Raw genomic sequence first — 143,035 nt, 5'->3', positions numbered from 1 at the left:
AAAGATACACCAATCACTAAGAGTTTTTACCCAGATGGTGGTGTGAGCTCCCCTGGGGACCAGCTCTGGGTTTCTAAATATTTTAATATTTGTAGCTGCTCATTAAGTCTCAAGAAGGTGGCTGAAATCCTCCAAGACAGGAAGGAAATCCATGATGGCTTTAAAGGCATGATGCAATATAAAAGGGGCCAATAAATCTAAACCCAGCAGAAGGGAAAACCAGGTTTGCTTCAGTTGAGAAAAGCTGATTTGGAAGCAATTGGATGTCAAGTTGGGCATAAGTCAAGAAAAATCCAGACAAATTCAGGGTGCAATAGTGTGACTATACCCAGCCAGGGGTTCATCCTCTCTGCCTCCTTCAGTATTCTTCAGTATTGTCCAAATCTCTGCTGCATAATTTTATTCAGATTTTTTTACATCTGCGGAAAAAGCTTTGAAAAGCCCTGTGATGAAGGAACTGGAGTATTATGAATCTGGATGGATAAAGACAAAGGGGCAAGCAATTTAGTGGTGGTTCTCAATATTACTTTGTAAGCATGAACCTTCATCACAAACTCAGTCACTCCAGAAATAGTTTTCTTGCCTTTGACCCTGAACCACCAACTTTCTCATCTTCTGTGTACACTGTTTGCCTTATTCTCCAAATTATTCATGAGACTTCGAGTCTTCCACAGATGACTCCTTTCCCTCCATCCTCTGTACACACTATGAAACAACTGATCTATTCTCTGGACCCCAGAGACCCCCACATTCATCATCCCTGGTGCCCAGTCTGCAGTATGGGAAGCTTGCTGAGGTCTTAAGTGTCCAGCTCATCCAAGATCCCACACAGCTTCATCCACAGACACCCGGTTGGGCCGCTATCTGGGAGCTAAGGTGACCTTCTGCATTAACCTTGGGATCCACTACCACTTTCCTTTTCAGGTTGAAGAATTAGGTATTCCATAATGAACATCTTGTTGTATTTGTAATGTATTTTTCAAAGCATTTAAAAGCAAACTTCAGATTCTAGCACACTTCTTATATTAAATTTTACAGTTAGCTTCTCTGTTTGCAAGTGAACTGAGAATGACCAGAAATCTGCCTTGAATGTGAAGACATGTACTTGCTGATAAATTTTGAAGGGAAGCTCTGACATCAGGGTGGTTTTAGAAATTACTCAGATATGAAATCATTTAATATTTAAAATGAGGTGAGAAAAGCGTTTTTTTTTTTTTTACTGCTTCTGGTAACTTTTAACCTTGCTCAATTTTATGCTGGTGTCAAGGAAAAAAGGAGGAGGAAAGAGAAATGCATGGAGAGTGTAGGACATCCTCCTTACTGCACATATTAACATTTCTTGCACAATTACCCATGGAATATTCTCATTTTGGACTTTTTCCACACCCTAAATTTAGCAAGCTAGAATTATCTTTTAAATACCACTTTAAGCAACCTTTTTGAAAAGAAGAATGCCAAACGGGGAAATCTGCATTTCTTTGTGGTTAGAATGAAATGGCCTCAGTTTAATTATTCTGCAAAGCAGTAGATTACTCCTTTATTATATACTGAAGATACAGTAAAGACAGTAATGTAGCAAATTCATTACAGGTTTGAAGATTAGAAATTTATCCATTCAGATTGAGAAGCAGGCAATACATTTACAGACATCTCTGCTTTGCATTTTCTGGTAACACAGCACATTGAATTGAATACTTTAAATATGTCAGGCAGGTTTCATGATTTAAGGGAATTCTATGTTTGAGTCCTTTTAGTTCTAAAAAGTCTTTAAAATGAGGTCTAGGGATCCCTGGGTGGCGCAGCGGTTTGGCGCCTGCCTTTGGCCCAGGGCGCGATCCTGGAGACCCGGGATCGAATCCCACGTCGGGCTCCCGGTGCATGGAGCCTGCTTCTCCCTCTGCCTGTGTCTCTGCTTCTCTCTCTCTCTCTGTGACTATCATAAATAAATAAAAAAAAATAAAAATGTTTAAAATAAGGTCTAAGGATTTTTTCATTTTTTAATTTCTGCACTTTGAAAAACTAAAATCTTCATATAAAATCGGTTTTTCGGGCAGCCCCGGTGGCGCAGCGGTTTAGCGCCGCCTGCGGCCTGGGGTGTGATCCTGTAGACCCGGAATCGAGTCCCGCATCGGGCTCCCTGCATGGAGCCTGCTTCTCCCTCTGCCTCTCTCTCTGTCTCTATGAATAAATAAATAAATCTCTTAAAAAAATAAATAAAATCGGTTTTTCTTAAAGTGAGACATACCTTTAGAACACAACAGAATTTCCCTAAGTCTGGTTTACAAAGAAATGCATGAAGCTAGCACAAATGTAGAGAGAGAAGTTTTGAATGAAAAAAGTTTCAAATGAATGGTTTTTGTTCATAATTATTAGTTCTACACTGTAGAGAGGGCTCAGTATTTGAGAAAAGGTTTACCGTGAGGAACTGTGGCTTTTTAGGAGATCAGGGGGCCCTTCCTTGCTGCTCCTTCTTTTGAGGCTAATTTGTACAATGGAATAAACTAAAAATGTGTTTTAAAACCAGCTGTCTCCACTTAGCTGGGAGACCTGGCCATATTCCTTAAGCTAGGTCTCCCCTTTCTCCTCTATAAAATGGAGCTAATGGTATAACTGCCTCCAGAGTGTACTTAAGAAAAGGACATAAGGGGCACCTGGATGGCTATGGCTCAGGGTGTGATCCCCGTGTCCTGGGATCCGGTCCCCCCCCCATCGGGCTCCCCAAAGGGAGCCTGCTTCTCCCTCTGCCTATGTGTCTGCCTCTCTCTGTGTCTCTCATGAATAAATAAATTTAAAAAGCTTAAAAGAGAGGGACAAAGATCAAGAGTCAAATGTTCCTTAACAATCAAATAAGAGATGTATCAAAGTGGCTGCTGATTCTGGCAATGAGGGAGCTAAGTGTGGCCCAAAAGGAGTTTTGCTGGAGTGGGGGGAGGGGTTGCCTGTGTTGAAAAGTGAATGAGGGGCAGCCCAGGTGGCTTAGCGGTTTAGCGCCGTCTTCAGCCTAGGGGGTGATTCTAGGGACCCCGGATCGAGTCCCATGTCAGGTTCCCTGCATGGAGCCTGCTTCTCCCTTTGCCTGTGTCTCTGCCTCTCTGTGTGTGTGTTTCTCATGAATAAATAAATAAAATCTTTAAAAGAAAAAAAAAGTGAATGAGAAGAAAGAAGCCATTTCTAAAAAAAATTGAAAAGAGACAAAAAATGAATCTAGCAGATCAAATTGGTCATAGAGCCATAAACAAAAGAAGTAAACCTTTCAGGTGGCTTGACACATAGCATTTGATTATAACTATTCACCAGTATAGCCTAAAGATGAAAAAGAACGGCAAAGAAAGCTACAATCATGTTCAATAATCTTTAGTGATAACACTTCTACTTTGATACCTTTATGTGTACAATTGGGACAAAGTAAAAAAAGTAATTGTTAATGTTGTGAGAAAAGATTTTTCAGTGAAAGAAGTGTCTCATACTTTAAAAGTATAAGCCTGATAACTTCACTTGGAAATATCAATATAAATTCATGATTTATTTTCTTTTTCTAAAGAACACATATTTCCTAGATGTGTCTGCTGAGCCTGGAAACCTAAAAACAAAACAAAACAAAACAAAACACCTCAGGAGGAATGGCATCCCACTGTTCGGATTATAGCCTTTAAATAGCATTTCCCCTTAGAAGGAGCCAGGCTCCTGAATGGTTGATTCAATCTTGCCATTCTAGAAAGCAAGGAAGAAATCCAAGACTACTGGTCATGTCAGAAAGACACAGGAGCCAAAATGAAAAGACTCTCATTGGACTTGAAAATGTGTGTGGGGAGGTCGGAGGGGGCAGGGAGGGACAAGGAGTATATAGGAAATCTGTGTCTTTCAATATTTAGTGTGAACCTAAAACTGCTCTAAAAATTAGACTGCATTTAAAAAAATTTTTTGAAGACTCCTTTTGGCAAGAAGCACCTAGGCTGCTCAGTTGGTTGTGTCCAACTCTTGATTTCAGCTCAGGTCATGATTTCAGGGTAATGAGATGGAGACTTCAGAGGAGCCCCAAGTCCTGCTTCCCGCTCAGCGGGGAGACTGCTTGTCTCTCTCCCCCTCTCCCTCTGCCCCTCCACTCACTCATGCAAGTGTGCAAGCGTATGCTCTCTCTAAGGAAATCTTGTTTTTTAAGCCTCCCTTTAGTAAGAGGACAAACTGAGTATGAAAAGAATGACAATGGACTAAAATTCAGCAGATCTATAAAATTCCTTGATCAGAGGAAACTAACAAAACAGCAAAATAGCTTTTCACTGAAGGCTACTAAACTTCTAAAACTTGGTAAATAAAGGGAAGAATTAAGCATTTACCCTGCTTTTCCTGTACAGACTGTATTGAAGTGTCAGGGGAAGAACTGATGAGGAACTCTGTATCAGACAGATCTCTCATCAATAAAAGAGAAATCACATGTCTCAAGTGATACAATCCCAAGCGCAGGGCCCTGCCCCCCTCGGCTGATCCTGCATTTAAACCTGCCTCTAGATCTGACGCTCTTTATAGGAAATAGGGGAGATAAAGGGGAAAATTCAGTGACAACAAGAAGCAGCAATCTGCCAAATCCAGAGCTTCAGTCCTTTTATAAGACAAATGGCCTTGTTTCTTCAATGGCATTTCCAAAAAACGGGAGTTATGATAGTTTTCAAAAGAGAGAGAACCAGGAGCAATCTTCCCATAATAAAATTCTAAGCAAATGATATAGGTGGGGAGTGAGAGACAACATGGGGGAGGGGGTTATTTTGTTTTCGGTTTTAAGACCTTTTGCTGGATCACCTCAGTGGTTGAGCATCTGCCTTTGGCTCAAGTCGTGATCCTGGGGTCCTGGGATTGAGTCCCGCATAGGGCTCCTGGAGGGGAGCCTGCTTCTCTCTATGCCTATGTCTCTGTTTCTCTGTGTCTCATGAATAAGTAAAATCTGTAAAAAAAAAAAAAAAGACATTTTGCTGAGCAGAGAAACAGGGTCCTCACCGCAGCAAGGAGAACATGTGGAACAGAGTGAGCCGTTTGGGAATGATTAGGAAGGGAATGCTGCTGGAATGAGGTCCTCAAAGAAACACAGTGAGCAGGATCCCAGTCCCTGTGGAAAGAACAGCCCCTGGGTAAGCTGTTCTTAGATCATACACCGTCTTAATAAAAAACACATGCAGTAATATTAAGCTGATGGCTCGGATCTGAAAAAGCAGCTAAGCGAACCTAGACGTCTTAGGAGGGAGAAAGGTATATTGGAGATGCAGTGGATTTATGTAGCCCAGTGAAAGCTGACTCGTTGAATCCAGTTTCCAACATGGCTCAGACTTTCATTATTCTGGTGGATAGTCTGTGTTTACAAGAGCCTTTTGTTTACAGCTCTCTATGCTGTTTCAAAGAATTCTGGTTCATTAAAAGCCATTTGGTGCTGACCCTACAGATCTTCTGAACATGTGAGCCTTCCAAATAATTAGCATACTCTTCCCCCACACCAGCCTCCATTATGGTCAGATTTTTTTTAGCCTCCCAGGCAAAAGGATATAGTGGTCACCTCCTTCTCCACAGGCATTCAGGGGTTGTAAATATTGTACTCTCATTTTTCCATTTGGCCCGTAATCAGAACAGTGGCTCTGCTGCAAGCAGTAATTACCTTCCAGTGTGTTCCCAATCCTATTATTAACCACGCCAAGACCACGTGAACCCTGAAAGACCAAGCTACAAAGCTGTCATGCCCTGAACACATCAGATTTTACTCCTCGGAGAATGAAAGGGAGCAAACATTTGTTTTTTGTTTTTTACTTTCTCTCCTTTTCATTTCTCCTGAGGAAGAAGTCTTCACCTCACAACATCTATCATATGGTCCTGGAAAAACTGAGAGGTACGGCTAAATGGTTAGCCACCAAATCTCTGGAATTTATTGCATTCTTCCATTTCTCCTTAAAGGAAAGTTATAAATTGCATGTCTTTGTACATGAGCACATCTATACATCATTTTACGCAGGTACGCAGGGTCACACATGTGCTTTGTAAAAAGGTGCTTAGCAAAGCAAAAGCTCCAACAGCTTCCTCTCTTGTTCCTTTTCCCCACAGGATGGCCCAAGGCCATCTACAGGGAGAGGCTGGGATGCATCCTCCGGTGTTTTCTCCTTTCTCAAGTGTTCTTCGAAGCACACATAGGCATGTATCTACTTCTAAAGGCATGCATGTTTTCAAGCACTGCCTTATAAATGGGCAGTCATGGCATCTCTTTGCATTCTGTGTGTGTTCACCATCGCACAACACCTTGTGGACACTCCCTCCCAGTCCCCTGCCTTAGCTCCACTTCATTCTTTCAGTAAATGTCGGGAGAATTCCTCAGCCTGGAGATGCCATGGATGAGCCTTAACTCTGCGCTCGGGTTTTCACACAAAGGACCTACCTGTGTATCCTGTGGTCTTGAAGAACCCGGAGCCCTCCCCTCCACAGGGCCATGTGTATTCGATAGACTCTCAAGGGCACAGCTGCCAGGGAATTCATTTATTCTCTTAAGAGGTGTTGCCAGATTGCTTTTCAAAAACTGGAGGGAAAGAGTCAAGGCGAGGACAGCAAATGTGGATAAAGTGCTTACCCTGAATTTAAATTGTGTGGGTTGGCTGGGGGGCCAGGTGCTGTGTAATGACCAGTCCAGTGACATTATTATTAGTTGTTGTTCTAAAGACTATAGCCTCCCCAGGTGATGGTCTGGGCCTCCGTGGAGGGGGCCATTCACGAGGTGTGTGGTAAAAGGGACCCTGCACAATTGTGCACCTGGGGTTTCAGAAAGGAAGATGAAGCAGTGAAGAGCACAGGCTTTGGGGGTCAAGTGGACCTTACTTCAAATCCCCACGTTACCCCTTTCCACTGTGGCACCTTGGGCAGGTTACCCAACTTCTCAGCTTCAATACCCTCATCTGCAGAATGAGAGAATGGTGCCAGCCTCAGAGGCTGGCCGTGAGAAGGAAAGTCTGGAAGGCCCTACCTGAGCAGAGTACCTGACTGCAGGAGATAGTGTTTCTCAAACGCCTTCATTAGGGCTTCTTCCCACAACGCCCTCCCAGTGCCCCAGTGCCCCAGCTGATGGAAGCCCACCGAAGCAGAGATTGTGTCTGATTCATCTTTGCATTTTTACATATCCAGGGAGTATTTTAAAGTGAATCCCAGATGTCCTGTCATGTCAACTGTTAATACTTGTGTGTACTTTTTCTTTCTTTCTTTTTTTTAAAGAGTTTATTTATTCATGAGAGACATAGAGAGGCAGAGACACAGGCAGAGGGAGAAGCAGGCTCCCTGTGGGGAACCTGATGTGGGACTCGATCCCAGGACCCCGGGATCACAGCCTGAGCTGAAGGCACACACTCAACCACTGAGCCACCAGGTGTCCCTTGTGTGTACTTCTGATAGTTCTCAAAGTGTAATCTGGAGACCCCTGAAGGTTTTCCTCTCAGGGGGTCTCCCGGGTCAAGATTATCATAATATGAATACACTGCGTGTCTTTTTCATTCTCATTCTCTCATGGATGTACAGTGGAGTTTTCAGGCACAGACTGAAAGCAGCAGCAGATTTGAGAATCCAGCTTTTTTGTTGTTTTTAATTTATTTATTTATTCATGAGAGACACAGAGAGAGAGAGGCAGAGACACAGGCAGAGGGAGAAGCAGGCTCCATGCAGGGAGCCCGACGTGGGACTCGATCCTGGGTCTCCAGGATTATGCCCAGGGCCAAAGGCAGGTGCTAAACCGCTGAGCCACCCAGGAATCCCAGAATCCAGCTATCTTAAACTAAACCAATATGACACATAGTTGCAAATTTTTACAAATCTTTTCACAAAAATTTAACACAATGCCACACTTTTATTTTTCTGTCTTGGAATATATACTTATTTTTCACAAAAAATAACTTTGAAAATGTTTATTTAAACATGTATATTTATCTTGTTTTATTTTATTTTAATTTTTAAATATTTTATTGATTTATTTGACAGAGAGAGAAAGCACAAGCCGTGGGGGGGGGGGCGGGGGGGGGCAGGAGAGGGGGGAGGCAGGCTCCCTGCTCAGCAGGGAGCCCAGGACTTGGGATCACAACCTGAGCTGAAGGCAGATGCTTAACCGACTGAACTACTCAGGAGCCCCTGTTGTTGCAGTCTTAAAAGAATCAAATGGATATTTAAAAAATTTATCAGTTTTAATTTCTACTATAAAAAAATCTTTTTCACATAAAGAAAATCTCTTGGGAGGGGTCCTCAATACTTTGGTAGTGTTTTGCTTGAGATTTAATTAATCACAGACCACAGGATTCACCTCTTTAAAGTATATAATCCAGTAGGTTGTAGTAGATTTACAAGATTGGCCAACGGTCTCCACTAGCTAATTCCAGAACATTCTTATCACCCTAAAAAAGAAACTCCATATCCATCACCCATCATTTTCATTTTTCCCCCTCCCCCATCCCGTTTCTGACTCTGACTTATTTCTTCTGGACATTTGAAATACTTGGAACCTTTTGTGTCTGGCTTACTTAGCATAATGTCTTTAAGACTCATCCGCACTGTAGCATGTGCCAGAACTTCATTACTTTTTATACCTGGTATTCCTCTGTATATAAATGCCACATTTCATTTATTCGTTCATCAGTTTATGGACTTTTGGATTTTCTCCTTTTTGGCTGTTGTGAATAATGCTACTATGAACATTTGTGTCCAAGTTTTTGTATAAATACACATTTTTAGTGCTCTTGGCTCGATACCTAGGAACAGAATTCCTGAGTCTAACTCTGTGTTATTCTATGCTTAACTTTTTTGAGAAACTGTCAAACTGTTTTCCACAGCAGCTGCAGCATTTTACATTTCAGCCACCAATGTATAGGCGTTCCAGTTCTCCACAGCTTTTCCAAAATTTGTTATTTTCACCATTCTTGATGCTAGACATCTCCCAAGGATTGGGAGTATGGCTCGGTAATTTTTAGAAGTGTAAAGAGTTTTGAGACTAAAAGTTTTAAGAATTGCCTTTCTGACATACAGCTTAAAAAAATAAACATAACAGCATTGTCAATCTAAAAATTAACAATAATTCCACACAGTTGTGCAACACCAGTTTGAGTTTACTGGGACAGACCCAATCTATACCACTGTACCCTTTAACTTTCAACATGCCCTGTTTAGATGACAAATTATATGGACACCCTAATAACGAGTCTAATGTTCAGATTTCTGTCAGTTGCCTTCAATATGTCTTTTTCCAGTGTATTGAGAACAAGATCCCACACTGCATTTGGTTGAGGTGGCTTTAAAAACTTTTTATCTCAGGGATCTCTGGGTGGCTCAGTGGTTTAGTGCCTGCCTTCAGCCCAGGGCATGATTCTGGAGTCCCAGGATCGAGTCCCAGGATCGAGTCCCACATCGGGCTCCCTGCATGGAGCCTGCTTCTCCCTCTGCCTGTGTCTCTGCCTCTCTCTGTGTGTCTCTCATGAATAAATAAAATCTCTGAAAAAAAATTGTCTTGTAAAAAAAAAATTTTCATCTCTATCAGAACTCCTCATACTCCATTTCTTTCATGCTCATTATTTATTGAAGAAACTGGGTGATTTGTGGAACTTCCTATATCCTTACTCAGCTGATTAAACCATCGTAGTCTCTTTTCATCTGTTTCTTTGTCCTCCATGCTTCTTGCCATTTGGTAGTTAGATCTAGAAGTCTGATTAGGTGAGGTTTGTGCAAGAATATTTCATAGATGCTGTGTACTTCCTATTGCATTGTAACAGGAGACATGTGGTATGGCTCACTCAGTGATGTGAAGATAAATCCGTGGGTTCAGGGGCAGCTGGGTGGTTCAGTGGTTGAGCGTCTGCCTTTGGCTCAGGTCGTGATCCTGGGGTCCTGAGACTGAGTCCCACATCGGGCTTCCCGTGGGGAGCCTGCTTTTCCCTCTGCCTATGTCTCTGCCTCTCTTTCTGTCTCTCATAAATTAATTTTATTTATTTTTTTAAGTTTTTTTTTAATTTTTATTTCTTTATGATAGTCACAGAGAGAGAGAGAGAGAGAGGCAGAGACACAGGCAGAGGGAGAAGCAGGCTCCATGCACCGGGAGCCCGACGTGGGATTCGATCCCGGGTCTCCAGGATCGCGCCCTGGGCCAAAGGCAGGCGCCAAACCGCTGCGCCACCCAGGGATCCCTCATAAATTAATTTTAAAAAAATCTGTGGGTTCAGGATTTTTAGCTTCATCCAACCATTATAAGTTTCCCATCAATGTACTTTTTAAGAATTTTTAAGTAGTCTCTGTGCTCAACATGGAGTCTGAAGTCCCCACCCTGAGATCAGGAGTCTTATGTTGTACCCACTCACTGAGCCAGTCAGGTGCCCCCCACCTCACACTTTTGATAACATGGTTATTGCTGCCATGTCCTAGGGCTTCTTTAGGAGTTGTGAAGACTGACTCTTTAATTCCAACTATTCTGTTGCATTTATTATCCTTACAAACTATTTGGGTAACCTGAAATTATAGCAGAATAAATGCTTGATTTTTTCCTCTTCTTTACCAATTTTCTAAACAAATAGTTCCTTAGATGATACACGAATAAACGATGAAGGATTTAAAAAAAATATCACTATGCATTCATGGATTTGTATATATTTGATGTTTCAATCATTCTTGTTTTTTTTTTTTTTAAGACTTTATTTATTCGGGATCCCTGGGTGGCGCAGCGGTTTAGCGCCGGTCTTTGGCCCAGGGCGCGATCCTGGAGACCCGGGATCGAATCCCACGTCGGGCTCCCGGTGCATGGAGCCTGCTCCTCCCTCTGCCTGTGTCTCTGCCTCTCACTCTCTCTCTGTGTGACTATCATAAATAAATAAAAATTTAAAAAAAAGCTTTTTAAAAAAAAGACTTTATTTATTCATGAGAGACACAGGCAGAGGGAGAAGCAAGCTCCTTGTAGGGGACCCGATGTGGGACTCCATCCCAGGACCCCAGCATCACACTCCAAGCCAAAGGCAGATGCTCAACTGCTGAGCCACCCAGGCGCCTCCAGAATCAGTCATTATTCTTTCTTAGGCCCACACTGTTCCATCTTTAGCCAAAGGATGCCCCTTTATCTTTGCTCTTGGCTCTTTTGACATAACTTCAGTAGCATTTGATAGCTACCTTACTTTTTGGCATAACAGAATGTCACAGGCTCATCTTACACAATCCCTGCCCCGGTTCTGAAATCGGTCATTTCCTAAAAGGGTCCTGTTCCTTTTAGTGGGCAATGGCATTTCGATGATCCATTTGGACACTAGGGTTGTTCATAGCCAATGGATTGCCTTTGCTTCTTGGCTTTTTCAGTGGACACAGCTAACATACGCAAAGAAAGAAAATTTAATCATGATTCATATTACCATTGCCAATTCAAATTTTCCATTATTTACACGACTTATCCCTGGCACCATTGATTTGATAGTTGTATCTCTTCGTCTCTCACTGAAGACCTTGGTATCTAACGACACTAATTCAATTACTTATTTACTCTTTTATTTACACATATGTGTAAAATACAGATGCCTGATGGGATGCCTGGGTGGCTCAGTGGTTGGGCATCTGCCTTTGGCTCAGGCGTGATCCCGCAGTCCTGGGATCGTGTCCTACATCAGGCTCCCTGCGTGGAGCCTGCTTATCCCTCTGCCTTTGTCTCTGCCTCTCTTTCCCTGTGTCTTTCATGAATAAAGTCGTAAAAAAAATGCATGCAATAGCATAAAAAAACCAACAATATCAGTATTATTACTAACAAATACTATTATTACATGCAGTTTGATTTCTTTGCCAATCTTTTTTTTTATCCTTAGTGTCACTAAGAATGTACAGTCAAAATAATGAGTTTTAAAGTCAGTTACTTATTTTTCCAGGTAGTTATGTCAGTGACTCCTGACACTTTAATTTTTTTTCTTTTGGAAAATGCTTTATTTTTTTTTCTTTTAAAAAAATAATCATGGAAACCAAAAGTTTACTTTGATTCCAAAGTCAAACTAAAAAAAAACGCAGTATATGAAGATAAGTCTAGCTTCCACTCCCATTTTTTCTCTCTGGTTTTTTCCTTATATGTAACATTTTTATTGGTTTGTGACTTATAATTCCACTGCCTCTTCTTGCAAATGTAAACAAACACGCACATCTTTCTTAGGAGAAGGGCAACATATATGTGCCCCCAGCCTTGCTTTTTCCACTTAATGCATCCTGCAGGGACGCCTGAGTGGCTCAGTGGTTGAGCATCTGCCTTCGGGGTGGTGTCCTGGGATGAGTCCGGCATGGGGGCCCCCACAGGGAGCCTGCTTCTTCCTCTGCCTAAGTCTCTGCCCCTCTCTGTCTCTCACAAATAAACATTCTTAAAAATGCATCCTGGAGTTCTGTGACCTTCCACAGAGATGGTCTTCATTCCTTTGTAAAGCTGCACAGAACTGCATTGTGCGGGTGTACCGTGGTTCATTCAGCCAGTCTTCTGTGGACAGGCTTGTGGGTTCCACGAACATCTACTGCGCGGCTAAATCGTGCCAGGCACTGGGGGTAAAGACATGGTCTGGCCTCAGGGAACTCAGAGCGCGGGGGGAGACCTCCGCAGCACAAGCGCCTTGCTCACAAGGGAGTGAGGTCGCGGATCCACTTGGCACGAAGGGTGCGAGGAGCAGGGAAGACAGGCTCACACACAGGAGGGACACCACCGCAGTCCGTGGGCTGGCATCGTGCTCCGCACACCCGCTGTAGTGTGGCAGAAGTCCCTCCGGAGGAACTCCTGTGTTTTTAGTCGATGTTTGAAATTGCTTAGAAAATCACGAGTGCCACCAATCGGCCAGAGAAGGCAAGGCCAGATGGAGGGGGCAGAGAGGCAGGGTCCTAACCACAAAGTTCCCTCAAAAGAGGAAATGTAAATGAATGCCGCTCTCAGCTGCTGACGCACACTTAGCTCCTTTATTTTTCACGACAATCCTAAGAAGTAGGGACTATCATTCCTCACGCGTCACCGTTAAAGAAGTTCAGGCGCAGAGGGGCACCCGGGTGGCGCCGGGGCTGAGCGTCCGCCGTCGGCTCAGGGCGTGGGCGTGGGCGTGGGCGTGGGCGTGATCCCGGGGTCCGGGGATCGAGTCCCGCATCGGGCTCCCTGCGGGGAGCCCGCCCCTCTCTGTGTCTCTCATGAGTAGATGAGTAAAGTCTTTTAAAAAAAGGAAATAGAAGGCACAGAGAGATTAGGGCCTGCTCCCCAAGGGCACACGGGGCACACGGCACACAGCGAGCAAGTGACGCGGAGGGAGGCTGCCCGCAAGCAGCGGCCTCTGCCACGTGGGACAAGGGTACACGGTCTTCTCCGGCCATACAGTCACCCCCTGGGGAGGAGACCGCACGTGGGTGGACCCCCCCACCCCCCAGCGCCCAGATGGGGAAATCCCTGCAGAGCGCTCTGACCTGTTGGGGGGCGCAGCGTCCCCACGGACTGAGCACCAGCCGCAGCTGCCGGGCTGCCCCCCGAGCTGGCACCGGTGAGGTCCGCCTCCCCCCCCCCCCGCTCCTAGGACACGCGCGCGGAAAGCACAGGAGGTCACGGGCGAGAGCACCACCACCCTCCGCCGGGGGACCCTGGGCCACCCGGACAGAACTCCACTGCCGGGGACCCGCGGCGAGGAGACCCCCCGTGCGGACGCGGCCAGACACGCGCTCGGACAGGCTCCTCCCCCCGCCCACCCCGTCGGGACCGAACCCAAGACCGACAAAGGGCGGCGGGGCGGCCGCTTGAACCCGCCGCGGCTCCCGGCTCGCTCGGGGCGCCGCCTGCCGCCCAGACCCCGCACCGCGCGCGGCCGCACCCGAGGGCGCCGCCACTCCTCCGCCCCGGGCCAGCCCCCACGTGCCCAGCCCCCGCGCGACGCCGACCTCCCCAGCGAAGGCTTCACCCGGCGCCCAGGCCCAGACCCAGGCCGGGAAGACGGCGCAGCCGCCCGCCCACACCGGAGACGGACGACGCGCTAACGTTCTGAGGTACGGTAAGGACGGAAAGATCCTCCGAGTTCACGTCAGACGGGTAATGTGCCGCGTCGTAACAAGGTTTGAGGGAGGCACACGTCACGCAGCGGCGTGAACACCCAATCATCACGCTTATGAACTACAAAAGGATCGCGCGGCGGCGCCTGTTAAGGAAGCCCGAGGATGTACCACACACTTCTTGAAGAGGGTGACAGACTTAGCCCTTACATATTCAGTCTCAACAGTGAAATTCTGCGTGCTTTTAAAGTATCTTCGATACGCGTCGTGTGTTTCTACCTTAATAAGTGAAGAAGGTATAAAACTAGCGAGAGGATGCGTCTATGCAAATTTTTCTCCCAAACTCCACCTTTTTTGGAGGGGAACCTGGATCTCTGTTGCTTTACGACAGCGGGTCGTGAAATGACGAAGTGTTGCCTGGGCACTGGCGGAAGCTAGCCTGGTGCCTTGCGGCAGCGAGGCGAGCTGGGTCTGGATCCTGAGGCGTACGCGGTGCAGGCGGGTCGTGCGGCGCCCGTGGAGGTGTTTGCGTCTCGCCTTAGGGCTTTATTTCTTAGACCTTTAGGGTTGTTTGGTTTCGCTTTGTTTTTAATCTTCAGAAAGGCAAGGGTAAGTTATCCGCCGTTGGGAGTCTGAGGTCCTCTTGCTCCCAGAGAGGCTCCGTTCCCTTTCCTGCATCCTTTGCTTCGCGCAGACTGGCCTCTTCTGCAGGTGAGACTCGCGACCCCGCGCCCCGCCCTCCGACGTCTGGCCGTCTTCCTGGGTTTTCTAGGTGCTCCTTGGGAGAACTCCAGCCTCCGGGTGATCTTTGTTGTCGGGCGGGCCGCACCAGCCTCCCATCTCGGCTCCCGGAGGAGGCCAGCTCGTCGCTGCCGCGGGCTGAGCGATGGAGCCCGAGAGCCCGCGGGAAGCCCCCTCGCAGGAAGGCTCCTGCTCGCCGGGAGAGCGGCCTCCCTCCGCCCTCGGGCAGTCCTTGTCTCAGATCGTGCACCGTCTCACCAGCCAGGAGTCCCGACGGGGCAAGGCCAGGAGTGCGGCGCTTGAGGACCTGAGCGCTCTGATAGAAGCCACAGAGTGTGACCAGCTGTTGGAGGGGGGCGGCGCGTGGCGCCGCGGAATGCCCGAGGCGCTGGGGCAGGTGGCAAAAGCCCTGGAGAAGTATGCAGCCCCGCCCGGGGAGCAGGAGGGCCGACGTCGTGCGGACTGCGAAGTGGCCGCCGAGAAAGCGGCCGCGGTTGGGTTACTATTTCTCGAACTACTGGGGAAAATGGAGGCGGCCCAGTCTTCGTTGGTTGGCCCTACGTGGAAGGCAGGCCTGCGTCACTTGGCAGCACCCATCTATGTTTTCGCGCTCACACACAGTCTGGAGCACCCGTGGACCAGCCCGAGGTCCCGTGAGGTTGCTGGAGAGGTGCTCTCCGTACTCCTTCGGGTTACTCCGTGTGCGTCGGTGGCAGGATTTCTGCACGGAGAACATGAGGACGAGAAAGGGAGATTTACGCTAGTAATGGAGCTTCTCAAACGCGATTTGAATAAGTGAGTATTCTCGCCAAAGGACCACGACCTCTGGGCTTCAGCCTAGCATCGTAGAATGTTTAGGGCTCGAAGGACCTGAGTTCCTCCAACGATAAGGTAAAGGTGGTGTAATATTAGCAGATCTCTTAACGCCCGGGAGGGTTGTGATTTGCTATAAATGGCATTATTAGATTTTGGCGAACCCAGGCCTTCAGGCCCCCACTTGCTAGCGCTCCTTCTAGCCCTCCGGAGTTCTGTCCCATGTCTTTAGACTCAAGTTTCTTAAGTTAGGTGACGATGGGGATTTGGAGAGGATTTAAACGTAGGGTTTGATTTTATTTAATTTTTTATTTATTTTTATTATTTTTTTTATTTATGATAGTCACAGAGAGAGAGAGAGAGAGAGAGAGAGAGAGAGAGAGAGAGAGGCAGAGACACAGGCAGAGGGAGAAGCAGGCTCCATGCACCGGGAGCCCGACGTGGGACTCGATCCCAGGACTCCAGGATCGCGCCCTGGGCCAAAGGCAGGCGCCAAACCGCTGCGCCACCCAGGGATCCCAGGGTTTGATTTTAAACTTAGGGATCTTGAAACTCATCACTAGGTATTAGATACGGTTGATTAGATCTGGAAGCCAGTTTGGGATGAAAGAAAGCCCTTTAGATTGCTCTCAGCTGAAGTGTTCTTTGTGAGTTCCACTTGCTACTTTATATATTTGTAACAGGAGATGAGAGAAAAATGTGTACACAACTGTCACTTTACCAGGAGCCTGGAGTTTTGAGGTGACTTGGCACTTCATTTTATTGCTTCTGAGTCAGACCATGTCAGAGAGCCTCTTTGAACCTATTTTTTTTTTTTGTAATGAAAAGATATTATCTCCTCTTATACAGTTATTCTGAAGGTTGAGTAAAGTGTAATGAAAACCCCACTTAATAAGCTGTAAATTGCTTTTCTTCAGATATTGATTTACTTGCTTCCCCCCCCCCTTTTTTTTAAAAAAGATTTATCTATTCTTGAGAGAGACGCAGGCAAAGGGAGAAGCAGGCTCCATGCAGGGACCCCAACGTGGGACTCCATCCCAGGTCTCCAGGATCAGGCCCTGGGCTGAAGGCAACGCTAAACCGCTAGGCCACTGGGGCTGCCCCACTTGCTCCCTTGTTATAGTGACTAGTACTGAAGGGATTTCCTTTACTCCCCTCCCCCTTCTTAACAAATCTTCACTGTAACCACCCACCCCATCACCGCGGATTCTTTACAAGCTCAGATTGTAAACAGTTCCTTCTCACTGGATAAGCTTTAGGCCCAGAGCCCTGGGTGATTGATTGTTCAATGTACTTAGTGTCAGGTTACTTTTTATTTGTTTGTTTTTGTTCTTTTGGTGCAAGTTCTGTAAGTTATTTTGATCTAAATCTTAAACTGTATAATATCAAGAATTTTGTGTGCTATATTCTTTACAAGGACAAGAAAATATTCTTTCACTTGAAGAGGTTGATTTGCTTTGCTAGTTAACATGTCACTACTTAATGTGGTTTCACATTTCCATTTAGGGAATCCTGGAAGAATAACCCTGCCACCAAACATGTTTTTTCATGGAGTCTACAACAGGTCACCCGACCCTGGCTTAGCCAACATCTGGAAATGGTACTTCCCCCGTCACTGCTCATCTCAGATGACTATCAAACCGAGAACAAAATCCTGGGTGTACGCTGCCTCCATCACATTGTGCTTAATGTGGTAAGCAACCTGTCATCTGTGTTGATGGGACAGATTGAGTCACCAGTATAACACTATTTTAGTGTTTATGTGTTTCCTTTTTATACCTCTTATTAGCTTCCTGTTATGCTGTTATGTGACAAAAATCACTTACGTATAGTTTTTTCCTTTGTATTTTCCCTCTGCTAACCTAGTAGATTGTACCTCTTAAGTAACGTATGTAGGACACCTGGGCCATTATCCTGCATGTCAAACTGAATAACCAGACCTTGATTAACAGTTGATTTTCAAGGAGCAAAAAAATCAGAAACTGAAAAGGATTATGCTCAATGTGCAAGCTATTATATTACTCAAGGAAACTTTTTTTCTTTAAGCTGTGTATAATGGAGCTTTAAAAATACACATAGAAGTAGAGAGGGGCATAATGAATCTTATGGTATAATTGTGTATCCATAGTTTCAAAAATTATCAACAATTTGGCAACCTTGGGAAACTGAATTGGGTAATTTTTCTGCTTGCAGCCAGCTGCTGATTTGCTCCAGTATAACAGAGCCCAGGTCGTATATCATGCCCTTTTCAACCACCTGTACACACCAGAGTACAACCTCATTCAGGTAATTTTAAGTTTTGTTTATAACTGCGAATCTAAGTTCTCAAACTTGAGTAGAAGGTGGTATTATGTGAATAAGGATAGTTGAGACACATTTTCCTCTCTTGGAAAGTGAGGGTGATGACCAAGTCATTGCCAACTTGAAAATAAAGTAGCAAATGACTAGTGAAAATGTCTTAATACTAAGTGGGCATTCACATTTCTGAGTCTCCACAGTAAAGCTAGTGTTTGGTCTTCATCTAGGCCAGTTCTCTATCACTTGAGAAAAGCTTTGTCTGAAAAGTTCTATTTTTATTGAATGTCCTTCTCTGTTGCTTTGTATCAACACACTCTTGAAACTCCTTTTATGTTGGATATTACAGTGCTTTCACCCGAGAGATACTGGATACCTACTGTCTGAGGAACCATGTGGGTTCCAAGAGTGAATGGATCAGACAGGGTTTCTGGCTTTAAGAAACCCTTTAGAAAGACATGTAAATAAATGAGTATTTGGGGCACCTGGGTGGCTCAGTTGGCTGACTGCCTTTGGCTCAAGTCATGATCCCGGGGTCCTGGAATCCAGGCCCGTGTCAGGCTCAGGCTCCGGCTCCCTGCTCGGTGGGTAGTCTGCTTCTCCCTCTCCCTCAGTCCCTCCCTCTCCCCTTGTGCTCTCTGGTGCGTGCTCTCTCAAATAAATAAAAATAAATGGACTCAACTTAAAAAAATAAATGAGTATTTCTACATGTCTACAGCACAATGTGAAATATCTATTAAGTTTGTGTAGAGTGCAGTGGGTGTCCAGCAAAAGGTGGCTAACCAGTTTGGTGGTGGTGGGATGGTTTTAGAATTTGGGAAGGAGGTGATCTTGGAAGGATGAACAGTTATTTAGTAACAGAAAGAACATTCTGAAGACAGAAGAAACAAGTTATATAAAATCAGAGGTAGAAATAACCTTTTTTATGCCTGTCTTCCCTTCTCTCCCCCCTGCCACATTTCTTTAAATATCAATTTAGGTATTAAGCCGAGAATCCAGGTACTGACAGCCAAAAAGTATAGGACTCTTTAGATGATGGCTTTAAAACAAAACTAAGAAAAAGCAAAGATCCCAAGAGAGCTAGAAGGGAGTGCCTAGACATTGAAACCTCACAGAAGGTGGTCAAACTGGACACAAAGACCATCTCAGACTCTATGGAGTTTTATTGTGAGAACATGTATATAAAGTTGCTAGCCCAATCAGTGAGTGTGAATGCAAATAAATAGGTCTTTTTTATTACTACCTCCCAGGCTGTGCTCCTGTGTCTGCTGGATTTATTCCCCATCCTGGAGAAAGCCCTGCAATGGAAGGGAGGTGCAGGTCGGCCCACCACACACTGTGATGAGGTGCTGCAGTTGATTCTGACCCACATGGAGCCAGAGCACCGCCTTCTCCTACGCAGGACCTATGCCCGAAACCTCCCGGCGTTTGTGAAGAGGTGAGTGCCTGGGCCACTGGTCTGGCCTGGCCTACTCTTCAAGTTCATCTCCTCGATGCACATTTCTCTTTGCTTTTTAGGTTGGGGATTGTAACTGTCCGGCACTTAAAGAGACTGGAGCGAATCATCATTGGTTATCTGGAGGTTTATGATGGACCGGAGGAAGAGGCTAGATTGAAGATACTGGAAACCCTAAAACTTCTCATTCAATATGCATGGCCCAGGTAAAACTGCCAAGCAGGCAGGTATGCCCAGAACAATTTTTATCAAGATAAAAACTTTCAGAAAGGGTAGTAAGTTGAAGTTAATAGGCTGGGCTTAACTGATGGTAAGCTAGGATCTGGAACTAAATGACAGAAAATTCTAATTAACAGTGAGGTCCCAGAACCCAAGCTTATTTCTCTCTTTAACTTTTAGGCCTAAGACTGTAACAGTTAAGGGACTATGGACCATTTCCTCTTCTCTGGCCCAAAGTATAAGCCCCTGGTAAGGGGAGATTCTACTTCTCCCTTTCCAGGAGGGATTATTCCCTTACAATAGAACCACACTTCTGGAGAGGAGTAGGGTGTTCCCAGGCAGGCCAGAGTGTTCATGGGCACACACTGTGCTGCAGAAAACAGGGGGTCTTGAAGTGACTAAACCTGGTGTCTGGTGTCTAGTTCTGCTTCTGGCTCCCTGGTTGTTGAATCATTTCCCTCAGTTCCTTCATTTAGGAAGGAAGGGCTTTACAACTTTGATGGCCTTTTGAAATCTTTGTTAATATCCTGATTTAGATAGAGTATGAACATAACTTTTTCTTGATTCCAGAGTTCCCTGTAGACTTGTGGTCTTATTGAAGGCGCTCCTGAAACTGATATGTGATGTAGCAAGGGACCCAAGCCTTACACCTGAGCCTGTAAAGAGCGCCTTACTAGAGGAGGCCACCGAGTGCCTGATTCTCCTGGACCACTGTTCTCAAGGACAGGTGAAGGTGAGTCTGCAACCTGGGTCTTGAGCAGTTCCTCTGACTACAGTTCACATGCCTCACCTACTCTGTGGAAAAAAACACAGGGTTCAGGGCTCCACTTTGGAGACCACTAGCCCCCAATAAAGGGTGATTAACATCTCATTCTTCTTTTAAAGCTACTCAGCACTATTTAGACCAAAAAGCAAGAGGATCAGGAGAGGTCTCTGGGGTGATGGTAGAAAATGGGCAAAAGATGGAGTTTATTAAAAAAGTCTGTTTCAGTCTCTGAATTTTTTTTAAATGATGAAATAATGAACTACAAGCCACCAAAAAATAACAACACAAGTAGAGTGATTCAGATCCCAGAAGTGTTTCCAGTTTTTCTGGGCAACTATATTTTTACATACTCTTACTTATTCACATGGAGATTTTTCCTTTAGTTTCATATTCCACAAAGTTAACTTCTCAAAACCAGAGCATATAATAGCTATATGTGTGTATTTGTAGACATTTAATAAACCACTGCCTCATTTCTCTTTAGAAATTTTCAATTTAAAGTTAAAAAACAGCATAAAAATATTTAGAAATAGTTTGGTTTTTTTTATCAGTTTATTCAGATTACTTCGTGTTGGCTCTTTCATCTCAGGCAGTTTTCACGAGCTGGATCCAATCTGATTTGCATTGGCTGGTATTAACGGGCTTCTTACCAGCCATCTTCAGCCAGCCAGCAGGATATTCCCATGCACACTGACACAGTACACCTGTTCCACAGACTGCTCTCTAATCTCATTTTTTTTTTCTTTTGAGTGTGGTACCAAGAAAAGTACCACCAAGGTAAAAGAAAAAGTATCAATTAAAAATAAAACCCAAAGTCTATTTGGTTTCATGTTTCAGGATCTCCTGGTCAAAATTCTCCAAAGCTGTGAAGACAGCAAGGTGGTGAACTGTATCCGAAAAGTGCAGCAGGTTTCGGAAGGCACATCCTACAACGGAACCTAAAACTGGAAGGCTTTTTCTTCTTGTTCCTACTGTGTAAATGAAATTATTTAAGAAAAAAGGTATTTTCACACTAAACATTGTAGCTTAGACCTTTTTGTTTTAGTCCCTTCTATAGAAGTAGGGAAAGGGGAACAAGGCAAAAAAAAAAAAAAAAAATGAAGAGATTTCTAAATAAAGTTGGGGGGATGGGGGAGGATGCCAAGGAAACGGGTGGATAGCATTTAAAACTTAGAAATATTTACACCCACAAATTCATCTGTTAAGCTTCTTGGGCTCAAGCTGTTACTTCAAAGCATATGCCAACGCTATAAAAATACTGTGTTCACAACTCAAGGCCTCCTCCGCTCCCTCCCAGATTTCTTGCCCCACAGAAGTAGCATAAATATTAAAAACACAAATATTGTGTTGAATACCATATGAAAGAGCAAAAACTGGAGGTGTTTACATGTTCATGGTAAAAGAAAGAGGATGATGAAAATGTTCAGTCCTGCTTATAAATGTCTCAAGTCACATAGTTTTGGCCTTGGCCACAGGCTCTGTCTCCTGCTCATACTCTATCTCTACATAGGCTCGTTTTCTCTGCAAGTGTCCTTTCAAGGGTGTTTTGCCTTTATGTTTTGCATTAAGGACCTTTTCTTCTTCCTCACTGGAGGATTTATCATCCTGATCTTCGTCACTGCTGGCATCCAATTTATCCATATCCTGATATGGGGATGGAAAAAAAAAAAGAAAATTCTAGATTCATCCTCAAACTCCTCTCATTGTCTTCTCAATTTAGAACCAGAGAATTTATCTGGCTCTGTATTCAGAAACCTCCTTTTTCCTGAAGGCCAAAGACAATTTTTCTGCCCATTAATCTCACCTCAAAATCACTTATGTCACTTTCATCCACCTCATCGTCTTCCACAAACTCTCTTTTTCCCACATCCTAAAATAAAAATTGGTATGTTCAAAATACAGAATGAAAATTCAGCTTATGCTTCTTGATGAGTAAGTGAATAAGTAACAGATTCACAGTCTACTTACTAGGCTCAACCAAAATCTACTGATTTCCAAGTTTTAATACTTCTAAATTAAAAACATTTTAGGGTTATCAATTTCTTTTAATGAGGTAAAACATCCTTATTTAAAAAAAATCAGTATACAGATAGGGCTTTACAAACAATTCTGTATATTTAATTAAACCTATTAATTTCAAATATTGAAAAGGGTTACTACTAGGAAAAAGTACCACGTGATTAAGCAACTACCTGCTAAATCTGACCTTTTCCTAAAAATACTATCACTCAAGTACCTCCCCTGTATTAATAGTGAAATGAAATCCTGTATAAATTTCAGTAAGTTCCTAAAAAAAAAAAAAAAATTCAGTAAGTTCCTTTAGCTGATGAAGATTCTTCATTGGTCTCCTTGCAAGAAAAATTTCAGAATCCCAGTAAATACAATTAAATTGTCAGTGTGTAAACAGCTTATTGGCTGAACAGAGGTAACCTCATGATAAAGAAAAATGACCAAAGAGTTTTTGGTTAGGGGAATGAGATATTGTCTCCCAAGTTCATGTAAAGAGATCTAGTTTTACAAGACTACCGTTTGATGAAGCAAAACGAACAAACAAGGCTTACTTCTTCATCTTCATCTTTTTCCTCAGAATCTGAAGAGTCACTCTCTGCCTCCTGCTGTTCCAGGGCTTTATCAAAGGCATGAATGGGGAAGTTGTAGATGTCGCCATACTGAAGAACACAGATACACACCAGCTTTAATGACCTCTCAATCGTACATGTGAAATCCACTGTCCAATAAGCATATTATTTTTTTCCCCAGTGATTAAATGAGAATACTTGATTTGAGAAGTAGTAGTATTTCTGTATTAATATTCAAGCCTAGAGCTGACAATATCTTAAAAGCCCATTTTAAATAATCACTGGTTAAAATCAAACAAGTAGCTTCCATGAAGAGTCACTTGAAACTTAGTTTATTAAAACCCATGGCTTGGAACAAATGTAAATTTGCTGACAGAAAGAAGTAATAAAGTTCTATTCATTTTTGTCTTGTAAATGACATTAATTTCTATCTATTTTTTTTTTAAAGATTTTATTTATTCATGAGACACAGAGAGAGGCAGAGAGACACAGGCAGAGGGAGAAGCAGGCTCCATGTAGGGAAGCCAACATGGGACTCGATCCTGGGTCTCCAGGATCACAACCTGGGCTGAAGGTGGCGCTAAACCGCTGAGCCACCCAGGCTGCCCAACATTAGTTTTTAAAGTGAATTAAAATCCCATTTTAAAAAGTCTTAGAAGATTAGGGTGCAAGAGGATCAAAACTGCATGCCTTTTGTACAGAGATCTGGAACTGTTGTACTGGGGACACAAGTTGGCAATATGGTGCAAAGGGAAAAGGTCTCTTACACTAAATGGAGCATCAAGGGTGACCAGAGCATTTTATAGGTTTGTGTCAATGAACTAAAGTGGGGAAGCCAGAGCCTGTATATGTTTTATTTCAGGAACAAAAATCAAAGATCTTTCCAGCACCTTTGAAAATAAAACACATTTCCCACTAGTTCCTAGCATATTACTGATCTAAAAAATAAAGTTTACATCCCAAAGTTCTTAGCTTTCTCACCGTATCTTGTTTCAATCTCTCCAGCAATTCCTTTTCAATAGCATTATCCAGCTGCGCAGCTATTAATGCCTTTTCCTGTAACGAAAGATTTGAGTAAACCCATTTATTTCATATTGATACTCATTTTTCAGCCTAGAAGAAGAAACCGTCAGGTTTTTATTTTAAAAAACTACTTTCCCCCTACTCTTGCTATCACTAGAACTTGTGCCTCTCCAGCCAGATATATTTCTGCTTTCTCTCCCAAACCTTGAGAACCTTTTAATTTTTAAAAACTCCAGTTGTTTTATAAATAGCATTCTAGATGAAGTTCTAACAAAGCCTTTCATAGATGCACAAAGCATGTAGCTCTACATACATTTAAGTGTCTTAGAAAATGAGCAATTCTGAACTAGATTTTAAAAGCTGAGAAAGGAAAAGAGACCTTTACTCATACTTCTAAAACCGTGTTAGATTCCATGTGACAGAAAAATAGATTAAAAATTTCTTCCTCAAAAAAAAAAAAAAATTCCTTCCTCCAGTGATCACATCCAAAATGATATATGGAATCAACCTGGACCACCCAAAACCAAAACATAATCTAAATCTACTTTCTAGCCCAAGACTGCATTCATTTAATAGTGAAGATCATAAAAGATTCTAAAGTCTTACATACTGAAAGTTTGTTTGAATAACAGTATACAAGATAAATCACACGGAGACTGGGGATACATGATCAGTTAAAAGGCTATCATGCTGTTTTGCACTGTTCTCTAAATTAGGTGCTCGCACCTCAAGGGCAATCCACTGAGATGCAGGCAGAAAATAGTGAAAATTGTTACATATTTCTTCTTTAAAAATTAAATGTTATATTTAAAAAATACTACACAGAGTCTCTAAGTGGGGATCTCACTATTTTATTCAGATGATTACAGCATTTGGCAGTTAATGTTTGCTTAAGTGGATTTATAGAGGCTACTGAATAGTTTGCAATACCATAGGAATGGTTATAAAAGTATGCTATTTAGTGGTTTAGTACTTAAAGAGTTGTACGACTTAAAGAATCATGCATTTTTCACAAAAAGAAAAATGTTCCAAATTTTCCAAGATGACAAAGGACTGTCAGTAGTATGTAACAACACAAGTTTTAAAAAATACTCCATTCTTTCAAGAGAAAAGCAGTATTTTAAGAGTTTAAAATGTTTTTTGAAAAAAAATTTATTCTGTGAATAGAATGTCTTAAAAAGAAAAGTGTGATTACACCTAAAAAGTAACATTGTGAAAACATGCGTCTCCCGTAAAAGCAGCAATCAGACACTCAAAATATTCCGGAACCACAATTTTCCAACCCATTTAAAAATCTTCCAAATCTGCATTTTTCAGAAGGCTTCAAACTTATTTGCTAAAAGCAGAAAAACTTAATTTCCTCTGAAAGGCTTGTAAGACCACCTGTTTAGCTATCAGGGAAAAAGCATACTCACTACCTATATCTGAATAAAAACCTCTGCATATCTGCTGATGAAGGATGAAAAATGAAGAGCCACTACTTAATGCAAACAATCAGCAACGTACTTCTTCATGTATCTCTGAGGAATCTATCAGTTATGAGAGCAATCAAAAAGAATTCCTTCTCAGCAAAGACCTAGACCTTCATTTCATCAATAATAGATATGTCAGTTATAATACACCTATTAGTGCAAGTACACATGAATAGTAAGTAACATAAAAAATATGCTGGGCAGTATATGTTCAAAAATTCCTTTGGTGGGTAAGGGATCACAACAGTTTGTGGAGACCAATGCTGTAATAGATTTGAAGTCTGGAACTCTATGTGATTAATAGGAACAAAAGCACTAAATTATTAAAGCTATTTCTTGATAGGACATGACAAATGATCAGGGAAATGTATGTTGGCAGAGGAGAAGTATGCACAGCAGACACCTAGAATAAATGAAAATCCGAACTTGTAGGAAAGCTAATTCCAGGGTCTTGAAAAGCAAAAGAAAAGTCAACTTGAATGAGGTACCAGTGAGGTGGACAGGCAGACAGCTGTATTGACAAAGGCTGGAGTTTTCCAACTAGATTTTCCATGGTATTCCCAACACTACTGATTAATCTGGTAACAAAGCTGCCCAGTTTACTTCAAAGAAACAACCCCAATCAATTCCTTATAAGCAATTTTAAAATCCAAAAAACTCAATTTACTGGCCTAATGTGACCTGAAATGACATAAGGCTACTTAAAAAGTTTTTGAAATTCCATCTAGTCTGAACCTTATATTTCACTAGAGAGCTACTAGTGTATCTGATTAGAATGCTCAAACCCTGAGGACCCAAATAAAATTACTAATGAAAGAAGAGAAGTAACAACCAACACCACAGAAATACAAATAATGTAACAATATTATGAAAGTCTATATGCCAACATTTGGACAACTTAGTTCAAATGGATAAATTTCTAGAAACATATAACCTACCAAAACTAAAGCAGGAGAAAACAAAATTTGAATAGACCAATAGCCAGCAATGAAATTGAATGAGTAATCAAAATGCTCCCCAAAAACAAAAGTCCAAGAACAGATGGCTTCATAGGCTTGTTCTACCAAACATTTAAAGGTTAATACCCATTCTTCTCAAACTATTCCAAAAACACAAGAGGAAGGAAAATTTCCAAATTCATTCTACGAGGTCAGTATTACCTTAATACCAAAACCAGATATAGACACTACAAAAAAAGAGAACTAGAGGCCAATCTCATGAATATAGATGTAAAAATCCTCAACAAAGTATCAGCAAACTGAATCTAACTATATTAAAAAAATTACATACCATGATCAAGTGGGATTTATTCTGAGCATGCAAGGGTAGAGTAGTTCAATACTCACAAAAACAACATGACACATCACATCATTCAGAGAAAGGATAGACCATATAATTATTTCAATACATACAGAACAAGAATTTGACAAAGTACAACATCCATTCTTGATAAGAAACCTGCAAAGTAGGTCTAGAGGGAACATACCTCAACATATATGAAAAACCTACAGCAAATATCTTCCTCAATGGGGAAAAACCTGAGGGTTTCCCCCCTAAGATCAGGAACAAGGCAAGGATGTCCACACCACTTTCATTCAACATAGTACTGGAAGTCCTAGTCACAGCAATTAAACAACACAAAGAAATAAAAGACATCCAATGGGTAAGGAAGAAGCAAAATTCTTACTCTATGCAGATGACATGATAATATATGTAGAAAACCCTAAAGACTCCATCAGAAAACTGCTAGAATTGATAAATGAATTCAGAAAAGTTGCAAAATCAATGTGCAGAAACCTGCTTCATTCGTAAATAATTAAGCAGCAGAAAGTGAAATAAAACAATCCCATTTTCAACTGCATCAAAAACAAAATATCAAGGATAAACTTAACCAAAGAGGTGAAAGACCTGAATTCTGTAAACTACAAAACAGTGATGAAAGAAATTCAAGACGATGCAAAAAAGTGGAAAGACATTCCATGCTCATGGAAGAGCAAATACTGTTAAAATGCCCATAGTTCCCAAAGCAAGCTACACATTAAATGCAATCTCTATCAAAATACCAAGAGCATTTTTCACAGAACTAGAACAATCATAAAATCTGTAGGGAACCACAAATGACCTCGAGTAGGTAAAAGAATCTTGAAAAAGAAAAACAAAACTGGAGGCATCCTGATTTCAAGTTCTACCACTAAGCGGTAGTAATTAAAACAGTATAGTACTAGCATAAAAATAGATATAAATCAATGGAATAGAACAGAAAACCTAGAAATAAATTCACAATTACATGGTCAATTAATCTTTGACAAGGGAGGAATGAATATACAATGGGAAAAAGCCCAATAAATAATGTTGAGAAAACTGGACAGCCACTGGCAAAAGAATGAAATTGGACTTTCTTTCAGCAAACACAAAAATAAATGCAAAATGGATTAAAGACCTAAATGAGACCCCAAACCATAAAAATCCTTGAAGAGAACACAGGCAGTAATCTGACACTGCCCATAGCAACATTATTCTAGATATGTCTCCTGAGGCAATGGAAATAAAAACAAACTACTGAGACTATAACAAAAAAGAAAGTTTCTGTACAACAAAGGAAACAACTGACAAAACAAAAAGGCAACATACAAAATGGGAGAAAGTATTTGCAAATGATATATCTGATAAAGGATTATTATCTAAGAACTGATATAACTCAACTCCCAAAACACAAATAATCCAATGTAAAAATGGGGAGAAGGCATGAACAGACATTTCTTCAAAGAAGACATCTAGATGGCCACAAGACACATGAAAAGATGCTCAAAATCACTCATCATCAGGGAAATATAAATCAAAACTACAATGAGGTATCACTTCATACCTGTCAGAATGGCTAAAATCAGTAACAGACGAAAACAAAATGTGGGTGAGAATATGAAACAAATGAAACCCTCTTGCATTGTTGGTGACAATGCAAACTGGTGCAGCCACTTCAGAAAACAGTATGAAGATGCCTCAGAAAGTTAAGAATAGAACTACCCTAACTACCCTAAAAGCCAGGCATTGCACTATTGGCTATTTACCCAAAAAAATACCAAAACACTAATCAAAAGTATACACGCACCCCTCTGTTTATTGCAGCATTATTTACAATAGCCAAAATGTCCACTGATTGATAAATGGATACAGAAGTGGTGTGTGTGTATATATATATATATATATAATTACTCAGCCATTTAAAAAAAAACCCACGAAATCCATGCAAGGACATGGATAGAGCTAGAATGTAACCTGCTAAGTGAAGTTAAGTCAGAGAAAGACAAATACCATAGGATTTCACTCATATGTGGAATTTAAGAAACAAAAGAACGGAAAAAAAAATACAAATCAGGAAACAAACTCTTAACTATAGAAAACTGTTACCAGAGTGGTGCTCAGTGGGGAGATGGGAATTAGAGTTTTTACCATGGGCGTAAAAAAAAAAAAAAACGATGCTCAAACCCTCCTGAATGTAGTATGCAACGTATAAGATCGGCAACAAACCGAAGTTCTGACTTCTGAAACATTTAACATCAAGAATTTCAGACAAGGGATTTCTCTGTTCTCCATTATATACATGCCCAAGAACCCTTATTTTAATCTGCTCTGAAAGTCATAATCTTAAAATATGAATATCTGATATCTTATACAACTAATACTACTATCCATTAGGGAACCATTACTCAAGGCCCCAACAGTTCATAGACAATGGTGACTGTCTCATGATCCTTACCTACACAACCCCAACCTCAATGGAAATACAGAAGCTATGAGTCCCAGAATGGTAAGTTACCTCTCTTCTTTTCTCCCTCCGCTCCACCTTCTTACTCAAGGGAACAAGTTTCCTCCTACAGAAAATAAAAATTATCAGAAAACCCAAGTGCACATTCTGTGTGTTCCTTTTTAAAAAAAAAAATGAGAAGAAAGAAGGATTGGAGTTGATTTTGTAGGGCTTAGCTCAATATAGCCAAGACTATATACTTAACAATTTCCTAGGTATTTAATGCTACAAAAAGTCAGACATTTTTACACATATTTTAATGTGTATTTTATTTTTTGTTTTCTTAAGGCATTCTGCAACTTCTGAGGGCATTCACTATGCTAAGGTTAATGCTTCAGATAACAAAGAAAAGGAATTTTCTGTAGAAGACTGCCATCTTTAGTTTTCTCTGCAGGTCCCAATGAAAAAGTATTAGGACCCATCACTCCTTAGGAAGATATTCAATTAATTTTGTGGATTTCATAACACTTTTAAAAATTAGTTTTCAGTGAATCCAGAGTAAAGTTCTTAAATTTTATTTATTCACATTTTTTAGGTCACTGTCAATACCCTAATTTTAGGATTCTGTCAGGGAGAAAATTTCCTGAAGCTGCTTTTTAGACAGGGAGGAGATCATCAAGTTCTACTCTACTGCTTTTTAAGTCCTGGAACATCAAAGGGCACAATTTTAACCAGAGGTAAACTTTCTTCTTGTCAGCATCTCATAAAAGGTTACCCAAAATTGGATTTAATAAGAAGCATTACTAAAGGTTTCATAATCTCTCATCTTCCTAATGTGACCCAAGGAAAAAGACTTAAGAAAATAAATATAATAAATGAATGATCGCTTACTTACTGTCGCTTTAGTGTAAGTTTTCTAATTCGAATTAGGTACTGGGTGATCTTGGTGAATCTTTGCTTACACTTGTGTCGAATGAAACGGGGCCAGTAAATTAGATTTTCATCTATTTGTTCCAGTGCTCTCTCATAGTTTTTATGAAGCCGGACCTATCAAACAGAAAAGAAAGCTTAAAGAGTAAGGGTAAATGGGGGCACCTGGGTGGTTCAGTTGGTTAAGCACCTGCCTCCGGCTCAGCTATGATCCTGGGGCCCGGGGATGGAGCCCTGAGTAGGACTCCCTGTTCAGTGGGAAGCCTGACCTCCCTCTCCCTCTGTAGCTCCTTCTGCTTGTGTGTGTGTGTTCTTTCAAAATAAATAAATAAAACCTTAACAAAAAAAGAGTAAGGGTAAATGACCGGGTCTCCACTGCAATGATACCCATATGCCCTAACGAGGTTGGCTTCAAAACTTTAATACAGGGGCACCTGTGTTGCTCAGTAGGTGAAGCATTTGACTCTTGATTTTGGCCCAAGTCATGATCTCAGGGTCCTGGGATCGAGCCCTGTGTCAGGCTCTGTGCTCAGTGAGGAGTCTGCTTCTCCCTCTGCCTCCCACCTTGTTCTCTCTCTCACAAACAAGTAAACCTTAATTAAAAGTTTACTCCAGCTATGGTCAAAGAAAAGAGAAAAACATGGGCATTTTGCTACCGATTAAGGTCACTGTGATTTTATGTCCTAAGTCTTACCCGTTCCCAGAGACGCCTAGGAAAAGCTGCTCGCTCTATAACCTTCATATACAAGTAGCACTGTCCTGCAAGATAAAGTAAATACCATTAATATTATTTACAGAGAGACTAAAGAACATCCTTTTAAAAGCTGTTGACTAGTTCTCATGGAAGTTAAAACTAAGGAGTCACCTTTCTCCTCTTTGATAGTGGCATACTGACTGTTTGCCAGGGGACAAGACGACCGGTTACACAGTCCAGTCAGGCTGTATTCATTTCTGCAAAAACTTTGAGTCTTAGTTCTAGAACAGAAGGAAAAGAGCAAAAGTTGTAAGATGGGTTACCAGGAGGGCAACTGAAGGAATCTTTGCCCACCTTGCAAATCTAGACTCACCTTATTTTGAAAGAACAAAACTGCTTATTTCCTAATGTATCCCAGATAACCTGCAAGACAAAGTAAAATCCATTTCAATTGCTCTGACTCAACAGATGAGAATATTAACTCAAGAAAACAATGCCTGGCAATGCCCTGGTTACTGAAGAAGTCTCCTTGGGTCTTTGAAGAATGCGAAGAGGAAGAAATGCTTTGCAAAAGTCTCACTTTTCTTTTTATGCAGATTCTTGCAGAAAAAAATACAAATTGGCAATAATCATACCCAATACCCACAGATTTAGAATTTTGTAAATGTTTTCAATTTTCTTCTATGCACGTACATTCCACCAATCACTATGCCTATATTTTTAACAAAAATGAAATGTTATATATTTTGTAACTTTCCTTTATTACTTAATATGTTCATTATCCACTGTAAAAGGCTGCAGAGTACTAGATTGGGGATACAGATAGTATAATTTGGTCTCATCTGGGAAAAAAAATAATCTACTGCTATCTTCTACTAACTAATGTGTTCCTTACTCTTTCAGCATTGATTGTAGATTTATATCAATACACTAACATCCCTAAGTCACCAGCAGAGGAGGCACTCAAGTGTTAGTTGAATAAAGGAAGGGATAGTCCTTAAACAGTTTTATCTACTTAGGGAGAAGGAAATGTAAACAAAGCAGCAGTCTAAGTGCCACAAAAGAAGTTTTAAGAGCTTTTGAGTGGGCTGCCCTGAGGAACTGGGAAAGGCTTTAAAGAAGTCAAAGCCTAAAACGTAAAAAATAAAGGTAAACACATAAAATAACATTTTGGGAATTTTATAGTATGTGTGTTTGGTGGGGGATGACAAGAAGGTAAGAAGAAATGAAACTCGGACAATAGCTCATTCTGGCTTGTGGCTGTAAGTAGGTGACTCCCAAATTGACAACTGGTCAAACTTCTCTCCTGGGCAGACTTGTATTTACAACCAACTGCCAACCTGAAATCTCTACCAGGATGTCAGAAAGGCGTCTCCCACGTTAACATATCCAAAGGAAGGTCTGGGTTCCACACCTCTCAACACACCGGTTTCCCACCCCATCTCCACAAAGGAAACCACCACTGAACTATTCAAATCCAAAAACCCTTTGATTTTTCCCTTTCCCTCTTCATCGAGGGGATCATGTAGTCTTTTTGGTTACACAGAAAATACAGACCTCAGATCCACCCACTTCTTTTCTTCTCCGCCATCACTACGTTGGTGGAAACTACTTTCATCATACTCTAGTCTCCCTGCTTTCATTCTTTCTCCCCTTCAAATAACTAGACAACTTTCCCCAAAATGTCAGGGGTCGTTTCCCATCAGCAGCCCTAACAACACTCCTTAGAAGCCTCTATAGGACCTTGTCCTGCAAGCAAACCCAACTTCATTACCTCTCTGTTCCCTCAATCCCTAAGGCTAACATCGGTATTCTTTAACATATTCCATCTCTCTTACGTCCAGATCTTTGCACTTCACTGTTCTTACTGCATGGATTTCCCCCCCCCCCTTTTCTGCCCCAAAGCCCCTCAATGAGGGTTCATTCTCCCGTTTCAGATCTCAGCTCAAATATCTTCTATTCAGGGAAACCTTCCCCTCGAACCTTCGGCTGTGTCTGCAGCGGTCTCTAATCACTCTCCGCTTCACCAGCTTAGTTAGGTCCCCCTCTCACACAATTAGCACACAGTACAACGGCTTTCAGTTTGGTCCCTGTTTACCCACCGTCTGCCTTCTCCACTAGAGCGCTGCAGGAAAGCAGAGGTCTTCTGTCAGGCTTATTAAAAACTAATAAAAATCCACAGGAATTACCACAGTACCTGGCACACCGCAAGCACTTCTGTATTTCTCATACACATAACTAAATAAATGAGGATCGAGGATGCTTCCAAAAATTATGACTTGGGCAGGCGGACAATGGAACAAACGTAAAGAAAGACCAAAGACGGGAAAAGCAGATTTAAAGGCAACACACACGTGGAAGAAAGGGATCCTTAAACCTGAGGTCTCAACGCGGCCGTACCCCCCCCCCGGCCCCAGCCGCCCCTCCCACGTCCAGGGACACGAGAGGCCAAGCGCCTCCCGGCTGGGCAGCACGGCCGGGCCCAGACGACCCCGAGGGCCGAAGCGCCCGTGCCGCGGCCCCCCACCCCGCTCGGGCCGCCGGCTGGAGAGCCCGGGCAGACACGTGAGAGCCCCACGTTCGGAAAGCGGCGTCCCGGGGGCCTCGGATCTGGAGCCACACGAGGCTAACGCGCCAGCTCAGTATGTGGCTCCCGAGTCCTAAGGCAGGAGAACGCAGGTGGCAGGCACGCGGGAGACTCACATCATCGGACTGCATGGCGCCGGCGGCTCAGCGTGCGAAGCCTGGCCAGGTCTCGGCGGCGGCCATGCTCCTTCCGGAAAACCCCCTCCGGAAGCCTAGTCTCGCCTATCGCGAGAGTGCGCACGGGTCGGGCGTGCACAGCGCCCCGTGGTGGCGTGACTCACGCCTGCACCGCCGCCTGCCCCGCCGCCCGGTCCCGGTGTCACCCGGGGACGCCCCACCCGGCCAGCGGCGCCCTGCCCCCCCGCGCAGGAGTCGGCCGAGTCGTGGCGCGCGGAGGCCGAGGGCTCTGGGCGCGCCCTGCTCCAGAGCGCGGTCTGTGAGCGCCCCTGCGGGGTGTCCTGGCCGCCGACCCCCGCCCCGTCCCGGAGCGCGCCGTGGTGCCTATGTCTCTGCCGGCCGTAGCGCCGCCTAGCGGCAGGAGCTGCGCTGGGTTTACTCCGTGGCCCGCGCTCCGCAGCTGCTTCACCGGAGAGACCCCCGCTCCCGCCCTCACTTCCCCTCGCTTAAACCCCGCCAACCGTTTGCTGTGGCTTTGGGTCTTGACCTTTGAAATTCATGGACTTAGATAATAATAAAATAAGAAAAAGATGGGAGGGCTAACAGGTTTTCCCCAATTTTATTTTGAGGGGAAAAAGAAAACCTTTATTAGCTCACACTGTTTTTCTAAAGAGCAGTTTAATGCCGAAAGAATAAAAAAAAGGCACGCTCTCAGAATAACGGTGGGCCCTTAACTTGCATATCACATTATAATAATTATATCATAAGTGATGCAATTTTGCTGCATGCAGGTGGAAACCACTCTGCTGGAGGTATGCCTGGGTGGCTCACTCAGGCCTTGGCCTTGATTTGACTCAGGTTATTAGGGTCCCGGGATCCAGCCCCTACTTGGGCTCCTTGATCAGCGGGGAGTCTGCTTGAGGATTGCTCTTTTTCTCTCCCTCTGCCCCTCCCCTCTGCTGTCTCTCTCGAAAAAGAAGGAAGGAAAGAAAAGACAATACCCTGTTGGAAACCATTTATTCGGCAGTGGTTTTTGAAGCCAAATTCAGGTTATAAAAACCAATTGCAGGGCACCTGGGTGGCTCAGTGGTTGAGCATCTACCTTTGGCTCAGGTTGTGATCTCTGGGTCCTGGGATCGAGTCTCTGCAGGGAGCCTGCTTTTCCCTCTGCCTATGTCTCTGCCTCAATCTGTGTGTCTCTCATGAATAAATAAATAAAAATCTTTTTAAGACAACACTAAAAACCAATTGCTATTTACTAAGTATCCTTGAGCAAATAAATCACCCTTTAGCAAACTATCCCATTTGAAAAATGGAGGTAAATGAGGACCAGAGGTGTGTTAAATGCATAGTTTACATTGCTTCATAAAAATTTTTGATTGTTCTCACTCACCTACTTGGTTTCCCTGGTTCAAAGACCTAGAGGGCAGTCATATCACACACACACATGCTCTTTTATGTTAATAAAATCAAGTTTAGGATCCCTGGGTGGCGCAGCGGTTTGGCGCCTGCCTTTGGCCCAGGGCGCGATCCTGGAGACCCGGGATCGAATCCCACATCGGGCTCCCGGTGCATGGAGCCTGCTTCTCCCTCTGCCTGTGTCCCTGCCTCTCTCTCTCTCTCTCTCTCTCTCTCTGTGACTATCATAAATAAATAAAAAAATAAAAAAAATTAAAAAAAAAATCAAGTTTAAAATAATGTGGGAGAGGAGTGCCTGGTTGGTTCAATAGCGTGGTCAGCCCTACCCTGGGTGCAGAGATTACTTAAAAAAATAAATGGAGGAAGCTTCTAAAGAAGTAATAATAATGTGGTAGAACCCAAAAGCTAGACAGTACTCACCAGGTATACCACACTGCACTCCCCAAACTGTTTTAAGAAGGGAAAGTGATACATTTTTCAGTTTGATTTAGAAGAACACCACTTCCCTGCTCACCACCAACAGGTAAATCCAATGAATAACTTTTTATTTTTATTTTTTTAAAAAATATTTTACTTATTTATTTGGGAGAAAGAGAGAGAGAGACAGATATATTGACAGAAAGCACAAGTGGGGAGGAGAGGGAGAAGCAGGCTTCCCGTTGAGCAGGGAGCCTGATGCGGGGCTCAATCCCTGGACCTCGGGATCATGACCTGAGCTGAAGGCAGATGCCTAACCAGACCCAGGTGTCCCTGAATAATTTTTAAAACTGATTTATAATTGACATATATTAGTTTCAGTAGTACAAAATAATGATTTATATCTGTATATTGCAAGAGGATTACCACAGTAAGTCTAGTTATCCTCTGTCACTATAGAATTAACAATTTTTTTCTAACAAGAATGTTAAAGATCTACTTTCTTAGCAACTTTCAAATATTAAATACATACTTTTTATTTTTAACTATAATCACCATGTGCACATTATATCCCTATGACTTTTTTAAAAGAGATTTTATTTATTTATTCATGAGAGATATAGAGAGGCAGAGACATAGGCAGAGGGGGAAGCAAGCTCCTTGCAGGGAGCCTAATGTGGGACTCTATCCCAGGACCCTGGGATCACTGCCTTGAGCCAAAGGCAGATAGATGCTCAACCACTGAGCCACCCAGGCGTCCCTTTGACTTGTTTTTGTTTTTTTTTTTAAAGATTTTATTTATTTATTCATGAGAGACAGAGACAGAGAGAGAGAGAGAGAGAGAGAGAGAGAGGCAGAGACACAAGGCAGAGGGAGAAGCAGGCTCCATGCAGGGAGCCTGACATGGGACTCCATCCTGGAACTCCAGGATCATGCCCTGGGCTGAAGGTGGCACTAAACCACTGAGTCACCTGGGGTGCCTGCTATGACTTGTTTTTTAAAAGTTTATTTATTTATTTATTTGAGAGAGAGAGAGAGAGAGAGAGAGAGTGCAAGTGGAGGCAGGGGAAGAGAGAGAGAGAATCTCAAGCAGATGCAGTGCTGAGCAAGGAGCCAAGGGCTTAATCTCAGGACCCTGAGATCATGACCTGAGCTGAAATCAAGAGTTGGATGCTTAACAGACTGAGCCTCCTAGGCGCCCCGCCCCCCTGATATTTTTGTAACTACAGGTTTGTACCTTTTGACTGCTTTCACTCATTTCTCCCCCTCCCCCAAACATTTTGTTCTCTGCTTCTATGAGCTCTGTTGCCTTTCTGTTTTAGTTTTTTATTATTTTTAAGATTTATTTATTTGAGGGGGGGGGAGAGAATCTTCAAGCAGATTCCCCACTGAGCATGGAGCCCAATGCAGTGCTTAGTGTGGGCTTTCTATCTTATGACCTATGAGATCATGATGAGCAGAAACCAAGATTCAGACACGTAATTGATTAAACCACCCTGGGCCCTTATTTTTGTTTTTAAAATTTCACATGTAAGTGAGATCATATGATATTTGTCCTTCTTGGCCTTATTTCACTTTGCATAATCCCCTGTAGGTCCATTCCCATTGTCACAAATGGCAAGATTTCATTTTTAAATAATGACTGAATAATATTCCATTTTTATTTCTTCATATATACTTCCTTTTACTAATATATATATATATTCTTATTCATTCATCAATTGATAGATATTTAGGTTCTTACCATATCCTTGGGTATTGTAAATAATGCTGCAATGAATGTGGGGATGCATACCATTAACCCTTCAACAACATGGGTTTGAATTTTGGGAATCCACTTACATGTGCTTTTTCAATAAATATAGTACTATAAGTGTATTTTACTCAGGATTTTTAACATTTTTTCTAGTTTAGTTTATAGTAAGAATACAATATATAATACATATACCACATATGTATTGAGGAGGGTTGGCATGCCCCTTGTTCAAGGGTCAACTATATATCTTTTTTGAGTTAGCATTTCATTTTCTTCAGATAAATACTAAGAAGTGCAATTACTGGATCACATGGCAGTTTTATTTTTTAAGTTTTTGAGGAAACTTCATACTGTTTTCAATAGTGGCTGCACCAGTTTGCATTCCCACCAGCAGTGCACAGTGGGTCTTTTTTCTCTATATACTGACCAACACCTGTCATTTTGTGTCTTTTTGATACTGGCCTTTCTTACTGGTGTGAGGTGATATCTCATTGTGGTTTCAGTTTTTATTTCCCTAGTGGTTAGTGATGTTGAACATTTTTTCATGTGTCCAATTTTTTTCATGTTGGCCACTTGGATATCTTAAAATACGTTCTTTTTAAAAAAATTTGTATTTTTCTGTTCATGAGAGTCAGACAGGGGGAGAGAGAGACAGAGAGAGAGGCAGAGGCACAGGCAGAGGGAGAAGCAGACTTCATGCACGGAGCCTGACATGGGACTCAATCCCAAATCTCCAGGATCAGGCCCTGGGCTAAACGCGGCGCTAAACCTCTGAGCCACCTGGGCTGCCGGGCCATTTGGATATCTTTTTTGCAAAACTGTCTATTCAGGTCCTCTACCCACTTTTTATTTTTTAAAAATATTTTTAAAATTTATATATGAGAGAGAGAGGCAGAGACACAGGCAGAGGGAGAAGCAGGCTCCATGCAAGGAGCCCAACACAGGACTCGATCCCAAGACCCCGGGATCACGACCCAGGCCGAAGGCAGACACTCAACCACTGAGCCACTCAGGTGTCCCTCTCTGCCCACTTTTTAATTGGATTGTTATTTTGGTATTGAGTTGTGTAAGTTCTTTATATATTTTGTATATTAATCCCTTATTGGCATATCATTTGCAAATGTCTTCTACATTCACTAGGTTGGCTTTTGGCTTCATTGATGGTTTCCTCTGCTATTAAAAGCTTTTTATTTTGACGTGGTCCCAATTGTTTATTTTCTGCTTTTGTTTCCCTTGCCTCAGGAGACATACCCTTAAATGTGTTGCTAAGGGCAATGTCCAAGAGATTGCTGCTTATGTTTTCTTTCAGGAGTTTTATGGTTTTGGGTCTCATATTTAGGTCTTTAATCCATTTTGAGTTTATTTTTGTGTATAGTGTAAGAAAGTGGTCCAGTTTCATTGTTTTGTAGGTAGCTGTCCAGTTTTCCTAACACCATTTATTGTAACAACTTTCTTTCGTGGGCTCTCTATCCTGTTCCATTCACCTATGTGGCTATTTTTATGCTAGTACCATACTGTTTTGATTACTCTAGCTTTTATATCTTGAAATCTGGGATTGTAATACCTCCAGTTTTGCTCTTTTCAAGATCACTTTGGCTATTCCAGATCTTTTGTGGTTCCATGCTAATTTTGGGATGGGCAGATGTGTAGTAGTATATGAGTGTTGTGTTAATCTGCATTTCTCTGATGACAAAAGTAGTTAAGCATCTTTTCACATACTTACTGGCTTCAGAGTCTTCCTTGATAAGTCTTGGTAAGTCTTTAGTTCCTTCCTCCCCAGAGGAGATTTTTTTTTAAAGATTTTATTTATTTATTTGAGATACAGAGAAAGAAAGTGAGAGAGAAAGAGGGAGCACAAGCAGGGTGAGGGGTAGAGGGAGAAGCAGACTCCACACTGAGTAGGGAGCCTGATGCAGGACTGGATCCCAGAACTCTAGGATCACCACCTGAGCCCAAAGGCAGATGCTTAACGGACTGAGCCCCCCAGGAGCCCCCCAGGGGCGATTTTTATTAGGTCACTGTTTTGATTCTTTCTTATTGAATTATAGGCATTCTTGGCTACATCCTGGATATAAATTCTTTCTTAGATAAGTCAACTGCAAATATCTTTTACTCTGGATTGTCTTCCTTTCTACCAATAGTGTCTATGATGAACAGAATTTGCCTTCTGTGATGATAACCGATTTATCAAGCTTCTCCTTTGTTTTCGGTGTTTCTTGAAATTGATAATATTATCAACCAGTTTCTGTAGAGAAGTTAATTGAGGTGCTTGGCACTGGAACTGAACTCTCAGGGCCAGGGGTACTGTGAGGCAGGCCTAGGGCAGCGATGGCTCTAGGTTCCTGCAAGGGGGCCCCGCACTTGCCGTGGCCCAGTCAGCGTCTCGTCTCCTACTTCGAGCCCCGGATGCCTCACTTGCCTCACCCTAGCCCTGGCTCTGCCAAGGTCTTGCATTACCTCCCTACGTTTATCACCTCCCTGCAGGCTGGGTTCTAAATCTAATCCTAGTTGCGTTCTCCGATTTTGGAATTCGGTAGCCTGCTGGGCATTTTTACGGGCAAATGGCCATCCTGCTCCGTCTACCAAGCAGGGGCACCTGGTTAAAGGCGCCCGGGGCTCTGCTCGCTTACCGTGTTCTCGGCTTTCCTGCACAGGTGACTCGGGATTGGCCTCGTGCTAGCCGAGTCCGAGAAGCGTCCCACGACCTACTCAGGAGCCTGGCAGGAGCGTCCCGGGAGCTCCGAGCAGCCGGCCTGGCCCCCCCGAGGCGAGGCCCGCGGGCTCCCGGGAACCCCGGCCCCCGGCTCCCAAGCCGGCACCGGGGAAAACCCGGATGGAGGATCGCGGGGCCCGGGCGGGCGGGCGGCCGGGCCGTTAGCCCCCCCTTCCCAACCTCCTCTCCGAGTCTTCGCCCCAGCTCGGGCAGGGCGCAAACTGAAAGTGCCACTCGGCGGGGCTGCGGGCCACGGAGCGGCCTCCTCCCCCGAGACCCAGGTGAGTGGGAGGCGCCGCGTCCCGTCGGGCGGCCCCGGGCCGGGCAGCCCGCAGCCCCCGCGCGCTCCGCGTCCCCGCCGCGGTGCCCGAGCGAGCGTGTCGCAGGGAAAGACGGGCCTGTGCGCCGGGAAGGGAGCCGGGTCCGTTTCGGGAAGCCCCGGGCAGCGCTTTGGGGGCCGCTGCCCGCGAGGGAAGCCTCCTCGGGGCTGAAAAGCGCAGGTGGGAGGCCGGGGCCGCGCAGGAGCCCGGGGAGGCGCGGGGAGGCGCGGGCAGGCGCGGGCAGGCGCGGGCGACCCGGCAGTCGAGGCCGCTCCCCTCCGCCGCCCCCGCGCCGCCCGCCGGCTCCGGAGCGAGCCCCGCCCCGGGGGCTGCGGGTTGCTCCCCCGCCCACGTTCACGGAGAATCACTTGTTGCTGGAGTTGTGTGCTCACGTGGGAGCGGCTCTGACCGCCCAGCTAGAGGAGCATCGCGGATTGAAAGGAGAAAAACGCCCTGGGGCGTGTGTGTGTGTGTCCCTGTGGCGTGTGTGTGTGTGTGTGTGTGTGTGTGTGTCCCTGGTGTGTGTGTGTGTGTGTGTGTGTGTGTGTCCCTGGTGTGTGTGTGTGTGTGTGTGCGCCTGGGGCGTGTGTGTGTGTGTCCCTGGGGCGTGTGTGTGTGTGTGTGTGTCCCTGGGGTGTGTGTGTGTGTCCCTGGGGTGTGTGTGTGTGTGTGTGCCTGGGGCGTGTGTGTGTCCCTGGGTGTGTGTGTGCGTGTGTGTGTGTGTCCCTGGTGTGTGTGTGTGTGTGCCTGGGGCGTGTGTGTGTGTCCCTGGGGTGTGTGTGTGTGTCCCTGGGGCGTGTGTGTGTGCGCGCGCGCCTGGGGTGTGTGTGTGTGTCCCTGGGGTGTGTGTGTGTGTGTGTGTGCCTGGGGCGTGTGTGTGTGTCCCTGGGGTGTGTGTGTTGGGGTGTATGTGTATGTGTGTGGAGAGCCCCCAGAAGGGCCGGCTTTGGTTATCCATCCGCAATCCATTTCTTCCCTATTCTTGTACCCCATTAGCGCCTTCAGAATAAAACTCATTTTGTAGAAGACGGAGAGATAACATGGATGTCATTTTCATTTCCCGGGCATCTTTTTTTTTTTTAATATTTTATTTATTTATTCATGAGAGACCCAGAGAGAGAGAGGCAGAGACGTAGGCAGAGGGAGAAGCAGGCTCCATGCAGGGAGCTCGTTGGGGCGGGAGTGGGGGGTGGAGGGACTCATCCCAGGACCCTGGGATCACGCCCTGGGCTGAAGGCAGATGCTCAACCCCTGAGCCACCCAGATATCCCTTCCTGGGGATCTTTTAATGATTCTTTACTATGTTACAAGTGTCATGCAAAATGACCGTTTTCCTTAGCATCACAGCTCCAACAGACTGCCCCCTGTTCACGGCCTCAGCTCCCTCAAATGCGTTGCGGTGACTTGGCTGGTTGACTTCGTTTGCGGAGTGTATGGGCTCTGGCCTCCTCCAGTGTTCTTCTGTATGGCAAGTTGGTCTTCACGACCTCGTTGACCCCGTTTTCTTTGTACGCCCTTCCTCCCCTCACCTTGAGACAACCCAGGAGCTCATGACCAATCTTGGGCTTGCTAGTGATGTCACACTACAGCTAGGGCATTGTTTCTGTACACCCCGTGGTCCCTCAGAGGTGGGTCATGGCTATCGCTCTGAATAAGCATCCCCGGGTATTTGCACACTAAAGTGGCAGAGTCACCAATCTAGAAGCACTCAATTTCAGAACTTTCTCCTTCCGTCTGCAAGCCACAGGCAATGTCCTAGAGTCAGACGTTCCTTAAGGTCCGCTCCGTTTTTGAAACTGCTGTAGTAACTCTTCCTTTGCTGGCTTCCTGCTAGGTGGCAGTGTGTAACAGTGAATTAAATACACAGCCTTAACTATTACTGGGATTATGGCTTATATTTTATTATTCATTTTAAAAAACTGTATATCCTACAAACAGTATACTTTTAAAAATTCAAACTAGTGTTAAATTAAGAAAATAAAGAACAAGGGCATAGTCTGGACAAATAATAATATTATTCATATATGTGAGTATTGCTCAAATGCGGACATTTCCAACCCATGTTTAAGTGCTTTCTAAATGTGGAATATAGAGTGTTGATTTCAGTGGAAATGCAGTACCTGATTCAATTACCAGCACTTCCCAATGAACATTGTTAGTGTTACTGAACATTGGTTGTTAAACATTAAAAAAAATCTGTCTTTATTTACAATGTTTTTCAGATATTCTTTGAGAATAAAATTTGAGTTTTCAAAAGTTAATGATGAATTACTATAACAGAGAATGAAGATAAAGTAATCCTAAGCTTGTTATATAGAAATATTTCTTTATATTTACAGAAATCTTAGTTTATCATGACTCAAATTGTCTTGGTCACGGTCTCTTTACTTATCAGTCTTTCTTCTATGGAGAGTTTTTGCTCCTGGACACTATTTGTGGGATCAGAGAGCTTCATTTTGGGATGAGACCCCAGGAGATCACCTGGTTCAGCCCTTTGTCTTTGGACATGTGAAGTCTTAGCCTTACTGTGTTGATATTATTTAACCAGTGCCTCATTCATGATTAGGTAAATGATGAAAGGCAGATGAAGGATTTTTTTTTTCAGATGAAGGATTTTAATTCAAATCTTTTTCCAGGTAGGAAGGTTATTACATTATAACCAATAAACCCTTCTTGGAGAAAGAACAGTTACTAAGAAGATCTTAAAGGAAAAAGATGAGAAGGTATTGCTCTTCAGGAGCTGGCTAAATTCTTAAATTCTTAGTGCAGGACAGATCTTCAATATTGTATCCTCACCTCCATTAAAAAAAATATTCTTTTTGAATGCTTTTATTTGGGGCTTCATATCAGTCTTTTCTGTTTTTTTTTTTTTTTTTTTTTTTTTGGTCTGGGTATGTTTTAATTTAGTTTCTATGTTAAGTAGACCCACTAAATGAGATTGTATTAATTAATACTGCATAATCTGAATGCTTCAGCATGGCCAGAATTTAAGAGTTTAAGAATGGCATCACCTTAAGTTCTATAAGGGAGATGTGAAGGTCTCAGGCTGCAAATTCTATTCCCCTCCCCACCGTTAATCACCAGCCTTGCCTCATGAGATGGCTAGTATTCCTTTATCTCCTTATTCTTTATCTGTCTCACCTGAAAGGTGTGCTTGGTGGAAGAGCATGACCTTCCCAGATAGAAATCTGCAATCTGCAAACCTAAGCACTCTAGTAAAAATAAATGCTTAGCAAGATATGAAGTCTATTTAAAAAGGAGGAAAACGAACACCAATAAATAAAGAAAATTGGAGGGGGCGTATGGGTTGCTCAGTGGTTGAGCATCTGCCTTCAGCTCAGGTCGTGATCCTGGGGTCCTGGAATCCAGTCCCAAATCGGTCGCCTCGCAGGGAGTCTGCTTCTCCTTCTGCCTATGTCTCTGCCTCTCTCTGTGTGTCTCTCATGAATAAATAAATAAAAACTCTTAAAAAAATGAAAAAGAAATTTGTAGGAACATGGAAACTGGAACTACCATGCCATGTTCACCAGGTACCCAAGCAACAGGCACAGACACCAAGGAAGTCTGCAAGTTAACAGAGTACGTCAACTTTTTAACATTCAACAACTGTGTTACATGCATCCAATAAAATGACTTTAGAAAATTTCGTGAACTCTCCTAGCCTCCTGTGTTCTTTCCACTGCTGTGATAGAAACAAGCACAATGATAGGGACCTACATCTCCCAACTTGGCATTGGGAGGGGTAAGGCTTGCCGGCACAGGTGGCCTGGACCGTCTAGGAGAATGGCTAGGATAGTGAAAGAGATGTGGTTATAGGTGGGGACTAGAGCACACAACAGGAAGCTACATTCCATGAATAGTCGGAACAAAGGGTATGTTGTGGTGGAAGCTGGAGAAGTAGGGCAGAGTCCAGGGAGTCTTGTTTTCTAAGCTAATGTATTTGATCTTTATCTTGAAATCTGTGGGAAGCCACTGATAGATTTTAATCAGAGGAGAGAGATCCAGTTTACATTCCAGAAACAACTACAGTCAAATGGAGAGTGCAAGGGGTCAGACTGGTAGGAATACCAGTTGTCAGGGTTTTGAAGAAACCAAATAGGAATGAAAGAGGAGTGTTGGGGCGCCTGGGTGGCTCAGTCAGTTAAGCGGATAAGCGTCTGCTGTTGGCTCAGCTCATGATCCAGGGTCCTGGGATTGAGCCCCACGTCAGGGCTCCCGGCTCAGCTCTGCTGTTCCCCCTGTTTGTGCACACTTTCTCTCTCAAATAAATAAATAAAATATATTTTTTTAAATCTAAATTCAATTTGCCAACATATAATACCCAGTGCTCATCTCGTGTTAAATAAAATCTTTAAAAAAAAAAAAAGAGGAGTATTGCAGAGGACAAGTAGTTGAAGGGACTGATTAAAAACACATAGAGAGTTGTCCAAAGGCCCGTACACCTTCCCACCAGCCTACCATGATCTGTCTTTCTCAGGACAGCCATGTTTGAGGGATATTGTGAGGATTTATACATTATAAAATGAAAACATATTTTGAAAGAGTCAAACCTACTTGAGAAATTACATCTTAGTGGGTATAATCTAAGCCTGGTAATTAGATACATTCCTTTTAAAGACTCTCTGGTAAAACCTTAAGCTCTATTTAGACCGTTGGTTGCTTTTTAACTCAACTGACACACCAATTTCTAGAGGAGAGATGATCAAAGGAGGCTTCTAAGAGCTCCCAGCATCTGCCTCGCCTCTTTCCTCCTGCCACGGGGACAGGGAGGAAAGATAGAGACACACAAAGTGTCTGGCTCAGAACACCTTGCACATCTCCTAGGGTTACCTTCTCACTTTATCCTCAAAGATGCAGGGTAGAAATCATCTCCTGAGTCCCATTTCTGAGACCCTTACCCTGTACTTTGGACTGACAGGCACTGCAAGGCTGAAATTGGAAGCTGGCATCCTTAGACTGCTAATTTGCCTTAAGATCTCTCCTCTGTCTGTTTTAATTCAAAACAAAATGGAGAAATTTGAAATTCTTTTAGGGTGAAGGTACTGCCGGTTTTGATAGACTAGTGCTTGCAGGAGTGTGAGGTAGTCACGCTGAGCTTCAGACTCCACTCTGGGCAGCAGATGGCCAGCCCCAGGCAGTGCACACAAGCTGAAAACTGCATTTCCGGAGCTCAGCTCCAGGGTCAAGAAGGTTGGTTAGCGAGCGTCCATTTCAGATGTTACCTACCATGGTTGTCTGAACAAACACACATTGCTTCACCAGGCAAGGAGGGTTCTGGGGCATCCTCTTGGTGGATTCTGAGATTCACCTTGCAGGAGGTGATGAAACAGGAGGGAGCTGCTTTCCTCCTGGAGTCCCATTGCAAGGTGCTTACTGACTTTCACCACGCTCTCCAAGCCCATCTGTCCCACCAGTGGGGGGACTGGTTACTGGATGACAGGCTCCTGGGTAATTGATACCATATATTAGATTGATGTGCCTCAACGTCTGGCCGGTTGCTGCATGCTATAAATTGTAATACCATCTATACTAACTGGCTCTATTCTCTAGAGTGGTGGGTATTTAACCACAGCTGGGTCCCTGAGACCTCATTATACCTCTGGCTTTGGGAGTATAAGCTAAATCGAGATTCTTTGGATGAAAGGGAATTTGTAACCTTAAATTATTCTGTCATAAGCCATGGAAAGACTTAAAAAGGCCCTACTTAGGACAGACTCTAGGAGAGCATTGTGGTAGCTGTAAAAATACGCCAAACTCTGTCTTCCCATTCTCTTCCTATCTTTTGTTATCCTTTATTACTGACCCTAACAAGAGGTCAATGTTTCCCTCACCTCTTTCCTTTCCTGGGAGCCTGGAGACAGGTGACCTGATCTCTAAACCCACTTTAACCTTTCAAAATTACGATCTTGGGCCTATCACTTAAACTTACAGAGGCTCAGTTTCCTTATTTGTGGGAACTGAGAATAAAACCTACCTTGCTTACTTTACAAAGGGATTTTCCATAAGATTGAGTGGAATGATATATGTTAAAATCTTCTGAAGATGATAGAGTTTTATACCCACTTAAGGTGGTAATATTTCATTACCTAATGCAGAGTACATTAATTATGTCTATAATAAATTGCCTGTGCATATAAAACAGAAATTGGATTGCCTTCCTGTTATGCAAGGCAAAGAAATAATAACAGGTAACGTTTAGTTTTTACTGTGAAGAAACCGAAGCTTAGATTTAATAACTTGTCCAAACTTGTATTATGTATAAATGGCAGAGCTAGGATTGAAACCCTACGTGCTATCTCCACATTTTAGGTAGTTAATAGCTACTAGCATCAACTGAGTAGACGGGAAGGCACTTTTCAGGTTCTTAGAGATTTTTGTTACTTTTTTCTCTGGTATACTGGCTGATGGAGGGTGACTGTATACAGTTTTTTTCCACTCTGATTAAGACGAATAATCTGTGTTAGTATTATTGGGTGGGAATTTCATAGTCTTAGTGTTAAAAAATATAAAAGGATGCATGAACCTCGGAGTGTGACTAGTTTCTGGTTGTAGTACTTATCGAAATTGTAGTGTTGGATAAGTGACTTTATTCAAATTTGGTTTTCTCATCCCTAATAATGAGGACAATTGCTCCTTCATAGAGTTGTGGGAGGGTCGAATGATCTCATGCATGCTGAGCACTTAGGAAGGGCCTTGCTTACAATAGGTCACTCAACAAATATTAGTGATCTACTTTTCTTTGGCAAAGTGGATGTTTCTCTTTCTGAAGTTCCAGTTTATTGGGCAGCAACATACTTTATATGAATTGAGCTTCAGTTTACACTTAAAAGTATAATAAAAAATTGTAATTAATATTTAAGAATAAGATAGCAAAAGGTTTATTGGACATCTATGCACCACACTCTGAAATAAGTCTTCTAATATTCTTATCTCATATAATGCTCAATAACTTCCTGATTAGGCACCCTTGTTGTCTACTTTTTGGAAATTGAGATATTGAGAGGCTAGGTTAAACCAGCTGGGGAGTTGAGATTTGCATCCTGGAGGGCTGACTCGAGAACCTTTCCTCTTAGTCACTGTGGATTGCAGGAGTTCCGTGGGTAAAAGAGGAAAAACACAGCATCAGTGATTTCTGAAAGCAAGAGTCATTTTGTTGCTTGAGGAACTTATCCTGGACTTAGGGAGTAAATCAAGGTAGATGCACTAGAGGGAAGTACACCTTTAAGGCCAATGTTTTTTAACCAGAATTCTATATCATTTATATACTTCTTTTTTTAAATTAATTAATTTGACAGCACAAGCAGGGGGAGCAGCAGGTAGAGGGGGAGGAAGAAGCAGGGTCCCCACCAAGCAGGGAGCCTGATGTGGGGGCTTGATCCCAGGACCCCGAGATCATGACCTGAACAGAAGGCAGATGTTTGACTGAGCCATCCAGGTGCCCTCATTTTTATATTTCTAATTATATCTTTATATCTGGGAGATGTTCAATCAGATCTCAGAACCAGGTTTTTGGAGTCCTGTAAAGCTGACTCAGGAATGTTGATCCCTGCTGTATCCTGAAACTCCACTGGGTCATTTGACCAAGACATTTGACTGCACAGAACCCTGGGAATAAAAGGCATTCTTAGGAACTCTTTAGTTCATCTTTAAACTTTTTGAAAAGATCATACATTCCAGACAGATGGAAATCTTATTTCAGAACTTACAGAGAATCATATTGCTCACACAACCCACTGCTTTGTTACACTTGCCATAAAAGACTGAACAAATACATCAATAATCAGAATTCCTTATGTTGTGGCTGAAGTTGTTTTCCTTAGGGAAAGTTTGGGTCAGTTGATCATGATCTATTTTCAAACCAAGCCTGAAACTTTTATTTAGTATCTTCCTAATTTTTACAGGAGTGGGTGGATAATCTTGGTAATTTTTTTCAGTTTTGAGAGAGAGAGAGAGAGCATGCATGGGGGAGGTAAAGGGAGAGAGAGAATCTTAAGCAGGCTCCCTGCTGAGCGCAGAGCCCAACCCAGAGCTTGATCTCACAACCCTGAGATCATGACCTCAGCTGAAACCAAGCTAGACGCTTAACCAACTGAGCCACCCAGGAGCCCCAATTGTGGTAATTTCTATTTCACTTTTCTACTCCTTTGAAACCTAGGAAGTGATTCCATGTAAGTGATTTGTGGATGATGGCAGAGAAAATTAAGTGGAAACAGAAATTTAGATTCAGGACCTAATTGTGGACCTGTCATAGTCTTCTCATGTGCTGTGTGACCTTGACCAAGTCACTTTCCTGCTCTGGTTTTGGTTTCATTATCTAGGAGTAAAGTATGTAGGCTCTCAAAGGTTCCTTTTAGTTTTAAAGTGTCGGCTGTCTATGTGACAACCCTGAAAGACCGCATTTATTAAATCTTCTGTATTATGGCTAAAAGATTATTCATTTGTTACAGAATTTTTTGACGCCTTCTGGTTTGAAGAATCTCCAGCTGCTCTGATGATAGCTTAAGACGACTGCATGCTGTTCCCTCTCGATGCCAAGCCAGACCCGCACAGAACCTCGGATCTCAATCCTTCATGGAGACCAGGTCCCAGCAGGAATGACAGTGGAAGAAATTGGCACCCAGATGGTTCCTCTGCGTGAAGTTGTCTTGGGCTGTGGGCCGACTCGAGAACACCTGGTAACCAGGCTCGCCCTCTGTCAGTCACCCAGGGCCGGGCAGCATGGTGTGGATTCAGAGGAGGAGGCTTTTGGCTTCTTGCCTATGCATCACAGCCACAGTCTTTCTGCTTGTCACACTCCAGGTAGCAAGAATTTGGGTTGCTTAGTGTTGATTCCTGACCCATTCCACCCTTCCCACCCTCAACCCCGGCTCCCCTTCTCTTCAAGTACTTTACTTTTGGCTTAATCTCAGGATCGGGGATTTTCTGTCTACGGCAGGGGAAGTACTTTTTTTTGTTAATAGATGAAACTGAGGTTTTAGTGAGTGGGTGTATTAGGTAGAAACAAAATCAATGAGATGGGGAGTCCACTTGTGACTCTTGTAGGGTCCTGATTCTAAGAGCACAGAAAGTAGAGCTCTGTCCGTCTTGCTGGGTCAAATTTAGATGGCTTGCTCAAAGTCCCCTTTCACGATGACATCTGAAAGATGGCATTCTTGAAGAAGCCCTGTGTATTTTCTAAGAATAAGATGGTCTGTTCTGCAGAAAAGCATCCGCGTTAATACATTTGTCATTCTTGACATTTGCTACTTTACCACAGACTGAATGTGAGTGTTGGGACTGCAGCATTTTTTAGTCTTCCCATTTATTTCATTTATTTTTAAATTTTTAAAAAAGATTTTATTTATTTATTCATGAGAGACAAGAGAGGCAGAGACACAGGCAGAAGGAGAAGCAGGCTCCATGCAAGGAGCCTGACGCAGGACTCGATCCCGGGTCTCCAGGATCATGCCCTGGACCGAAGGCAGTGCTAAACCACTGAGCCACCTGGGCTGCCCTATTTTAAAAAAATTTTTTTAAAGAGTTTACTTATTTATTCATGAGAGACACACACACACAGAGACATAGACAATGGGAGAAGCAGGCTCCCTATGGGGAGGACCCCGGGATCAGGACCTGAGCCAAAGGCAGGTGCTCAACCCTTGAGCCACCCAGGTGCCCCCACTCCCTGCCATCTATCTCATTTAGTTGGTGATTCTGAAGTTCATTGACTGATTTCAAATTAAAGTAAAAATGACACAGTGCTAGAAAAAGTATAGGTATGAATTCAGATATAGTTTGGATGTGTTCAAACACCAGCTGTCCATTCTGAATTCCAAAAGACTTTTAAAGATTATTTGTGGATATGGGCAGGTCAGATGTGGGGCTGATGGAAACAGAGGTATCCTCTGGGCTTTTTCTTCTTTTATTTCTTTAATTATTAATTTTATTTATTTTTAATTAAATTCAATTAGTTAACATATAGTTTATTATTAGTTTCAGAGGGAGGGGGTCTGTGATTCATCTGTAATACTTCGTGCTCATTCCATCACATGTCCTCCTGAATACCTGTCACCCAGATACCCCATCCCATCCCCTGGGCTTTTACTTCTTGATTAAGATTGAATGAGATAATGCATATAAAAAGACTTTGGCAGACAGTCTGGCGCTGGACTTCTACCACCTTTTGTTACCAGATCAGGATTCTGGTCAGAGGTAATACTTGACTCCTTCCTTGTCTGTCTTGTGGGTGTCCACAACCTGCTTGTACAGGAGGAGCTGGAGTTCTCTACTTTCTGTAGGAAGCTTTGAGAGCTTTGATCTTACCAGACAATTACCTTGGCACTTCCTTCGGTTATGAGGAATGGCTGTGTCTGAGCTAAGAGTGTTTCTGTTGATGTCAGAAGACATTGCCAAGTTTTTGGTATGCATGTCATTTCTAAGCTCCCAGAGTATGAGGGGCAGTATGATCACTGAAGCTAAACTCTCATCTGGATCTTGATTCATTCTGCCATCAGTAGTATGGTTTGGGCTGTTTCCTTGTCCACATGGATGCATTAAATGCTTCAGTGATCAGAGTTTCAGCAGTGTTATATATTTTTTTAAACACTGTACATGAGAAACTATAATGCCCATACATTTAGAACCATTCCTCTTTCTGGTGGTTTGTTGCCAAGTAGGTACGGTAAAAGAAGGATCCAATAAAAAAAAAAATCATGCTAGGGCTGCTATAATAAGTGCCACAAATTGAGTGGCTTAAGCAACAGAGGTATATTTTTTCACAGTTCTGGAGGATAAAGTCCAAGATCAAGGTGTCAGCAAGCAGGGTTGTCTCTTCTGAGGCCTCTCTCCTTGGACTTGTGGATGGATGACTCTTTCCCTGTGTCCTCACCTGGTCTTCTCTCTATACTTGTGTGTGTCCTAATGTCTTCTTTTGATAAGGGTATCAGTCCTATTGGATTTGGTTTTACTCTGATGACCCCATGTTAACTTAATGACCTCTTTAAAGACCCTATCACCTAGTGTAACTCAGTCTCATTCAGAGGTAGTGGGGGTTAGCACTACAACAAATGAATTTTGGAGGGAATACAGTTCAGCCCAAAGCAGATCTGATAGCATAATTCCTAAATAATCTAACCCTGAAAATGTTATGCTGACCTTCAGCTAAGCTGAAGCATTGTGGTTCCCTGGAGGAAATTGTTCATCTGAAACATTATTTTCCACTTGCGTTTGTATGTACTGTTTGCAAATTCGTGAATATATATATATATATCTTTAGTTTCTTAATTATTTTTTAAATATATTTTCAATTTTTTTTAAGATTTATTTATTTATTCATGATAGATGTAGAGAAAGAAAGAGAGAGGCACAGGGACAGGAGGAGAGAGAAGCAGGCTCCATGCCGGGAACCCGACGTGGAACTCGATCCCGGGACTCCAGGATCACGCCCTGGGCCAAAGGCAGGTGCCAAACTGCTGAGCCACCCAGGGATCCCCTAGTTTCTTAATTTTATTTACTTTTTGGTTGCATAATATTTCATGAATACAATACGGAATATTGTAAAGCAAATCCAGTACTTTAAATGATGCTCTAACATATGGGATCTTTTGAAAGTTTAGTATATCCAGATCACTGTGATTGCACCCAACAAAATAAACAGTAATTAATCCATACCATCCATATAGTAGGCCATGTTAAAATTTTCCCAGTTATCTCAAAGAGGTCTTTTGTTGGTTTGAAGCTGGAATACACAAATCCTGCACACTGCATTTAGCTGGTATGTCTCAAATTTTGTGGGGTTTTTTTGTTCTTTCTAGTATAAAAGTTTCCTCTGTCCCACCACCTTTCATTCCACGTCCTGGGCTCGTTGAAAACACTGGGTCATTTGTCCTTTTGAATTCCCCAGATTTTGGATTGGCTGATTTTATCCTCATAGTTTTGTTGAATATGTTTCTCTCTCTCTCACCTATTTCCTATCACCTGTTGGTGATATCTGAGGCTAAATTTTTTTTTTAAAGCTCTTTGGCAGAAAAATATCTCTACCTAAAGCAATCCCTATTAGTTGGAAATGAATTTATACTTCACATAGTAGACCTTGATTGGAAATGTGGAGCAAAATTTGCCTTCGAAGTTTTATCCGTGGTTTTCTCAAAGTCTCTTTTTAAAGTTGTTGGTGTGGGACCCAGGAAATTTAACAAAAATCCCCTACCCCTGGACAAGCAGAGCAGGACTGACTCCATTTTGTGCTGCACCTGCCTTGTGCCGACCTGCTTAGGGCACTGCCCCACCCTAGTCAAGCCCAGGGCACGCCCTAATCGGAAATCGGCTCAGTGATAGGCCAGTTCAAATGGATACTTTAGAGTAAAATGTAATTCAATCAGCCACCTGCGTGTGGACCGACATGACTGTGCAACTTTCTGCGTATCCCATTGACCTCTGGCCCCTATAAAGCTGCTACGCCTCTTAGTCTCGGGGTGCAAGTCCCTGCTCCCCTGTGTCAGGTATACTTGGACCCAAGCTCGAGCTTGTAAATAAACCCTCGTGTGTTTGCATCGGTGTCGGCTCCTCGGTGGTTTCTCGGATTCGCAATCTCGGGCACAACAGTTGGTTGTATATTTGCAGGAGGAGGTGGAGTGAAAAGATCCAGAGTTTTTGACTATAAGTCCACTCCATTCCATCAAGCTGCTGGGGAGTAGCCACATGCTGACACGGTGCCTGAGAGGCTCAGTGGTTGAGCCTCTGCCTTTGGCTCAGGTCGTGATCCTGGGGTCCTGGGATTCAGTCCCACATTGGGCTTCCTGCAGGGAGCCTGCTTCTCCCTCTGCCTGTATCTCTGCCTCTCTCTTTGTGTCTCTCAGGAATAAATAAATAAAATCTTTAAAAAAAAAAAAACATGCTGACAAAGCTGTTGGCAGGGGCTAGACTTAGATTTTAGTGATTGTTTTACTGTCAAAATGCTGACTTTCGTGTCATAGATGATTCATGATTTTTTAAAAGCTAATATAATTTCTTACTATTTTTGGAGTACTACTTGGCTGTCACCAGTGGTTTTTTATTTTTTTATTTTTTGGCCTTGGATCCCTCAGAGAATCTAGTGCACATTATGGACCTTTGCCAGGGAGTTGCAGGCTCTATCAGTGGGAAGTGGCCCTTTTTTTGACACTGGGGCAGCAGGCACAGAAGAAGGTATCACCGAGGCTACTGAGAATGGGGCCTGGGGCCACACAGATGTCCTCTGTTGGCTGGGGAAGGAGTTAATACGTTAAAATGTGCCTTCTTTTCACTGCTTTCTTTGGTGCATAGTCTGGCTACTTAACGTTTCAGTTATGTATGGAAGGGACCAGTTCCTACTTTTATACTGCTTTCTCTAACATATTTTTATAATGCCATATCAATATCAAACCTTAACGTTTGATGACAAGGCAGCACTGTTGGAGAACAACTGCCCCTCTATTTCTACTCTGCCCCCCTGCCCTCTAGATGCCTGTTACTGATGGCCTGGCTATCCAGTAACCCAGACCATCCCGAATAAATAAACATGGTTTTATTTATTTATTTATTTATTTTTTTAATATACATGATTTTACATGGAAGGGAGCCCAGTACTCATGGTATACTTCACTTGATGCCATAGTGGAAATTATTAGAAACATAAGACCCATGTTAAGACTCATTTAACTGTAATAAAAAGAAACCAATTGGTAATTTATAACTCATTCTCCTTAGAATGTAATCTTGAGTAATAGCCAGATAATGCCCTGACTCTCATGGGTTTCATTAAAAGATCAAACTAGAGGCACCTGGGTGGCTCAGGGCACCTACCTCTGGCTCAGGTCATGATCCCGGGGTCCTGGGATCAAGTCCCAAATGGGGCTCCCCACAGGGAGCCTGCTTCTCCCTCTGCCTATGTCTCTGCCTCTCTCTCTGTGTCTCTCATGAATAAATAAATAAAATATTTTAAAAAGACCAAACTATTTCCAGATGCTATATACACCTGTGAAATGGAGAAATGTAGCTGGCATGTGTTTAGTAGAATTAGGCATCTTACCTGGTAGATATTTTGTCCCCACACACCCTAATCTCTGGAACTTGTGGATATGTAAATTTACATGGCAAAAGAAACCTTGCAGATGGCATTAAGATAATACACTCTGAGATGAATAAATTATCCAGAATTATCAGTGTGGGGCCGATATCATCACATGAATCCTTAAAAGCTAAGAGTCTTCCCTGGCTGTGGTCAGACAGAGATTGGACAACAGAATAAGCATCAAAGAGAGACAACATTGCTGGCTTTGAGGATCCAGAAGGGGCAGGAGCCAAGAATGGTGGATGGCTCTAAGAGATAGGAAAGCAAGAAAATGGGTTCTCCAGAGCTTCCAGAGAAGAATGTAGCCCTGCTGACACCTTGCTTTTAGCCTAGTGAGACCGGGTTAGACTTCTTACCTCCAGAACCATGCAACAACTCTTTTTCTTTCTTTCTTTCTTTCTTTCTTTCTTTCTTTCTTTCTTTCTTTCTTTCTTTCTTTCTTTCTTTCTTTCTTTCTTCTTTCTTTTTCTTCCTTTCTTCCTTTCTTTCCTTTGATTTATTTATCCATTTCAGAGAGACAGCAGGGGGGTAGGGCAGAAGGAGAGAGACTCTCAGGCTGACTCCCCACTGAGCACAGAGCCCAGTGCAGGGCCCCATCCCAAGACACCAACATCACAACCTGAGTGGAAATCAGGAGTCAGATGCTCAACAGAGTGAGCCACACAGACACCCCTATAAATGTGGTATTTTCAATTGCTGATTTTGTGGAAATTTGTTATAAGAAGCAATAGAAAACTAATATGAGGCTCCAACATCAAGATGAATGGGAGACGTGCAAGAGGAAATGAAACAGTCCGACTCTGTAATCCTTGTCTTTTCTCTCAGGTCGTGGTTGAACTGGGAAAATTTGAAAGGAAGAAGTTTAAAAATTCTGATTTGCGAGCTGGACATGCAAAAATTGAAGAGGAGCCTGTACATCTCTATCCACTCCCTGAGAGAGAAGCACTGATCTTGAAGCGGAAGAACCAACTGGAAACTGATAGCTATCCCATCATGCTCTGGTGGTCCCCCTTGACTGGGGAAACTGGAAGGTTAGGCCAGTGCGGAGCAGATGCGTGTTTCTTCACCATCAACCGGACCTACCTACATCATCCCATGACCAAAGCATTCCTCTTCTATGGTAAGTAGGGCTTTTGTTTTTATCCCTTTGCTTGCTGACATCATCTTCCAAAGCTAACTTATTTTTACCTCCCCAAGAAGAGATGGTGGTGTTCCCTTTGGAAACACTGTGACATGCCCGATTCTCTGCATATGCTCTGTATAAGGCCTGAGCATTTAGCAGATACAATAAATAAATTAGCTTGAACAACATAGAGATGGTTGGCTGGCTGCTTGGTAATTATGGAAGAGGAGAGATCTCCTCTCGCCTTTTCACAGTTGGATGCTGTGCTTTACTGGATTTAGTATTCAGAGAATTGGATATTGATTCTGTTGCTGATATCAATTCAGAATGTCACCTGTGATAATAGGAGATTTTGATGACCATGACAGATGAATGTTTAATAATAGGACATTAGCTAAGCACAGTGTTCTTTATTTCATTAGTCAGATTCATCAGCCAATGTTTTGCATTGGCTTTCAAGAGTAAGTTGGTATTCATCACTTCTGAGGCTGATTGTATGTCCTGCTGGGACCGAGGATGACCAAACCCAGAGAGGGGAAGTTAACAAGATGTCACAGTGGCAGGAAATACAGAGCTCCTAGGTGCTGAGTGGTGGGGGCAAGGGGGTTCAGAGGAGCAGACTCGACCAAATATAGCCAAAGTTGATCAGTTAGGAAGTCAATGAAAGCAAATCTGCTTCAGAGTGGTGTGACTGTGTCTCTGTATTTGTGTGTACGTGTTTGTGTATGAGAGAGAGAGAGAAGGAGGGAGAGAGACTTGACACTCTTCCTTTAGAGATTGGGCTGGGATCTCTGCCTGCAACCACTAAGAGAGTCTGGTTTCTGCTTGTTGGAGGTGAGAAGCAGCCATCACATCACTGCTGTACCCCCTTGCCAAGTGTAGCCATTGATTTTATTTTTTAATTTTTATTTTTTTGTTTATTTATTTACTGAAGTTCAATTTGCCAGCATATAGTATAACACCCAGTGCTCATCCCATCAAGTGCCCCCCTCAGTGGGGGGCACCCCATACTCCCAACCCACCTCCCATTCCACTACTCCTTGTTCTTTTCCCAGAGTTGGGAGTCTCTCATGTTCCATCACCCTCTCTGATATTTCCCACTCATTTTCTCTCCTTTCCCCTATAATCCTTTTCACTATTTTTTATATTCCCCGAATGAATGAAACCATATGATGTTTGTCCTTCTCCGATTGACTTACTTCACTCTGCATAATACCCTCCAGTTCTATCCATGTTGAAGCAAATGGTGGGTATTCGTCGTTTCTAATGTAGCCATTGATTTTAATAGTGAGACATTTCTTAGACTATCTGATGCTACTCCAGGGCAAACAGGCTGTGGGGAACATGTCACCTTAGCATATGGCATGGCTCACTGTGATGACACAATGACGTAAACAATGAATACTAATCTATCCAACATGGTACAGCTTTTGGGGAAGGCTATGTGGGTCAGAAATTGAGTGGGGTGGGCAGGGATGTGGAAGGAGAGTTAAATATTCTTCTTCCACAGTAAGAATCCATATATACTGCCTAAAACTGAAAAGTCAAGAAGTAAAATCTAAGCGTATTATTTGGGAATGCTGGAGGTCTATTGCATGTACATGTTAAAAGGTTTTGTTTAAAAGGCTGCCACTGTGATATGACCACTTTGGGTAATGACCTGGCAATATCCAGTAGATGTAAATTCATACCAAATCATCCCACACTGCTAGGAAAGAAGTCTCACACATGCACATGGATTATTTATAGTAGCGTTGTTTGTCCTAAGTAAGGTTTTTAAAATAACCTAAATGTCCAACACAAGAAAAGCAGTCAAATGAAGTGCAATATACATAAATTCAGTGTGACACTATGCAACAGTGAAAATGGGTATTCTGGAGCTATGAGCCTCCAACATTGATAGACTTCAGAAACCACATAAGAGGAAAAGCAAGTTAGAGGGATAAGACAGAAAGGTAACATATCGTGTCTCCCGGAGATTCTTGACCTGCTCCATTCTAGAGTGGTTCCCTTTTTGCTGGGTACACAGGTGCTGTCCAGGCTCCCCATTGTTCTGGGGACTTCCTGTGCCTTACTCTTGTGTTGGCTTCCTTGTTTCTTTTAAAAAAAGATTTATTTATTAGAGAGATAGAGGACACAGGGTGGAGGGTAGAAAGAGAGAGAGAATCCCCAGCAGACTCCCCACTGAGTGGGGAGCCTGACACGGGGCTTGTTTTCAGGACCCCGAGACCAGGGCCTAAGCGGAAATCAAGAGTCAGACTCTTAACTGACTGAGCCACCTAGAGGCTCCACCTGTTTCTTTTATGTCTCATTTTTCTCTCTCTTGGTTTATATTTTTGCTTCAGTGTGGTCTGAGAAAGGTCTATGGAAGATAAGTCTTCAGAGACTTTGTACGTATGATAATGTGTTCATCTTACCCTTAACCTTCACTCATGGTTTGGCTCAGCATAGAATTCTAGGTTGGAAACTCTTTTCTTTCTGAATTTGAAAGACGTTTCCCCACTGTCTCCTAGCTTCTAGTGTTATTGCTGGGGACTCCAAAGCTATTTTTATTCCCCCTGCTTTGTATTCTGCACCCGTCTCCCTGCTCTGGAAAAATATAGAATATTCTTTTTCATCAGTTTGGAAATTTAGTGATAGGTGCTTTGGTGTCAGCCTATTTCCTTTTATTGAGGTGGGTACTGAAATATTAGGTTGTTAGGAAGCCTATGAAGCAGTATTTAGCTTAGTGACGTTTCCAGAACTCACAGATCTTCAGGTTCATGTACTTAATTTTATCAGCACACCAAGACTCGATTCTTCTCTCAGGGATGGACTTACCTCTAACCAAATTCCCAGAAGACTGATGCATTCAACTGGAATTCTTCTGGTTTGAGTTTCATATCTTTGAGTTTGTTACTCTCCAGCTCCTGAAACCATCAGTGACTCTCATTAAGAGCTAAATATGTGCCATTTTTATTACCCTGGCATTTAGGACTCTCTGATCTGAACCCAACCTGTCTTCTAAACTTAACCACTGTGATTCTATCAACAAAATCTTATGTTCAAAAATCAAACCGCAATAGTCACCATTTTAGGCAGAAGCCACAAATGCACTAATTTAGTGCCACTGTTTACTCAGTTTCTGAGTCCTACATTGTCCTTTTTATATTTGTCCTGTCAAATAATCTACAGAATACCTACCATGTGTTTGGCAACATGGATGAATAATGTGTCTAATATCAGACAGATTATTACCTTAAGACAAAGACATTACCTTACCATAATGCAATTCTAAATGGCATCTATACCATGAGAAATGCCAGTAAATCTTGTGGGATTTCAAAGAAGGGAGAGAGAACATATGATTGGAGGAGTCAGGAAAGGCTTTGTAAGACCTCCTTCATAAAACAGGAGAAATCTGAAATGTTGAGAGATAATGGAATTGGACTGTGCTTAGATTGGAAGACATTTCAGGATGAGGGACAGCATGAATGTGGGCAAAGAAGTAGAAAGTTATGGGTGATATCTGAGGTATGGCAAAGCTATAACATGGTTCTGGGTAAGAGATGGAGATTGAATGATATATTGGGACCAGAACATGGAGAACCTTGATTGTTGGCTTAAGATTTTGTATCGAGTTGGAGAATGGCATCAGGAAGCCCCCAAGGGTTGAATGGCCTTTTAAACATCAACTCAGATATAACAGCTGTGAGCCATTCTGGATTCCCTTCCGTCAGATGCAGCCTCCACTGTGTGCCAGGCACAATGCCAGTCATGAGGAATAAAGAAGATAAATATGATAACTATGGCATTTTTAAAAAGATTTTGTTTATTTATTTATGAGAGACACAGAGAGAGGCAGAGACATAGGCAGCGGGAGAAGCAGACCCCAAGGAGCAGAGAAGCCTGATGTGAGGCTCGATCCCAGGACCCTGAGATCATGACCTGAGCTGAAGACAGATGCTTAACCGACTGAACCACCCAGATGCCCCCTTGGCTTTGCTCTGTATTATCTTCTCTTCCTTCATGGAGTGTAAAGTTCTTGATGCTAGGGCAGCCTCAGTCCATTTTTATACGTCCACCCCTTATATCTAGCACCTTCTATGTGACAGGTGCTCAGGAAGTATTCATTAAGACCTCAAGTTAGAAAGGATGTGGGAGTCTAACCTTCTCTTCATCAAGGTTGACAAGACTGAAACTCTGGAAAGTGAGAGACACAAAGGAAACAAACTCAAAAGAAGACAGCACCCCTTTCTGTCTGAGGGCTCCAAGTTCTAATTAAGTAGGTCAGTTCCAACTAACTGCACATGGGATTCTGCTGTGGCAGGATTGGAAAAAAAAAAAAAGGCAGGGAAAATGATTCAGGTGTCGAAAGCTGACCTAATTCAGTGAAATGGAAACTCGGAGGATTATATAACCTTGAAGCTATTGTAAACCAGAGTATTTTTGAGTTTGCTTGTTTCCTTTGTAGCCTACTTTCTCATTTTCTTCTTCCTAGATATGAGTCATTTGCTTAATACGAACACAGTGAAGACTGTGTCTGGTTTGAGCCATTTGAGAAATGCGAGGCTTCAGCTTCATTAACAGTTCTCTGAAACGAAAATATAGCAGGCACAATGAATAAAGTAGTTTTTTTTTAAGCCAAAAGTCCATGGGTCGGGACGCCTGGGTGGCTCCGTGATTGAACATCTACCTTCGGCTCAGGGCATGATCCCGGGGTCCTGGGATCCTGGGGGTCCTGGTCTCTGCCCCTCTCTCTCTGTGTCTCTCATGAATAAATCAATAAAATCTTTTTTTTTAAATAAAATCTTTTTTGAAAGTCCATGGGTCACAGACGTTTTAGACACTGTCACGGTTGTGATTTCATACAAAACTCTGTGTTTTTAGACCGTTGTCCAGAAAGATGTCTCTCCTGGAGGAGGGGTTGGAGTCACCCTTGACGAAAATGGGCTTAGGCAAAGCAGGCAACTATTTATGTTTTAGGTGAGCTTCTAAATAGAAGTTTTAGTAAACATAGGCACACGTGGAGAGAAAGGAAACAAGGAGGCTCCTGAAATATTTCACCTCCTGAGGAATATGGGGATGAGCACACCTTGCTGAAGTCTGGAGGTTCTGAAGAGGAAGGACATCACGTTGGCCCTCCTCAGGATGCCTGCAGTCCACCCTCTGGGGTTGAGTGTGGACTGTGTGCCAGGGGCTCTAGTACCTCCACCCTAGGTACAGGCCCCTGGCTCTCCCTACCACTTTCTTGAGTGCGATCTCATTGCCTTCTCACAACAGCCTCGTAGGTGGGAATTCTATTTATTTTTGATTGAAGAGGGAAGTAAAGCATGGAGTGAAGAGGCTTGTCTTCGGTTACCTGTGTGGGTGGTGAGGAATCAAAACTTTCTCCTAACAGAAAAGCATGAGATAATATAGTCCACGTTCTCTCTCCAACCTTGGAGAAGACTTAGAGTAAAGGAATCACAGAAATGGGTTGCATCATTTCGGAAGACTTCTTTAAGATCCAGTGTTACAAGGTAGGTCTTTAGCCAAGTTGGATGTGGAGAGCCCCAGACAGGGAAGTATCATGAGCAACGCAATGGAAATCAGCATTCTAGCTCACTCTGTGCCCAGCACATTAATGAACAAGGTGTTCTGGTATCGAAAAGGCCTCCTGGGGCCCTGGGTGGCTCAGTGGTTGAGTATCTGCCTTTGGCTCAGGTCGTGATCCTGGGGTCCTGGGATCAAGTCCTGGGAGCCTGCTTCTCCCTCTGTCTATGTCTCTGCCTCTCTATGTCTCTCATGAGTAAATAAATAAATTTTTTTAGAAAAAAAAAAAGAAAGAAAAAGTAAAGGCCTCCTGAGTGAGAAATGGAGATGGCTTCTATTATAAGCCATCTACAGCTTACTAGGTCTCAGAGTGTTGTAATGAAATACATTTAGGATGAATGCTAGCAAATATAGTAGATGCTTTCTTTGTTTCTTTTTTTTATTTTATTTTATTTATTTTTATTTTTTATTTTTTTTTTGCTTTCTTTGTTTCAAAGGGCACTTTTGGATTTCTCGGTATCTCAGTGTGATGACCCCTAATTAAAAAGAGAGGGATGTAGGAGTGGCAGTCCAGCTTGGCAGGTAGGGCCTTTGAATTGGTCCTCTGGTGCAATCCTTGTCCCTTGATGTCTACTCATTTTTTTCAGTTCACCAAGTGTTAATCAGGCTATAATGAAGAGCGATCTAAAGAGGATACTCATGCTTATACCGAAAAGCCGGTTTATTACTGTATATCTTCACAGTCATAGGAGTACTGCTGTTCATTTTTCAGGGTTTCTCCACCCAGTGATCAAGTTAGCCAGAAAATGATGAGAATCCTAAGGTTGCTTGGTGAGCTTAGAATTACAGGAAACATTTGAATGGTCTTGAGGGACAAGGGAGATAGCCTGATTGGCTTCCTCGGTCCCTAACAGAGTGTAGTAACGATTATTGCCATTTTCAGTGCCCACTCTGCCAGGCACCAGATACTCTCTGTGTGTTCTCTAATTTAAAATCACTACACTGTGCAGTAGCCTAAGCATTATTAGCATTTTAGACACGAGGAAACAGGCTCAGAGAATGTGACATGCCTAAGATCACACAGATGGAAAGTGCCTAGTCGTGTACCCAAACCTGAATATTTGATTGTGCAACTCCTACTCTGTTTATTAATCTTTTGCTACACCGTCTACACCAAAGGCCGTGAGTGTGCGTGCCTGATCCAGCATCTTTCTTCTCTGGGAATGCTAGATCATCAGTGAACTCTGTTACCAGTCACCTCTTCATCTCCCAGGTTTCATGCAAAAGTTTACTCTTTTGTTTATTCATTCCCTGTGAGACATTTTGTTCATTCATTCATTCATTCATTGATTCATGGCCTTCATGATGACCAAGCATGAGCTCTGGAATGAGAGCAAAACACCTGTTTCTCACTGTCCTTTAAAACCGTACTTAGGGGGTTAATTTTTTCTCTTTTTTTTAATATTTTATTTATTTATTAATGAAAGACACACACACACACACACACACACACAGAGAGAGAGAGAGAGAGAGAGAGAGAGAGAGAGAGAGAGAGAGAGGCAAGAGGGAGAAGCAGGCTCCATGCAGGGAGCCCGATGCAGGAATCGATCCTGGAACTCCAGGATCATGCCCTGGGCCAAAGGCAGGCGCTAAACCGCTGAGCCACCCAGGGATCCCAATTTTTTCTTTCTTTTAAAAAATACTTTATTTAAATTCAGTTTGCCAACATACAGTATAGCACCCAGTGCTCACCCCATCAAGTGCCCTCCTCAGTGCCCATCACCCAGTTACCTCATCCCTCACCCACCTCCCCTTCTGCAACCCTCTGTTTGTTTCCCAGAGTTAGGAGTCTCTCATGGTTTGTCTCCCTCTCTAATTTTTCAGGGAGTTAATTTTCACCATCCCTTAACTGGGAACTCTGGCAGATTCTCCAGCCTTTGTGCTCCCTCATAGGACATGGAGAGTTTTAGGTTGCAAGTGCAGTTTCAAACTTAGTCAGTGGCATGTTCAGTCCTGGGTAGACTATCTGAACTCTGAATTCGCCTAGTGTGACATTTGTTGTGTTCTCTAGCTTGGAACTCTTTTCATGCCTTGAGCCCACTGCCCTGAGAAAGGCTCTTGTGTTCTTTCTGCTCTTTATTTGCTCCATCACTGGCTGCTTTTTGGAACCTGGTGGAGTTGCAGTGAGGAGAGGAGAGAATTAGGGAGATAGGACATTTCTTACTTGGCTGTGTGTGGCTTCATATCTTCTGAACTAGGCAGATGGTTAGAGCTGGTGTCCTTGAGTGAGTCGGGTGGGAGATAAAGAACACTTTTTCTATTCTGGGGCATTTTCATGGCATTTGGAGTGTGCCTGTTGGACTTTTACAGTTTCCCTTCTCAGGAAGCTGAGTCTCTACTCTGCGTAGTCAGCTTCCCAGATCCTGGCAGAACAACTCCAGCTTCTTTTTGCTGAGGCCTCTTTGTTCCTTGTAGGGCTCCAGGAGGAGGATCCGAGGCTGCCTACCTGCTTCCCATGTGTGTCAAGGAAAGTGCTTACCAGCCTCTTGACTTGACTAGCTTTGGGTTCATGGGCAGGTCACATCCCCTCATCCTCTAGATTTTCCTAGTGAGATGGGTTGGGGGAGCCCAATCATGGCCCACAGTCCTCCTGCGCCTCTGCAGGCATGAGGTCTTCTGTCTCTGTCTCTCAGGTACAAGATCATATTGCATATTTCAGAGTTCCCCAGATATCCCTGGAGAAGCAGGGGGTTCAGAGCATGGCACAAGTGCTCACCATGGGGACGCTTAAATAATGTCCCTGCAGGCACTTCTCTCTCATCCCTTTCTGTATTCTTGACCTTGTCGTGAAATCCAAAAATCATAAAACGAGTTCTCCTTCATTCCAGGCATAAATTCAGCGAGTGAGGGCAAGTATGGGTTCTGTCTCATAATGACTTTGAATCTTGGTATGTGTCCTGTCGGTTCTATCCCAACAGTAAGCTGTACAGGGTTTCTGCAGAGTGGCACCATTTGCCAGGCCCCTTGCCATGCGCTGGAGAAGCATGGAAAACAAACAAGTTTGGTCGCACATGATTCTATCACAGTTGATGGCCTGACAGCCTCGATAGATTTCCTCACATGGCTATCCCCACTTCATGAGATACATCCATGAACCATGCTCCGGGGTAGAGAGTTCTGCTGATCTCATCCACCACCTGTTAGTTCTTACTAATTTTCTCTGGTGGTTGATCTTCTCTTGGGCCTTGTGCATTGAATTAGTGGGTAATTGTTTTTATTTTTATTTTTTTGGAAGATTTTATTTATTTATGCATTAGCGACACACAGAGGGAGAGAGGCAGAGACATAGACAGAGGGAGAAGCAGATTCCATGCAGGGAGTCCGATTGGGACTCGATCCTGGGACTCCAGGATCACACCCTGAGCCAAAGACAGATGCAGATGCTCAACCACTGAGCCACCCAGGCATCCCAGTAATTGTTTTTAATAGCATCCCAGATTAAGACTTATATAGGAGATGGGAAAGAAATTGGACTTAGTTGGACTTAATTGTGTGGGCAGTAATGAGATTGAACATGAAAAGAAGCTCATAATAACTAGGTGATTGTATGTTATATACAATATATGTACATATGTATATGTGTTTATATCTATCTGTCTACATATATATATCTTTGCTGTAATAAAACTTGTCATTTCTTTAAAGATTTTATTTATTTTGAGAAAGAGGGTGCACACGTGAGCAGAGGGAGAGGCAGAAAGAGAGGGGGAGAGAGAATCTCAAGCAGACTCCCGGCTGATCATAGAGCTTGTCATAGGGCTCGATCTCATTACCCTGAGTTCATGACCTAAGCTGAAACCAAGAGTTGGGAGCTCACCCTACTGAACCCCCCCAGGCACCCCAAACCTCTTATTTTAAATAGACATTTCATTTTTAGTTACATAATTATTTGTGTGGTACTTTACAGAGAGCAGAGGCAGTGGCACGGCTCTGCTCAGACCCCCAGCAACATCTCATCTGGTTAGAGTTCCAGGTCCTTACTGTGGCCTCTGAGACTACAGGCTCTGCCCTACTCATTTCTTCAGGCTCCCCATGCTCTCTCCTCTCTACCCCAAGCTGCTTGCTCACAGCACCTCCCCACATGCAGGAAACCTTGCCAGCCTCAGAACCTGTCACTTGTTCTCTCTCTCTCTGCGCTTCCCTGGCTTGTTCCTTCCCATGTCGGGTGTCTGTGAGTGATGCTTTTCCCCAAAGAGGCCTCTATCCTCACCTCCTCCTGAAGCAGCGCTCCCCTCCCACGCCAGTCTCCGGTGCCATAAGCCCTGGTCCAGCTTTATTTTCTCTTCACAGCACTGGTTACCCCCAAATTTTGCTTACTCATCCGGAGCCAGTTATCAGTTGTCTCCCCCCACTGGAATCTAAATTCAGGAAGACCAGGACTTTTGCTTTGTTCCCTGCTGTCATCCCACAACCTAGAACAGTGCCTGGCCCCTAGCAGGCTTTAGGGAATATTGTTGAGCAAATAAGTAAGTGAAACTGGCCTGATCTCCTCATGTAGAGATGGGGAAGAAATGAGAATGCTAGTTTTTTGTTTTTGTTTTTTTAAGATTTATCCATTTATTTTAGAGAGAGAGAGTGCACACATGCACGCACAGGAAGGAGGAAAGGGGCAGAGGGAGAGAATCCTCAAGCAGACTCCCCACCGAGGAGAACCAGACCTGAGCAGAATCCAAAGTCCTGCTCAACCACTTGAGCCACTCAGGTGCCCCAGAGAACTTTGAGATTTTCATCTTCATTGGGTCTTGAGATGTTCTATAACTTATCCACATGCCTGACATATTTTTTTTGAATATGGTCTTTAGACCCAATGATTAACAGGCTGTTTTATTTAAATAATATTTTATCAAAATTTTCTGTGTGCACAGTTGAATTAGATTTTCTGCTACAAGACATATTTCAAAGAAAGCGTGAGGGGTTTTTTTAGAGTCTAGAAGCAATCACTTTCAGCTCTTTTTGCTATTTTTTTAAACAATATGTTACTTCCTAATTTTGTAATCGGGGGTGGGGAAGTGGGGAAGAACATTCACCCTGGCTCCCTGCAGACCTGGACACACAGCATGGATGCCACACGCCTGGCACTGTGCTGCAGAAAGTCAGCGTGGTCACTGGGGGGACAGTTGTGCTGTAGCTTTTATTGCATCAGTTGGGTATGATTGATTCTTACTTTAACTAGATGAGATCTGGCAGCCAGCGTTAATAACAGGGGAATAGCTGTCATGAGAACAGAGGCATCCAGTTTTACTAATGCCCAGTGTTCAGGTGTTGAGGTCGTTGGTTGGAAAGTAAGAGACAAAATCTCAGCTAATACTTGGGCTCTTTCAGTGGGAGTTGTGGTAGGTTTGGGGTTTTTTGTTTTGTTTTGTTTTGTTTTTCCTGATAGTTCATGTAATATAATGTGTGGGTCATTCTTTCACCTCATGTCGGATTCGTTTGCATCTCTAGAAAGTTGTCTTCGTGTAGTGCTGGAATGGTGGAGAACCAAACAAACCCAAATTCTCTGCCACTGAGATTTCTAAAACTTGAGAGTTTATGACCTTACTTATTTTGCTGTAAATGGATAGTTTCGAAACCCAGCTCACCCTAGCGTCATGAGTGAACAAACAAACAGAACCCTCTCTCCCTGGGGTTCATGTTAACATATTCAGAATCTCTTGTGCTGAAGACTTGTAATCTGCCAGGTATGTTGTCAGTTTGTCCACATGGGAGATTGGCTTAAGAAGCATTTTGCAGGGCTTTAGGAAGGTGTGGGAAGAGTCGGCCAGAGAGTTGGAAACAAAAGAAAACACATTTTCAAGAAAGAAAATGTAATGATAACACACTGGTTTGGCCTAGCGGTAAATAACATTTATACCTGTAATAATGAAAGCACTGGATATATACTTAATCAAAAATGGATGAGATGAGTGAGGGGATGGGTTAAGTAGGTGATGAGGATGAAGGAGTGCACTTGTGATGAGCACCCGGTGATGGATGGAAATGTTGAATCACTGTATTGTACACCTGAAACTAGCATTACACTACATGTTAACTGACTGGAATTTGAATAAAAACTTTAAAAAAAATGGCTGAGGAGGGAAGACAAATATGTGGGGGAAGGTGGTCTAGGCGAGTTCAATCTACATTTTCCATAGTGGGAAGACAATATTATCTAAAACTGAAAAACCAAGTAATAGCATATTAGGCATGTTACTTAGATGTTTTTGAAGTGTGAATACAGAACAAACACCTGAAGGTATTGGAGTGGTGACTTCTGGCATGTGGAAAGGGGGTATGGGTGTGGGGCAGGACACTGCTCTCTGGTATTAATGGCCCATAAAAGGCCAATTTCACTTTTAAAACTATATGCAGATATTAATTTGGTATAAATAAAAAATTAATTAACAAAGATATTTTGTCATAGGAGATATACTTAAGTGCAAGGACAGTAAGAACAGTTATTATAAATTACCCAATTCTTAGACTTTCTTTATCAGGATACCTTTGGGAAGAGTGTTAATTATGTAAAGACATTAATATATCTAGCTAAGGTATTCACTTCCTTCCATGAAAAATTGCATATTAATATCACTTGATGTTCAGTCTCTCCACATAAAAAGATAAATCAACTGAATTATGCTAGATTTAATTTGGTGTAAGGACAAAGGCTTTAGTGAGCCTCATAATATTTTAGTTTTAAGGGTTGTCAGGCAGGACTGGAATTCTTTTGGCCTTGTTTCTGACCCAGCCTCCTTCTTTTTTATTTAACCCTCTCTGTTCTTTTGATAGCATGTAGTTATATAAAGATTAAAGGAAGAGCAAAATAGCTGAAAATCTGAAAGCAATTCTCAGGTTAACCTCATGAATCTCGAATGAAGCACAGAAGTAACCAGTGCCAGAAATCCAGCACTTTCCCTCTGGCTGGCATGAGGAGGCAGCGGACGGATTTCATTACTGCAGCTTCAGCAATTTGGGCCAATGGATGGGTTGGCACAGATCCAGTTCTGGGCAGATTCTCTGACACCCAGAAACCCTCTGAGACAAGCTGGCAGCTCCCGTCTTCAGAGCAGACAACCGCAGTGCTCATAGGCACCCAAAATAAAACTGTGCAGCTTTCATTGATGTGTTTTTGCTCTTAAAATTAAAGAACAAGGGGCTCTTGGTTGGCTCAGTTGGTTTAGCTTCTGTCTTCGGCTCAGGTCCTGGTCTTTGGGTCCTGGGATCGAGTCCTGTGTCAGGATCCCTCCTCAGTGGGGAGTCTGCTTCTCTTTCTCTCTCTCTCTCTCTCTCTCTCTCTGTCTCTCTCTCTCTCCCTCCCTCTGCCCCTCCTCCCTAATCATTCTCTCTCTCAAATAAATAATAAAAAAATTGAAAAACAAAACAAAACACTTAAATGGAAGAGAGTACAACAGACCTTTGTTTTCACCAATTTTGCATTCACATTTTGGTCCATCCCATCTAGATAGTTCTAGGGTACAGATTGAGTGGTCTGGCCCTTGAGAGATGCTAGGGTGCTAGGGAGCATCACATACCTGGATAAGAACAACCAGCATCCATCTCTTTTTTAAATTTTTTTATTTATTTATGATAGTCACACAGAATGAGAGAGAGAGGCAGAGACATAGGCAGAGGGAGAAGCAGGCTCCATGCACCGGGAGAGCCCGACGTGGGATTCGATCCCGGGTCCCCAGGATCGCGCCCTGGGCCAAAGGCAGGCGCCAAACCGCTGTGCCACCTAGGGATCCCATCAGCATCCATCTCTCAACTGGCTTTATGTCATATACTTGTTGCATATGCTGGAGATCTCTTGAAATATTAAAAACTTTTGTATTAGTGAAAAAGTGACCTCTCTGAAGGAAGTAAGCTAATAGTATTGATAATGAAAGTGAAGACAAAGCAAAGTTTTTTTTTTTTTAAGATTGTATTTATTCATGAGAGACACAGAAAGAGGCAGAGACATAAGGAGAGAGAGAAGCAGGCTCCCTGCGGGAAGCCAGGTGCAGGACTCGATCCCAGGACCCCGGGATCATGACCTGAGCCAAAGGCAGCTGCTCAACTACTGAGCCACCCAGGCGTCCCTAAAATGAAGTGTTTTAAGAAGCAATGGTTATCCAGCAGAAGATAGCTGTCTAAGGAGATCAAAGAGTAAAACATTGGACTAATTTATAGTTTGGATCTGTGTAAATAATTCACATAATTCCATGTTTTGAGGACATTGTATGCTACTGTATTTGTGGTTTGGGGGAACTTGAGAATGTCTCGGGATGTATGCCCTGCTGGTGTCAGGGTCTCCTCCTCATTCATTTATACAACTGACATCTAAGAAACGTTTATTATACTTGTAGCCCTGTGCTGGATGCCAGGGTTATAGCGTTAAACACAGCAGGCTCTGCCCCGTGGAGCTTACGAAATATGTAAATAGGATGCTACCAACTATGAATGAACATTTTGGCTTTTTTTTTTATTTTAGAGATTTTATTTATTTATGAGAGATAGAGAGAGAGAGAGAGGCAGAGACACAGGCAAAAGGAGAAGGAAGCTCCATGCAGGGAGCCTGACGTGGGACTCGATCCCAGGTTTCCAGAATCACGCCCTGGGCTGAAGGCAGTGCTAAACCGCTGAGCCATCTGGGCTGCCCGCATCTTGGCTTTAGACAGAATAACTGGGGAGGCCTCTATGAGGACATAACGTTTGAGCCTGAGACTTGAAAGCTGGGAGGAGACAAACCTATGTACGAATTGGAGGGAATTCATTTCAGGTCGAGGGAGCAGCTGGTGCGTAGGAAGAGTGGGAAGGAGTTTGATGGCGAGGAGGGTCAGAAGGAAGGTTGGTGTGGCAGGAACACCAGGGATGCAAAAGAAGAGTGTAGGAGATGAGATTTGAGTGGCAGATAGAGGCCTGGTGATAAAGGACTCCACAAGACCGTCTGAGCACCATGGGAAAATATCATAGGATTTCAAGCAGAATTGCTATGATATGATTTTTGTTCTGTTCTGATTTTTGTTTTAAAAAGATCCCCGATGGCTTCTCCATGGAGAATGGATTGGAACATGAAGGTGGAAAGGAGACACAATTTCCATTAAAGAAGTGGACATGATGGTGCTTTGGATTGGGATGGGAGGTAGTGGAGAAAAAAATGGGTGGCTTTGAGATGTGATCTGAAGATAGAATAGAATGGATGACTTGATGTCTCAGTGGTAGCTACTTTCCTACATGCAGGTGTCCAAAGAGAAAAACTAACTGTGCTTATTCATTTAACTCCTTGGCCTTTCAGACGCTTAGTTGAGCCTCTCGTTATCAATTTACCACGACCATGATGCATAAACAACATAAATACAGCTATTCATTCCCTTCCTGATGGGTTAAAACAATATGTCATAAATTATTGATCACTAAATATTTTGCTTCCACAGGCACATAAATATTTAATCCTCAAGGTTATTGACATGTGCATATTTTACTTTCCTGAGTACAAACATCTAAATTTGATACCCAGATCCTTGGTAACTATATTTTTGTGCGTGAGGAGCCATGTGCAACCGGTAATCCTCTAATTTCACTGCCAAAAAGTGTTAGCATTTGTTTACTGATAAAGCCTCTCCTGTTTAGTCAGAAAAACCAACAGATAAACATCCGTTTTATATGGGTCATCCCCCACTCTACCCACCCCTGACACCCCGGCCCCCACTCCTCCATCAGTCTTTTGAATCATCTGGAAAAGTTAAAAGGAAAATACAGCATTTTGTTTCTCATTCTAGACCAAATCAACATCTCTGGAAATGAGGACCAGGAATCTGTGTTCTTTATCAAACTTCCCAAGAAGTAATGATGTAGCTAGTCTTGGGGAGGTGGGGGGTATCGGGCACAGCTCTGAGAAGTTCTCTGCGGTGGCTTCCGCCACTAATGTTTTATGACTTAATATAAAATCTCTAAGTTCTATCATGAGAATTTATAGATGCATCCTTGGTTTTATATCTTGTTGTTGCTTATGTATGCCTATGATTTATTTTATGCTTGGTCTTTGGTAACAGAATATCCAATTATAACATTATGCCTTTGGGAAAATAAAATCCTCTTTAAGACATCTGCCTTGTGACAGTTTCCAAGAATGTCTCATGTTGAAATTGGAAAACTGTTCATAATTGGACATGTGAATTTTGATGATTCTTTCACAGGAATTATGCAATTAGGGTATTCTTTTAGCCACATGGGCACAATTTGGTCTTTCAGGAGCACTTAGTTGTTCGACTAATATAGCATCTGGTGATGTCTGAAAGTGTCAGAACCAGGGGCTTCTGCTTAGAGTAAGAGTCTTATTACTAAGCTGATGCTGAGCAAATGCTTGGATCAGGAGGGATGAGACAAATTCTTTTCCTACTGTCTTTACCCAGCAGCACTCAGACCCAGAATGCACCTTCTCTGGGGGAGACTTGCATATGTTGTCTTAAAACTGTACAAATATGGAAACCAAGAGGCCTTCAGGGTTACTTAACAAAGGTGTCTGCTGCAGTGCACCTGTGCCCAGATGCCTTTCAAACAGTCCCATTAGATTCCTCTCTAGTCAGTGACTGTAAAGCTCCTGGCTTTTCAGTTCTTGATACATGATTGGCTAGGGTGGCTCATATTTCTCTTTATTCTCAAGGCAACTAAACTCTGGTTTTTATTTTCATACATGACATTATGTGGTCTGTAAGCTTGCTAGCTCAGTTGTCCCACAGTTTGAAGGCAAATGCTCACACTCTCATTTCCAAAATGGCCTATTTTCAACCTCTAGATACAGTTTTCCAAATATTCTCTGGTTTGGGTCACCAGTATATGGAGAGCAATTGAAAGCATAGAGATGAGGGGCATCTGGGTGGCTTAGTGGTTGAGTGTCTGCCTTTGGCTCAGGTTGTGATCCCAGGATCCATAGGGAGCCTGCTTCTCCCTCTGCCTATGTCTCTGTCTCTGTCGCTGTGTCTCTCATGAATAAATAAATAAAATCTAAAAAAAAAGTATAGAGATGAAATTAGCATTTTTGATTTTTTGTAGCAGCCAGTTTACTTCTGCTTTTGCTAATCCCATCACTGTGATCCCTTGAGCCAATGCTCTGTCTTCATATTGACATTGGGCAGCTGGACACCATGCTGCTCATACAAGTGGGTGACTTTGTCAGTCACCGTATATGAAATGGTGGTTGGTAACAGTGGTGGTGGTGTAGAGGGTGGTGAGTTTTTGGCACATGGAAAGATTTGCTCAGCTTAAATATGAATTGGGTTATTTCTTTTTCATTGTAGTTAATAAGGTCAAGTGTTTTTCCCCCACATTGCATGAGAAACTGTGGTATAATGGAAAGACCAGGGGTCAGACAGTCAGTTGGAGCAAGGCTGACTTGTTAGATCTGTGACATTAGCACTGTCTCCAAACCTCATTAAGTTTCTTTTTTCATTTATAATATGAGGGTAATTCCAATTTCTGTAGAATGTTTAACTTTTGAGATAATTCATGTAAAGTGCAAAACATTGCCAGAGGCATTGTCAACGCTTAATAAGTAATGACAGAGTTATTAATACTGATAGTATAATGATTATGTTCATAATATTCCTTTATTATCCTTTTAACATCCATGGGATCTGTGGTGATGTCCCCTTTTCCATTTCTTTTTTCTTTTTTTTTTTTTGGTAGGCAGCAAAGCTTATTGAGAGATAGTAAAATTATGATAGTACAAAGCTCCCAGAGACAGAGGGGACCCTAGAGAGTTGCCACCAGAGATACCTTTTTCATTTCTGATAAATAATTTGTGTATTCTCTCTGCCTTTTTCTTAGTTTAGCTAGAGGCTTATTGATTTTACTGATCTTTTCAAAGAACCAGTTTTGTTTCCATTTATTTTTCTCTTTTAGTTTCATTTTTTCAAGTTCATTGATTTCTGCTCTAATTTTTATTATTTCTTTACTTCTGCTTTTTTATGGATTTAATTTCCTCTTCTTTCTGTAGTTTCCTAAAGTGGAGATTTATGTTATTGATTTTAGATCTTTCTTCTTTTCGAATATATGCATTCTACACCATAAATTTTCCTCTAAGCACCACTTTCTCTGTATCCCACAAACTTTGATGAGTTGTATTTCCATTTTCATGTAGTTCAAAAAATTTTAAAGTTCTCATGAGGTTTTTCTTTGATGTGTTACTTAGAAGTGTGATGTTTAACCTCCATATATTTGGAGATTTTCCAGTTACCTTTCTGTTCTTGAGTTCTAGTATAATCACATTGTGGTCTGAGAGCAGACATTATATGATCTTCCTTTCTTTCTTTCTTTCTTTCTTTCTTTCTTTCTTTCTTTCTTTTCTTTCTTTTCTTTCTTTCTTTCTTTCGTGTGTTTTATGGCTGGAATGTGGTCTGTCTTGAGAATGTTCCATGTGAACTTGAGTGTGTGTCTGCTAGTGTTGGATGCAGAGGGCATGGACGTTAGTTTTATCCAGTTGGTGATTGGTGTTCTTCAGTTCAAGTATGTTGGCTGATTTTCTGGCTGCCAGATCTGTCCATTTCCAACAGAAGGTATTGAAGTCTCCAACTGTAATAGTGGATTCCTCGTATCCTCCTTGCGATTCTTTCAGTTTTTGCTTCCTGTAGTTTGACAGTCTTTTGATAAGTGTATACATGTTGAAGATTGCGATCATGTTTATATTCAGATGAGCTAATGTAAAGTTAAGGAACAATGATAATAAGTTGATAATAGAATTAAAAGTAGACAAAGGCTCTTGGGTGGCTCTGTCAGGTAAACATCCGACTCTTGGTCTCAGCTCAGGGCTTGATCTAAGGGTTGGAAGTTCAAGCCCCACATTGGGTTCCATGCTGGGCTTGGAGTTTATTCCAAAACAAAACAAAACAAAACAAAAAACAAAAAAAAAAAAACCCAATAAAAATAAATAAAAGTAAAAGTAGGCTAACAGAGTTGGTTTGGAGATAAAGAAGTTTTCTTACCTTTTGAGTAGATTACTATCTTCCTTTCTGGTCCAAGGCCTTTTCCTCTTTGAGGAGGGCAGAATTGTTACAGAAGAAAAGCTTCACCCTTGTACGTAACTTCAATGTTCAACTTTTATTTCCTGTTACTTCCTTCCCTTTCTGAAGTCAGACTGCTCTCGAGGATTTTCTACATTGCTTTAGTTCCCACTTTAACATAATGAGAACTAAGACCAGAATACTCAGCTGTGAGACTTCTCCTGAGAAGGTACCCCTTCCAGTTGTGAAGCCTTGCTTCTCTGGGAGAAGGAAAGGGAGAAAGCCTCGTGTCTTCTAGCCCTCGGTGTTGTGGGACATGACAAAGAGGGAAAAGTAAAGGGAGGTAGATGCCAATATTTTGTATTTGCCCTCGCCAACCCCAGATCCTGCCTTTGGGTCACATTTTGGAGTGGAGGCATTAGAAACACCTTGATAAGTTGAGGAAAACACAAAGACGGGCGGGTTCTCAGCTACAACATGGGGTCCAGCATAGTTAATTGGTCAGACTGGCATGACCAGGTAGGGGCTTCTGGTCTATTCTCCAAAGCTTGTGTGTTCTTGTGTTGGATGCTTAGCACCAAGGTGCAGAACGTCCACTGGCCAGGCAAGAGGTGAACCCCGGGCTGAGTGCTGGTAGAGCTTACTCACAGAATCCAATCCCAAACGGTTGTACACCTTGCTTTGCCCAGGACAGCCCTCCGGAGCCTGCATCCTCTCCAGTTAATGCCCTCTGCCACTCTTTTTTTTATTATTTTTTTAAAGATTTTGTTTATTTATTCATGCAAGACACACAGAGAGAGGCAGAGACCCAGGCAGAAGGAGAAGCAGGCTCCCTGCAGGAAACCCGACATGGAACTCGATCCCGGGTCTCCAGGATCAGGACCTGGGCTGAAGGTGGCGCTAAACTGCTGAGTCACCCGGGCTGCCCCGCTCTCTGCCACTCTTAAAAGTATCCCAATTGTACCAGAACCAATGTGTTCAGACAGTCATACCCCTGAAGTGAGCCTTCAGCGGAGCACCCCAGGCCCTGGCAGGGCCCCCCAGGACCAGACCATACACCTTGCAGATCCTGGCCTCAGCTGCAGAAGCTGCAGGATGTCACTTCTGAGGTCAGAGAAGTCGGAGGATGCCACACGGTCCCAGTACATATTCCCCATTGTCACACAGGGTCCTGGAAAAGAGGTGGAGAAACCAGACAGACATTTTTACTGAGAGAATGAATAGCACGTAAGAGGACCATTTGGAGGTTTTGCATGAGATTGCATTGCATTATTTGTTTCCTTTTATGCCCTCCAGATGGGGATTCAGGAGAAGCACTGGATTAGTTACACAGAAGATACATTTCATTTCCTCTCTGAAACATCTGAATTGCACTTAATACAAGTAAATTTTGCAACCCAGTCACTGAACCATGAATTACCTTCTCCTACAGCTTCTTTCTATCTTTGCAGGACTTTCTTTTCCAAGATCTCTCAAGCTGCTAAGACAAGATACCTGTCAGCCTTATAGTTAGCGGTTGAAACTTTTCTAAGAATATTTAGCGTCAAACTGGAATAGATAGCCCCCACCTTTTCACTGTGTCACATTTTCCTACTCATTCTGGACTCGCCACAGAAGTAGTGCTTCATATGTGCTCACAGCTCACCTTATGTCTGCAATCCCTTTAAATGATCTTCAGGGATACATTGTAATATTTATAATTGGGAAATGCTTATAGGTAGTATGTGTGTGTGTTTAGCTTTTATTTTTATTTATTTCAAGATTTTATTTTTTTATTCATGAGAGACACACAGAGGCAGAGACATAGGCAGAAGGAGGAGGCTTCCCATGGGGAGCCTGATGCAGGACTCGATCCCAGGACCTTGCGATCATGACCTGAGCTGAGGCCAGATGCTCAACCACTGAGCCACCCAAGTGCCCCTGTTTTTAACTTTTAAATTAAAGCATGAAATTTATAAATTTCACTAACCTTAAAATGAAGATTGTTATTGTTTGTTTTTTTGGAGAGAAAGAGTGAGCGGGCGGGGAGAGAGAGAATATATTTTTTTTAAATTTTATTTATCCATTCATGAAAGACACACAGAGAGAGGCAGAGACACAGGCAGAGAGAAGCAGACTCCATGCAGGGAGCCCGATGCGGGACTTGATCCCGGGACCCCAGGATCACACCTTGGGCCAAAGGCAGGCTTTAAACTGCTGAGCCACCCAGGGATGCCCCGAGAGAGAGAATCTTAAGCAAGATCCAGGACTGGCATAGAGCCCAACACAGGGCTTGATCTCACAGCCCTGATATCATGACCTGAGCTGAAATCAAGAGTCAAATGTAACTTCTGCGTAACTGACCGAGCCACCCAGGTGCCCCATCTTAAGCCATATTAAGATTATTGATTAGCTTTATAAATCCATAAATTTCTACATAGTGTTTTTAAAAAAATATTTTATTTTATTTATTTATTGATGAGAGACACACAGAGAGAGACAGAGACACAGGCAGAGGGAGAAGCAGGCTCTTCACAAGGAGGCCAATGCAGGACTCCATCCCAGGACCCCAGGATCATGACCTGAGCCAAAGGCAAATGCTCAACCACTGAGCCACCCAGGTGCCCGAATGTGGTTATTCTTTATGTAGAGTTCTGCACTGGAGACCTACAGAGAGCATAGACCTGGCTGGCACTCAGTTACCATGATCACTGATGTGATTTTCTGAAATGGTGAGTAGCTTTTGGTAAATACTAAAGAGCAGTCTGCTTTTCCCTTAATTTACATGGTTCTTACATTCCTGGAAAGTTCCATGTAAAATGGAAACTAGGCAAGAAATACCAGCCCTGGTGTTTATACAGAAGCTGAAGATAATTAAAAACTGGTTGTTCATTTTCATGACATGTGGGACACAGGACCTTTCTTCTCTGTGAACGGTGCTGTGCTTTTCAAGGTGTCTAGCATTTTGGGTCCCCTCCCATCGAGTGGCAGTAGCACTCCCAAATCACCATGAGTCCTCATCTCCTCACCCTGGAAAATTCCAAAAATGCCACTGGGGGTCCTCCTCAGTAGTTGAGAACGACTGCCCTACAGAGTCTCCTCCTTGACCCACGCTGCAGCCCATATGAAGATAGCACCTGCCCTTATGTCTTTACTCAGGACCTCTCTTCTGACCTTTATAGCTAAATACCCCATCATCTGCTTGGTACTTGTTTTATGGGTCCCAAAGTCGCCTCCAAACTCAGGGAATGGCTTCAGTGTCTGTTTATGCAGGTCAGGAGTCTAGGTCTCCTCCCCCTTACCCTCCATGGGTATCCCAGTCATCCTAAAATTCTTTTGATTATATTTCCTAAATACTGAAAATATTTTCTAAATGTTTTTATTTTGTTTTTTGAATCTCTCCACTCTCCTAGGCTCTACGTTAACATTTTACTCTCAGCTGCCATAACTTCTTTTGTGGCCACCTTATCTGGTTACCTCTTAGGTGACCACCACAGCATCCTCTGCCTCATGCAGCTGCTTCCACTCAGCCTCATCTCTGCTTCCTCTGCTGACACTGATTGCCCGTAGTCCCTTGTAATTCCTATGCTCCCTCCTACCAGAACACAGGCTGCCTTCCTTCTGGAATGTTCCTCTTCCTTCTTCATTCTGTTTATTCCAGCCAGAGTTCAATCCCAGCCATGTCGCTACCTCCAGAAAGCCTTCCTTGACCTCTCTGACAGGGTCAAGTCCCTTATCATAGGCACTCACTGCATTTCATAACACATGTTTGAATTCTGGCATTACCTTTATTTCTACGATTAATAGAATAATCAATTGATTATTAATTATATTTAATTATAAATGATCGATAATTGATAATCATAAATTAATCAATAAAGTTGATTAATGCCGGCCTTTTTCATTGACCTGTAAGCTTCTTGAGAACAGGGGCATTTTCTGATTTTGCTCTACCTACCACAGCGCCCCGCATGCATGCAGTAGGCCCTCAATTAAACGCTGAGCATCCCTGAAACTTGAAAAGAGGTTTGGTTTGGTTTGGTTTTTGGCCAGAGCGCGCCTGTTCCATTTTGTGACGAGAGGGGGCAGCAGAGGGCCGCCAGAGGAGAGGGTTTCAAAAAAATCCAGGTGTCAGACTGGCTGTTTAATCAGGAGTGGGAGGAAAAGGAGAGAAACACGCTCAAGTGGGAACAGAGAAGCAAAAGAACAGATTTTGCAGAAGGAAAACAGAGCCAGAGCGGGGAATGTGCAGTTAGGTAGAGGGGGCTGGGAGGGGATGTCTGGTGTGACGTGGGCAGCAGTCTTTGGCCTGGCACAGTGCTTCTCCCCAGGCCTGCTGGGGGTGGAAAGACTCACTCCTGAATACCCCAGAAGCCATCGTGATGCAGCGATGCAGCCGGGGAGCGAAAGACGGGGGGGGGGGGGGGGGGCAGTTTCTTCTTGCAGCCACAGCTTAGATTGGAAGCACAGGGCTCTGCAGTTCTTAACCTCAAGTGGGGTTTGGGACTGGCCTGGCCCGAGGGGCCTGGGGCAGGGAGGAAGGGGCAGACACTCACATTTCCCCAGCAGCCTCGGTGTCACAGGCACCAAACAGTCTGGTAAGGTCAGGATTTTCCTCATCGGAAAGATGAGGGTGCTGTGGCTCAGAGGGTTACAAGAACGGGCTCCAAGCCCTACTCATGTAGCTAAACTAAGTTTTCAGCCCTAACTCCCTTGGCTCAGAAACCCGTGTTCTTTCTCAGACACTCTTGGGCCTTATTAAAGATTTTGGTAATGACTGCTTTTTCAATTTGCTGTTTCTAAAGAGAAGTATATACCCTTTCTGATCATGTGTCATACTGGTTAGATTCAAAACTTACCCTCAGGCATCTGGGTGGCTCAGTCGGTTAAGTGTCTGTCTTCAGCTCCAGTCCTGATCCCAGGGTCCTGGGCCTGAGCAGGAGTGTGCTTCTCTGTCTTCTCCATGTCTCATGCTCTCTCTCGCTCTCTATTTTTCTCTCAAATTAATAAATAAAATCTTAAAGAAAAAAAAACTCTAGAAACTGTTAGCTCTTTCATGGACGTGGTGGCTCTAGGGAAATGAAATCTACCATAAATATAAAATATATCGCATCTTCATTGGCAGTTTATAATCTCTAATTGCTAACAAAGACTCAGAATTTGAAAAGTGCAAGTTTTCTATGGCCTGTTTGTTAGGATCAAAAATTGCAAGAATTGTCCTCCTGATTTTATATTGAAGGATACAAACTAATTCTGAGGTTTTCAGGAAGGGAATGCTCATGGAGGAAGTAGGATCCCTGCTCACACAGCATGAGCCCCAATTAAAAGGACCTTAGAGCTAGTTAAGGAATATCTCACCTGAAATATGACTACTAGAGAAGGAAAATTCGGGTGGAAGTTTCTAAGAGAGCACTTCTCAGCAGAAAACAGGCCACATTATCATAGATGTAGATGCCAGCATGACTTGAGAACTGCCCCCCAGTCCAAGCTCGTCTCTTTGGGATTAGCAAAGCAAGGGTGGTACCGCAGGATGGAAGAGTAACCCTGGAGGGGGACGGGGTCGAAGCCGGGGGATCATGGAGCTGTCTCCCTGTTACTTAGTAGCAGAGGAAATACATCTTGGAACTGAATGTGAGTCAACATTTTGGTAGGGAGAAATGTGTGATTTTATCAAATAGTAAATAATACTTAAGAAGAAAATACATTCTTCTCATTGCAAAGAAAGGAGTGTGGTGAAAAGTGGATTTTTTTTTTTCAGGAGGGGATGGAAGGCATTGAGGTGGACCTTTTGTCTTACATTCTATCATCTGCGTTGCCTTGTCCATATCCCTTAAATAATTTGGTTCAACCAGTTGTTAGTAACAATGATCACTTTCTTTTTTTTTTAAATATATTTTTTTAAATTTTTATTTATTTATGATAGGCACACAGTGAGAGAGAGAGAGGCAGAGACACAGGCAGAGGGAGAAGCAGGCTCCATGCACCGGGAGCCCGACGTGGGATTCGATCCCGGGTCTCCAGGATCGCGCCCTGGGCCAAAGGCAGGCGCCAAACCGCTGCGCCTCCCAGGGATCCCCAATGATCACTTTCTTGTGCTGCTTTGTCATTTCACATTGTCCATAAACAGCAAGATGAATTCTGAAACCAGTCACTCACCAGACTTAATGTTTTTTTGAGCATCTATGTGTCCAGCTTCTGTCCAGCAGGATGTTTGACTTTGTAGGCGTATACCCTCAGGGAATCATGGAGATGGCACACAAATGGGTTCTTTTCCTCAAGAACTTAGAACACATTTCCCTCCTTAGTCATAACCAGGTTCCAAGGCCCTTCCATAAAAATCTTTTGAATCTATAGTGAAGCCAAAGTATAGAACTAATAATCCAAGGCTGAATTCTTGGACATCAAACTGAGAGCCTGACTACCTAGAGAGGCTACAAGGAACAAGAAGAGAGAATGACATTTGAAGATGAAAGTGCATTTCTAGTTTACAAAACGGAAGATGCTTTTCCATAAAGTGACACTAGAGGGCAGTATATACAGCGAAATCTCAAAGGAGCAGGCCTCTGAATTCTTACCATTTCCAGTTATGCTTTTTTTTTATGTTCAAATATCTCTCCTTAATTCTGTTCATTTCATCAACAAAGGGAGAAAGACACTGAAATTCTATGCCATCATAAAAAAAATCTTAAGAGGATGAAAAATTTTGTGAATGTCATTTTTTATAAAGTCATGGTTAAACTTAGCTTAAAATATCAAGTAGTATCACAAGGTTTTTTGTTTTTGTCTTTTTAAATTTGGATTTAGAAATAAAACAATCCTCTTTCCCTGTCCTCTATGCCTTTCTTTCCTGTAGCTTCTTCTGGAATTCTTTTTTTTTTTTTTTTAAGATTTCATTTATTTATTCATGAGAGACACACAGAGAGAGAGGCAGAGACACAGGCAGAGGGAGAAGCAGGCTCCATGCAGGAAGCCTGACGTGGGACTCCATCCCGGGTCTCCAGGATCACACCCTGGGCTGAAGGCAGACGTTAACCACTGAGCCACCCAGGGATCCCCTTCTTCTGGAATTCTAAATAATACCTGCTCACTTGTATTTCTGGAGACAAATGGTTATATGAGGTTCTATTTCATAAATTACCCCAGACATTCATATTTATTCCCTTCTCCTGAATCTATCTAATGTAGTAAAATTTTATTTCATAAGAAATCATTGTTTTAAAGGACACCTGGGTGGCTCAGTCAGTTAAGCATCTGCCTTTGGCTCAGGTCATGATCTCAGGGTCCTGGGATCGAGCCCTGAGTCAGGCTCCCTGCTCAGCCAAGGAGTCTACTTCTCCCTCTCCCTCCACCCCTCCTCACTGCTTGTGTGCGAGCTCGCTCTCTCTCTCTTTCTCCTGCGAGCTCACTCTCTCTCTGTCAAAGAAATATTTTTAAATATCTTACTTAAGAAATTATTGTTTAGTGTATAATTGTTATAATTGCAAGTTTTCATCATGGCACTTTCACCCAGCTTCCACCACCATCAGCCTTGTCTCCTTTGTGTTTGATTATCTCTCCATTCTTCCTCCCTCTCCTAATTATCTGAAATAATTTAAAAAATCATATCAGCTCGCCAGCATTGTTTACATTATCGTGAGTATGAAATACTGCTCCACATAGGGCCAGTGATTACATTTCCTTTTCTGATACCTGAGCTAATAGTTGTCTTTAAAAATTGCCTAGTTTTTATTAATGACTTACCATTAACTTTATTTTAGCAGTATTCCATCAGCTGTACCCAATACCTGTGTAAGGATATGGCACTTTTATGTGTAGGTGTATAAAATACATTTAGGTACGTGAATAACGTTTAAGGAAGTGGTCTGATGGATCAAGTAACCTATCGGTTTTATATCTCCCGCAGGGGACATTGGTTTGGCTGCCCCCTCCTGCTTTATTTTTTATTTTTATTTTTAAAAGATTTTACTTATTTATTCATGAGAGGCACAGAGACAGAGGCAGAGACATAGGCAGAGGGAGAAGCAGACTCCCTGTGGGGAGCCCAATGTGGGACTCGATCCCAGGACCCCAGGATCACGACCTGAGCCGAAGGCAGATGCTCAACCACTGAGCCACCCAGGTAGCCCTGATGCCCACTTTCTATTTCCTAAGGCGGGTACAAGGATGGTTTGGGATTGGAGGCCTGACATCTTCCCTCCAAATTCTGAAACGTTTGCTCCATTGTCTTCTAGAAGTCTGATGTCCTTCTGATTCCTGCTCTTTTGTTAGTGACCCTTGTGACCAGTCACGCAGGCCAGTTTGATGAGGGGACCAGGTGGCCGAGTTAAGTACAGCCTTATGTCTTTGAGGGGAAGCTGCCATAAATACAAACAAAAGAATACTGGCATCTGGAGTTGGCTTCATCTTTATCTCAGGTTATTACTCTTTGTGTCTGGTAGTATTTTGCCTGCCATTCCTTTACAAATAACCAGTTTTCTGTAAATTTTGCTGATGTGACTTGGTGTGGGGACCTTTTCTCTCATGGGATGGGCACTTTGTACCCTCTCAGCCTGGAGGCTTATGTCATTTGGTTCTGAAAACGTATCTCATTTTATTCATCACATCATCTTCTCTGATCTCCATTTTTGAAACTACCGTGAAGTAGACATTGGGTCTCCTAGATTTTGTATGTGTTATTTTTTTTCTCTCTTCTATCCCTATCTCTTCTGCTTCCGGGAGATTTCTGTTTTATGTTCCAACTACCCCATTATGCTGAAAAGTTTTGTTATATTGCTTTTAATTTAATTTTTTTCTTTCCCTGTCTTTGTTTTCTGGATGCACTAATGTGACATAACTAACTACTCTTGTGGCAGTAGATGTGGACCTTCTCTCAGGAGCTGCTTGGTTTCTGAAAGGAAGTGTTTGGGTAACGTAAAGGTGACTGCCCACATTCTGGAAGCTGGTAGAAGTACATCCCCACTGCCCATTTTCCTTAAACCCTCCTGTTTATAGCTCTGGATGCCACTCTGCCCTCTAGTGTGCCTGACATGCCCAAGTATGGACACTCTCATTTCAACAATATGGAGAGAATGAGTCTGCGGTGGCCTGGCTGGGGGTGTGTTGATCACAGGCTACATGTGAGAGAGAGGGAGCCTGGACTTCTGCTGCCCCAGAATTAGATTCTTCAGTTACCTTGTCGTTTTGTCTTTTCATCTACCCCCAACCTTCTCCAGTCCCTTTGGCTTCCCAGTCAGCTCCCCCTACCCCCGCACTCCCACACCCTCCTCCAGGGTCCACTTGCTCCGCATTTCAATCCCTCACCTGATTCAGCCTTTTCTCCTAATTTTTAGTCCTTGTAGGTTTGAATCTTTTGTTTGTTTGTTTCTGGTTATTTTAGTGAGATTTGAAGATGGGGAAGAGGTGACTTTGTGTTTAGCCAAGTAGGAGAGTGTTCACCACAGGGAGCCAGGCCCTGAGCTCCGTTTTGCTAACCCTGCCTGTGAGTTGAGGTGTTGCTAAAGAAATAATCATTCAAGGTGCCTTGGTGGCCATTGGTTAAGTGTCCGACTCTTGATTTTGGTTCAGGTCATGATCTCAGGGTCGTGCTGTGTTGGGCTCTGTGCTCACTGGGAAGTCTGCTTGAGATTCTCTCTCTCCTTCTGCCTTTATCTCTCAAATAAATAAATCTTAAAAAAAAGATTATTAATGACACTTTCACTAATGGTGGTAAGGAAGACTTGATTTAAGAGAGGACACACTTTATTCAAGGTGTGGGGACCATGGCAATAGGGTCTTGCAGTATGAGAGAGATTGGGCTCAACTCCAGATATAGCATGAGCGAGTGGGAACGTATAGCTGCGGAGCAGGTGGGATGTCCATGGAGGGAAATGACCAGCATGAAACAGTAGGGTGGGGGGGGTTCTGGCTCAGCCGACCTAACAGGATTCTTGCTGAGGGCCCGCCAGGACGACCTCACCACCTGGGGAATGGTGGTGGATGAGGAACCCAGTCAGACATCAAGAGGATCCTGGCTGAGGGGTTCTTGCTGAAACCAGGTGATGCAGGGACAAACCCAAAAGCACAGAGGTCAGGGCCTGGTTTACAAAGAGCTCAGTAGAACACAGAGTCTGGTCAAGGAGAGACTCTTTTAGTGTCCGAGTCAACTTTGGGGGAATTGTTTTTTTAAAGTAAAGAGAGAAAGAAATAAGGCAAGGTGTCGTATGGGAATAAAGAAGGAAGAATACAGCTAAACTAAGGAAGATTTGTTTAATTCGATTTTGATTAAGAGCTACAGAGCTTATGCCCTTTGAAGGAAAGATAATGTCAGGTTATTCCATTTAGCTGATTTTAGAGGGTGCAGTCTCCTTATGGTATATATACACATTGATGGCCTGGGTTACATTGATTGAGTCCATGTATTAGATTGACGACATTGATTCTGTGTATGAGAACAGGCTTTTTGTGGATGCATGATGCATGGTTCTGGCGGAGGGTACCGATGCCTTCATCCAGCATCACTGGGGCCTCGCTCACTGCAGCCCTCCCTGCCTTGTTTGATGCAATTAGTATGTGTGCCCGAGTGAGCAGGGAAGCACAGAGGTCGTGGTGGAGAAGACAGACATTTGATAGCTTTCCAAGATGGGAGTAAAACTCATGGCCTAGCAAGCTCTGCCACCATCAGGCTGATGCCTGTGAATCAGGCCCAGGAACTTTCCATCCTGTCTTACCCACCCCCCCAGCCCCCAATGTGTGATTGGACGGAGTTGTCTGACTCACCCTGCGGCTCTAGTTATACAATCGTTGCTGAGGATCAGTCTTTGACGCCTTTTTAAATTCTCATCCTGGCTTACTCTTTATTTCCAGGGCTTCACTTCTGTTTTCTTTGGCTCTGTATTTAATGTCTCTGAAGACATTTTGAGGCCTTATTCAAACAAGTAACATGGTAATCTTCATTTCAAAGGTTGTAAGTTTCACTACTGGTGACCATCTTACTGTCCCATTTCTTTAGACTAAAGATCGTGGGGGGAGGGGGCACCTGGGTGGCTCAGTTGGTTAAGTGTCTGCCTTCTGGCTCAGGTCATGATCTTGGAGCACCACATGGGGCTCCCTGCTCAGGAAGGAGTCTGCTTCTCCCTCTCCCTCTCACTCTGCCCTTGCTCCTTGCTCACGCTTTCTGCCTCTCTCAAATAAACAAAATCTTAAAAAAAAAAAAAAAAAAAAAAAAGATCTTGAAAATGCATATTAAGTAAGGATGGGCTTTAAATACAATGCATTGGGGCAGCCCGGTGGCTCAGCGGTTTAGCGCCGCCTTCAGCCCAGGGCCTGATCCTGGAGACCGGGGATTGAGTCCCACATTGGGCTCCCTGCATGGAGCCTGCTTCTCCCTCTGCTGCTCTCTCTCTCTCTCTCTCTGTGTCTCATTAATAAATAAATAAAGTCTTTAAAAAAAAATACAATGCATTGCTATTTAGTCAATCTACATAAATTAACTCCGTCAAAGTGGGATGTGTGATGTGCACAAGGTTTTTGACTTCTGTTGTCCAACCAGTGAATGAGAACTTAGGAATTGTCACATGTCTGTTCTGAGCTCAGAGGTTGAAAGCCCTGGCAAGTATAATGAAGAGGTTTTCAGATTCAGAGCTCTCTGCTGCTGCTCAGTGACATGCACATGTCTTTATTTACAGCCAGTCCTGAGATGGTGTTCCACATTACTCTCTCTTCATGTGGTGTATTGTTTTATTTTTTTTTATTTTTATTTTTTAAAGATTTTATTTATTTATTCAGGAGAGACACACAGAGAGAGGTAGAGACACAGGCAGAAAGAGAAGCGGGCCCCACACAGGGAGCCTGACTCCAGGATCACACCCCGGGCTGCAGGTGGCGCCAAACCGCTGTGCCACCGGGGCTGCCCTGGTGTATTGTTTTAAATCCAAAATGAAGATTTTTCTTTAAAGATTCTTTTTCTTATTAACTAATGGTATTGTGCAATTTTTCATTTTGAGAGAGAGAGAGAGAGAGAGAGAGCGAGCGAGCGCCATTCAGTAAAGTTGAAACCAGCACATCCTCTTCAGCATATCTACTAGGGAACAGATTAATAGAAAATACAAATATTACTCTGTGGTTCATTTTGGCCCTACTCCAGCCATGCTGTAGATTAAAACTACTTCAGCATTTCCCTGTGTCGCTCCTTCATCCTGATTCTGTGTTATTCTATCTTAATTTTCTTATGTACCTTGGATCAGCGGATGTGCTATTTTTCTCATTACGTCATTTGCCAATTCTAATCCTCTAATTCCTTTCATGCAAGCTCCGAGGTATCTCTGTGGTGCCATTATTTTTCCTGAGCACTAGCTCCAAGTTACTGTGGGAGGATTTATTTTCAAGCCTTGGCATCTGAATGGCCTGGACCATAATACCCAGCGGCGAGCCCCCGCTCATTATTAGACCGGGGGCCTGGCAGTATGGTGGGAAGCCAGAGTGCAACGGCTATTCCGGGTGGTCATCAGTAACAGGCAGCCTGCTGAAGGATCTGGTTTGGGCAGACGGCATTGCATCAGGTCCGTGCATGCCAGCTCAGCTTTCGAGTTGCAGAAGAAAGAATTGGCTCTGATGCTCCACTGGGCCAGGATCTCAGCTATGTACTGGACTTCATCACATACCATCAGATGGGAGAGTCGACCCAATAACTTTCCATTTCCCAATCGGGAAATAATTCTGGGAAGATGTTTGGCTCTGTTGGTGCAGTGCAAGAGCTGCTTTACTGGGCTAACAGGAACCAGCAGACGTTTGGCAAATGGAAATGTACAGGCATGCATACACCCAAACGCTCATGAGTCTTAGTCTTTGCCAAATATGTACCCAGTGGGAGATCCTGGATTTTCACTTGAGAAATTTCCAGTGTTAAGTTCATGGACACTTCCCTATAGGCCTTCTAAAGACCGGACCGCTCTCCCTCTCACAGTAACCGCTAGTAGGCAGTACCTCCCCTCCTGTGAGTGCGACACGCCTGCCTGTCTCAGGCCTGCTAAGCAGTAGAGCAGATTCCGTCATTTCCCGCCTCAGATGCCAACTATTTGCAGTGCATACCAATCCTCTGGGCAGTGTTAGAATCACAGAGAGGCAGGAAACTGAGAAGTGATAGTTTCCTTGGATCAGGGCAAGAAAACACTCAAAAAAATAAAATATTCAAGGACTATTTCCCAAAGAAGGGTCACTTAATGATGCATTGAAGGACATCTGTTTGGGACCTCTGGTCCCCTCCCGGGTACTTTCATCCTGGAAGTCAGTGCCTCTGTTCTTTAGTATCTAGCCAACCCTCAGACATTTCCTTGAAGTAAGTAAGGCACCAAGGTCAAAACGGAGACTACCTCCTGAACCAAAGCCACTTCCCACGTTCTTATTAGATTAGGTTCCCACTGCTGGGATTATCTCTGTACTAGAAGCTGTTTATGCTGGGCTGCTCTGTTGCATTATTTAGAGGCCCTGCAATCCGCACCGCCTCCCTCTCTGCCGACTGTCCTTCTGGTCTTCTGGTCATTCGATGAGTTTACAGTTGTAACAAGAATAAAACATCGTAAGATGGAAGAACGTTAGGGATGCTTTTCTTTTGATATTTCTAGAGAAGGAATCCTTACAGTTTCTTGCGATGGATGGCTGCACACATTCCAAGTGAGTTTTGAATATTTCCCATGAAGGAGCGAGGTGATGTGCTGTGCCCTTAGGATGCTCCAAGTGTTTGCTGAACGTCACCGCAGCACTTGATCTGCTCCATGCCCCCGAAATCCCTCCAATAGCATCCCTAAAACATACTGCTCCAGTCAGTTCTGCATCTTTTGGGTGATGGAAGATCTATTGTTATTATTTTTTTAAAGATTGACTTATTTATTTTAGAGCGAGAGAGCACACAAGTGGGAGGGACAGAGGGAGAGGGAGACAGAATCCGAGCAGACCCTCTGCTGAGCGCAGAGCCCAAAGCAGGACTCCATTCCAGGACCCTGAGAGCACGACTTGAGCCAAAACCAGAGTTGGACACTTAACCAACTGAGCCACCCAGGTGCCCCTCACTCTTATTTTTAAAACCAACTCCTGAAAGGTGAAGTTTGCGTATCATAGGTGCACACATCTTAAGTCAGCAGTTGGTGAGTTTTGACACATGTAGGAATGGAGATACAGAGCATCCATTCCTCCCAGGACGTTCCCTGATGCCTCTGTTAGGCAGCGTCCCCCTTGCTCCTCGCACCTCCCCCTGACCCGGGAGACCACTGACTTGATTTCTGTCACCAAAGGTTCGTTTTGCTAGTTTAGGGGCTTTATATATTGAATTGTCCACCAAGTACACTCTTTTGTCTGGCTTCTGTCACCCCGCATATTTTTGAGATTTCTCTCTTTTCTAATCAAGAAGAAATGAAACTCTGATTTTTAACCCCCATCATACATGACAAGGAATAAGACTTGGTTGGGCATAATTCATGCCTCTTCTGCCCAGGTGGAGGCTATAGAGGGTCTGGGCATTGTTTTCTTTGATAGGAGTGTGGCCCTGAGGTGGGGGGACCAACTGTCCCGCGTTGGCCTGGACTCAAGGAGTTCCTCGAAAACAGGATTTTCAGTGGTAAGACCAGACGGGTCCCAGGCAAACTGGGACAAGTTAGTCACCCTAGCCCCCTCTTGTAGGTACTCTAAAGCACTAGTGGTATGAGCTTCTAAACAATAGAGAAAGGGCAAGAAAAATGGACACTTTATGTTTCTTCACCTTGAGGCTGTCAGTGACAAGGAGCCCACCTCGGGTGGGGTGGGGTTCCTTCTGGGAGCAGTCCGGCTGTGGGGTGGCTGAGGTTTGCATCAGTTGGAATCAGTTGATTTCAACTAATGATTTTTTTAATACTTTGGTTACCTAATTTATTAAGGATATATTATGTTTTATGAATATCCTCCTTTCCAGAATACTGTTTAAAAAGCTCTGGCACTTAAAAGTTTAAATGTAATCAAGATTACAAAGTATGTATTTGAAAGCACCAAGATTAGCTAGTAATTATTATTGTGTCAAGGTGCATGGTTTGATAGACTCCGGCTTGATTATTTTGATGCACTTAATTTTAAGACTTGAGCCACTTTTTCTTTTTTTAAAAGATTTTATTTATTTATTCATGAGAGAGAGACACACACACACACACAGAAGCAGAGACATAGGCAGAGGGAAAAGCAGGCTCCCTGTGGGGAGCTGGATATGGGACTCTATCGCAGGACCCCTAGGATCAGGACCTGAGGCAAAGACAGATGCTCAACCACTGAGCCACGTAGGCATCCCATCCAACCAGTTTTTCTTTTTTTTAGATTTTATCTATTTATTCATGAAAGACCCAGAGAGAGAGGCAGAGACAGGCAGAGGGAGAAGCAGGCCCCATGCTGGGAGCCCAACGCGGGACTCAATCCTGGGACTCCAGGACCACGCCTGGGCTGAAGGCAGGCGCTAAACCGCTGAGCCACCCCAGGGATCCCCCCAACCAATTTTTCAGCTGAACTGCAACGTATTACTCTAAACTCCTAAACTCGCTTCTCTGAGGACGTGTGCTAATATCTCATTTACATCTGAAATAGTTCATTAGCTGGATGTTAGCAAAACATATTCACCTGTTGACGCTTAAATAAATTATAATCTGCTAGCTTTCCTTTTGGGGTGGATGACATGCCTGGCAGTTAACTGTGTTATATAATTTTCCACATAAATTCAGAAATATGATACTCTTACAAGCTTACAGGATTCCAAGGGCAATATTTTCTAAGTAGCAGTGGGGATGTTATGGCAGTTTGGGAGTATATTTGTGAGCTTTTACATATCATACAAAGTCTGTGAAGTTTTTTTATGCTTCTTTTCAGAGAGGTGTCTTGTTTATTCCTTTAATCTTTAAAAATTGCACAAGTAAAGGTGCCTGGGTGGTTCAGTCAAGTAAGCATCTGCCTTTGGCTCAGGTCATGATCCCAGAATGCTGGGATCAAGCCCCACATTGGGGCTGAGCAGGGGAGTCTGCTTCTCTCTCTCCCTCTGCCTCAGCCCTCCACTTATGCTCTCTCTTTCTCTCTCTCTCAAATAAATACATAAATCTTTAAAAAATGCATAAAAATTACATAAGTAATACATGAATATATCACTAAAAACAGTAAAGAAGTGAAAAATGAAATTTTACCTTTACTTTCTCAGTCTCTGTCCCAGTCAGATTATTGTCTATCATTCCAGAAATTGATGAGTAATTGAATTTAACCTGTAGTTTTGTTTTTTTTTTTAAAGATTTTATTTATTTATCCATGAAAGACACACAGAGAAAGATAGAGACATAGGCAGAGGGAGAAGCAGGCTTCCTGCAGGGAAGTCCCAAGTCGCAATATGGGACTTGATTCTGGGACTCCGGGTCAGCCGAAGGCAGATGCTCAACCACTGAGTCACCCAGGCATCTCTGTTTTTTTTTTTTTTTCTTACATTGAATCATACCAGAGATATATATAGGTTTTCCCCCTAAAACATACATTTAAAATTTTTTTTTCAGGTTAGAATATATCAGTTTACGTTATTATTTTTAAAGCGATGTTGACTCAGTAGAATGAAGGTATCTAAATTCATTTAATCATCCCTTGTCCATGGTTATTTAAGTATTGCTATTTTTTTTTGTCATGTTACTACAACTTACTTGTATGTCTCTGCTCGTATGTGCTGTTATTTCTCCAAAGATCTAAGAATGGAGTTGCTGTGTCAATGGATAAATTAAATTAAAATTTTGGTACCAACTGCCAGATTGGTCTCAAAAAGTTTGTACCATTGCTCCTCAAAGTTTGAATTCTTTTTACATGTAAAAAATTTGAAACAAAACAGAAAAGGATAATTAAATTTTGCAGTCTCAAACAGCAAGTTGGGAATTTGCTCTGCTTTTAATAAAATCTTATTTATTGCTTACTTATACATTTGATTTGTATAAAACTTCTCAAAAACTTGCCACTCAGTTGTTGATTTGACAGCCAGTTATAATTTCATGGATTTCGTATGAGCTCAGATTTAGAATGAATTTTCATGTTTTCCCATTCCTGACCACTGAGAGATTTCCGTATCATGAACGCTGATGGAAATGTGGTCCTCATGGAATGGCCAAGACATTATTACCTCCACCTGCAAGGTCTTCCACACCAAAGCTCAGGTTAAAAGCCTAGTTCTTTTTTTTTTTAAATTTTATTAATTTATTCATGAGAGACAGAAAGAGAGAGGCAGAGACACCGGCAGAAGGAGAAGCAGGCTCCATGCAGGGAGCCTGACGTGGAACTAGATCCCATGTCTCCAGGATCAGGCCCTGGGCCAAAGGCGGCGCTAAACCGCTGGGCCACCAGGGCTGCCCAAGAGCAGTTCCTTGATATACCTTTTTCCATTTTTAGAAGCCACTAATTCCTTCTCAAATCATCGACTCTGTGAAGAAAAAAAAAAAAAGTTTGTACAAAGAATTAATAACCAAAATGCCAAAGTGTTGCTAAGACTTCACGTAACTTTTCTATGAGGTGGTAGTATCACTAACTAATCCTCCATGAGCTGTAATCATAAGTAAGTAAAATAAAATTGCTATACTTCTCCAAATAAATGAGGCAGGAGAGTGTTACTGAGATGATGTAGGGGCTTTCTCATCAATTCACTTCATCTATTTCTCCCTAACTTAATATGTCCCATTATGTTTACAGAAACCTATTGACCTCATTGAGTGGAGATAAAGTCATGAGATCAAACTGCTAGGAATGAGAACTGAAATTCCCAGGTTGTGATAGGACTGAAAAAAATTGCAGATAACACCTGTATGAAGGGCTTTCAATGCTTTGATTTAACTTTAAGACTTTTTTAGAATTCTTGAGTGTTCCACATTTGAGCTCTATCCCTTTGGTACAAACTTCCTGTTAGCACCAATTTCTACTTTTACTTCGTGTTCTTTCTTTACCTCTCTCTTATTGCCAGAGAAGGTAAGGCCTGATTTCTGCCAAATAAGATCTGAAAATGCATTTGTTTATTTTCCAAATATCTTGGAGTATTTACTACATCTCAGGCATTATGTTAGGTTCTGCAGACAAAGATTAACAAGACACGGGTCCTGAAAGATCTCCCTGTCTGGTGGAAGGCGAGGCGGGTGCACACATAATTGCAGCTGAGAACAATGAATGCTGTCGTTCAGGTCCAGACCAAAAGTCACAAGATAACTGAATAGGGGACAATGAACATGAGGAGGTGGGCAACTTGGAAAGCTTTTCTTTCAACAGTCTTCACCTCTAGAAGTCCATTGGCTGTAGCAATGGAGCCTGTTTTAGGAAAAGAGCAGGAAAGGTCTCATCAAACTACACCAGTTCTCAATACACCAGCATACAGACTTCCCAAACGTCAGGTCACAGACCAATGCCAATGCCATCCAACTGCTTGAGGCTAGAAGTATCAACAACCTGATTAAAAATAGCTTAGCAATCAAGGCATTAATTTATTCAATTAGCTGGAAATCTAGGATAGGTGTGCCTGTTTTGTGCAGTAGTTCAACATATCACAGAAGACATCCTTCCACTCTGTCATTTTCCCACACGGTCATCTGATGGCTATGACAGCCCAGAGCTCTGGACCTCACCTGCCTGAGCACGTCCAACCACCCCCAAGCTTTGGATGCTGCTATCGGGCTCCGAGCCACTCTGTGTTTGTACTCTTTCTTACATCTGCTCACTTCCTGGCTGCCTGCTCACATGCATTGCCGCTGTGGAGGGCAGAGATCACTGGGCCATGAGGTAAGGCGCCTTGCCTCTAAGGCTTCCCTTGTTAGGCTTAGTTTCTGATTTTTGGGGCCCATTCTGTTCTTTGAGTCATGGTTTCTACAGGCTATGGCATTTGGGGACAAATCTCGTCTTTGAGTATGGGCAATAAAGCATAAATTAGTATCACTATAAAGTCTTTTTTTTTTTTTACATCAGTAGTGATTGTACTCAAGTGTTGTAATACGTATGTTCTTTTTTGAATCTTTCACACACTGACACATGCTCATTAATAAACTCAAAACACCCCGATGTTAAGCACTGCTTTTCTTTGGGAATATAGGTAATGTTTCTTCTCCTCTTCCATCTCCCCTCTACTCTGCTCATTCTTTTATTGTTTATTTATTTTTTTAAAGATTTTATTTATTTGAGAGAGAGTGAGCATGAGAGAGAGAGAGAGAGAGAGAGAGAGGCAGAGACAGAGGGAGAAGCAGACTGCTCCATGGGGAGCCCACTGTGGGGCATGATCCCAGGACTCTGGGAAGGCAGATATTTAACTGACTGAGACACTCAGGCACCCGTGGCACAAGTAGAATTTTTCATATAGGGCATATGTTTACTAGAAGTTTGATGAAAAAATTTAAATGAAATAAAAGTTATAGGAAAATGTTTATGTCCTTTCCTTTATGCATTTACTGTTTTACCCTTTACGACTGCAATAGGAGAGATAGGTAGATCTTACTTGTTTATAGTATTAAACCTGGGTCTATAGAATATAATTAATACATCATATTATTAAGGACTCCTAATGTGGATCTAAAATTCTTGACCAAGTTTGTTGTTTTGTGATTTCTGTAATGACATGTACATTAGAAAATCAAGCTGGGAGTATCAGGCATGATGATCTTTGGAGGGCAAGGCTTTCTTCTGCACTGTTTCTCTCTTGAGGACGGAGAAACTCTAAGATGATTAAATGGAGTGGGACACTGGAAGTCTTGAGAATAAGGAGAGTTTATTTCTGCAGGTCCTAGCTTCCCACTAAGTTGAATGTGGCCCAAAGGCTAAGTGGAATAAAGTTATTTGGCAGTCGCATATGTACCAGGCAGATAGACTTGCTTTGGAAAAAGCACTCAGTAGTAGTCTCAATCATTGATTTCAGAGGATGTTATTAGCTTGGAGATTGATTGCTGCATTGAAGATTGATTTATGTAAAATGTCCCTCCAGCAGAGAGTCTAAGGACAGACTCACAGATGGTGTGCACTGAAGTCTTAGCTTCTGGTGAAGATGTCAGAGTATCGAGTGCCTTAGGAAGAAGTGCACCCAACTTACGAAAATAGCTGTTTCACGACCCAATTTTCAGAGTTCAGCCTCTGTCCCATAAAGTGGAACAATGGGGAGAATACTGAAGTGACTAAGTACATACAGTAAATGGAATAATACTATGTGGTCATTAAAAAGAACTGGGCAACTCTGACGTTGAAATAGCTCCGTGGTAGTTTCATGGTTATTGCTGGGTTCACGTAGTATGTACAGTATGTTTTCATCTATGTAAAAAAAAATTTACTTAATTCTAAAAAGCACTTTTCCTGTTCAAATTTTAACATCTCTAAAATCACTATGCATTTTGTAGTTAGCCTCCCTTTAATCACCGTCAGCAAAAGCAGGAATGCAGTTGTGATAGCCCTCGTGGCCATGAACTAGGACCATTTAAGGAAAGAATATAGGTCAAGTTAATGTCTGAAAACTTTCTTCTTCTTCTTTTTCTTTTTTGAGAGGGAGAGAGAGGAGGGAGGGAGAAGGAGAGAGAGCCTCTTAAGCAGGCTCCATGCCCAGCGTAGAGCCCAACTCAGACCTTGATCTCATGATCCTTAGATCATTAACTGAGCCAAAATCAAGAGTAGGATGCTTAACTGACTGAGGCACCCAGGCAACTCTGTCTGAAAACTTTCTTTGACTGACACCTTCTGATAATGCCAAGAAAGCACTGGCATCAAAACGTGGGGGTGGTGTCAGTGGTTTGGAAGAAAATCCCAGAGATGATGGTGCTGCATACTTATAAGCAATGCTGTTTGGCTCACAGCCTTAATGGTGCAGACTGAAACATTGTGTAGAAAACCACAAAGATCAAAGATTCAAAAATGATTCAAAGAGTTGGACTGTGAATCTAAAGACATTTTAGATATTTTAACTAATTTAACTTATATCTTTCTAAGTATTCCCAAGAGTGATAAATGACAAAAATCTATAAGCAAATCTAAAAGAACTCTTTTAATAAGTATACATAAAAATTCTAGATCGTAGTTTAATTGGAAATACTTTTCTTAGTGATACCAAAAATAATGGTACCTCTTACCATTTATTTTTCTTAGATATAGTTAAATGTAGTATTTACCTTCCTTCCCTCTCTCCCTTCTTAACTTCCTTCCTTCCTTTTTTCCTTCCATCCATGCATTTTTTTTAAAAAATGCAAAAGAAATGCAGAATACATAAGAAACTGTTAATAGAGGGAAGGGACCCAGGTTTCTTGTTCATGGAGAGAGAGAGACACTTCTATATACTCTTCTGTTTGCTTTCTTTTAGTCTTTATCAAAGCTATACACACCCCAAGTTTAAATAGCAAGTAGTTTGTTCCTCAGGTGACTACTCAAGACTTGTATCTGATGACTTCTTTGGTGTGTTATCTCCAGATCTCTAAATAATATGGTGGCATTACTATTTAATGGTTTTTCAGTATGAGGCATTATCTACTAACTCTGTCTTGGAAGATGAGGGTTTATGCTTTTACCCTTTCCTACTCAAGCAGTCACCTTTTTTTTAAAAATTAATTTTTAAAATTGTATTTAAATTCTGTTTGCCAACATACAGTATAGCATCCAGTGCTCATTCCATCAAGTGCCCTCCTTAGTGCCTGTCACCCAGGGACCCCATCCCCCCATCCACCTCCCTTCCACAACACTTTGCTTGTTTCCCAGAGTTAGGAGTCTCTCGTGGTTTGTCACACTGTTTTCCAGAGTGGCTGCACCAGCTTGCATTCCCATCAACTGCAAGACGGTTCCCCTTTCTCCACATCTTCGCCAACATTTATTGTTTCCTGTCTTGTTAATTTTAGCCATTCTCACCTGTGTAAAGTGGTATCTCACTGTAGTTTTGATTTGTATTTCCCTGATGACAAGTGATGTGGAGCATTTTTCAGCTGCTTGTTGGCCATGTGTAGGTCTTTGGAGAAATGTCTGTTCATGTCTTCTGCCCATTTCTTGACTGGATTGTTTGTTTTATGGGTGTTGAGCTTGATAAGTTCTTTATAGATCTTGGCTACTAGCCCTTTATCTGATTTGTCATTTGCAAATACCTTTTCCCATTCTGTAGGTTGCCTTTTAGTTTTGCTGTTTCTTTTCTGTGCAGATGCTTTTTATCTTGATGAAGTCCTAGTAGTTCATTATTGCTTTTGTTTCCCTTGCCTTCATAGATGTGTCTAGCAAGAAGTTGCTGTAGCTGAGGTCAAGGAGGTTGCTGCCTGTGTTCTCTACGATTTTGATGAATTCTTGTCTCACATTTAGATCCTTCAATGATTTTGAGTTTATCTTTGTGTATGGTGTAAGACAATGGTCCAGTTTTATTCTTTTGCACGTAGCTGTCCAATTTTCCCAGCACCATTTATTGAAGAGACTGTCTTTTTTCCATTGGATATTCTTTCCTGCTTTGTTGAAGATTACTTTGCCATTTCTGGGTTCTCTATTCTGTTGTATTGATCTATGTGTCTGTTTTTGTGCCAGTACCACACTGTCTTGATGATCACAGTTTTTTTTTTTTTTTAGATTTTATTATTTATTCATGAGAGACACACAGAGAGGCAGAGACATAGGCAGAGTGAGAAGCGGGCTCCCTGCAGGAAGCCTGATGTGGGACTTAATCCCAGGACCCGGGATCATGGACCTGAGCCAAAGGCAGATGCTCAACCACTGAGCCACTCAGGTGCCCTGACGATCACAGCTTTGTAATACAACTGGAAGTCAGGCATTGTGATGTCCCCAGCTTTGGTTTTCTTTGTCAACATTCCTTTATTCAGGGTCTTTTCTTGTTCCATACAAATCTAAGTATTATTCCAACTCTGTGAAGAAAGTTCATGGTATTTTGATAAGGATTGCACTGAGTGAAGCACTCACCCTTCTTGTATCTCCGCCATCCACTTATATTACTGTTTTTGATAGATCAGGATTCACTCTACGTTTTTACGGCTATGCAAATGATATTTGTGGATGAACCAGCTGGTTCACTGATTATTTGTTTGCCCCGAGTTAATAATCGAGTCTTATTTATTTCTTTAATTGCTTGTTTTTTAATGTTTGTGATGATAAGCAGTTCAGCCCCAAACTCTGACCAGTCAGAAATAATTATTCTATTCTTTCTCCTGCCAGGGCTATTTGCATTTCTGTCATTCTACTTTGAATTTCAGCTAATGGCTTAACATTTACATTCATAATCATCAACTCCCTGGAGCTTATTTTGTTCATCTTTGAAGCCTCAGAGTTCCCAGTTTAATGCTTTCCAAATAGTAGAACTCATTAAACCTTGCTTTTTAGGAGTGGCTATCGTTCCTGAGTCAGTGGTTATGTCTCCTGTCTCCAGGTATGTTGGCTGCAATAGAATCAGGTGAGACCCAGGGATGCCCAGATGAGGCTTTTAATAACAAAGAATAAATTCTTCACATACCTTGAGAGAGATCACAAACCTTAATCCAGGGTTATATAGCCTTGCCATGAAAGTGTGAAGTAGGGGTGCAGCACAACATTCTAGGACTCTCTGAAGTGGCTTTGTCAACAAGCCCTGGGTGACCGTGCAGCTCTGTCTGGGGAGGCAGGGGAGGAGGTCAGTGCCTTAGGCTGCACTGCAGACTGTCACTCCTGCTCTGGTTCCTTCTTCCTCTTCTCATTCGCTCTAATTATTACCAAGCAGGAACTGGAATTCCCTCTTTTGTTTAGGTTTAGATGCTGTCAAAGGTGCCTTCATTTGCTGTTTAGCTCATTGTAGACAGCAGTAGCAGGGAGGTAGCAATTGTAAATAGCTATCTCAAACACTGGAAGTCGTTTGAGCTTCACGAAGCAAGTGATTTAATCCGATGAGGAAATGAGAACACGGTCTGTGAGGCCACTGTGAGTTTGGCCCAGGCCTAGGTGATTAGCAATACATGCAAGTTATGAGCCATCGCCAGCCACTACCATGGTGTTTTGCCCATTGTTTCTTGAGCTTTAATGTCTTTTAGCTACAGAGATTTTCATTTCCAATTGCTTGAGGGCTCCTTGGTAAGATCTTTTAGCAACAGGAAAGTCTTCATCTCTTTCTTACATTGAAGGTCGAAAAACACAGCAGATAGGATTTGGAGTTTATGACAAAACTTAGCATTTGGTTAAATGGGAGTTTTACTGGAGGTCTTTGCCTCTACCTCATCCTTCTTCATAGCTACATTGGTCACCAGTGTTCTGTATGTTATAGTTGGCAACTTGGAGGAGGCATTTGCCACAAAGCACCTGCACGAGCCATGTACTTTTGGTTTCAAATAATTTGATGGTTCCTCTCATCAAGGGAGCCTCATTTTTGGATTTTATATGTCCCCTTCTTAAACAAGAGTCTTGCATTTTTTCTTCTCCTGCCCCATTCTCACCAGATGGACTCAGAGAGAAATAAATAGAGAGGGAGAACTAGAAGCCTGGGATGGTGATAACAAGGGGCTAAGAATCGTGAAGAAACACAGTATTTTTAGGAAATCCAAGGAGTAAGTGATCAAGAGAAAACCTGCAACAGAACTTGAAATAATAAGTTGCCATCAGATGGAAGTCTCAAGGTTTTGAAGTGGAGTTCTGTATTAATCATAGTTTGATGGGGAAACAGAAATTGTTCTAGGTGTTTCAGACAATGGAAATTGATTTTGGGGACTGGCGACAAAGGCTTTGTAGAGCTAGTGGAGCAAAAGAAGGGAGGGCAAGATATGCAGGATGAATCACGGGAGACAGCAACTGTCCCTGGGCTGGGGAATCACAAGGGGAGATCCGTTTACCCAGAGTGCAGGACAGCCAGTCTCTGAGGCCCCAGCATTGGAAGTGAGCGGGAACCCGTGAGCTGGCACTCCCAGGTCATTGCCATAGCCGCTGTGGCTGCCACCACAGTCTACCTGGGTAGTGTCTCCATTACAGCTGATGGGGTCACATTCCCAGGGGCTGCTGCTCACTGTGCCATGGGAGAAGCCTTTAGAAAGAGGCTCCTTCTTGTCCTCCCACTTCCTAGTCCCCCTACAGTGCTCCCATAGGCAGGACCTAAATGCACGCCAGTCGGCAAGGGATCCCAAGAAACAAAGTTTGCAGGCTCTCTGCCCCCTTCAGTGCAGAGCTGAACACGCAAAGAGAGGAATGGAGCAAAGAAACTAACAAGCCAGTGACTAACATAACCTCCTTTTAGAAAGAAGAGTTCAGATCCCTCTGTGGTTTCTGTGTTCTGGTTCCCCTTTGTAGCTTGGGAGTACTGTAATCTTGGGCAAAAGCCATTGTACTACAAAGCCTAGTGTTTTAATTTCCGAGGAAATGTGTGGTCCATTGGGGGACATTGGTCTATCTGGTAGAAACTAATCTCTGCTTTAAATTCTCAGCTTTCATGGGGTGCCTTGGTTAAGTGTCTCACTCTAGATTTCTGCTCAGGTCATGATCTCACAGTTGTGTGCTCGAGCCCCACTCAGGGCTCCATGCTCAGTGGGCAGTCTGCTTGTCCCTTTCCCTCTCCCCCTCCCCCAACTTGGGCATGCTCTCTCTCCCTCTCTAAAAATAAATAAGTAGAATCCATAAGTTCTCTTCTTTCATGATGGACTTATATAAAGCATGGACTCATGGTCCATGGTGGAAATTTTAAAAATTTTAAAAGGGTAAAATCTATCATGTGCATGTGATTTTGTTCCCCCATAATAATTTGTAATTGCTATGTTTCAAGTCACTCCAGGGAAAAAATGCACATAAAAAGCAACTTTGTTTACATACAGTGTTGGTTTAACATGCACAAGTTTTATAGATTGCTCAGATTTATAGATGCTAGATCCATGTGCTCTGAGTGTATCTCCTTTATACATTCTGGAGTTGTGTGTTGGAGTTAAGAAAATTTCAAATTGCTGACATAAAATTTCTGTAAGTTTATACTTGGCTCATTGAAGTACGTGTGCCATGTCCCAAAGATTGTGGTTAACCAACCCTGTGATGTATTTTCAAAGGGAAAAAGCAAAGAAAATGTTATACTCAAAGGTGGAGCACCTAGCTTACTCTAAGAGGCTGAAACCAACTTTGGTGGTGATGTCAGTGGGAAAAAAGAAGACACTAAAAGAATTGCTTTAGGGGAAGATGGCTGGTATAGTCAGGGCATGGAATTTGTGATTTTTTCTAGGCTATCCAAGTGAATACTTCTAGCATGCTATTAGATATCTGGTTGAAGCTCAGGGGAACATCTGGATAGAGTATAAATTTGGGATCTATCAGTAAGTAGGTTTGTCTAAAACCTGAGTGTGGATGGGACAACAATCATGTTGGCATATTTTAGAATAAATCACTGAAAAGGAATCATTTTGGGGGAATGTGATTAAAGGAAGTAATCATCCCTGCTCCTCCTCCCTTCTCCTGCCCAACCGTATTAGATGTCATCATTCAGAGATTTTAAATCTGAATTTATGTCCTTGCCCTTGTTATGCTGGAGCATGAATTCTAACCTCCAAGCAACTGTGATTGGGCAGGATGATTGGCAACATAAATTTGGATGATGGACTCTTAGACTCAGCCAAGAGGGATCAACTCTGTCTTCCTCCAGCCATGCTGCTTCACACATGGTGAAGAGTCCATGGACTAAGGTCAGATGCTCACCTGTGGCCACAGAGCCCTTGCCTCTCCCTTAGACATCACACTCCAAGTACCAGGACCCCAGAACTCCCTGCCCCAAAGGCCAAAGTGGAGCCCACTTCCAGCACCTATAGTGACCACTGCTCTGGTTTATCCTCCCAAGCTGCTAGTACCCATGGGCTTCAAGGTTGGCCAGGGGATGACTGCAAAGGTATAGAAAGTAAAAGAAAAGTTTTACACTTGATACTTGTTAAGGTAGATTTTATTTGAGCTACTGTAGTAGAGGAGAGAGACTTCAGTCTAGAAGTGAACTCAACTCTGCATACGGTAAAGAAAGCTGGGGATGTCTAGCCAACAACAGAGTGAGGGGGTCAGTGAATGGAAGGTTACTAAGAGAATAGCAGGGGTAGGAAGATGTTTGCTAAACTGGCTTTAGGATTCATGCTAGAGGCAGGCCAAGGACTTAGACATCAGGTGTGGGGGATGAGGGACTTGGTCAGATATCACAAGAGGCAGGGGATTATCAGCAAACTAATGTGGTGGGGTTCTTTTCTGAATCTGGGCTCTGCAGGCCAAGGGCAGGGCAGCTGGCCATGGTTGAGGCATAGTGAGAGGAGGGCTCAGAGGAGCCTGGTTAAATTTGGGCAGAGAGGGAGTTTTTGTCAGGACACAACTTGAACCTGTGGGTTGAAGTGGCTATGTCCATGATAGGGTCCCTCAATGTGTAGCACAGAGCCAAGGTGGAAGGAAGAGGGGGCCTCTTCCCAGCATTCTAGGATGGGAAGCTGAGCAATCTGAGATTTCTCAATTTGAACTTGGCCTTCCAGCTGCAGATCCCTTTGCAAGATTCTAAAGGCTGATGCCAGCAGGAATGGGGCAGAGCTAGTATGGTGGGCATTCTCAGCTGAGGAACTCAGGAGCTTTAGAAGGTGCCTGGTTGGTGGGGGCAGGGAGGGGCAAGACCCAGGACAGGCCAGGAGAGAACTTCCACCCTCCTGTGGAGGAAGAAGGGAAAATCGTGTTTCCCCTGGGGTGGTGCTGAGTGAGTGGAAGGGAAGATTTGGGGGGGTTAGGTGAGGCTGTCAGCAAGTGAAGAAGAACCTCGCCCTTCTCTTTTCACCCTCTACCAGGCCCCAACGAGAATCAGGACTTAGGACAGAATACTATGAGTATATGTTCTCCACATTTGGTGTGAACTGTGGTTTTGCACATTTAAAAAAAAATCCATGAATATATATATATATGTTAAGGCCTAAGAATAAAACGTTCAACGCTTGTTAGATTGATTTACGGCAGTTGAGTGTTGAGGCATATGGTGCTCGGGACTCTGTACTCTTGCCTCAGACCCATCACTGCCAGGAAGGGGCTGCAGAGTTACTGACTGGCCCAGAGCACAGGCCCAGCAAGGGGGCGTGAGAAATGTCCAGGCCTGGGGCGGGAGGCAGGAGGAACGGATGCCTAACTGAACAGGTCTAGTTAAGAGAGGGCTACATGATATAGAATTGATTAAGGGGCAGGTGAAAGGACTCCTGAAGACAGATGGTAGGAGAAGAGGGGAGAATGCGGATCTCAAAATTAGTATGAGAGCTTTTTGAGTCCAGTGGCCTGCCCAGAGATCCCAATGTGGCTGGAACCAGGCCATCTGCAGATGTGCGTGTATGGCATGCACCTCTACTGCCTTTGGTTAGAATTTAGCCTGGTGTCATCAGGGTATTTCCCAGGTCCCAGCATCATTCCTTCACATTTTTTAGTTAACCCTCAGAATCTTAGAATAAATGACCTACTTGATGGGGTTGTGTGAGGAAGTCAAGAAAATTCATGTGAAATGAGCTTTCCAAATAGTAGTGAACCATGCAAATTCTGGATGGTAATATACAGCCTAAATTGTTTCTACCCCAAAGTTTTAGTTTCTTCTATTGGGATATTCTTGGTGGGGCTGCATTTTGTGGGACACTCAGTTTTATGGGCAGAGTTCTTTTTAAAAACGGATTACCTCTGGAGGACATTTTGGGGTGGGGGGCATTTTTCTTTTCCTGATTAAGGCATGTGTCTTCCCAAGCAGGCTGGGTTTAAGCTGCGTAATATTTTGGCAGATGTGCCTGGGAGCTCCAGGAGCAGGTCATTCAAAAGAATTAGCATTGTAGTCGGGCCAGTGGTCTTTCTGGTCTTTTAGCATTAGCGGGTCTGAAAATTCTGGTTTCCAGCAGGAGGTTTTAGTTCCAGATAAATGACTCAAACTTTGTTAGTAGAGTGGGGTTAATAATACATGTTGCCTACTGTTTTCACCAGTCTGGATGGGAATAATAAAAAAAGAATATATGCCCTTGCAGAAGAAAAGAAGCACATAAACATATCATAAAATATTGTTATCCTTCTGCTTGTTTGCCACTTCAAAGTCAGTCTCTGTAGTTAGCAATCTGGCATCATTTGCCAACATTAATTTTATTCCATTTGTATTCCAAGTTGCAATTCCCTTTACAATGCACTTTAGTGCTTTAGATCTATTTGTCAGCTGTTATTTAAAGGAACAAATGAATTTGTCAAAATTCTGTAAATACAAAATAACCCAGAGAAATGAAAGTTTGAATCCGAAGCTGTTAAATGTAAGAGCCAGTGAAGATGACTGTGTAAAACTAGTGAGCTAACTAATCACCTGCAAGTTAGTCCCATTTTTATGGATTTACTGTAGCTGAATTGACTTGTATTTCTTCAAGTGTTCCAACTCTTGTGACAATGGGCAGTGCCCTGGAGTTGGAAAGAGTGAAATAACTCAGTTGTTTCCTGAGCCATATATAGAAACTGTTCGGTATTGTCATTCATATTCTAGACCATGATCTCTTCAGTGAAATGCAGTTGACCCTTGGACAATGCAGGGGTTGGGGTGCCAGTCCCCTCATACAGCTAAAAATCTGTGTCTAACTTTGGCCTCCCCCCAAAACTTAACTACTAAATCCTACTATTCACTGGAAGCCTTACTGATAATATAAACAGTTGGTTAACACATATTTTGTATTATATACTGTAGTCTTACAACAAAGTTGGCTAGAAAAAATGTTATAAGAGAAACATAAAATGCATTTACTGTATTGTACTGTATTTGTTGAAAAAAAATCCACATGTGAGTGGACTCACAAAGTTCAGGTCTGTGTTGTTGTTGAAGGTCAACTGTATTTTAGATCTGTTATGGTTCTAATTTCAGTATTCTTGAGTGTTGACAATCTGTAGGTGTAGGGGAGGAACTCACTGGGCAAAATGCCGTATTTTTTTTTTTAATCTTTTCCAGAGAATTATAGTTTGGAAGAATCTGATTTTTTTAAAAAACTATTTCAATGTGATTTTGTGTGTATCTGTGTGTGTCATGCATGTATCTTAGGGAAGTAGCTAGGAAATACTTTTTAAGGTAACAATGGGAAATGCTTCTGGAAAGTTAGGTCCTTTTAACTTGGCCTCTGTGAAAGAGGCATCCCCCTACTTTTAAAGAGGGCCCCACTCCTACAAACTAAACAGAATTCAGATGGATATAGTAGAACCTCACACTCTCATTTTTAAAAAGCTGTGTTCTTTTTTAAAGCCTGAATATAAATAAATGTTTCTTGCTTAGATTCTGCAGGCTTTTTTTACTACTACAGATTGCATATGCAAGGGAACCCATGCTCTTGTCCCCTTCCTTCCAACATTGAGGTTCCAGTAGCAACGTGGCTAAAGGTATAATGAGCCGGTAAGCCCTCATCTCCTAGTTATAATGAATGAAGAGTTCATAGCTCGTAATTTGTACCAGTTTCAAGTCCCATTCATATTATCAATAGGATCTGAGTGGACCTAGAAACTGGCCACGGAAAGGTCTAGATCTAGCCATTTTTAGTGCATATTACACTTTGCTGATGTGGACAGGTAGAGATGAAACTCAGGCTCTCTCCATTCTCTGAAGCACAGGTGGCAGGTGGTGTGTCTTGCTGCTTCCCTGCTCTGCATTTGGGATCTTTGCTGAAACATACCCAGGGTGAGGCAAATAAACAATCACCCATGCGCCACATAGCAGCAGCAGATAGCCATTGGTGTCTGACTAACTCTCTCAAGATACCTGTGCCCCTCTCTCCCTGTCAATTCTAGACCCACTTTCGTTTTAATCATACCCCTCCAATCTCAATTTTCCATCTTAATCCCTACCTCTGACTCCTGTGGATTGGACTCTAGTTCTTCCTCTTCCCAGGCAAATGGCCTGGATTCTTCTTCTGCTTTAGTGGACGTTTACATTCTAACTCAAGTGGATGGGTTCTCATTCCCATCGTTGGCCAGTTGACCAGCAACCACTTCATGTGATAAATTGCCTTTCTCCTCAAATTCACTTCTCTTTCACGTCTTCAGGTTTGTCTTTTAACCTTTGCTGACCACCTAACTCTACAGGCCATTGCATTTCAGGTGTGTAGATGAGCATTCTTTTTGATGCTAAAGGTCAAATATAGCAAATGCTAAGTAAACGAATACATAACCATTTTTATATGTTAGTCTTTCATTCCTGATTGTTGAGAATAAAAGCCTGGTATCTAGACCATTATACTTTCTTCAGCAATTTCTCTGTGCTCAGTATATGTCCTCCAAAATAATCTTATTTGATCTTTAATTGTTTAAAAGCCTTTCTTGATGAATTGATTTCTCATTGAAGTACTGTTGGCACCAAAGAGTATATATTTATTTGCGGAAGTGTGCACCGGCATTAAATAATTAATTGTTACGAATTCTACCAGAGAATATGTTTTATTCTGCTGGAAGCATTTATTTGGGCCTTTTTTCCCCCAGTGAATGATGGAAGGGGAATTTATTTGTTTTTTGCCATTTCCTTATGCTTAAAAACTCAAGTAGGGGCTACAAAATCATCAGTGTCAGGAACACTTTAGAAATTCTGCATTATGTATTGCAGTATTATCTTAATCCTTTCTCAGTTATAGAAATAACTTCTTCCTGATTGAGTCTCCATCCACGCTGTCAGGAAACAGCGGCTCACCACATCCATCACTTCTGTCTGCACATGATCGTGTTTCAAAGGTTTCCCAATTAATCCTGTGGAAGCCAGAATCACTCATAATTATAATCCTGTTATGCCTTCTTTATTTCTTGATGTGCTTGTTAATTCATGTCCATCCTGCAGCGGTCTGTAGCATAGTGCTATTATCAGCTGTTTTGTCTTTAAAAGCCTCTTGTCTACCATTGTGACTAAGATTGATTCACTGCACTTTGTTGAAATCGATCATTTTGGATGAAAAGAAATCTATCCTGTATATTTATTATGGCGACTTTTTCATGATTTCACTTTTTTTTTCAGTTCATCAATCTGCCAAGTTGGTTGCTTTCCCCTCTTTGGCTTCCTTTCTCTTGCTCTTTTCTTTTTTAAGAATTGTCTGTTTATTTCTCATGCCCTCTCTTAGACAACACCTGTGGGAAGAAAAGCCAATTGCCAGAGGCGGTGGAATAAATTCTGCCTTTATTTATTTTTTAAAAGATATTATGTATTTATTTGAGACAGAGAGAGAGAGCTCGAGAGAGCACAAGCGGAGATGGGGAGGGGCAGAGGCAGAAGGAGAAGTCGACTCCCCACTAAGAAGGGAGCCCAACACGAGGGCCAAACCCAGGACCCTGGAATCAAGTCCTGAGCCACCCAGGCATCCCGAAATTCTCCCTTTAGAACCAGGCTAGACACTACTCCCATTTCTCTTTTCATAAAATCAGAAAGATGGTCCCTTTCCTTGGTGCTCCTCTCCCTGAGCATTTTTTTAGAGTGAAAGCATCATGACTGAATCCCAGGCAAAATGGTCACATGCTTCTTTGTGGCCTCAGACTTCTCTGTATTCTAATCTTACCAGGTAGATTCCAAGCTGAACACTAAAATTCTCTTGCACACACTAATATTTTTTTTTCTTCTTCTAGGCACTGACTTTAATATAGATAGCTTACCTCTGCCTCGGAAAGCCCACCATGACTGGGCCCTTTTTCATGAAGAGTCTCCGAAAAACAATTATAAGCTCTTTCACAAGCCAGTCATCACCTTGTTCAACTACACAGCCACCTTCAGCCGGCATTCCCACTTGCCACTGACCACCCAGTACTTGGAGGGTGTAGAAGTCCTGAAGTCACTCCGATACCTAGTCCCTTTGCGGTCCAAAAACAACCTTCGAAGAAGACTTGCTCCACTGGTATACATCCAGTCAGACTGTGACCCGCCGTCAGACAGGGACAGCTATGTTCGAGAGCTGATGACTTATATCGAGGTCGATTCCTATGGTGAGTGTTTACGAAACAAAGATCTCCCTCAGCAGCTGAAAAATCCAGCCTCTATGGATGCCGATGGCTTTTATAGGATCATTGCACAGTATAAGTTTATCCTGGCCTTTGAGAATGCAGTGTGTGATGACTACATCACCGAGAAGTTCTGGAGACCTCTGAAACTGGGGGTGGTCCCTGTGTATTATGGGTCTCCCAGCATTGCGGACTGGCTCCCAAGTAACAGAAGTGCTATTCTCGTATCAGAATTTGCTCACCCTAGAGAATTGGCAAATTACATCAGACAACTGGATCACGATGACAGAATGTACGAGGCCTACATAGAATGGAAGCTGAAGGGTGAGGTCTCCAATCAGCGACTTCTCACAGCACTCAGGGAACGGAAATGGGGAGTGCAGGATGTCCACCAGGACAACTACATCGATGCGTTTGAGTGTATGGTGTGCACCAAGGTGTGGGATAACATCCGGCTTCAGGAAAAGGTGAGGAAATCGAGATTTGGCAAAGAGGTGCTAAGAGGGCCCTCTTGATGGTGTCTGCCATTTTGTATCCTTCTGTCCCGGCCACTTCATTCCCGTTAGAGAGGCCAGGCACAGCAGGGAGGTGAGTATTTCATTACTCTCCTTTGAGGATTGTCATGAAGTTTATGAATCATGTCCTTCCCAAAGACCTTCACGTCCCCTTGATTGTTTCTTCTGGAGGATGTCATGCTGCAGATGCTTGCTGGGTAGTGATAGAAATAGGCTGCAGAGGAAGGAAGAAGGCCAAAAAAATTTAAAAATTAAAAAAATTGGATGTTCTGTATCTCATCCACAAAAGTCCTTCAACTTTTCCATCACTTCTCTGGTTTCTGCCAGACCTTACATGCTTGCCTCATAGGTGCTGCTTTGAAACTTTTCATTTCATGTATGCAATGAATTAACATCTCTTTATCTCTCCTTTTCTCTCTCTCTCTCTCTCCTTCCCTCCCTCCCCGCCTCTCATTCTTGCTCTTTCTTTCTGGCACACACATGCTTATCAATATAGAGAAAATGTTCAAATAATGATGGATAATCCTCAAAAGATTTCTTTTTCTTAAATTATTCTATAGAAATTTCTGGAGTCCCTGGATGGTTCAGTTGGTTAAGCGTCTGATTCTCGATCTCTGCTCAGATCTCGATCTCAGGGTCATGAGTTCAAGCTCCGTGTTGGAACCTACTTAAAAAAAACTAAAAAGAAAAGAAATTTCTTAGTAATATCTCCAAATTTCTTGATGCTCTTAACATTTGGTTATTTGATTACTTTACTTATTTTTACAAGGAATGGTCCCACTTAGTATATAACTAGATTTGTTAAAAGGTAATTTACTAGAAGAAAAAGAAAGATTAGCTTTAATTACTTGTGAAATTTAAAAAGAAATGAGATTGGCCACATATACTACTTGGTCATCACCCATTGTTCCCTTACCTGCTCCCATATACACGTAACATTTATCTGAATACTCTGAAGCCAATTTTTGTTAAATATTGAGATGTTTATTTTGGTTAGCATATTAATTTCAGACATAAACCTACACAGTATGTGGAATTATTTTTGTGTATTGCATGTATACTATATAAGGCTTTCATATGCTAACTATGTACGTATTTAGATAATTTTAAAATATTTGCAAGATTATTTTCCTCATTTTAATTATTATAGAAATTTAAGTTATTTTATCTGGTTTTGTATAAGAAATTTTTACTCACAAAATCATTTATTGTGAGTGAAGTTTATTGGTCAGCAACACAAACACTAAATATTACATCATTTTTCTCACATCCTGATTTCCAGCGACTTCCTTTTTCACCTAATTTATAAGGTCACATTACAAAAACCAAAATCCACACACTGCAAAAAAACATGAAAGTAGAGACCACATGAATTACCCATGCTATCCCAATGATTTATTCTAAAAGTCTAACAAAGCAGAAAACAGAACTTCTGAAGGTGATGCTTTGCCCTGCACTACCGATCACAATCCTTACCAAGCTTGGAGATTATAGTTATGGAAAACCGGAGAACTACACATTCCAACTGCTTCTGCATCTCACAGATGCCCTATTGGAGTGATTACTGGGGATTCAAAAAGAGTGTGCAATGACACTGGTAGATAGGTTTTAAAAAATCATAGGAGAATACATCTATTCCTGCATTTCCAACAGAAATAGCTAACTATGGTGTTTCAGAGTGCCAGAAGGCAGTGTAATTGAATGTGCTTCTCCTTGGGGTCTTCGAAGAAAAAGAGATGGAGTAGCTTATCCTCTGGCGTGCTCTTATTCTTCCCAGAGGGGTGGTCAGTGAAGATGATTAAAAGGCTTTACTTGCATTTCAATGGTTGTGCTGCAATTCCTAAATGCTAATGTGCTCATTGAAAAGCAGAACAAAATATACCATGAAAGTAAATTAAAGGGTATTAGACCAGTTCTTTTCACTTGCATTTATTCATTTGTTCTACAAAATTGGTTACAGCTTACATATGGCATGCCTTAAAGTAAGTTATTTATGTGTTTCTTCACTTTTTCTCTTTCAGCCAAAGAAAAGCTAAAAGAAATAATTGGATTCCCTCTAACTCTGATTATTTTTTATCTTGTGCTTGGTAATAATTCAATCATTGTATTTGTGTGTAGAAAATACTATAAGGATGTCAAATGCCTTTCCCCTTCCTCTACTCTGCTCCTCTGCTGCTCTCCCTCCACACAGACCTAGTGAATTATCTATTGCTGTGTAAACAATATTGTCACAGACTTAGTGCCTTCAACAACACATATTTGTCATCTCAAGGCTCTTTGGGTTAGCTCATGGCTTAGGCGGGTCCCCTGGAAGCCTGCAATCAAAGTATCAGTCAGGGCTGTGTGTTCATTGGGAGGCTCAGCTGGGGAAAGTTCTGCTTCTAAACTCACATGCTTTTGGCAGATTCAGTCTCTTGTGGCTGTGGGACTTTCAATGTCTTGATGGCTGGAGGCTGGGGGGTGCCCTTCATCTTTTAGAGGCCATTCACAGTTCCTAGTCATACAGGCTTTCCCAGCATGGCTGCTTGCTTCCTCAAAGCCAGCAAGGGAGTGAGGAGTCCAGCAAGACCAGTGCTACCACCTGTGTGTATATAATCATGGACACATAATCGCATACATTCTTTCACATTTGCCCTATTTTATTGGTTAGAAGCAAGTGGCAAATAACATGGACACATGAGTGGAAAGGGTTACAAGGGCATGGATACCAGGAGGCAGGATTCCTGGGGGCCATCTGCAGTCTGTCCACCACACCTGTTGAATCTGAGTTAGCTTGTATGCTGTGTTGTATGCATTATTTAGGTAAGGGAAAGTCTTTGAATACTGAATTAATTAGTCAGTTAAAGACAATTAGTGGTAAGTGATCCTGTCCTCAAAAAGGCTATAATATAGGTACAACATGGAATCATCACAGATATAACTTTACAGAATTGGGATAAACTTTAAAAAAATAGCTTTGAGATATAATTGATGTACAATGAGCTGCACATATTTAAAGTGTATAGTTTGATTAATTATGACATTTACCTGTGAAACCATCACCACAATCAAGATGACAAACATTTCCAACCTCTTCAAGAGTTTCTTCTTGGCCCTTTTTAGTCCATCTGCTTTGATCTCCTACCTCAGGCAACCTCAACTCTGCTTTGTGTCACTTTTGACAAAGAAGCTAAGTCAGTTTTTTAGAACTCCATATAAATGGATCATATAATGATTCTCTTTTGTGCCTGGCATCTTTCACTCCATATGGTAATGTTGATATTTATCCACAACACCATGTATATCAATAGTTTCTCTTTATTGTTGAAGTTTGCACATACCAAAATGTCCTTATCCATTTACCTGTTGATGGACATTTGAGTTGTTTCCAGTTTCTGGCTGTTACAGTAAAGCTGCTATGAACATTCATGTACAAGTCTTTGTACCGACATAGGCTTTCATGTCTCTTCTGTAAGTACCTAAGAGCAGAATGGTTATGTCATATGGTAGATGTATGTTTAACATTTTAAGAAATTACCAAACTATTTTCCAGAGTTGCTCTATCTTACATTCCCACCAACATTGTATGAGAGTTCTATTCATTAACAGTTGGTGTGGTCAGTCTTTTAGTTTTTGCTATTATGGCAGGTGCATAGTGGTATCTTACTAACATCAATACCTTTTCTGGTGATATGTCTCTTCAAATCTTTGCTCATTTAAACAAATTGAGTTGTCTTGTTAATCTTGAGTTGTAAGAATCCTTTATATAACAAATACTTTCTTCCAGTTTTGGGGTTGTTTTTCCATTTTTTTAACAGTATCTTTTTTTTTTAACAGCATCTTTTGAAATGTAAAGTTTTTAATTTTGATGAAGTCCAGCTCATCATTTTTTTCTCTTATCGTTTGTGGGTTTTTTGTCCTATTTAAAAATCTTTGTGTAACCCAAGATAACTAAGATATGCTTCTTCCTGTTTTATTCTAGAAATTTTGTCCAGCAAGACACTTAGGTCTATAGTCCACTTAGAGTTAATTTTTGTAATGCAGCATAGTATAAGAGTTGAGATTTGTTTATTTAGGTATCCAATAGTATTGACACCATTTGTTGGAAAGATTATTTTTTCCTGATTGAATTACCTTGTTTTTTTTTTTTTTCAGAACTCAATTAGCCGTATATTTGGGTTAATTTCTAGACTGATAAATATGCATATATTTAATTACTACAGCTTCATAATAAGTCTTGAAATCAGATGGTGTCAATCTTTCAATTCGATTCTTTTTCAAAATTGTTTTCACCATTTTAGGTTTTATGCTCTTCCATATAAATTTTAGAGTCAGTTTGCCAATTTATATGAGAAGGCTTGATAGTATTTGCATTGGATTGTGTTGAGCGTATGTATTAATTTGGAGAGAACTGACAATATTGAGATATTTAATCCAGAGGAATGATATATCTTATCCATTTATTTAGATCCTCTTTAATTCATCTAGACATTACTTTGTAGTTCTTTGTGTACAGGTTTTAACTCTTTGGTCAAATTTGTCCCTAAGTAGTTCACATTTTTTGATACTATAGTAAAAGCTATTTTTTAAAAAACTTTATTTCCTGATCATTTGCTGCTAGTCCGTAGAAGTAAAATCGATTTTGTACGTTGACTTCATCGACTGCAACTTTATTAGTTACACTGATTAATTCTATATCTTTTAAACAGATTCCTTAGGATTTTTTTTGCATAAATGATCATATCATTTAAAAAAAAAAGATGATTCTACTCTGACTTCCGATCTCTATTTGCCTTTTATTCTTTCTCTTTTTCCTCCTTGCTGCACTAAGACCTTTATTATAATTTTGAATAGTGCTGTTGGGACCATATGTCTTCACCTTGTTCCCTGTCATAGAAAGAAAACTTTATCATGGTTTATGACATTAACTGTAGGATTTTGGTTGACGCCCTTTATCAAATTGAGAAAGTTTCCTTCTATTCTTACTTAGATGAGAATTTTTATCATAAGTGGATTTGGAATTTGTTAAATGGTTTACTACATCCTTTGGGATGATCATATGGTTTTTCTTTTTTAGTTTATTTAATAGTGAGTTACAGTGATGATTTTTGGAGGTTAAACTGACCTTGTTTTCTTGAGATAAACTTCACGTTATAACACATTATCCTTCTCATTTATTGTTGGATTTGAATTGCTAAAGTTTTTGTTAGGAATTTTTGCATCCGTGTTCATGAGGTATACTGTTCCATATTTTTCTCCTATGCGTTCGTTGGCTAGTTTTCATATGTGGTAATGCTGGTCTCATGCTCCCTTTTCTTGTGTTTTCTGAGAGGTTGTGTAGAATTGGTATTATTTTTTCCTTACATATTTTCTTTTTTAAGATTTTATTTATTTATTCATGAGAGACACAGAGAGAGAGAGGCAGAGACACAGGCAGAGGGAGAAGCAGGCTCCATGCAGGGAGCTCGACATGGGACTGGATCCCAGGTCTCCAGGATCAGGCCCTGGGCTGAAGGCGGCGCTAAACCGCTGAGCCACCTGGACTGCCCTTTCCTTACATATTTTGTTGAATTTACTAGTAAGTCATCAATACCTAGGGTGTTGTGTGTGTGTGTGTGTGTGTGTGTGTGTGGGAAGGTTTTTAAGTATAAACTGAATTGTTTTTAATAGATATAAAACTATTCCTGTTACTCATTGCATTTTGAGTGAACTTTTGGTAGATTGTGTCTTCTAAGGAATTTTTTTTCATTTTATTCAACTTGTGAAATTGACTGGCATACCATTATTAGTATTCCTTTATCCTTTTAATGTCTGTAGTCTATATGTCCCCTCTGTCATGTCTGATATTAATTTATGTCTTTTCTTTTTTTCCATGACTAATCCAAATAGAGGTTTATCCATTTCATTGATCTATTCAAATAATTTTAGCTATTGATTTCTCTGATTATTTTTTTATTTCTTTATATCTTAATGATTTCTGTTCTCTATTATTTTAATTATTTTTAATTTGGACTTAATTTTCTCTCTTTCAAATTTATGGTAGAAACTTGGGCCATTGATTTTAAATCTTTATACTTTCATAATATACATGTTTTTTTTTAATTTTTTATTTTTTATTTATGATAGTCACACACACAGAGAGAGAAAGAGGCAGAGACATAGGCAGAGGGAGAAGCAGGCTCCATGCACCGGGAGCCCGACATGGGATTCGATCCCGGGTCTCCAGGATCGTGCCCTGGGGCCAAAGACAGGCGCTAAACCGCTGCACCACCCAGGGATCCCCATAATATACACGTTTAATGCTATAAGTTTCCCTCTAATTCCTGCTTGATCTACCTGCTACAAATTTAGGTTATCATGTTAATGTTAAATCGGTTTAAAATATTTTCAGTCCTCTGTTCTGCTCCAAATCTTCCTCCTGGGCAACTGATGGAGGTCCCTGGGAAAGGGCCTTTTTTTTTTTTTTTTTAAGATTTTTGAAAAATTTATTTGTTCATGAGAGACACACAGAGAGAGGAAGAAACATAGGCAAAGGGAGAAGCAGGCACCCCATGGGGAGCCCAATGCCAGACTCGATCCCAGGACTCTGGGATCATGCTCTGAGCCAGAGGCAGGCACTCAACTACTGAGCCAACCCAGGCATCCCAGGAAAGAGCTTTTGAGTGGCTTTGAACTCTTTTGTGTCTGGGGCTTCTATGTATTCCAAACTGTCACTGTAGTCCATACTTCACCTTTAAGAATTTGTTAAAAATGTAACTGATTTCTTATTACCTATTTGTATGAGAGGTAGGTAATAAGAAATCTTTCTCCTGTATTCTGTCAAAGGTTGAACAGATTATGTATCCATCTCTTAGAACATCTTGTTATTATGGAATTCAGTTTACTTGGTTGCTGTGTGGTTTCAGTTCCCTGATGGGCTCAAGAGAAGTTATGAATTTATAGATTGTTTCACGTTGTCCTTATTGTTAGAATGGGAGCCATGTTCTCTTTGGAAGCAAAGTATTTGTTAATCATATGTTAGAAATAGCTTGTTTTTCTGCCCAGAACCCCAGCTGGAAAGTCAATTTGGGATGCTGAAATTTAGTTACTTCTAAAATGTCATAACTATTTCATCAAACACACTCCCTTCAGGTCATACTGTGAAATATTTCTACAAGAACACTAACTTCTAAGAGTCCATTTCATAAAATTCTTTTCTTTGTAATATCACCTCAGATGCAACTTTGTTCTACACTTTTGAATGGACTCTTTTGTGAGCAGGCAAGGAAACAGCATTATTACTGGCTTTCTTATATAAACAGTTATGCAAGGTCAGGGTTGGGAAGGCCATCCAACGGTAAGTGGTCAATATGGCTACCAGCTGACTGGTGATTCAAAGATAATGAACAACTCATTTGCTAATGATCTTGGAACATTTCTGGTGTTGGTGATTTCATTATTTTTTAAGGTAGCCCATTTAATCTTTTGTTATTTTTGACAGTTATATTTTTCTTTGTTTTGAACCCACACTTTCCCTTCTATAGTCCATTTTTAGCTACTTGCTTCTCACTCTTTAATTCATTGGGCTATATAGCCTTGCATCTGGACCTATTAGTCAATAAATGTGAGCAGTGGCTTCTCAAAAGTTGTTTCATGGTAATCATTTTGAGTCCTCCTTACTTGATTCTGTTCTACTCTTCCTCCAAATACAGTCTCTACTTAGCCATGAACTCTGGCTAAAGTAACCCCAATTTTGAGCCTACTTCTGGTCTTTGAAAAAAAAATTGGTATTATTTTATATTGGTGTTTAGACTTCCCAGATTTTAAGTCTTAGCATTTCCTAATAGTGGTTTGCTATTTGGATTTGTGTTCTGGTTCTCTGTGCTCAGTGTTGTCTTGGTAAAGAAACTGCTTTAATTCCAGACCTTTGGAAGCCAAGCTCCATGATCATTTGTCAGCGGTCCCCAAGAGCAGGGAGGATTTGGGCAACTGTATCCTTGGCCCTCTTCCAAACACATTAATTCCGTCTTCTACTTAGAGTCCCTTCAGATGCTTGAAAGCTTTATATGCATTCTAGATCATCTCTTTTACAGGCTGCACCCTAGTATCTTCTAATATACTTCCTAGCATAGTAGAGGTTCAACAAAGAGAATGTGTTGATCCAACCATAGGTAGGTACCCAAATTGTTACATTTCCAAATTGATTTTTCTACTCTGCTTTCTAAATTTCTGATGGATGAAGATTCTAATTAATACAAATTCAACACATTATAAACCCTACTATCTTCACATTAAAAATTTTAGAAAAAGATACCTATGGACACAGCTTAAACTATTAAATAGTTCTGCAAAGTTAAAAAAGAGAGCAGTCTTTTACTTTCCCCCTTCCTTTCTCCCCAGTAGCAATCTGTTACCACCACAATCACTATTTTGATATTTACTCATTGTTTCTAAAGAACATGCTTATACACTCACTTTCTTTTGATGTTCAGTGTTTATGGGATCATGAGTATGTACCTGCTATTCTGAGATGAACCATGTAGTGTACTATGATTTGTATCCCTGGCCTGGACAAGCTTCTTTTTTCCTTCTTGTTTGCCTCTTGCTGGATTATTTTTCTATGTAGGTATCACTCATTCAATCCTTGTTGATTGTTTAACACTCCTTTGAAGATGTTCAGAAGTACCAGGAATCTACATTTCATCTTGTTGGAGAAATAGCTCACAGAGCCTTCTGACCCTCCCCAGTGTGTGGGCTGCCTTCTACCAGCTCATAGAGCACAAGTCAGAGCTCCCTTCCCCAGCACTTGGGGATTTTCCTTTCTTATCTTTTTCTGACACATCTCTTTTATGTTTTTCTCCCTTTTCCTTAGTTTGCTTTTTTGTTTGATCCTACCCTCGTACACCTTTCCGAGAAGGGATATGTGAGGATGTCTAAAATGACTTCATTCTACTCAAACATTTAAGCAATAGCTTAGCTGAGTGTAAACTATCCATTTTTCTTAGAATTTGGAGGCATTTTGCATCACCTTTTAAAAGACTTTTAATTTTGAAATGATTTTAGATTGACAGTAGAGTTACAAAGATAGTACAGAGTTCCTGTACACTCTGTATCTGGCTTGCCCTGTTGTTAACATTGTACATCACCGTGGTACATTTGTCAATACTTCAGAAATTAGTGTTGGCCCACTGCTATTAACTGACCTGCAGACTTTGGTCATATTTCACCAGTTTTTCCACTAACATCCTTTTGTTATCCTTTGTTCCAGGATCAAATCCAAGATATCAGGTTGAAATTAGCTCTCATGTCTCCTTAGTCTCCTCCAAACTATGATCAGTTGTTCAGTTTTGTGATTTTTAAGAGCTTTGAAACTGTGGAGAAGCACTGGTCAGTATTTTTGCAGACCGGCCCTCCATGGATTTGTCTGATGTCTTCTCATGTTAAAATGCTGGTTACAGATTTGAGGGACTATCACTGCAGTGGTGAAAGAACCCTTCATACCATATCAGGGGATACACCATATCAAAGTGAACTATTACTGGCAATGTTAACTTTGATCACTTGGTTAAGGTGGTATCTGCTAGGTTTTTCTCTGTGAGTTTACTAGTTTTCCCATGCCATTAGGCAAGTCACTAAGTCCACGCCGTGCTCAAAGGGAGAGAAATTAAGTTCCACCTCCTTGGGAGAGAAATGCCAGACAATTTGTGGACCTCAGTCAAAACCACTGTGATAACAAATAAATATTTGAAGGGGGAGGTATTTTGAGCTATGCAAGTATTCTTTTTCTCCTTAAAGTTTTCCCCACTAATGTTAGCAATCATCAGTTATCTCACCATTGCTTTTTAACTTCCAGTGTTACTGTCGGTAGAGCCTAACAGCTGGTCCTCAGAATTAGACTTTTCCTTGCAAGGAGGTTGTAGCATCTCTTCCTTCTTTCCTGTGTCCTGGAATTTCATAAAAATGTTTGGCAAGAGACTATTTGTATTGCCATGGTGTGAAGATATCTGCTTTAAAGGAAAAGTATATGTTGGGTTCTGTTATTTTGAGATAGGAACACAGGACTTGTACTTTCTTATATTTTTAATTCTTCTTTCCTTTCTCTCACACAGGGCTTACCACCCAAGAGATGGAAGGCAGACGTTAGCCACCTGAGTTGCCCGGAGCCTGCCGTGTTTGCTTTCTCACCTCTGGCTCCACATTGGAGCTCTTTGCGGGAGATGTGGATTCCAAGCTTTGAGCAATCCAAGAAAGAAGCCCAGGCACTGAGGTGGCTGGTTGATAGGAATAAAAATTTTTCAGCTCAAGAGTTTTGGGCCCTAGTATTCAAGGACTAATTTCTAAAAGTATCAGAATGATATAGACTAGAGATATCTTGAGGTTTATTTTCTAGGTTGCCTTAATATATGAATATCATAGCTACTTTGTTGACTATCCCTTAGGATAAGGATTAAGTGCCATAGTACTCATAATGAGTGCTCTCAGATCATGGCTGTGAATTACCCTTAGGGGTCACCTCTATATTTTTTATACTAAAAAAGTAAATATTTCTTATGGACACTTGTCACCTTCAGTTTACATATCTGTACTGATGTACCTGCTGCCTTTTGTGGAAATTCAGCTAATGTGGAGCGAGTACTCCCCTCACTGCAAGGGAGGCAGAGGGTGGAGCTGTGGAATCTTGATACTCACCTCACTGTCTGCAGTTTATTAGTAATTTGGCAAGCCCAGTGTCCTGATGCTGAGCATGAACATGAAATGCATTAGAACTTGGCAATGAGAGATTCCATCTGTTGGTTTCCAGGGATGAATGAGTAATAAAAGCTGTGTGAATTTTATCCGCTTTTTCTCTTCAAGTCAGAAGAACGTATACATCTACCTTCTGCTTACTCTTACTACCTCTCTTCCTTCTTTTCATCTTGCCCTGCATCCTGTCCCACTTTCCTCCCAAAGTGGAATGTCTTATGAAGATGTGCCTCCTCCTTGTGTGTTTTGAAAGGTGAGATGTTCTCAATTGTCCCTCATACTGCAGAGCAGAATAATAATCATATGTTCCAGGCTGGACACCCTGTACTTTTCGATCAATATAAGGGTGGAAGTGAGTGCCCTCAGGAACTCCAGTTGTTTTGAAAGTGATTTTTCCTTTCCTTTCTTTTTTTTTTTTAAGATTTTATGTATTTATTCATGAGAGACAGAGAGAGAGAGAGAGACAGAGACACAGGCAGAGGGAGAAGCAGGCTCCATGCAGGGAGCCCGACGTGGTACTCGATCCCGGGTCTCCAGGATCACGTCCCGGGCTGAAGGCGGCGCTGAACCACTGGGCCACCGGGGCTGCCTTCTTTTCTTTTGTTTTCTTTTCTTTTCTTTCTTTTTTTTTTCTTTTCTTTTCTTTAAAAGATTTTATGTATTTATTCATGAGAGACACAGAGAAAAAGGGAGAGACACAGGCAGAGGGAGAAGCAAGCTCCCTACTGTGGGACTCCATTCCAGGACCCCAGGATCATGCCCTGAGCCAAAGGCAGATGCTCACAACCACTGAGCCACTCAGGTGCCCCTGATTTGTCTTTTCTTAGGATGATATACAGCCTGTAATAGTGGTCAGCCCACTCTAGTTGATGAGCATTCCCTGTCATTTCTGATCCTGTCAGAGAGAAGGTTTGGCCGTCTTGTTGAGAGCATCCACTGGAGCTCCATGAAAGAAGAGGGGAAAAGAGTAGCTCACATTTTCTTCCCATGTGAGGGGGGAAGGCTTTTAGAGGATACTAAAACCTCTTGCCACCAGACGAGTCATGTCTTTGGTGCTGTTTATTGTGGAAAGATGTAAGCACCGAAGGACAGGGAGAGTCCTTAATTCTCATGTCCCCAGTGTGATGTATAGGAGAAATTCAGGTTGGGTCCCGTGGTGCCAGTCCCCCCTTTACCCAGTCCAGTGGCTTTATGTGCCAGCATGAGCAATATCTTTCATGGGTAGTGCTCTCTCTGGCTGTGCTGGAGGAATGAGGATAGAAACCAGCACCTGCTCTTAGAAGCAGGAAAGGTCACGTTGCTGGGTGGGAGAAGGTTCTATGACTGGGTTTTTCTCAATCCCAGCACTGCCATTAAGTGAATGTGATTTGGTACCAATCTCTGAACCTCCCTGAACTTTAGTTTTTATACCTAAGAAGAAGTGATTGGGCTGGTCATTGTTCTTTTATGTGTAATGTTCTTTATCAAAATTAAGAAGTTTGATTTTGTTTTTAGATGTTTTTACTTAGGCAGTTCACAAGTCATTTAGAACCACTGCATAGTTTTCAAAGGAAGAAAGCTCTTTGGAGGAAGAAGTATACTTCTTGGGTAGTATTAGGAATAGAAAGTAGGTTATCTCTGCCATTTTTTTCTGATATTATCCAAAAGGAAAGCATTGGAAAGAGGTATTGCTTGTTACAGACCAGATTTTAAATTGTATATTGAGTGATTTTTGTTGTTGTACTCTTCAGAGAAAGCCCAGGATGTGCATCTGGTAAGTTATTATCCGAAATCTCCAGTTGTCCATAAATGCCTTAAAACAGATACCCAGTGCTCATATGCTGCACGTATGTTTTAAACCTCAACATTGCATGTAGTTTTGTTCTCTCTTGGTTCTTCATCAGGACTCCATAGATAAAACTCTCCCTAAACTTTTCTCAAGTACGTACCCCTGAACACACTTAGTGAAATGAAATAATCGGTCATTTAATGTGGCATAAACATCTTGTGGGAGAAGAGGTCGGAAGAGAGGGAGTTCCATAGGATTGAAAATGTTTCAACGAAAATAAATTAGGAGTTTTTTTGGGACTCTATGAGTATCTGTAGATTTGAGACTTTATCATTATTATTATTATTTTGTTTAACACATACATCTATAATAGGATTTTCATTAATAAGATGGTACCTGCATGTACGATAATTGCTATCATGGAGTGAGGGGCATGGCCCCACTGTACCAGGATTCTTATCTTCAAATAGGGAGCTGTGTGTTTTTGAGTTCCATGTCAGTGACATTGTATTTGTTGATCCCATGAGGCCACACCTTTCTTTTGACTTTACTGTCTCCATTTGTGAACTCTGATTAACAGAGAGTCCTGTCTCACAGGGCGACTATGAGGAATGGCTCATGGCTGTGAAGGTAGATAGAAACCTTTTCAGAAATGTTGAAGGAAGTGCTCACTAATGCTAGTCAGCAGTCTTCACATGTTCATCTGAAAATGAGGTAACTTTGACCTTTGACCATGGAGAATTTTAAAATTTCAGAAACTGATTGTGGACTGGCTAATTTGTTGCTAAAAAGAACTAGAGTCTAGTAACTAGAGTATCAATTGAATTGTTGTCATTATTAGTACAGATTGAATACATATAGTGTCGTACCCACTACTAGGAAGTAGAAGACATAAGCAAAAATGAACATCATTGCTCTGAGTTACACATTGTAAATTACACATAAGAGAGCAAGCCTAATCTCTATAAAACACTGTACAAATCCAAGCATAGTGCATATCTGAAGTTGAAATGTCCAGCATAATACTGTACATTTAAAAAAATCATTAGTGTCACTCGTAATTCCTGCTGAAGATGACATGGCATTAGGGGAATCCAATGTAGAGTAATTTTCAGTGAGTGATATTATCTAAAGCATCATGGATACAACTCTACATAAATGACATGTCTTTCTTGGAATCTTCAAAATATAAAATGTAGAAGTTCACAGGCTGAGAATAATGGTGTTTAGTTTTTATTTCAAATAACTTTGCAATCCCGAATGTTCTGTAAAGAACTTTCTTACCCTTCTTTAGGGAATTTCTTTGCTTTGTTTTCACTTTTGTTGTTGTTGTTAGTGATACTGTTTTTACTGCATAATTCTAATATCAACGTATATCTTTAATTTCTTCTGATTACAGAAATAAAAATGCTTACAAAACTTGGAAAATTGAATTATGAATATATCATCTAAAGATGATATCTTGGGGGCACCTGGGTGGCTCCATCGGTTAAGTGTCTGATTCTTGATTTTATCTCAGCTCATGATATCAGGGTCATGGGATTAAACCCCTATTTGGGCTCTGCACTCAGCAGGGAGTCTGGTGGAGATTATCCTTCTCCCTCTCTCTCCGCCCCTCCCACTCATGCTCTCTCTCTCTCTCTTTCTCTCTCTAATAAATTAATAAATCTTTAAACAAAAAGAAAGATGGTAACTTGGCCAAGTTATTTGGCTGTTCTAAGCTTCAGTTTGCTCACCAGGAAAAGCTTATTAAGTGTCCAACTGCTCTATGAGGTTGTAAAGTGTAAAAAGCCAGTATTCAGACTTCATTCCATAAATGCTAGCTGTAACTCTTACGGCTCTCTGTGGTTATCACCCTTTGTTTGTGATGACCTTGATTGAGATTTACACAGAACAAAGGAATGGCTAATCATAGTACCAGCGATGATGGTACCCTTATAAATGGTACTAAATAAACTAAATGTTCTCCGTTTAGTTATCTGATACATATTGTTATGAGATAGGCATTGTGCTTTGCATGTTAGCAGATGCAAATCAGACATGGGAGAGGGCTATGAAGGGTTCTGGGTAAGGCTTTGTGATATTATGATTGTATTAAAGCCAGGGACCTAGGAATGCTCAAATTGTACTGTCTCTCCCCTTCATGGGATTTCTGATGGAGTTTTACACTAAGCTCCTAATAGAGTAATGGAAATCAAACAACTTTTTATAGTAGCTGTGCAAACCCAGCTAAACCCAGTGCAGTGATCTCTGGCAAAGGCTTTTCAATTTTGCCAATCTCAATCTTGGGAGGAGCCTAGTGTGCCCATAACAGGAGAGAGGAAAGAGGTGACCAGGTCAGGAGGTCCTGCTCCTTCTAAGTACTACATTTTACTTGTTAACTGGAAAAAAAAAAAAAAAAAAAGGAGAAGACTGCTCAGGACTTCTGCTGGGAGACAAGCCCCATTTTGCTCTTTATATTTATTGATGCAAGAATATGAGTGCAATGCGTGGGAGCCCACCTTTAAGTCATAGTAACCTCACTGGCTAATAAAATATGGCCTATCAATATCTTGAGCCTAACCCATTAAATTAGCGACCCCATTGGTGCTGGTGGTGCATATTATTAAGGAGATGGACACGAGGCAGGGGTGTGGGGAGGAGCAGGAGTGATCTTCCATGATTTTTGTTTTCTCAACTCATTGGGCTTAACAGCCAAGCTGTGGTCAGTTGGAGATGGAGCTGTTTCCCTAAGGGGTGTGACCAGTCATGATACACAGAGACTCCTTCACCTTGCTGAGGCTTCTTCCCAGATATTTATCCTTGCTCCTTTGGGTCCCCCTGGAACCACTGACATGAGCAGTTGAGCGATTGTCTCTGAATCTTCTGAAATGAATCAGAACTGCACACTGATTAATACCTCCAAGCATGTTTTGAGCATTAGGTCAAAATTTGATTTATCATGCAAACCATGGATCACATCATCCAACCTAGCTCACCAGAGGAGGTTGTACAACCAGCCCAAATAGTCTATTATGGATATTTTGAATTTTACTATCACAGACTGCTTAATTTAAAAAAACCTGATTGAGTAGGTAAATAAATTTAAAGACCATCAGGGTGGGTAGGGGGGGTGTTATTAAGGGTTTTGAGGCAGGGGCATTATCTTTCCTGGGAGCCTGTGAAAGCAGCCTAACATAACTTACTTCTTACAGAGTAAACATGACTATGGGCACTCATCTAGTAAATCATACGGGAAAAAAAGCAGGTTTTATTTTAAAATGTCCTTGATGAAGCAATAAAAATGATTGATTTTATTAAAACTTGATCTTTTGAGTACATGTCTTTTTAATATTCTGTGTGACAAAATGGGGAGTGTACATAAGTCACTTCTACGTACCAAAGCACAACAGAAATTGCAAGGAAAAACACTTGTGTGATTGAGTTGTGAGCTAATCTAGCAGCTTTTTCATGTAATATCATTTTTACTCAAAAGAGCACCTAGCAAACTACGGATATTCAGGCTTACATTTTTGTCAGTCATTTCCATGAAAACAAAGTGAGATGTGACAGCACTTTAAGAAAACTGGTAGAAGTTGTTGTCCATGATAACATTTCAGCTTTTGAATGAACAAGTTTTGGAAAACTAATTTCTACCACTGTGAGCTTGACAGCTTCCTGATACTTAGAAACTTTCCTGATGCAATTGGTGGTGATATTAGCAACTGCTGCTTTTGACATTGAAAGAAAACTGAGAAGATGATGTGTAAGAGCATTTTTAGTTTATTAGTTTGTTTTTATAATTCGAAGAAAGGAAAAGAGGGTATCAAATACTGGAGAGAGAGCAATTTTTTACAAATTAAAATAATTTTTTTAGTTGAAGAGTTCCATAAGTAAAAATGGAATTTCTAGTGGGAGATTTTTTAAATTATTGATTACCTCCTGGAAAATTAAGGTAAGATAAAAAGTAATGAGAGCTTTTCTTGAAGGAAAAGTAGCCTTTGTTTTTTAATTGGGAAGTAAAAAAAATGTATTAAGGAACAAGAAAAATATTTTTAAAACATGTCAAAATTAACATTATTTGGATGACTCAGAATGTCAGGCTGCCTGGATTTTATTAATGTACTTGATACATTTTTATGGAGTACTTGACTATGTGCCGGGAATTATTCTGGACCATGGGATACAGCAGTGAATGGAACTGACAAAGTTACCATAGGGCTACCAGCTGACATTCTGATTCTAGTAGGGGAATGAAAATGGAAATGCGTTAGTAGAATATATACCACTTCCTGGAAGCTTTATTACTTTATTTTATAAAAGCCCCATGGGATGGAATTTACCTCCTGACTTCCTACCACCACATTTGAAACATGAGATGTAATATAAATGGATTATATTGATAGAGTGTATTAAACATGCGATATTGACAAGATATGTTAAAAGTACTAAGAGTTCAAATTTAAAATGAGTTGGTATCCTTTTTCTATTCTTTTCATTTTTTGCTCCTGGTTTTATTCTTGTTCCTCAGAAGAGGAGGCATTTCTTCTGTCTACATTGGGTGATTTCTGATAAGAATAAGAACTCTTGACTTGGGGGTTAGCAAGAAAGATGGTGGACCCACTGGGCAAGCAGATCTTCTCTGTCTAAACTGCATCTGTTCATCTTAAGTCCAGTGGCTGGGGCCAGTTAGCATTTACTTAGTCATAGTGCCTGGGAAGAGTTTTATCTTACAAGCTGTATTCAGTCATCATGTGTATAGTTCACACACCATTAATAAGAAGACTTGTTTCACCACTGAAATAATATTATCTGCTGGTCTGAGAGAACACAGGTCACTTTGATGAGCATCTTTAAGCAGTGAAGTATAACCACAGGTGTCTTCTATTTCCTGTTTTCATGGTCTAAAATGCCAGCCTCACTGTGTAGTCAGCCTGGGGGTGATGGAACAGGAACAATGAAAAGGAAGTCTCTGTGATGTCCCCTCCTTGTTTTTTGTTTGTTTGTTGATTTTTGCTGTAGTTCTAGGGACACCATTGAAAATACTTTTTGGTAATTTTTATCCAGAAAGATGATGCCACTTTCTATGCCTTTCAGCAGCATATATATTCTGGAAAGACTGTGACAATAGGTTGATGGCTTTATGATTTATTGTCCAAACTGGGATACTTTTGAGAGTGTAAGGGGGAGCTATTAATTAAGCCAGGACAATCAACATGCCACATCATGGCAAGTTGTGGTCATCTTGGCATAGAGAATGTAGGTGGCAACAGGGCATTTTAGCATCACTGTGTTCCAAAACACTCTCAGAGCATGGGGTGCTCGGATGAGGAAATAGTTTCTAGTATTTTTTAAGGGTGGGCTCTGCTGGATCCTGTCCTGTGTAATGGCACTTAGTTGTTACAATAACCATTTGAGGTAGAAAGTTTCCTCTCCTGCTTTTTAATATAAAATACAATAAAACTCCAGTTAACCATGGTGAGGCGACATTTTAAACATGTTTAAGTTGACAGAGGCCATTGTTTAACCTTTGCCAATAGCTTCTTTAGTGGTAGAGATCTCCATGTCTCCTGAGTAGAGGAGATCTGTGCTCCAGCAAGAACCGTTTGATCATTTGGTTTACATGCAGCAAGGTAAGGTGATTGGGTCCCCTTTATTCTGGAGGAAGGAACGAAATTGTGTGCTTGGAAAAGGTAGCAACTTCAAATACCTTAGTTATGGAAAAATAAAAAAACACTTATAGGAAGAAGTGGAAATTTGAGTAGAATAGGCACTGTGGACTCTCAAAAATCACTGAGACTTGGAGACTCTCATCTTATAGAACTTGTTTTCCCATACATCTTATTTTGACAAAGTTTTAGAACTATAGAAGAGTGGTAAGAATAATATAATTAATATTTGACATTTCTTCAGTTAGATTCACCAGCTCATATATTTTGCCACATTTGCTTTACCTCTTTTTCTTTTAATTTTTTTGCCTTTTGAAAGTACTTTGTGAACTAAAAGTCATCCAAACTGGTAAGGAAAAAGTAAAACGTTCACTATCTGCACATGACATGAAAACACTAAAGGCTCTTCCAAAATAACTACCTGAATTGATAAATGAATTCGATAGTCACAGGATACAAAACCAATGTGCAGAAATCTGTTGAATTAAGAATATAATCTTAAGTAGAAAGTAGAAAGAATGGGAAACAGTCCCATTTACAATTTCACTAAAAATAATAAGATACCTAGCAGTGCAGCTTGTAATCCAAAGAGGTGAAAGACCTCTACTCTGAAAATTATACAACATTGATGAAAGAAATTGAGGATGACACAAAGCAATGGAAGAAAATTCCATGCTCATGGATTGGAAGAACAAATATTATTAAAATATCTATACTACCTAAAGCAATCTACAGATTTAATGCAATCCCTATCAAAATACCAACAGCATTTCTCACAGAACTAGAATTAAAAATCCTAAAATTTATATGGAATTCAAAAGACTCTGAGTTGCCAAAGCAATTTTGAAGAAGAATAGCAAAACTGGAGGTATCACAATTCCAGACTTCGAGTCATATTACAGAACTATAGTAATCAAAACAGTATGGTCCTGGCACAAAAATAGACACATAGATCAATGGAATAGAGAAGAAACCCAGAAATAAACTCACAAATATATGACCCATTAGTCTTCAACAAAGTAGGAAATATAACTACCTCATGATCCAGTGATTGAGTTACAGGGTAATTACCCAAAAATACAAAAACACTAATTCAAAGGGTTATATGCACCTCAATGTTCATAGCAGCATTATTTACAACAGCCAAACTATGAGGTAGCCCAAGTGTATATCGATGAATGGACAGATAAAGAAGATGCAATATATATATATATATATATATATATATATATATATATATATATACACACACACACACACAATGGAATATTATTCAGCCATAAAAATGAAATCTTGCCATTTGCAATGACATGGATGGAGTGAGAAAGTATAATTCTAAGTGAAATAAGTCAGTCAAAAAAAGACAAATACCATATGATTTCACTCATTTAGATTTTAGAAATAAAACAAATGAGTAAGGAGGGGGGAATAGAGAGAGAGAGAGAGAGAGACAACCCAAGGACCAAATTACTGAGAACAAACTGATAGCAGATGGGAGGTGGATAAAGAGACAGTAAAATAGGTGGTGGGGATTAAGGAGTGCACTTTTTTTTTTAAAAAGATTTTATTTATTCATGAGAGACACAGAGAGAGAGAGAGGCAGAGACACAGGCAGTGGGAAAAGCAAGCTCCCTGTGGAAAGCCCGAAGCAGAACTTGATCCTGAGACTGTGGGATCATGTCCTGAGCCAAAGGCAGATGCTCAACTGCTGAGCCACCCAGGTGTCCCAAGGAGTGCAGTTGTGATGAACACCAGCATAGAATTCTTGAATCACTATATTGCACACCTGAAACTAGTTTTATACTGTATGTTAACTGCACCAGAATTACATTTTTTTAAAAAAGAAAATAAATTGCAAACATACCCCCTACTTTCAATGAAGGACATTCTTCTAAACAACCACAGTCCCATGATCAAATCCAGGAAATCAAACACTGATACAATAATATTATTTAATACACAGTTCACATTCCCAGTTTCCCAGCTGCACAAATGATGAGTTATTACAGCTGTTTCTTTTTGCTATTCAATCCAAGATCCAATTGAGAATCATATATGGTCTTTCTTATATATCTTTAATCTCTTTTAACCAAGAAGAGTTGTCTTGTTTGACCTTGTTTTGTTTTGCTTTGCTTTTGGTCATTTGTGACATTGACATTTTTGAAGAGTCAGGATCATTTGTCTTATAGAATCTTCTGCAATCTGGATTTATCTGATTGCTTTCTCATGATTAGATTTATGGACTCCTTCTCTTTTGAAGTTTGACATCATTAGAACATCTCTGATGCACTGAAGAGACCCTAACTAAGGCCCCCTATCAGAGAAGACACCAATACCTCCCTCCTCACGTAGAGATTCACTATTTGAGAAAAGGGAATCTGGGGCAGTGACTCAAGCTTGACACCCAGGTCTAGAGGATGGTTAGTGTTTTGTAGCGAGGGGTGTGTGTATGCATGCACGCTCGTGCATGTTCGCGCACACACGGGTGCAGGCCCATGTGTATGATGAATATCTGAGGTTCAGAGAATAAAGAAATAGAGGAGAGAGAAGATAAGAAAACTAACAAGATATTTACTTATTTTTAGTTATTTTTAAGTTTTTATTTAAAGAGAGGGAGTGAGCAAGAGAGAGAGAAGGAGGGGTAGAGGCAGAGGGAGAAGGAAAAGCAGAGTCCTTGCTAAGCAAGGTCCCAGGACTCTGGGATCATGAGCTGAACTGAGGACAGATGCTTAACTGACTGAGCCACCGAGGCGCCCCAACTAATAAGGTATTTAAAGAGAAAAATATATATGGTAACAAGAGCAATCATGGTGGAAGAGAATGGAACCTTATAGTGTACAAATTAGTTTTTCAAGTTTTTTTCTCTTTAAGACCATTATAAATAAGAACAACTCCTTGGGATAATAGCCCCTTAAAATTCTAAGATTTATTAAATTAATTAGAAAAGGAGTTAAGGGCAGCCCCGGTGGCACAGCGGTTTAGCACTGCCTGCAGCCCGGGGTGTGATCCTGGAGATCCAGGATCGAGTCCCATATCAGGCTTCCTGCAGGGAGCCTACTTCTCCCTCTGCCTGTCTCTGCCTCTCTCTTTGCTCTCTCTGAATGAATAAATAAATAAATCTTAAAAAAAAAAAAAGAAAAGGAGATAAAATTCTTCCTGAGATAGAAAGATGAAACTCGCATTTAAAAGATACATGATTTTATTTTGTTACCTAAGATAATGAAGCAGGAGATATCATTCTATACATAGCTTATCCAATGCCATATAAATAATAAACAACAACTAAATTTCAAACCCAAAATTATTTTGTTTGCTCATGTTCTCTCTACCATACTCCATTTCCCCAGTGGGATGGATAGGTTGTTGTGATTCTTTGCATTACCCTGGAAAAAAAATAACTGTCTTTCTTGCTGGTTTAGAAAAAATCCAGTTGTACCTTGATAGACTTTAAAATAAATATGAAATTCTTTATTAGTGAAAAGGAGCCTGTGTCCACACTTACAGGTCAATCTGTTTCTTTTTTTTTTAAGATTATTTTTTAGAGAGAGAGCACACTCATGCATGTGCAGGGTGGGAGGGGCAGACAGAGAGGGAGAGAGACTCTCAAGCAGACTCCCTGCTGAGCCCAGAGCTTGATGCCACAACCTTGAGATCAGGACCTGAGCCAAAATCAAGAGACTGTCACTTAACCAACTGAGCCACCCAGGCACCCTGCAAGCCCATCTATCTCTTCTTCAAAAACTTTCGTGTGACTTTGGAATTATAGTTTGCTTTGAATGTAATAAACACTTGGGAAAGTCCATGGCAGCTGTGTTCACCCTGAAAGATACTCCCATCTTTGGGAAGGCCTAGATTTGGTAGCATCTCACCCATCTTGTTTACAGGGTGCTCTGTACTTGTGTATATGCAAATCTGTCCACTTCCCTATTGTGAGTGCTGGCAGACTGAAGCTTACAGAGGACCATGAAGTAATGATGACATATTTGTGCAAACAATGGAAACTCAGAAACAATGATGTTGGCGGTTTTGGAAGTGATACTGTAGTAAAGCATGATTACAGTTATGGAAAACCAGCTTTAACATTCAAAGTACACAGCATAAAATGTCATTTCCTGTGTCCTATCTATTATGCCACAACCCCCCTACAAGGCCCAGATCTAAGACATGAAGATACTACTCACTGATCAAGTCTGGGATTCTCTCTGATTTGATACTTTTCCAAAGTTTCCTCCAGTTTTTGCAGCTATAGAGGATAATGTAGCCCTCCAAAAGTCATATACTGCCCTCTCTTTTGAAGATGCAACACCTCCAGATAAACTTTATAATAAGAGGCTCTTACATTTTCAAAATGTTAGAGACAGTGGCAATGACAAGGGGCAGAGGTATGGGCAACGAAGGGACAAATACACTTTGCAAGGAGATGGAAAACAGTGTTAGGTTGGTGAGGCCAGGTTATACGAGGAGGCTGATGCGCACAGCCATAGTTTCAGAAAAAAGACTCACTGTGGGTTTCCTTACAGAGGCCAATATCTCAGTTTCAGTTTCAGGAAATCCCAAAACAGGAAATAAGATGTTGCAAGCGTTGGGCTTTGGGGACAGACTCATGAGACAGAACTTTCAACAACCTTAAAATTGCTCAGTGACTTCTTGGCTTGAGAGGACATGTAGCCGAGCCAAGGTGAAGCCACCCTTCCTCCCTCCATCTGCAGCTGGCTCAAGTGCCCATGGTCTTCATCAACACAATCACATTCCTCAGCTGTAGGCGGGAACTCCCCTCAAGTCACACAATCCCTTAGCAATCTAAGGGTCATTCGTAAAGGGCATGGAAAACAAGGAGAAAACACCCCCGATCTGTGTGGAATAGAAAGAATCTGTTTTGGTAGGAATGGGAAAGGGACTGGGGTCAAGCTCAAGGTTTAAACAGTCTGATCTCAGCATTGGCAGCCTCTGCAATGACCTTGTGAAAGACCTTGCGTCAACGGAGTCAGAACCTCCAGACAAAATATGTTGAGTTCTGCCAATTCAGTTTGAATGTTTGTGTTATTATTTATTTATTTATTATTATTTATTTATTATTATGAGAGACACCCAGAGAGAGGCAGAGACATAGGCAGAGGGAGAAGCAGGGTTCCTGCGGGGAGCTGGATGCAGGACTTGCTCCCAGGACCCGGGGATCATGACCTGAGCCAAAGGCAGATGCTCAACCACTGAGCAACCCAGGTGCCCAACATGTTTCTGAGAGTTGCCTGTTTGCCATCCTATAGGGACAGTCTTCACTGCACTGGGCTTAAATGGGACTTGGAAAGGAGAGCCCTCCCCATCCCACCTTTCCCAGCGCCCCACAGATTATGGGGGAACATTGGATAGTGCAGATATACTGAACTATTGTATGACTCACATACCACCTAGAATATGGTGGAGTTGGATCTAGATGAATTTGGGGTGACTAGAGAGTGACACTAGAGACTGGGAACCTGATTTACAAATCTTTTAAAATGTTCTTCTCCTCATGTGTGCTTGATGCTTCCCAATTAGGCAGAGAACTTGGTGTCAGGCTGTGCACAGCGTCTCCCATGTTTACATATGTCACGCATTTCTTCAGGGCAGTGCCCAGTGGGATAATTGATTAATCTGAGGTAGTCATTAATTGTTTGATGTCTGCTATATAGAAAGACTGGATGGTCTCAGGGCAAATATAATTTGAGAATAGCCAGGGGTAAGTGACGGCTTAGCTCTCCTCTCATCTCCCACTGACTCCAGACATTCAAAGTGAGCTTGGCAATTATCTAAGAAAGAAAGGAGTGACATGTGGTTTTTCCCAACGGGGGATTTCATTGTCCACTTGGGTCCCTTTGTTTACTGCATCTCAAAGAAACCATGACAACCATATTTGTCTCTATTTCCTTTCCCCAAGATGCTTCTGTTTCCATCTGTTCGATATTCACCAATGAAGTCAACTTTCCATAGCTTATTTTTTTTCATTATAAGTGGAAGCATGCTTATGTGAGTTCATTTTTTTTTTAAGGAAAAGAAAATAAAAATTGAAAGGTGGTGCTGTACTTGATAAATTGTTAAGTACCTTCTCTACGCTTCCTCTTTCCTAATTTTCACTAGCATGTGACACGTTCATTTATTTGACTTGCCAGAAAGCACTGGCGCAATGTACAGAGATGTGCCATCCCAGGAAAACAAAGTAAAATAACCTCCCAGCCCCCGCTTTGTAGGTGTATGGTTGTGGGATGAAAAATACCTCCTCTATTTTAGTCATACTGGTGTACATCTACATCTAAACTTGTCCCTTTCTACTAACAAAATCCCAGGCAATGGCAGCCAGGAACACCTCTCTCCTTCCTCAGAAATTGGTTTTGTCTTCTTTTTAAGGCTTTTAGAAGCTTATAGGGTCATATGTAGCTCTTTGATGGGTGTGGAACACAGAAAGTAATAACTGAGAGAAAGAAATACAGGGACTGACTAATTGGAACACCAAAGGAACTTCTTTTGTGCCACAGGGTGAACTTTAACAATTGTAAAAGTCCCCCTTTTACAATTGCATTGTCCAAGACAGAACCATCCCAGGCTCAAGACTCCTGGTTGTGTCTAGCTTTGCCTTTGCTATTAACAACCTTTGTGACCTTGAGCAAAGCATTTTATCACATTATGAACTCCAATTCCTTCATATGTAAAGTGAAGTAGTATTAGATGACATATAAGCCTCCAAAGAGCCTTCAACGATACTGTTCTGTTTCATGGCTAAACCGTAACACTGACTAATCTTGCTAGTTTTCCTCTCATACCCCTTATATACGATTCTAACTTTGGCCCTCTTCAAATCTCACTCTATAGTTTCTCTCATCTATTCTGTCCACTTCACATTTACAGCTATCATTAATATACTGACTTAAAACTTTAAAAAATTTTCTGCATAACTGTGTAAAATACAGTGCACCCATTTCAAGGTCAATGAGTTATTTTCAATATATAGATAGCTGTGTATCCACCACCACAATCAAGATATAGAACATTTATATCACCATAGTAAATCCCCTAGTTCTCCTTTGCATTTGGTCCTCCCCCCATTCCTGGCCCTACAACATCACTAATCTGCTTTCTGACACCAAACTTTTTTTCTTCCTTAAAGCCGTGCTTCTAATCATGATCAAATATGCATGTTCAGCTTCCGCTGGGAAATGTGACTTAGATGCATCACAGGGCCCTTGACCTTTCCAAAATGGAAATCAAGATCTTTCCCCATAAATCTGTCTAATCACCAAAATTATACATCTGAGAATCAGCTATATTCCTCCCTTGGCTTCTCTTTCTGATTTAGTCCATCCCATTTGTAATCTACTCCCTTAATGTATTCACATCTATGCCTTCCTTCTGTCACATTTCCGGTTAAGACCTCACCACCCACAGTCTAGTCCCACCAAGTTCAGAAGCTTCATGGTTCTCTTCCAAGGTCATACCCTGCATCCTTCTAACACCTGGCTCAGATGACCTTTGTATAACCTTTCCCCAACATATTTATATGGTGTGAACTTTATATTCCACTCACTTTAGGGCCTGTCTCTCAAGAAAACTTTTCTCTTGCAAATCAGATATTCCCTAACTTAATATCCTTTAATAGCCACTCATCCCTTTTGGGATGAAGACTCTGGTATAACCATTACCTGACTTTCCAGGCTCACCTTTTACTCCCCACTGTCATTACCATGCTCTGAGCTCTGCTAAAGCAAACTAATTATATGTTGCCTGAACACTCCACGTTTTCTTCATACCCAGGCATTTTTGTATACACTGTTTTATTTCCTTTGCCTGGAATATCAGCCTGATGAATCCCCATTTATCCTTCAAGACTCAGTCCAAATTATTTCCTTGGTGAAGCCTTCTTTAATACTCTCAAAGGCTATTAGTTACACTCTCCTCTTTCATTACACATTGCATATTTCTCCTTTATAAGCACCAAGATTATGCTTCAATGTGCAGAAGAAGGGGGTAGTACAACCGATTCCCTGGAGTCATCTTACCAGGCTGATGGGTTGAGCTCATGTGAATATACTCACATGTGTGCATCTACACACACCAATAGGGAATGAGGAAGAATTTTTTTTTAAAGATTGAATTATTTATTTCAGAGAAAGAGAGAGAGCATGAGTAGGGGGGAGAGAAAAAGGGGAAACATATTCCCTGCTGAGCACAGAGCCCAACATAGGGCTCTACCTCCCCACTGGGAGATCACAACCTGAGCTGAATCCAAGAGTCAGATGCTTAACCTCCTGAGCCACCTAGATGCCCCAAGGAAGAACACTTTTGATAGTCTTTGACTTTTGGTTCAAGTTCTATGTTCTAGCTCAGGAAGAGTTTTAATGAGGAGTTGTAGCTTTGTGAGTGACTTTTCTCCACATTCATTAGGTTTTTCTCCAGTTTCTTTGACTGGTCTGGGACTTGTTATGTGCATTGTCTTCTACCCCCCCGCTCAGGGTCCTCCTGCTTCCTCTCTGCAGGTATATGTCCTTGAGCACTGTGTCACGTCCTCTGCTGGATGCCACCTAAGGTGGAGAGAAAGAGGCATCCCCAATGTTCTGGGTTGTGTATATGTAGCATCTGCAATCCCATAGGCACGGTCTGCTGATTGTCTTGCTAAAATATCATCTGTCTCCTGTTACCCTCTCTTACCCTAATCTGTGGGCTCCTAACATCATGAGGAGAAAATCGAGATGAGAAAAATCTCTCCTGCAATGTCTGTAACAGGACTTCTTATATTGTAATTTTTATGATCTATTCACATGTTTGCCTCTTACAGGCTGAGTTTCCTGGAGACCAGATACTGTTTTTTTTTTTTCTCTAGTGTCCAGCAAAATCAAGGACTAAATGAATCTTATGATGAACTTGAATCCTGCTTATATTTCTGTTAATGAATTTATGTTAAATAGAATGTTCTACCTTAAATATCTGCGTGTGAGTAAATGAAAATGTTTGAATATCTCTAACTATGTTTGAATTTGAAATCTTTCTATTTAAAGTTAGCAACAAGCATAGGCAATATTTTCATGGGCTGATACCTCTAATTCAATGCATTCTATTTTAAAAATAGAAATTAAAGCCAAGCTTGGATAATTAAATTGCCAAGTCTTACGGCTGATGGTAGACATCTCTCTCTCTCTCTGACCATATATATATATATATATGGTCAAGCAGTATTTGAAGAACTTAGGGTACATTGAAAGAGAAGAAAATAAACAATCAGAGAAAATGCAACCAAGCAATATACACTTTTTTCTTTAGCCTGTTCAAAAGAGGAAGCTAAGTGTCAGATCAGAGTGCTGATTGCAGAGATCAAGGTAGGACTGCTTGTTTTCCTCAGAAAACAAGTGTAAGAGCCGGGATGGGTTCTTTTGTTTTTTCTGTGCAGGTGACAGGCCTAGGAGAAGGAACACCTGGAAATCAGCTGGCTTTTGATAAATGTTTGTTGAAAAATAGATTGTGTTGTTAAGTGTCAGAAAGTCCATTGGAGATAACTATGCCTTCAAAATGCCTATAAGTGTACTGTAATTTCAGATCTTTATGGAGAGATCATACTCCCTTGTCAGGGGCTAAAATATCTTGGAGATTTTCTCTGACTAACCTACCTCATGATGGCTCTTTGCTTGCTTTGAGTAACTGTAACACTTACATGGGCTGTCTAATATTCTCTCTGTTTGTAGGATGTATGACTACATGATACCTTAGGGTAGTTCCCAAATTGCATTTCACCTACTAGATTATCTTGTCTTAGGGCTTCATGTCCTTTCTTTGCATTCTCTATAGCTCAATATATATTTACTATGTTCTAAACATTTTTACATATGGCTATGATGTGATTTGAGTATCAAAACAACTTTGTAAAGTGAAAATATTGTTTTGATTTTTGCAGGTGGAAAAACAGATGTAGAGTGTCAAGAAATTTATACAAATTTGCATAGCAAGTAAGTGGAAAAGTCCAGATTTAGTTGAAAGTTCAGATCATTCCTCAGTATACTCTTTTTAAAGAAACAGAATTATTCCCCAAAACATACTGAGCAGTCCTTTAGCTGACAAAATAAAATAAACAGGCAGTGTTTTTTTTTTGGTCATGGAATTGGTATCTTTCATGTTATCTGAATATTATGTCTATTCCATTTTGGTCATTCACGGAGTGTGTAATTCAAAGTACTGCTTTGAACTGGTGCTTAATAGATAGAGATGGGTTTGTTGGCTGACATGAACCAAACCTCAGATGTTAGACCATGATGGTCATCTGTTGATCTAGTTTAGTCAAAACAATAAGGTAAATATACCAGAAAGGAAATGTAACTCACAAGTAAGGATGTGAGCGCCTCTCACAGAGTTTTCTCTTTTCCTTTCCCTTGCACTGAGGGGTGGGCTATTATTTTTAAAAAATACAAAAAATACCAAGTTCTATGACTGCTAATTATTATCATCTTTCCTCTTTTCGTTCTGCACTGCTCCCCCCTGCCATCTTGATGACATCTCCTTCAGGCACTCACAAATTTCATCCTGTGAAAATGGAATATAAAAACTTATTAAAATACATTACATATGGCAATTAATTGCCAGAAGAAAACCTCCCAGAACCTTGATCTCAGACCTATCTTTTAAATGATGTAAATCTAATTTATCTCACTCTTAAGCTTCTTTGAATTTTAGTGTCTCAATCACCCTATGGTAGCATTGGTCCCTCTTTGGGGTAATTTAATAAAAAGATGGAATTTTCCCATATACATTTTTAATTGCATCTCTTTAGAGAAAATAGGTTGATATCAGAAGAGTCTTCTTTCCTGAACCAATTGCAAATGTGTTTTTAATACAAACTTTATCAGTCCATAAGAAATCTACTGAAGCAACAAAATGCTCATGGAAAATAGGCCCTGTTGGCTAAGTCATAAGTCCCAACTGCATTAGGCAATTTCACATTAAATCGTTATTTTGATGCTTTTTAGTATTCAGTCCTTTTTATTCCTGGGACCCATAAGGGGGTGCCACAATTATCAAAATGTCATAAAACAAGGCCATAAATGGCATTATCTTTGGTTACAAAGTAACTTATCCATGTATGAAGGTAAGCTGTAAGGTAAATTGCTAACTTTTACTGAGCAAGGGATTTGCAGATTGTCTCTGGGGTAATTTAGAAACTGCTATCTTGGGTTGTTTTCTGTCTTTTTGACTTGTGTCTATACTCTCTAAAGCTCCTTAGATTTTAGCTGGAACATCCACTCCCGTGGCTCTGAAGCAGAGCTAATCTGCTTTTCTGCATCACAACCTTCCTCTGTGTTTTTGTTTTGCCTCAGCAAGTGAAGGGAAAGGATCAGGGCATTAATCTCTCACTCCATTAGAAGGATGCATTTCCACTTTCATCCAATTAGCTGCTGTAATTTGAAGCTTTGGGGGCCTGCTGATAAGGTGGGCGGCTGGCAACAGCAAGGCCCACAGAAAGCTTTCAGAGGCACACAGTGAGCTGTTATCACGAGTTTCACTGAAAAGATCAAGTATCAGGCCTGCTCACCCCAGCCTGATCCTCAAATCCTTATATATTCATTAACTGTCGATATGTGGTTACTTGGGGAGGTTACACAAGGCTTCACACAGAGGTTCTGTAAGGTCTGAAGGCACAGGGAATCAAAGCAGCCAGTAATGAGTCCAAATTTCTAGCATCGCTTATTCTCAGGGGTCAAAGGTTTAAGCAGCTGTCTTCTTTCCCTCTTTTAAAATATGACAGTATCCTGGAGCTTTTAATCTAACTCCTTTCATTCATTTTTACTGATCTCTTTGATATTAACAGGGCAAAGGAACTAATAGGGACAATGGAACGTGTTATTTCTGGAAGTCTGAAGAGACTCCTGTAAATTCCCAGCACAATGAGATGGTGATTTGTATAGGCAAAAGGGCCTGGAGGTCCTAACACCCCATTTTTATGGCTCTCAACCACTTCTTGCAATAGGAGTGTTCTTCACTCTAGAAATGATGTACTTAAATGATGCCAGATAGTCTCTGAAAACTTTAGCCTGATCATGAAGATGATGTACATGAAAGGGATCCTGCTCTAAATTTTGGGGTTGGACATTTTCTCTTCTAGAATGATCTCCCATTTTTCTTAGAACAATTCCAGCATCAAACTGTGAGCAAATAACTGCACAAGAAAAATTCTTTCCACAAAGAGAAAACTCATGCACTTGGAATATCTAATCAATTATTTCTGAGAGCAAGGATGGACTTGGCAAAATGGAGAAATATATTAATAAACTTGGGGTCTGGATCTCTCTTATTTTACTTCTGTAGATTCCTCATCAGTAAAATAGAAGGGTTGTATACTTGAAAATTGCTAATACCTCTTCTGGTTTTTGTATTCTATGGCTGGTGAGGCAGCATATTTCAATTTAGGATTGACAAATATTAAGCTTGTGTATTGCCATTCTTGGTGGTTATATTGATTGCACATACCTCTAATTAATTGTGAAAACTATTCCTGCTGACCTTGGAATTCCAAGGCCTTAAGATTCTTCTCAACAGAGTTTCAAGCAGCCATTGTCCATCAGATGTATACAAAACTTAAATGCCATTCCAGATATAATGAACAGACATATGTGACAAGACAAAGGAATGGACAGAGATCTGGCCTTGTGTCTGGTTTTACACTTCTGTGTAACCCTTGAGAAGTCAATTAAATATTTTAAAATTAAATTTGATATAGCTTTTGCATGAAAATAAGTTTTCATTTCTGTGGAATAAGTGCCCAGAAGTGCAATTACTGGGTCATATGGTAGTTGCATGTTTCATTTTCCAAGAATTTTTCAGAGTGGGTGCAACATTACCACCAAATACATATGAACCATCCATTTTTTTTTCCTGCATCTTCACCAGCATTTAGTGTTCTCACTATTTTAAATTTTAACTATCCTGATAGGTGTGTAGTGACATCTCATGGTGGCTTTATTTTTATTTATTTGTTTGTTTGTTTATTTATTTATAAAGGTTTTGTTTGTTTATTCGTGAAAGACACAGAGAGAGAGGCAGAGACATAGGCAGAGGGAGAACCAGGCTTCTTGCGGAGAACTCGATGCGGGACTCAATCCTGGGACCCGGGAACCATGCCCTGAGCCAAAGGCAGAAGCTCAACCACTGAGCCACCCAGGTGTCCTTCATGAAGGTTTTAATTTGCTAATAATGGTGAAGATCTTGTCATAGTCTTTTTTGCCTTCTGTATATTTTCTATGAAATGTCTCTTCATGTCTTTAGCCCATATTCTATTTGGAGTCCCCCCCTCCCCCTTTTTAAAGATTGTACTTATTTGAGAGGGTATGCATACACACAAGCAGAGGGAGGGGCAGAAGGAGAGGAAGAAGCAGACTCCATGCTAAGCAAGGAGCCCTGGGATCATGACCTGAGCCTAGGCAGATGCTTAACCAACGGAGTCACCCAGGTGCCCCAGTTTTGTTTTGTTTTTTTCCTTATTTACTATTGAATTTTGATAGTTGTTTACATATTCTAGATACTTGTCCTTTGTTGGATAAGTAGTTTGCCAAAATTTTCTCCTTCTCTGTAGCATGTCTTTTCATCCTTTTAACAGGGGCTTTTGCAAAGCAAAAGTTTTTTATTTCGAATTTATCATTTTATGACTTTATTTTTATTTATTTGAAAAACACATTTTTAAAAGTGAAGCATAGCTGACATACAATATTATATGAATTTTAGGTGTATAATATAGTGATTCGATATTTATGTACATTTCAAAATAATCATAAGTAGTTACCATCTGTCACAATGCAAAGTTATTACAACATTATTGATTCTATTACTTATGCTATATTTTATATCCTTGCGACTTATTTATTTTATAACTGGAAGTTTGTACCTCTTAATTCCTTCACCTATTTCAACATCTCCCTCCCCGTCCCCTCTGGCAACCACCAATTTGTTCTTTGTATTTGGGAATCCGTTTCTGTTTTATTTTGTTGGTTCATTTGGTTTTTGTTTGTTTGTTTTTTGTTTTTTTAAAGATCTTTTATTATTTTTAAGAAATTTCAACACCCAACATGGGATTCAAACTTGCAACCTGGAGATCAAGAGTCATATGTTCTACTGACTGAGCCAACCAGGAGCCCCTTGTGTTGTCTCCTTAGATTCTCTGTATAAGTGAAATCATAAGGTATTTGCCCTACTGACATTTCACTTAGCATCATGCCCTCTCGGTCCATCCATGTTGTCACAAATGGCAAGATTTTATTTCTTATGGCTGATATATATATATACATCACATCTTCTTTATCCATTCATTATCAATGGAAACTTAGGTTGCTTCCATATCTTGTCTATTGTACAAGCAAACCTCAGAAATACCATGGGTTTGGTTCCAGACTATTGCAATAAAGTGAATATCACAATAAAGTGAGTCAAATGATTTTTTTTGTTTCCCAGTGCATATCAAAGTTATGTTTACACTATACTCCAGTCTATTAAGTGTGCAAGAAAATTATGTCTAAAAAAACAATGTAATATATCTTAATTAAAAAATGTTTTATTGCTAAAAAGTGCTAACCATCATCTGAGCTTTTGGTGAGTTACAATCTTTTGGTTGGTGGAGTCTTGCCTTCATGCTGATGGCTGCTGACTGATTAGGGCGGTGGTGGCTGAAGGTTGGAGTGGCCGTGGTAATGTCTTAAAATAAGACAACAGTGAAGGGTACCACATCGATTGGCTTTTATGAACAATTTCTCTGTAGCATGTGATGTTGTCTGATAGCATGTTACCCAAAGTAGAACTTTCAAAATTAGAGGCATTCCTCTATAACCCTTCCACTGCTTTGTCAACTAAGTTTATGTGATATCCTAAATTCTTTGTTGTCATTTCAGTAATCTTCACAGCATCTTCACCAGGAATGCATTCCAACCTCAAGAAACCATTTCTTTGCTCATCTATAAGATGCGACTCCTCGGGGCATCTGGGTGGCTCAGTTAAGTGTCTGACTTCAGCTCAGGTCATGATCTCAGGGTCCTGAGATTGAGCCCACATCAGGCTTCCTGCTCAGTAGGGAGTCTTCTTGTCTATCCGGCTGCCCCTCCCCCTGCTTGTGCTTGCTCTCTCTCTCTTACATAAATAATTAAGATCTTAAAAAAAAAGATGCAATTCCTCATTCCTCATCCAAATTTTTTCATGAGATTCCAAGAATTCAGTCTCATCTTTAGCCTCCACTTCTAATTCTAGTTCCCTTGCAGGTACTTCCTTCATGGAAGTCTTCAATTCCTCCAAGTCATCCACAAGGGTTGGAATCAACTTCTTTCTAACTCCTGTTAATGTTAATATTTTGACCTCTTCCCATGAATCACAAATGTTCTTAATTGACATCTAGAATGATGAACCCATTCCAGAACATATTCATTTTATGTTGCTCAGATTCATCACAGGAATCACTGTGTGGCAGCTATAGTCTTACAAAAAGTATTTCTTAAATAATGAGACTTGAAAGTTGAAATTACTACTTGATCTATGGGCTACAGAATGGGTGTTAGATATATACCCAGAAGTGAAATTTCTGGATCATTTTTTGAGGAACCATAATACCATCTTCCATAATGGCTATAACCATTTTACATTCCTATCAGCAGTGCTCAAAGACCCCAATTTCTCCACTCCCTTAACTGATAGTTGTTTGTTTTTGAGAATAGTCATCCTAATGATGTGTAGTTATACTCATTGTGGTTTTGATTTGCATTTCCCTAATGATTGGTGATTTAACATCATTTCATGTGCTTCTGTGTCATCTATATATCTTCTTTGAAGAAACATCTAAGTCCTTTATCAATTTTAAGGTTGAGTTGCTTGTTTTTTATTGTTAAGTTGTTGGACTTTTAAAAATAAATTCTGGAGATTAATTCCTTATCACATATATGATTTGCAAACATTTTCTCTCATTCTGTGAGTTGCCCTTTCATTCTGTCAACAGTGTTTTTCAGTGATGTCCACCTTATCTATTTATTGCCATTGCTTGTGTTTGGTGTCATAACGAAGAAGTTATTGCCAAATCCAATGTCATGAAGCTTTTTCCGTGTTTTATTCTAGGAGTTTTATAGTTTTGGGTCTTATATTTTAGTTGTTAATCCATTTGGAGTTAATTTTTAAATATAACGTAAGTATACAATTTCATCCTTTTGCATGTGGATATCCAGTTTTCCCAGTGCCATTTGTTGACAAGACTGTTCTTTCTCCATGGCATCCTTGTTGAAAATTATTTGACCATATATGAATGAGTTGAATGAGTTTATTTTTGGGCTCTCACTTCTGTTCCATGGGTCTGTGTGTCTGTTTTCATACTAGTCTGACACTCTTGATTGGTGTAGCTTTGTAGTACGTTTTGAAGTCAGGTGGTGTGAGAACTCCAACTTTGTTCTTTTTTCAAGATTGTTTTGTGTCCTTTGAGATTCCATATGAATTTTAGGATGGATTTTTCTATTTCTGTAAAAAGTATCACTTGAATTTCTATAGGTACTTTTTCTATAGGGATTCTATAAAACCTGTAGCTAGATTTGGGTAGTACTGATATCTTAATATTATTAACTCTTCCAATCTGTGAACAGAGGATATATTTCTACTTATTTGTGTTTTTCAGTTTCTTTCAGCAGCGTTTTGTGGCTTTTAGTGCAGAAGTCTTTCATCTCCTTTGTTAAATTTTTACTAAGTACTTTATTATTTTTGATATTTTAAATGGAGTTGTTTTCTTAGTTGCCTTCTTAAATTGTCCATTGTTAGTGTTTACAAGTAGAACTGATTTTTGCATGTTGATTTTGTATCTTGTGCCCTTACTAGATTTGTTTATACCTGAATTCTTTTTTTTTTAAGATTTTATTTATTCATTCATGAGAGACACAGAGAGAGAGAGGCAGAGACACAGGCAGAGGGAGACGCAGGCTCTGTGCAGGGATCCTGATGCGGGACTTGATCCCAGGACTCCAGGATCACACCCTGGGCCGAAGGCAGGTGCCAAACCGCTGAGCCACGCAGGGATCCCCTATTACTGAATTCTAACAATTTTTTTCTATTTGTGAAATATTTAGGGTTCTCTACAATAAGGTCATGTTATCTTTGAACAGAGATAATTTTACTTCTTCCTTTCCAGTTTGGATGCCTTTGTTTCTTTTTCTTGTCTAACTGCTCTAAAAAAAAAAAAAAAAACAACTAGAATTTCCAATGTTATGTTGAATAGAAGTGGCAAATGTGGGCACCCTTGTCTTGTTTCTGATCTTACAGAAATAGTTTTCAGTCCCTTGCCATTGAGTTTGATGTTAGCTGTGGATTTTTCATATGTGGTTTTTATTATGTTGAGGTGATTCCCTTCTATTTCTAACCTGTTGGGTGTGTTGTTTTTAATAATGAAAGGATGTTGAATTTTTTGCCTCAATTGAGATTTTTTTTTATCTTCATAATTCTGGTAAAGATATTATTTTGATTGATGTTTATATATTGAGTCATCTTTGTATTCCAGGAAAAAAATCACTTTTGGTCACAGTATATAATCCTTTCAATGTGGTGTTGCATTCTGTTTTCTAGTATTTTGTTGGGGATTTTTACATCAATATTCATCAGAGATACTGGCCTTTAGTTTTCTTTAAAAAAATTTTTTTTAAGATTTTATTTATTTATTCGTGAGAGAGAGACAGAGAGAGAGAGAGAGAGAGGCAGAGACACAGGCAGAGGGAGAAGCAGGCTCCATGCAGGGAGCCCGATGCGGGACTTG

At 41.6% G+C, this 143,035-nt stretch overlaps 3 protein-coding genes and 1 non-coding gene across 6 annotated transcripts; 2 read left to right on the top strand and 2 right to left on the bottom strand.

The window, feature by feature from the left end:
* Positions 1–14,034: 14,034 nt before the first annotated feature.
* Positions 14,035–14,137, bottom strand: LOC129516254 (small nucleolar RNA U13). The gene has a single exon (XR_008665734.1). It is a non-coding gene; the product is annotated as a small nucleolar RNA U13 (small nucleolar RNA).
* A 346-nt stretch (positions 14,138–14,483) lies between these two features.
* Positions 14,484–23,840, top strand: TTI2 (TELO2 interacting protein 2). Of its 2 annotated transcripts, none has more exons than XR_008665691.1 (8): positions 14,484–15,540; positions 17,065–17,251; positions 17,752–17,844; positions 19,104–19,291; positions 19,372–19,515; positions 20,099–20,261; positions 21,132–21,295; positions 22,882–23,840. XR_008665691.1 is itself a non-coding variant. In XM_055335355.1 (8 exons), exons 2-8 carry the CDS (start codon positions 14,891–14,893, stop codon positions 21,234–21,236), a joined length of 1,530 nt encoding a protein of 509 aa, XP_055191330.1. In that variant the 5' UTR covers positions 14,484–14,613; positions 14,777–14,890; the 3' UTR covers positions 21,237–21,261. The 2 variants fall into 2 exon arrangements, 1 of the variants encoding a protein (XP_055191330.1); XM_055335355.1 differs by lacking the exon at positions 22,882–23,840 and having other exon boundaries at positions 14,484–14,613; positions 14,777–15,540; positions 21,132–21,261.
* Positions 20,584–33,519, bottom strand: MAK16 (MAK16 homolog). Its single transcript, XM_055335356.1, has 10 exons — positions 33,441–33,519; positions 31,111–31,160; positions 30,909–31,018; positions 30,738–30,802; positions 30,009–30,160; positions 29,186–29,240; positions 23,855–23,929; positions 22,856–22,963; positions 22,099–22,164; positions 20,584–21,938 (listed from the first exon to the last, which is right to left on the bottom strand). The coding sequence occupies exons 1-10, from the start codon at positions 33,453–33,455 to the stop codon at positions 21,744–21,746; spliced, it is 891 nt and encodes a 296-aa protein (XP_055191331.1). The 5' UTR covers positions 33,456–33,519; the 3' UTR covers positions 20,584–21,743.
* A 6,436-nt stretch (positions 33,520–39,955) lies between these two features.
* Positions 39,956–118,261, top strand: FUT10 (fucosyltransferase 10). Of its 2 annotated transcripts, XM_055334568.1 has the most exons (5): positions 39,956–40,026; positions 48,513–48,740; positions 54,956–55,250; positions 106,271–107,106; positions 117,222–118,261. In XM_055334568.1, the coding sequence occupies exons 2-5, from the start codon at positions 48,594–48,596 to the stop codon at positions 117,444–117,446; spliced, it is 1,503 nt and encodes a 500-aa protein (XP_055190543.1). In that variant the 5' UTR covers positions 39,956–40,026; positions 48,513–48,593; the 3' UTR covers positions 117,447–118,261. The 2 variants fall into 2 exon arrangements, with proteins under 2 accessions (XP_055190543.1, XP_055190544.1); XM_055334569.1 differs by lacking the exon at positions 39,956–40,026 and having other exon boundaries at positions 48,648–48,864.
* Positions 118,262–143,035: the final 24,774 nt, after the last annotated feature.

Source organism: Nyctereutes procyonoides, unplaced genomic scaffold, assembly GCF_905146905.1.
Source record: "Nyctereutes procyonoides isolate TBG_1078 unplaced genomic scaffold, NYPRO_anot_genome, whole genome shotgun sequence".
NCBI classification, from domain to species: domain Eukaryota; kingdom Metazoa; phylum Chordata; class Mammalia; order Carnivora; family Canidae; genus Nyctereutes; species Nyctereutes procyonoides.
Note: the sequence above shows the minus strand (reverse complement) of the source record. Positions and strands in the feature narration are given on the sequence as shown.

Coding starts and splice junctions, on each gene's coding strand:
- FUT10 (XM_055334568.1), top strand. CDS start 48,594: ATGCCAAGCCAGACCCGCACAGAACCTCGGATCTCAATCCTTCATGGA. Junction 48,741..54,955: donor GGCCGACTCGAGAACACCTG/GTAACCAGGCTC, acceptor CTTTTCTCTCAG/GTCGTGGTTGAACTGGGAAA. Junction 55,251..106,270: donor CAAAGCATTCCTCTTCTATG/GTAAGTAGGGCT, acceptor TTCTTCTTCTAG/GCACTGACTTTAATATAGAT.
- MAK16 (XM_055335356.1), bottom strand. Junction 31,019..31,110: donor TTTTGTTCTTTCAAAATAAG/GTGAGTCTAGAT, acceptor CTTCTGTTCTAG/AACTAAGACTCAAAGTTTTT. Junction 30,161..30,737: donor CTAGGCGTCTCTGGGAACGG/GTAAGACTTAGG, acceptor TCTGTTTGATAG/GTCCGGCTTCATAAAAACTA.
- TTI2 (XM_055335355.1), top strand. CDS start 14,891: ATGGAGCCCGAGAGCCCGCGGGAAGCCCCCTCGCAGGAAGGCTCCTGC. Junction 17,845..19,103: donor CAGAGTACAACCTCATTCAG/GTAATTTTAAGT, acceptor ACTACCTCCCAG/GCTGTGCTCCTGTGTCTGCT. Junction 20,262..21,131: donor GTTCTCAAGGACAGGTGAAG/GTGAGTCTGCAA, acceptor TTCATGTTTCAG/GATCTCCTGGTCAAAATTCT.